General features: G+C 43.8%; 1 protein-coding gene across 2 annotated transcripts; it reads right to left on the bottom strand.

The window, feature by feature from the left end:
- Positions 1–1,813: 1,813 nt before the first annotated feature.
- Rcor1 (REST corepressor 1) lies at positions 1,814–89,665 on the bottom strand. 2 transcript variants are annotated; one of them, XR_012907756.1, is made up of 13 exons: positions 88,843–89,665; positions 88,710–88,769; positions 44,276–44,359; positions 28,104–28,156; positions 23,202–23,363; positions 21,604–21,722; positions 19,584–19,662; positions 17,738–17,932; positions 9,470–9,547; positions 9,224–9,281; positions 7,273–7,502; positions 2,969–5,876; positions 1,814–2,918 (listed from the first exon to the last, which is right to left on the bottom strand). XR_012907756.1 is itself a non-coding variant. In XM_075948398.1 (12 exons), exons 1-12 carry the CDS (start codon positions 89,123–89,125, stop codon positions 5,835–5,837), a joined length of 1,443 nt encoding a protein of 480 aa, XP_075804513.1. In that variant the 5' UTR covers positions 89,126–89,665; the 3' UTR covers positions 1,814–5,834. The 2 variants fall into 2 exon arrangements, 1 of the variants encoding a protein (XP_075804513.1); XM_075948398.1 differs by having other exon boundaries at positions 1,814–5,876.
- Positions 89,666–135,229: the final 45,564 nt, after the last annotated feature.

The following is a 135,229-nucleotide window of genomic DNA, read 5'->3' on the forward strand; positions in this document are numbered from 1 at the left end:
AGCCCAGGCCTTGTACACACTAGGCAAATGCCCTGTCACTGAGCCAAGTCCCACCTAGCCTTTAGTTTTTGGTTTTTTTGAAACAGAGTCTTGCTATATAGCCCGGGCTGGCCTTCAACTAAATGTTGGGTAAAACACTTCTTTATAAGCAGCAGAAATCAGTGCAGCCAAGTGACATTCAGAGGCTGAAGCCCAGGAATCTGCTGTGTGCAGAAAGCGGAAGGGGGACCATGAAAAGGACTGCATTGGTGGAGAAAAGCATAGAAAGTCAGTCCTTAAAGGCAGGATTCAAGAAGGGCTATGTATTTTTCTGAGACAGATGAATTATGTTGAGAGGTTCCTGACTGGGGTTGGAGAGTTGGTCTAATGGTTCAGAGCACTGGCTCTTCTTACAGAGTTCCTGGGTTCAATTCTCAGCACCTACAACGGTGGCTCACAACTGTCTATAACCTAGTACCATGGACTCTAAAGCTCTCTTCTGGTGTGCACACAAATAACCATATACATAACAAATATAAATAAATGTATATATAAATATAAAATAAATGACAGGCAGGTTCCTGATTATAGTGGAGTGAAGAGGAGAGAGGCGAGCAATGCTGAGGATTAGACGTCACTGAGGAAAACAGCTCAAAAAGAGGACAATGGTGAACGTTGCGTGAGCATGTTATCACAGGTGGTGAGAAGGGAGAACGAATGAACGAGAAAGGCCAGGGGTTGCCCAGGGGGTGCTGTGTTCCCACTTGTGAGATAGAGAGAAAGGACACATAGCCCAGAACCAGAGAATAAACTGAGATTCCCCTATAAGGGAGCCTTGACAGCCTAAGTGTGAAGTCAGTGGAGTGCACAGCAGTTATGGCTTTGACGCTACGGCAAGAGATCTGACCATGTGGAATGGCACACACAACCCTCCCTTCAAAACGAGCACAAGACACTGGCTACTAGTTAAGTACATGGAGCATGGGGGCTGTGGGCCAGCAGCTATAGCAGCCCCTAGCCCTTTCTTTAATACTGCTCCATTCTCATAGAGTACAAACCAGAGACTGCTTTAAAGACATAACTCATCTTTTAGGCAGTCCTGGAGCTCTGGAGAGTTCCCAGTGGTCTCCCACTTGGAAGCGCTGAAGTCAGGGCTAGGAGCAAGCAGCAATCTCACGTGAGGTAAGAAACAAGAGGAGACCCTGCAGTTACCTGCCCTTTATGTTTAGACTGGAGGAAGTAGGCCTGGACCTGAAGTCTTCTTGTTTCTGACTTGGGGACCCATGGCTTTCCCTTGACTACCTGAAGCTTATATACACTGCCAGTCTTTGAAAGAGTTGTTCCCGTTCAAGCTGGTCTTTTGTTTGTTTTTTGTTTTCCAAGACAAGGTTTCTCTGTGTAACAGCTGGCTGTCCTGGAGCTTAGATTCCTGTAGCAGTGACCTGCTGCAGTGTAGACCAAGTACCACCCAATGGCTCATTTGTTAAATAAAGGTTTAGGCCCCAGTTTGGAACTGACAGGAAGTGAGGTGGGAACCTTTGAAAGGTGGGGCCTAGCAAAAGTCTTTAGGTCACTGGGGACTAGGACCTTACAGGGGATTATGGGGGTGCTGGCCTTTAGTCTTCCTTTTGACTCTTTCTTGACCCCATTTCAGACAGGAAGTCTGCTCTATCTAAAAGCTAAGAGCAACAGCCACGGGCACCCTCCCAAGCTGTCTATCTCACAGGGTCTAGCGCTGGGGCAATAATACAATCAGAAACCCAAGGCCTGCTTGGAAAGCGAGGAGAACACTCCACTCTGTAGTAAGGAAAACATGGGGATGCAGAAAATTGTTTTGTTTCATATTTTATTACATCAATGGCTTGAAAATTTTTATTTAACTTCAGCAAATATTGGAAATAGAAAAATGAATTCTGCAGAATTTCACAAATAAATTTCCCAATCTCCACTAACAAATGTTATAATCCAATGGCTAAGCAGTTATAATGCTATGGACATTCACCACAATGACTGTGCTGAACTAGAAAACAAGCAACGAGAGACATGGAAATATTACTTACAACAGCATTATTACAACATATTTTCTTTAAAATTTTAACATGAATTTTATCACTCCAAAAGATATACAGCATTTCCGTTATATTTGCAAACTTAACCTTATACATCTTTTAAAATCTTGAAAAACTTTTAAGCAATCTAAAAAGCACTTAGCAAAGTTTTAAGTCTACATAATGGAATGCTATCCACTCCAGTATAAATTTTCATTTTAGAGAAGGTGACTGTAAACACTCATTATTTTACAACATGCATAGACTCTACTGACCTTCCTTCTGAATTGTAACTTCCTGCAATTGTGCTTTACTACAGTGAGGAGAAGCTGCAAAGACCCAGGGAGTGGCGGGAGGAGCATTGCACACTGTCATTAGGCTCGGATGATCTAACTGTCTTTAGTCAATCTGAGGCAAAGTTGACTTGATGCTAAAAATTTGAATCCTGGGTCACTAGGTGTACAAACAGGATAGAGACGAGAGGAAGACAGGCTCTGCTCTGTCTTTCCTTTGCTCACATGAAAGCAGGGATCCAGTTAGTGTAATGCACTGTTGGGCTTATTTTTGGTGTGCAATTATACCATAGTACATCTGATATTCAGAAAGATAAAAGCAGGGTATATTTGCAATTTTAAAGTGACAATGAGCTCACTCAGAGTGGTGTGTAGTACTGAGGAAATTGTATATAAACAGAAAATAACTGCTTAATTAGACCACCACACTAAGCTTTTCGCCTTTTGTTTGTTGATTAAGGTTTGTGACCGTCATTGGGTGGGTCTTATAAAAACTGTCAAAAGCCGTCTTTAGGGAGCCGTCTTGATATAAACAAGGAGGCAGTGGGAGTGCTACCTGAACCTCTGCTCCTGCTGATACAGCACCTGACCGTGACCACTACACTACCCGAACCTCTGCTCCTGCTGATACAGCACCTGACCGTGCACCACTACACTGATCAGCACAACCCAGGCATGGGGAACCCAGCTAAAGAGCTATGTTACAGAATTGATCACTGATGCTGACCAGTCAACACAATATTCAAGTAACAGGGTGTTTAAAAAGTGGATACGCAAAAAGAATTACCTAAACACTTTACATGTCTACATAAAATTAAATAAAACAAACTTTTAATGCATATGCAATACAGTTTATATCTTTAGGGATCTCTAAACTAAAAGTTAGACTATTATTTGTGTCCATGATACTATATTTTGCACAATAACTTATATTTAGATTTTCCCAGAAAAATATATAATTATGACATTCACATTGATAATTTTTAAGAACACAAAGCTTAAGTGACATTCCATCAGAAGCAGGCATCATGTCCAAACCTAACCTGCTGATACACCTAATTTTTGACATGTTGAACAGTCACAGTTCAAGACCAGAGCCCTCAGCTTTGAAAGCTAAGTGATTTCTTGGATTTATATCACTGCAGACTGTGTCATGAAACGTTTAAAACATGAAGACCATTCCAACAGCAGCCAGGCAAAGACCACTTCCCCTTTGTCAAATGAAAATGGTATGCCTCTTTCCCTTGGAGAAAAAGCCAAAACCAGCTCCTCTGACCATAATCATTCTGATGCCTGACTTCGCGGGACTTCACGGCTGGAGGCCATCAGTGCTAGGAACCAGGAGACAGTACAGAAAGAGCCTGGTGCCTGGCTCAGCTCTCTGCTTACCACACTGTCCAAGGATCATGAAGTCTAAGCACTGCCGAGAACAAATCTTAAGGAAAGTAGCCCGGGCACAAAGACGGATATAGAGCCACTGGCAGAAGGAGAAAGCCATTGTAGCAACTACCCACACTGCTTCTGCTCACTGGAGACAGGACATGCCAAAAGCTAGGCGAACAGGGCTTTATCAGGAGCCTTAGTGTCCCTGTGAGTGATATGCAAAGTGTAGGCTGACGCCTGACCCCATCATGTTTTCCTTCCCCTTTCTGTTACACAGCAGGTTTATGGTAAAAACACAAAGAAAAGCTGACTTGTTACTAGTGTTACTCTGTTAACAGTTCCTACGCAGGATAGTGGGCTGTGCCTCGGCACTGCTCTACAGGCTCTTCTTGACCAATGGGCACCTGGTGTGGGACAGGATAAAGAAAGTCCCTCTGTACTCTCCTTTGGAATGACCCTTCTCCAGACTTTTCAGAAAGAATGTACACCCCACCCCCAATCTAGATTTCTATAGCTGAACCTCTTTCTGAAGAGAAAATCAGCTAACTTAAAAAAAAAAAGAAAAAGAAAAAGGAAGGTGCTTAGGAGTAAAAACATCGAATTTTAATTGCATATTTTAAACTCTTAAGGATTCCGTTCATACCTTAAAGCATTTACTTTTTTTTTCTTTTTGGTATTGAAAGCAGAAAAAATATTCAAACACTGCAAACAACAACGCAAGATATTTCCACATGGTTAGTCCAGTCTCAACTGGCCATGAATGCTGTCTGACCGGCTGCTCCTCAACCCCCTGCAGGCCCACAGTCTGGTAAGAGAGCAAAAGTGATTCTGGAAATCTCAGAACATTTATCAGAAATCTTTGCTTGTTCCCAGTCTAAACAGATGGCATCACATACCACTCTGTAGATTGTTTCTTCTCATCCTGGTCTCACTAAGCAACACATCCATCACTTTTCTGTCCTATCTGCTGCTAAAAGAGAGGGGACGGTGTGTGTATGATCACACTAGTATACAAATGACACAAAAGGACACATGGAGTGACATACAATGGCCAGGCACACCAAGAAAACGAGAGCTAATGGTGTGTAGCATCTAGAAAACCATCCTCGCTCCCCTCATGTCCTCTACTGAGCTGACCTGACATTTCGAGTCAAATCTGCAGAAGCTCTCCCCATCTGCTACACCTCAATGATGTCATCTTTGGCAAGCAATAAACTTTAAATAAGACACTTGAACAGAAAAGTGATTGATAACATGGTTGCCAGAAGGAGAAGGCACCAATTCCAAATGTACAAGCACCAGGTACAGTGATATGAACCAAATCTCTCCGAGTTGGGTGATGATAGTGGTAGCTGGGGAATCAAGAGATGGGGTGCACCCACATCCTGGGATTCCAATGCTGAAGGTTGGAGGCAGAAAGCATTGAGGTCCATGTTCCCATTAAGCTACAATGTCCAAGGACAGTTGCTGCAAATGAGCTTTTACCTCTTGGAAAAGGAGAAAAGGGAAAGAGTTAAGGAAGAGAGAAAGAGGAGGAGGAGCCACCTGATTTATAAGCCATAATTCTGCCTCTGTTTAGGGAAAAACGGGAGTTATGTTAGTATGATAAACGTTACGATGTGGTCTGCCAATGGATTGGGATTTCCAAAGAAGCATGATATTACTTAGGTGGCTGCCCCACAAAAGAAGGGGAGAAATTTTCTAGAAGGTCTACAGGGCCTTCTGAGAATTACACTATGCACAAAGTAGAAACTGCAGGCCATGCAGGAACACAGCTGGGCCTTTCAAGACTACCTGTTCTGAAGCTGTTGACTGGGAGAGCTGCCACTGATGGGGCTCAGGGGAGCCAACTGGAGGGTAGGTCCCAGACTTGTGGGAGGTGTGCAGGCCGTGGGTCCCCCAGCCCTTAGGCAGAATGAGATGCAACGGAGCTCTCTGGGAAGTCGTGCCAACATGGAGGAACGAGCAAAGAATTAAGGCAGATGTAGCACAGGACTGGAAGTGTATGCCTTTTTTGGTAATAGCTGCTTGTCCACAGAGATGTGATGCAGATGGCTAGGTGATGTCTTGTAATACCTGATATCTGGATAACATGTCGTCCATACCAAGTGTTCAAAGCTACCAGCAGTTTTCATGAGGCAGATGCATATCTTACGTCAAGGACAGAAGCAGCCTGAAAGAGGAGAAAAAGAAAGGAAGGAGTGAGAACAGCAATCAGCACACACTAGCTCTGGTGCACTCCAACAAGAGCAGCCTACATTCAGCAAACCTGCACTGCAAGCACTCATGCTCCCAGGGCGGGGAGTGCTAGTCCACCTCCGACCAGTTTTTCTCTTTCTGAGCTTCCCTATCTGCAGAGGCTATACAATAATGATGCTTCCTCCATAAGGTTAGATAAAATAGCTAAGGGGCATGTCAACACAGTACCTGGAAAACATGGCTGCTCGGGTATTTCTAGCAATAATTACATGCCCTTCTTGCCCCTAACTTTTCTATATTTCCTACAAGAAAAAGCCCAGGGTATTTAGAGAAGTTAATGTGTTTCTAAAGCAACAATTAATACTTAGGCAAAACTTACTGCTAAAGGTGAAAATACCTCACTTTGCTTAGATGTTCTATTTCCTGGGTCTTGGACTGGCCCTACACCAGGATAATTTGAGATTGAGTGTTGCTCATACTGGAAATGTGTAGGTTCAGTGCACACACTATACAGACTTTAGTGCAGAAAGTACTCAAGAATCTAGTCTCAGAGTGGCTATGTTGCAATGCTTTCCTTACAGAGAGAATCATCTTGAGGCCCTGCATGGAAGTGACCTCACTTTCCTTCAATGTATTCGTTAGTGTGCTCTCCAGGCCAGAGCATACAAACATTACAAGCCAATCAACTCCAAATCACACCTGAGTGGTTTAAGGAAGACAGAGAAAGCAAATTTCCCCAGAAAGGTAAATCAATCCTTTAGTTATTGGACTACTGAACAAATCCAGGTTTATAATGACTGTCTGGCGTTGGCTTCATGTACATCTTCTGTAGGAGAGGAGGCAGAAATGTAGAGGGTTGGGTAGAGGCAGCAGGTAAGCAATCCTAACACAGGAAGTGGAAGTGGACAGATGTCTCTAGGTTAGCTATCTTCCTTCCTGACAGTTCTGATGAAAACAGGGTCACCATCTCCAAAATCGCAATGCCAGTTGTCAGAGAAGTCCCAGCAGCCACGAGACCTAGAAGTGTCTTTACCAGCTTAAGCTAGCCAACCCTGGACAGCATCAAGAGCTGGAAGGTGGCTGCTGGACATCCCTCAAGAGCTTCTAAAGGCATGCAGACCCATCCAGAAGGACAGCAGCCCCTAACAATGGCCTAACACTTAAGACTTGCCTGAGTTGTAGGACACCACTCATTACTATAAGTGTGGAAGGAAACTAGAATGGAGTTATGGTATCTGCAGGCCACAGTAATGCGCTACCTGAGTTAGGACGCACACTACCCTATTTATAGGTAAAAGCTGCTGAGTGATATAAGATATTTCAGCAGCCCTGAGCATGGTCTGCAGGGAGACCACCCCTTTCAGACTTACCTCATCTTCTTCCTCGGGGATCTTGACGGAGCTATCAGGGGACTTGACAGGTTTCTGGTTACTGGGTCCATTGGTCTCGTCTTTACCATGTTCTGCTTCCCATTCTTGTAAAACTTCATCTATGTTGAAGCGGCGCCGATAATTTACAAAAAAGTTTTTCACCTGAACGACTGACTTGTTCCCAATCACATCTGAGATTGCCTGAAAATCTCGCCCATATTTCCTGATGGCTAAGGACAGAAGAGAATATTATTTAAAAATAATTTTTAGTATAAGATAAAAACCATCTTTAAATTTGTGTGTGTGTGTGTATATACACACATACATACATACATACATACATACATATATATATACATATATATATATATATGAGAGTTTTCCCCCACATGTATATCTGTGTACTGCGTATGTCCCTCATGCTTGCAGAGGCCAGAGGAGTTTTCAGATCTTCTGGAACTAGAGTGACAAATGGTTATAAGCTGCCATGTAGGTCCTGGGAATTGAACCTTGGTCCTCTCAAGAGCAGCCAGTGCTCTTAGCCATTTTAAAGACCACAACTATGTTGGTGAGATGGCTGAATGTGTAAAGCACTTGCTAAGGACCTGCGTTCACTACTTAAAGCCCACCAAAAAAAAAAAAAAACCCAAATCCCCCAAAGCAAAACAAAACAAAAACCCCAACTACCGCTTACCTCTTTATCCTAGTAACATACCACAGAGGCTTTTAACCACAGACACTATCTTAGCATGTTACAGGAGCATAAAAAGCACGGCAATCACCTTTAGTGATAACTTAAAGGTGACAGCACAGAAGTTTAGTAAAAATCCTGTCCATTAGAAACCTTTTTAAAAAGATTTATTTATTTGTTATTAAGTATACAGTGTTTTGTCTACATGTATGTCTGCAGGCCAGAAGAGGGCATCAGATCTTATTACAGATGGTTGTGGGCTACCATGTGGTTGCTGGGAATTGAACTCAGGACCTCTGGAAGAGCAGCCGGTGGGTGCTCTTAACCTCTGAGCCATCTCTCCAACACCTAGAAACCTTTCTTAAAGCACGTTATTATCATACAAATTCCTGAGGTTCCAGTCAGGTGCCTCATGGCTGTGGACATTCTGTTTTGCCTTTTCAGAATCTTAATTTTAAGAAACATTTCTTGTCTTAAAATGTTAATACTCCACCAGGCGGTGGTGGCGCACACCTTTAATCCCAGCACTCGGGAGGCAGAGGCAGGTGGATCTCTCTGCGAGTTCGAGGCCAGCCTGGTCTACAAGAGCTAGTTCCAGGACAGGAACCAAAAGCTACAGAGAAACCCTGTCTTGGAAAAAAAAAAAGTAATACTCAGTGGTGGTGGCACACACCTTTAATCACAGAATTTAGGAGGCAGAGGCAGACAGATCTCTGTGAGTGGGAGGACAGCCTAGACTAAAATTCCAGGACAGTTAAGGCTACATAGAGAAACCCTATCTTGAAAAATCAAAAATAGCAAATGAATAAACGAATAAATAAAGTGAAAACTCATTGTCAGTTGAGATGTGTACTCACCCACTCAGACTGCAATAAGCAATTGTAAAATACAATACACTCACACTCCTAGACAACTGTGGCTTTCAGGTTAATTTTTAAAAATGGGAAAGGGTTACACAGGCCTGAAACTTGAGGGTTTGAGGCTGGAAGATTTAGAGTTCAAGGCCAGCCTGAGCAAAAGGTGAGACTTTGTCTCAAAAATTAAAAACACGGAATGAGGATGTTTCACAGTGGTACAGCATCTGCCTAGCATAGTCTTAGGCTCAATCCTCAATAACACATGCATGCAAGTCACACATCAAGGAGACAGATACAGCTATGATACTGTAATCTTCCACATGAGTAAAGGGAGAGAAGAACAGAACTTAATACTCCCCTTACATTGACCACAGTTCCCATGTGCGTAGCAGAGCCCCCATACCTTGAACGGCGAGAAGCTGCTCCTCTGTAGTCCATCGCGCGTTGCATTTCTGAACGACCTAGATATCCAAATGGATTGTCAACTTATTACACGCATCTTTATGGCAGCTTAATCAACATATTTTTGTGCCTGGATTTTGATATGAACTAGGTTCCTAAAATTGTCTCTATCTTTCCAAAACAGACATGTAAACTCAGAATTTCAAGCACAAAAACTCAGCCCTGATTCTGAGATAAACAATCCTACCTCTGGAAGTCGGTACGGCTCTATTCCACCATCAAGCTTTTCTTTAAGAGCACTATTCGTCTGCTTGATGTTCTGAATCTAAGAGAGAAAAGAGTTTCATTAAAAAAAAAATACTAGAAAAGACATCTTTGGTGGGGAAAATGGCAAAATTCCCACAAACCTAACTGACCACGTATACCATCTTTATCTTCTCACAAATTATCTTTTTCCTATATTTTTGCTTACTCAGCATACCTAGTTTTTATATTTCTGCCCAGTCATGAGAAAGGAGAGAAAGACAAGGACAGGAACCAAGCCTTGTTACTATAACTTTCCCACAGACAGCAGAGGACAGACAACGGGCATGCCTTTGCCCTGGAGCTTCAAGAATGGGGCATTTCCACATTGTGTGAGGGAATGGAACTCTGAACTTTAACAGCTTTCATTTTTAAAAAACCATAGAAGCAGTAAGAAAGCCAAGAAAAGAACAGGTTGATTTTGATAAATAAAACAAAGATACTCAGTAGCAGCAGATAATTTTTTTTTCACTAAAAAAAGAAATCTTAGCAGCAAAGGAACATTCAAACTCAAAGAGAGACTTTAGAGTAGGAAAGGCAAGGTATACCCTATCCCTGGAGACCAGCCAAAGACCTTACTCTACCACTAATACATAGCAACATAAATGTGCATGCAGCCCTTTTTTTACTTTTAAGACAAGAGTCTTGTTGAATCGCCTAGACTAACTTGGAACTTGCAGTGTACTCTAGACTGGCCTTGAACATGTCTCAGCCTCCGCAATAGTGGAATTACAAGCCTGTGTATGTCATCAGGCTCTGCTTCCTAGCCTGTTTATTTTTTTCTTTCTTTCTTTCAAAAATTACTAGGTGGGCAGTGGTGGCACACGCCTTTAATCCCAGCACTCAGGAGGCAGAGGCAGGTGGATCTCTGTGAGTTTGAGACCAGCCTGGTCTACAGAGTGAGTTCCAGGAGGAGGCACAAAAGCTACAGAAAAACCCTGTCTTGAAAAAACAAAAACAAAAATACTCTGTATGTGAGTATTATGTGTGTGTGAGCATGCTTACATGTGGAGGTCAGAAGTCAAAGTTACCCAGCTGCTTCTCTCCTGTCAGGTAGGCTGTGGGGAACTCAGATACCCAGGATAAACAGCCTTTTACACACACACACACACACACACACACACACACACACACACACACCCCTACCTTTTTGGTTTTTTTGGTATATTTGTCTTATTTTCTCAAGACAGAGTCTTGCTATGTAGCCTTGGCAAGCCTGGAACTCATTCTGTAGATAAAGCTAGCTCAAACTCAAGAGATCCTCCTATCTACACCTCCTAAGTGCTAGGAAATGAAGGTGTACATGACAGATAATCTTTTAAAATTTAATTTTTGTCAAGTGCTTATGGGATAGATTGTTTTTAGAGACAGGGTCTTACTCTGTAGCCCAGGTTGGTCCCACACTTGTGGAAATCATGTCTTACACTCATAAGTTTGGGACTAGGAATAAGAGTTGGAAGCTGGCCTGAGATAGAGAGTAAACCTTGTCTCCAGAAAAATCAGCAGAGATGGGTGGAGAGGTGGAATCTAGAATTTAGAGTAAGAATAAAAGAGGTTAGTTGTCAACATTTTGTCAACTGGAAAGGAAACCAAGTTAAGAATCAGAATATGTTCAACGCAATGCCCATCAAAATCCCAAAAAAATTCTTCAAAGATCTCGAAAGAACGGTACTCAACTTCATATGGAAAAACAAAAAACCCAGGATAGCCAAAACAATCCTGCGCAATAAAAGAACTTCTGGAGGCATCACAATCCCTGACTTCAAACTCTATTACAGAGCTACAGTACTAAAAACAGCCTTGTACTGGCATAAGAACAGACAGGAGGACCAATGGAACCGAATAGAAGACCCAGATATCAATCCACACATCTTCAAACACCTGATCTTTAACAAGGAAGCAAAAAATATCAAATGGAAAAAAGAAAGCATATTTAACAAGTGGTGCTGGCATAACTGGATATCAACATGTAGAAGAATGAAAACAGACCCATGTCTATCACCATGCACAAAACTCAAGTCCAAATGGATCAAAGAAAGCCAGCCACACTGAACCTTATAGAAGAGAAAGTGGGAAATATAATTGAACACATTGGCACAGAGAACCACTTCCTAAATAGAACCCCAGCAGCACAGACACTGAGAGAAACAATTAATAAATGGGACCTCCTGAAACTGAAAAGCTTCTGTAAAGTAAAGGACATGGTCAACAAGACAAAACGACAGCCTACAGAATGGGAAAAGATCTTCACTAACCCCACATCAGACAGAGGTCTGATCTCCAAAATATACAAAGAACTCAAGAAACTGGACACCAAAAGAACACATAATCCAATGAAAAAAATGGAGTAAAGACCTAAACAGAGAACTCTCAACAGAGGAATCTAAAATGGCTGAAAGACATTTAAGGAAATGTTCAACATCCTTAGTCATTAGAGAAATGCAAATCAAAACAACTCTGAGATCCCATCTTACACCTGTAAGAATGGCCAAGATCAAAAACACTGATGACAACTTATGCTGGAGAGGTTGTGGGGAAAAGGGAACACTTCTGCATTGCTGGTGGGAATGCAAGCTGGTACAGCCCCTTTGGATGTCAGTGTGGTGATTTCTCAGAAAACTAGGAAACAACCTTCCTCAAGACCTAGTAATACCACTTTTGGGTATATTTTCAGAGGATGCTCAATCGTGCCACAAGGACATGTGCTCAAACATGTTCATAGCAGCTTTGTTTGTCATAGCCAGAACCTGGAAACAGCCTAAATGTCCCTCGACAGAAGAATGGATAAGAAAAATGTGGTACATTTACACAATGGAGTATTACACAGAAGAAAAAAATAACACCAGCTTGAATTTTGCAGGAAAATGGATGGAACTAGAAAACATTATTTTGAGTGTGGTAACCCAGACACAGAAAGACAATTATTACATGTACTCACTCATAGGTGGTTTTTAAACATAAAGCAAAGAAAGCCAGCCTACAAACCACAATCCCAGAGAACTTAGACAACAATGTGGACACTAAGAGAGACCTTACATAGTTCTGATCTACATGGGAAGTTGAAAGTAGAAAAAGACAAGATCTCCTGAGTAAATTGGGAGCATGGGGACCTTGGGGGAAGGCAGAAAGGGAAGGGAAGAAGCAGGGAGGGAAACAGAGAAAAATGTAGAGCTCAATAAATATCGATTAAAAAAATGAGAAAAAGAAAAAAAAAGAATCAGAATATGGCTGTGTATAGCATTTAAGGAGAAAACAAACAAAGTAACCTACGTGGCTGGCCTAGTGGTCTACTTGGACCTCCCAGGTAAATATACTATTTGTTTTACCTTTATCTTGTTCACAGGGACCCTTCTTTCCTGTGAGATCATTCATTCTCCACTCAGGGAAGATCTCCTGCCACAAGCTTAGCCATTGAGGAAGCTGACACTTCGCACTTCACTGTCTTCAAAGGTGCCCTGTTTCTAAACACCAGAAGAGCATGAATGCTGGCAAGCAGCTATCTGGGCTTCTGGTATAGGCCTTTGTTTTCCCTTCCTCCGGCTCCTTTTCTTACTTCCCTGAATATAGATTCGAGCATTACAAAATGGCTTCCGCAGCTTTCATAGGAGGCAACAGCAAAAAGCTGAGACTCTCAGAGGAAACAGACTAAAAAAGAAAAAAAGAAAAAAAAGAAAAAAAAGAAAAAAAGAAAAAAAACTGGAGCCCTAAGTGTCCCTGGATAGAAGAACTTACAATAGCAACTATGACAGCCTGACAGTGGAACTCCTTGAACTGATGCTAATCAGGTTTTCTTTTTCTCTGAGGTTTTTCCTTGATGTACCAGCGAACTTAGGGTTCCCAAAGTAACCATCCCTGTGACTGACTATCAACTGTCATGTTAACTCTAGAAGTGCTGCTAAGCACCTGCCTCCTCACTACCATGATAGGCTCTAAGCCCTCCCTCTACACGGTGCCAACCTGAGTAACTAGTTCAAATTAAAAACACTCTTGTCCTTGACCCTGCTGAGAAAAACCGAAAGAATGTTTTTTTTCCTGCACAACTAGTAACAGAGGGGAGCCTCTTCTTTCCTCACCACTGGATCCGTGTTCAGCAGAGCTCTCCCACTAAAAGCAACACTGACAATGCAAGGATCAGCCCTCAAAGATTAATCTCCTCATTTGAAAAGAGGGCTCTAGGAAGATTAAGTGATTCTCCTAGGATCCAAGCATGGCTGTGCTGGCAGCAGGCTACAGAGCTGTAACTTCCTAACTCTGGAATGATGATTGGCTCCCTGTTCTGTGCCTCCTTGAATCAAAGGAAAGACCGAGTTATCAATTTCACCCTTCTGGAGACCACCAGCAAGGTCTGACCACCTTTGACTGCTGGTTTCCACTTACTCTTAACTAATCAAGAGGTGGAAGGAGAAAGAGGAAAAGAAGAAGAGAAGGTAAGGAGAAGAGAGGAGGAGAAGGGAAGGGGAAGAAAGAAACCCTGAGGTGAGGAAAGGCTTATTATTCTAGATTGTGAGGCTGACTTTTCCACTTAAATGCCACTATGCAATCAAATTAAAGTAATGAGCTCTTTCTACATAAAAGGCACAAATAACCATAAAAATAATTAAAAAAATAATATCCATGACCCAGCTATCTGGCTAGTGGTAGAGTACTTGCCTTTGTGTGAAATCTCCAGCACAACTCCTATCACAAACCCATTCCCACCAAAAAACTTCTATTATAAGAATATCCCAAAATGTACCAAATATCTTGGAATAATTCTAAGCCTTGCACATCAAAAATGACACAACAAAAAAAATTAAAGATCTGAATAGGTGGAGGGGCACACCATCTCTACTCAACAGAAAACCCAATAAAGATATTAATTTGACGGGCGGTGGTGGCGCACGCCTTTAATCCCAGCACTTGGGAGGCAGAGGCAGGCGGATCTCTGTGAGTTCGAGACCAGCCTGGTCTACAAGAGCTAGTTCCAGGTCAGGCTCCAAAACCACAGAGAAATCCTGTCTCAAAAAAAAAAAAAAGATATTAATTTGATAGCTATTAACAAAATCTCAATCAAAATTCTAGTAGAATTCCTTTTTTCCTGAAAATTGAAAAGTGCTACAAATTTGATATGGGAATACAAAGGGCCAAGGATAATTAAGACCTAGGAAACTTTACTGCTACACAAACAAATTTGTAAAACACACATCAGGACACTATGCATTTGTGAAGGACTAACAACAGAACAAAGAACACAAAATCGACTTATCTGTCTTTAGACAAAGGCCTCACTGCACCGCAGGGAATAAACAAAAGCCCTCTCAGTAAAAAGAATCTTGTGAAATCGATGCCCATAGTTACACACTCACACGTAACACCACACCCAGGAACACATTTCTAAGTAGACTGAAATCAAAATGCAGAAGCTGAAACAATGATGCTAAGATGATGCTCAACAAATCTTCACCACCTGGGGAAAGGTTTATTTTAAAAAGATTTCTTTATTTTTGTTTTATGTGTGTAGGTGTTTGGCCTGTCTCTGCATCCTGTACATGCCTGGTGTCAGTGAAGGTCAGAAGATTCCCTTGATTTACTGGTTCCCCAGAAACTGGAGTTACAGATGGTTGTTAACTACCATTGTTGGTGCTGGAAATCAAACTCATATCCTATGTAAGAACAAGTGCTCTTAACCCCTGAGTCAGCTCTCTAGTCCCTGGGGAAGGTTTCGACCAGGACTTAAAACTACCAACCTGAGATGAAAGGCTGAAAACTGTACTAATGAATTTCAGAAAATGCCATTAAGAGAGTGGAAGGACAGGACACAGTGGTGAATGATCTAATGAGACAGGTAGGAAACAACCCACAACCTGAAAAAAAATTCAATAAGGAAATATAGAGGCAGAGACGGGAACATGGTGAGTTTGAGGCCTCAATCATTCAAACATCAACAGTCCAGTAAGAGACCAAGGACAAAGACTGGGCAGACATACTATAAAAAGAGGACAGCCCAAGGGCCAACCAATAACTAACAGGGTAGACATGGCAACAAAGCCCAAGGAGAAAAGCCACAATTTAAAGACAACTGGTTGCAACAATGTAAAACCGCTATTATCAACAGAGACAACTGTGTCACCCTGAGGAGATTCAACAATGCCTGGGGATATTTCTGTTGTCATAACTAGTAGGGTGAAGGTGGTACAAGTGAGTAGAGGTCAGGGAGGTTTCACCTGTAATACACAACTTAGTCCAAAGTGGATGTAGGTGGGAAATGCTGGTATGGTACAACCAAAATACATACACACTGACAAGACTATTTTCCCTGCACATATGATCTGTCAGTTCGACTCTAAAGGGAATCCAACAGAAATGTGCTCTACAGAGACACATGCATAATGCACCAGATACATAACATTCATGATAACAGTTTGTGTAATGGCCCCAAATAGAAACGACCCAAATGCTTGCCATAGTATAATGTATTGCTAGTAGGCTATTTACATAGCAAAGAAAAAGAATAGATCAAAAGTAACTTGTTTTATAAAACACAGGCACATCTTACACGCTGAGAGAAAGCCATAAAGTAATTATTATCTTACGTTTACTTTTTGATAATGTGAAAAAGTAGACTGAAACAATCTGTGAAGTTTCTTTTTTTTTATAAATATTTATTTATTTATTATGTATACAATATTCTGTCTGTGTGTATGTCTGCAGGCCAGAAGAGGACACCAGACCTCATTACAGATGGTTGTGAGCCACCATGTGGTTGCTGGGAATTGAACTCAGGACCTTTGGAAGAGCAGGCAGTGCTCTTAACCACTGAGCCATCTCTCCAGCCCCTGTGAAGTTTCTTTTGATGATGGTGGAAACCATCACCCAAGGTACCCACACACTGAGCAAGTGCTCCACCACTGACCACACTACAAGCCTCAGTCAAGACTGTGTTTCAGAATAGTGGGGGTTGGTGGTTTAGCTCAGTGGTGAGTGCTTTTCTAGTGCTCAGCTCCGGAAAAGAAAAAAAACAACAACAAAATAACACAAAGGAGGGAGGGAGGGAGAGAAACCAAGGTAACTGGCACACAACTGGTGTAGAAGGGTCTTCTTTCTATGTGTTGCTTTCATTGGTTGCATAAAGAAAACTGCCTTGGCCTTTTGATAGGGCAAAAATTAGGTGGGAGGAGTAGACAGAATAGGATGCTGGGAAGAAGGGAAGTGTGGCAGGTGCCATGATTCTCCGACTCAAGACAGACATAGGTTAGAATCTTCCCGGCAAGCCACGACCCCATGGTGATACACAGATTACTAGATACGGGTTAAAGCAAGATGTATGAGTTAGCCAAAAAGAGACTAGATATAATGGGCCAGGCAGTGTTTAAATGAATACAGTTTCTGTGTAATTATTTCGGGGTTAAGCTAGCCGAGCGGCAGGAAGTTCACTGCTCCTTCTACAACACACAACCATGCAGTAGTGGCATAAACCTTTAATCCTAGCACTTGGAGGCAGAGGCGGATCTCTGAGTTTGAGGGCAGCCTGGTCTACAAAGTGAAATCTAGGACGACCAGAGCTACATAAAAAAAACCCTGCCTTGAAACAAAACAAAACCCAAACAAATTATAAGAGTGGTCCTCTCCTGGGAGGTGGGTCAGGAATGAGGGGCACAATGGAGCTTCTGAGGCTTGAGGAGAATATTGGTAAAGGGGTACTAAAGAAAACGTTCCATGTCCTGGCCCAGACAGGTTAATTGAGTGGGTTGATGCTGTAAAAATCATTGGTGTATACACATACACAGCAGCTTTTAATTTATATAAATTATAAAATTTAATTTATATAAATGCCATATGCATTTCTCTCTATAAAATAGCTCAATTTAAAAGTGATTTTTAAAAGGGAAGGGACATACTCAAAATCTTCTGCCTAAATCCTTGGAAATAAAATGTTCTTGGTGATGCATTAAGAGAGATCAGCAGGTAAAAGCAGTTGCCTTGCGAGCCTGGCAACCTGAGTTCAATCCCCAGACTCCATGACAAGGCAGAAGCAGAGAATAACCGCCCAAAGCTGTCTTCTGACCTCCACACATATCACAGCATATTCACCACTCTTAATGTTAATAAACATATATTTTAAAAAGAGAAATGAAATGTTCTTCTGACATCTCTAAGACTGGAAGGCCTGCATAAACAGTGAGGACATTCTAGTGTGCAAGCCAACTTTTCACCAAGCCAGGCTGGCAGGTACCTGTCGTTTGATGGAGACCAGCTCCATGTCCAGCTGTCTCAGCACCGTGGTTGCAGCAGTAGCATTAGCAGACACAGCCTCCACATCTTCTTGGGAAAGAAACATTCCTTTTGGAGGTTTCCTTTTTGCTCTATTTTTAGCTTGTGTACTATGCTTTTCTTTTTTGACCTGAGGAACTGTCTCTGTAGGAGGCACCTGTATGATATACATATTTGATAAATGAAATTAAAAAACAAAAATGTCAAATGGATGGTAGTGTGTATCTTTAACATGGCCCCAAACAACCTAAAACAATCACCATTCTTATCTGAGCATCCTAAAGGGAAGCTATCTGTGAACACTTCACTTCAGGAACACTCTTTTCTACTTCAGGCCTCTGATAATAAGAACACAAGGAAAGAAAAAGCAATTGTGCTTTCTTATGAGCTGTTTATATTACATGCGGATGAGTGAGTACTCTGACCTCCAGCAAAGCAGACTGCAGGACATAGATCACCTATGGTGGGTGTGGGGGGATGGGGAGGGGAGGTTGTTAACCTTTCCATTAAGATATATACAATTTAGCTTTTAGATTGGCTTACATAATTTTCCCTACAAATGTGCTCTCATTTTTAAAATCATTGAGCTAATTTTTTGAGTGCTTTCTCTAATAAGAAAACCTTCAGTAACAAAAAATACAAAATCTTGGTAACAAAATGACTGTTTTACAGGCATCATTTAAGCATAAGATTTTAATTTGGGCATGGTGGAGACATATCTGTAATTCCAACATTTGGTAGGCAGGAGAATCAGAATTTCAAGGTCAGTCTCAGTTACATATTAAGGCTGGGACCAACCTGGGTTATAGCAGACCTTGTCTCAAAAAAAACGGTGTGTGTGGGGGTAATACTCAAGGATAAAGCCAAACACTTAGTAAACCTTTTGCTTTATATTTTAAAAGACTAAAATGAAATAATGAAACATAATCAAACAATGATGGTAATAGAAATTCCTTAAATGTGTGGTAATAAGTAATGAGTAGAATAAACTATATTCTGTGTAACATTATGCTATTTCATAAAGATTACTTATTGGTCACGTGTGTTCTAATAACATTTTACACTTAAACTAAGATTTAACCTATTTTCTTTTTCAGTTAGACTTGTGCCACATAAAAAAGAATTACAAGCCTGGAGAGATGGCTCAGTGGTTAAGAGCACCACCTGCTCTTCCAAAGGTCTTGAGTTCAATTCCCAGCAACCACATGGTGGCTCAAAACCATCTGTAATGAGATCTGGTGCCCTCTTCTGGCCTGCAGTCAGAGCACTGAGAATACTGTATACATAATAAATAAATAAATCTTTAAAAAAAAAAGAATTACAAAATATGGCAAAATTACAAAAAAAAATGCTCATTTAAAATGTGTTATTGAAAAACCTAACAAATAACAATATACCAAAACAAAGCAGAATCCCAAATACACTTCATTCTCCAAACAATCTCACTCTATTATCCCTGAGGACCAAGTTATTCAGGGACTTCTGTGAGTCCCTGAAGACTGGTCATCCATAGAGGATGCATGAACCCTACTTCAGTGAGTCTACTTTAAGGAGCTGTAATACGCATATAGGATATATTGAGGCAACAGTTCAACTTTCAGGAATGATTTTAATGGAAAAAGTGTACAACTATTTAGATATATGACTCATTAATTCAGTATTATTCACAGTAGCAAGGACTTACTATCTATAACGTTCCATGTGAACCTTTGGACTCAGCACTTAATACACTACTGCACAAGAGGCAGGAGACACTGGTAGAACTAGTTATGACATTTACTGCCTATGAGTATTAGGGAGAAATATACCTCCTTTTTGCTTTCCTTGTTTGGATCAATCTCAATGTCAATGGGGTTACTTCCATTTGTTTCTTCCAGTTCATCCTCACTGGAAGATAAGAACAAATTACTGAAAGTTTATTCTGTATTAACTCTATTTCACATAAAAACATAACATATGGCCAGGTGAGGTGGTACATGCCTTTGATATCAGCACTGGGAGACAGGCGGGCAGACCTGTGTTTGAGGCTAGTGTGATCTACAAAGCAAGTTCCAGGACAGCTAGGGCTACACAGAGGAACCAAATCAAAAACAAAACAAAACAAAAATTTATTCTAAAATTGTTCTATACATCTAAAGACTGCTAGGATGAACTTTTTTCAATTCATATAGATTCCCAACCTTGTAGTTCTTTTAGGGCAGTGTTTCTCAACTTTCCTAATGCTGTAACCCTTTAATACTGTTCCTTGATACTTCATAATTGTAATTTTGATACTGTTATGAATCATTATGTAAATACCTGATATGCAGGATGTCTTAGGTGACCCCTATGAAAGGGTTGTTTGCCCCTAACCAAAAGGGGGTTGGTTGCGACCCACAGATTGAAAACCACTGTTTTAGTCTCAGTGATGAAGAACTACTAGTTCGTTTCTAATTGCCCAAATCAAATCTAAATAAAATGTTGTTCCTCTGTATTATCAAGTGTTTTTAATTTTCAGCTAAATTATCAAACGCAGAAAGCGTCTGTCTACTTTTCTTCATAGTTATTTACTGCACGGGCAGGAAAGATCTCCTGACAACACTGAAAGCTGTGCAGTATGAGCTTCCACCTCACTGCAAACAGACTGTGCTCTCTACTCATGGCTTCTAATGGCTTGTATAATTGATATTTTCAAATTAAGTTTTATAAATACATTGGTATGGCACTTCAAATGCTTTTGCCTGAGGTAGTAAAGAACTCCATCTTTAAAAAAAGAGATAATTGAGTCTCTCAGAAGTCAAGCAGTTATCCTAATTTGCCCAGTTAAAACCAGGGGAGCAGCAGTAGGGGCAGAACACAATGTCTTCAGTGCCAACCTCACACTGTCTCAGGAATCCTTCCCAGGGGAGCACCAACTCCATGTTGCACTCCCCCAAACCACCACCCATTTCCACTGTTCTGTGCTGTATGTACACTGAGGAAGCAAGAGATAAGACACATCCTTCCTTCCTACAGCTTAATGAGTTAGCCTTACAATCAATGTCCAGGCTGGGAGGCAGGCTCAGGGGTAGAGTCCTAGCAATGTGTAAAGCTCTAGGTTCAGCACCCTAGCACTGCGAAGCTGAGAAAACAAGAGAGAGAGCAAGAACGTGCACGTGCGCGTGAAAGAGAAATCAAAACTAATAGCAACAACAAACCAATACCCTTCCTTCTAAGAGATAATGAAGTGATTCTGTTACTCACACCAGACACAGATAGTCAAGGACTGTACTGGTCAATACTCGTTTTCCACTTGACAGGATCTAGACTCACCAGGAGATTCTCTACATCAGGTTGGTCACAGGGAAACTATATACTGTGACTATGGCGACACCGTCTGTGGGCTAACTAACAAGAAGGACATCAGCTGCCTCAAGCTCCTGCCACCAGCCCTGCTCTCCTCTTCCCTGAGATGCTTCTGTTACAGCAACAACGTAAGGAACAGATATAAAAATCTAAATTGTTTTTCTTCCTTTTATAGCAAGTTAAACATAAGCACAAACCAAAAGACTTTTGTTATCATAGTCAATACCTAAAATAAAAACATCTGGCCCATGAAACAACAACAAAATCCCTTTTTAATTAAGGGTGTCACCTTTAAGGGGAAGGAAGGAACATGTTAAAAGTTCACCAACTGCAGAACAGAGATCTACAGAGGGACTTTCATATCTACAGTCTCTCAGAGGAAGGCAACTGAAGAACTTTGTGTGAGTTCTGGTACAAGGAAAACCCTGTCATACTGCCTGTCCTCTCTGTCCCCCCAGCTCTTAGAACCAAGTGCTCAGATGACATCCCGAGCAGAACACTTACCTCTCTTCTCTCTCCCGTTTTTGCTTCCGAGCATGACGATCCATCACGCTGGTTTTAGTTCTTGTTTTCTTCCAAGAGTAGTAAAACTTCACCAGACTTGCTATGGACTTATCAGGAAGCTAAATGCAAAAAGTAAGTTGGTGTACATGTGAAGCTAGTACTAATCAAATGTGCTTAAGACATATTTCATAAGGATTATTTTCCTATATTTTAAAATGTATGCAAGTTTGAGGCCAGCCTGGTCTACATAATGAGTTTCAGGGCAGTCAGGGCTACAGAGAAACCCTGTCTTGAAGAAAACATAAAATGTATGGAAGGGGAAAAAAATCCTCTTAAAATGCATTTCTTTTTAAAAAATTTTAAACATTATTATAAAAAGGTTGTAACAACAACAAAAATCACACAGTAAAATTAACCAGACTCAAAACCATACAATTCAATGAACTTCTTTGCAGTTAGAACAGCTATTCAGAACTGAAGTTATGGAGTTTCACATTGTATTTTATGCTTTCAATATTGAATATTTTTATGATCTATCCACTATGAAAAAAGGAAAATCCATAACAGAGTTAGAACTACAAAAAAAAATAACTACAAAAACAATTAGCTTGTTTTGCATTTTTCAAAATATGACATTTTCTTTCTTTTTTGGTTTTTCAGGTCCCTGTGTAGTCCTAGAACTCACTCCAGAGATCAGGCTGGCCTTAAATTCAGAGAGTTCCATCTGCCTCTGCCTTTAAATGCTGGGATTAAAGGTGCAGACTACCATGCCCAGCCACTCTAAGATAGCAAGCGCCAGCAAATCTGTGACCTCCCCCATCGAGGCTGTAGTTATAGATATGTATAAAATGTCCAGCTTGTTATGTGGGTTCTAGGATCTAAATTTTGGTCTTCATGACCAAGTGAAGGAAACTCTGAGTCATCTCTCCAGCTCCAGGTTTAACTTCTACAAATTCATTTTAACATTCAATGCAAGCATGAGTAAATGTTAGCCTGACGTGTATCAATAGCTTTCTGAAGAGGAAAAAATAAGTACACCTTCCACAGACAGACAGGGATTTGAGATATTCCTTCCAAAACAATCAAAGATCCTTTCTGTTGGCTTAACCTTGTGAGGACTGCAGCTATAGGGTTGGGTGATGACGTGTAAGTGTAGACTATAAACTTGAAAAAGAGAATGCTTTGCTCTATACCTAACTGCTGAGCTACAGAGCAGTGAGTGTAGTTAGCTGCTTTGTCCAAAGGAACTTTATTCAAAAGGAGATATTAGCTGCTGGAGAGGGAGGTCAGCGGTTAAGAACTGGCTGCTCTTTCAAAAGGCCTGGGTTCAATTCCCAGCACCCAGATATCAGTTCACAAATGTTTCTAATTCCCATTCCAGGAATCTGATGCCCTCTTCTGGTCTCGGAGAGCAACAGACACACAAGTGGTATGTAGACATACATACAAGCAAAACACCCACACATATAAAACAAACAAATAATAAATGAGATGTTTGAAGTTGATGATAACCGTAGATCACGTATACTCTAAGATATAAAAAGCAAGACAAACAAACAAACAAAACAAAACAAAAACTGTCAAAGAAACCTGCTTACCATTTGCTGGATTCTGTGAAAAGTTTTCCCATGAAAACTAAAAGCTTGTTCAAATAAGACTTTATCTTCTACAGTCCATTCATCTGGAAAGGGGGTGAAGTTGGGCAAATCTGCCAATGATTTTTCAATATTATGCTTATGCCAAAAAAGCATCCCAAGAGCCTAGAAAAATGTTATCAGTGAAATTTTAGAACAAATAAAGGAAATATTAAAATGGGAGTGAGATCAGCATGTTTTTATCAGATAAGTGAGAAAGAAGAATGCCGCATATAACACTGTGAAGTTACAGGCATCAACCCCAGCCCAGTTTCTGTGAAGATACATGTTAACACCTAGTATATATAATTCCAAGCTCTTTTCAGCACACAACTCCATGGTACTGAAAACATGCACAGGTATAATACTGATTCCCAAGACTCATCTTGCGAAGCAAACATTGCCAGCTCAATAGTAGCTCTCTTCCCTCTATCTCCTCTGTTCCAGGCCCCAGCAACTGCCTAGATTCTGACTACTCTTAGTGAGTGTCTCAAAAAAAGTGGAAAACTAGCATTTCTGTCCTTCAAGATTCTCCTGATGAAGTCTATGCTTGCTTCAAACTCTCAATCCTTCTGACTCAGTCTCCCAAGTGCTGGGTCCACAGGTTTCTAGCTATTCCTTTTGATTGCCACAGGGATCACATTAAACATTCTCAAGTTGTGAGACTTGGGTTTGAATTTTTATATAAATAGCTTCAATAAAATAAAAAAAAAGCAAGCTTCTTTTACAGTCATTCCACCCCTTTCAGTTGTAGAAATGACAGAATTCTATCTTTCTATATCATATGTTTAAAAAGGGGGGAGGAAGCTAACTTTGTTTTAAATAAATTACTTGGGCTACTTGGAAAAATGCAGAGTTAGAAACACTAAGGTAATGATATTGATACTAGCTTTACCCAGCTTGTTACCTTGATTCTAGTCTTATCCCTTCATCTGGCTCTGAATACTGTTTAATACCCTATTTCTCCTGCAGGTTTCCTACAGCATTCTTGAAGAAAAAATTTAGGAGAGAGGACATGGTGAGTCTTTTTTTTTTTGATCTGTAAATAAATTAAAAAATTTATTTAGCTGGGTGGTGGTGGTGCAAGCCTTTAATCCCAGCACTCAGGAGGCAGAGATAGGTAGATCTCTGTGAATAGGACTACACAGAGAAACCTTGTCTCAAAAAAACAAAAACAAAAACAAACAAACAAACAAAAAACAAAACATAACAAAATTAGCTGGGTGTGTGTACATGCAGATTCACTTGTGTGCATATGTGCATGCATGCCAAAGAACTCGTGTGGGCGACAGAGGACAACTGAATGACTAGACTTTCTCCTTCCGGCATGTGGATTCAGGTCATCATACTTGGTGACAAATACCCTTACTCAACTGAGCCATCTCACCAGCCCCTCTTTTTGTTTTTGAAAGTCAAGTTCTATCAAGTGTAGGACTCTTTTTCTCTTTCCTTTTTCTGTAGCCTCACGTGAGGGAACCCAGGATCCTGTGTATACTAGGCATGCATTCCCTCCACTGAGCTGAACATCTATCTATCTGATCTATACAGACAATTCTTGGCTGAAAGTTTTTGACTTTTTTCTTTCCACTTCAAATATATCAGATCACTCACTGTCTTTGGGACTCCAAAATTCCTGATGACAAATCTGATAACCTTACTGGTGATCTCCTGCATGCCACAAATGGCTTTTTTCTTGCATCTTTGGCTTTTTTGAGGGTCTCATACTGAATCTTGGTGTGGGTGAGTTCATTCTGAAGTATGTTGAGTTGTTTTTGGATGACATATCAACTTCAGGAGGTTCTACCCTTCCTCCTCCCTTCAAAGTCTCTCCCTATTCCTTCCCTCCATCTTCTCCTGAAATTTCTAAATTACTTACATTGTTTCTCCTCGAAGATGTCCCACAGGACTCCTAGGTACTGTTCACTCTTGTTCACCTCCCCTACCCTTTAAACTCAGTTTAAAGTTTAAGTTTTTTGGGCTAGGGGTATAGTTCAGTAGTAAAATACTTCTTTAGCATGCAGGATGTCCTGATCTTCCACCATCCAGTACCACAAACAATAAAACAAATTGCCCATCCGGGCGATGGTGGCGCACGCCTTTAATCCCAGCACTCGGGAGGCAGAGGCAGGCGGATCTGTGAGTTCGAGGCCAGCCTAGGCTACAGAGCTAGTTCCAGGACAGGCTCCAAAGCCACAGAGAAACCCTGTCTCGAAAAAACAAAACAAAACAAAAACAAAACAAAAAAAAAAAAAAAACAACTAATTGCCCTATGTTCAAATTCATTATCTGCCTATTCAAAATGGCCTTTTATTTTGTTTTGTTTTTCAAGATTGTGTTTCTCTGTAGCTTTGGAGCCTGTCCTGGCTCTTGTAGACCAGGCTGGCCTAAAACTTACAGAGATCTAGTCTCTGCCTCCCGAGTGCTGCGATTAAAGGCATGTGCCACGACTGCCCGGCCAAAATGGCCTTTTTGAGCAATTGTAATATAACTACTTTAAAGTCTTAAGGTAAGATTTAAGACTTAAGGGATACAGTTAAGTGATAGAGCATTTGCCAAGCATGCTCAAGGTTCTGGGATTATCCCTGGTACCAGTTAGGGTGTGTGTGTGTGTGTGTGTGTGTGCAAGAGATTTGACAACAGGTCTTTCTGTGCATCAATTTTTCAAAATTTAAAGTTCTATCCTAAAGGAAGCCTCCTTGAGGTGTGAGAAGTAAATAAGTAAGTTTCAGGAAGTTCCTAAATGTTACAAGATTCATAAGCATCTCATCCACATTTCAGGCTTTGTGCATAGTAAGGAATACTAGGGAGAGAAGACTGTGACCTGTCAAGCTGCCTGGAAATTATTCCAGGAGCTCAAAGAAGCAGTTTTTGTGAGCTGTCCCTCATGGGCTTTTCAGTGATGCAACTGCCTCTGAGTCACCTGTAATGATGGCTTGTTTTAAATGCCAACTTAACACAATCTAGAGAATCTCAGGGAGAAATTTTTCTACACTGGATTGGTCTGTGGCTTGCCTGTGTGGGGGATTGCCTTAGCTACCTGATGTGGGAAATCCAAGCACACTGTGGGCAGTGACATTCCCTGAGCAGGGATCCTAAGTGGAGAAATCCAGCTGAGCATAAACAAGCAAGTAAGCAAGCTTGCAAGCTCATTTCTGTCTGATCCTTACTGTGGATATGACATGACTAGCTGTCTAAAGTTCCCACTTTGACTTCTCTAGATGATGGACTGTTACCTGAAATTTTGAGCTAAAATAAAATTTTCCTTCCTCAGTTTTTTGGTTTTTGTCAAGATAAATTCATAAAACTAGCAAATTCATGCTCCTGAAAGTAACCCCAGCAAGCTCACTGGCTTACTACACAAGCTTGGTGGGAACTGTGCTTTGCTCTGTCGTTGGTGTTTTAACTGGGGTAAAAAGAAAAGTTCATGCCTCCTAAGGAAAACTCACAAAAGGTTTTTTATCCAGTCGCCATACTTTCCTGATTTGATGTATGCGTTGTGATTCCTTTCAGAAACTGGACATCTGGACTTAATCATGCATTAGCAATGGCGAACAGATGCTTGCTTCCCCTGTGGTGATTTTGTTACATTTTTTTTATAGTTGCTATCTGTCTGTGTGCCAAGAACCAGCCCAAGGTGTGATATTTTTGTTTGTTTGTTTTCGAGACAGGGTTTTTCTGTAGCTTTGGAGCCTGTCCTGAAACTAGCTCTTGTAGACCAGGCTGGCCTTGAACTCACAGAGATCCACTGGCCTTTGCTGGGATTAAAGGCCTGCGCCACCGCCACCACCACCCAGCCAAGGTATGATTTCTTAGATCTTTTCTGAGCATATTTCTTTCCCTGGACATGGACAGCTTCTCTCTAATTTTCTCCTCACATGTTGCTCCATTTGATTGTCTTCATCTTTAATGTCGACCTCTCAGAAATGAAAAGTGCAGAGAGCAAGAAGTTGAGGGCACTGGTCCCTTTACTTCCTCGGTCACTTCAGCTGGGAGAAGAGCTCAACAGCAGCAAGGCTGAGCACAATGGCCACTGGCTCCTTTGCCTGGCTTTTGTAATCACAACAGTAATAAGTCATATCTCAAAGATCAAGTGTTCGTCATAGATTTTCACATGGGCGACAGGGTATGTTTTTGTGTACCCCAGTTCCTACAAACTACATGCAAGCTGCTGCCAGAATACATGTGCAAGTGCTTAAAGTAGAGCTACAGGCGAGGTGTGGACAGCTATACCTTTCTATGGGTGGGAACAATTCGAAGCTCTACGTCTTTACAGATCAAATGTACCAACAGTTGTTAACAGGCGCTTCCCACTCTGCTGAAATATACAACAAGTTGCTAACTTGTTACATGTTGTTTGAGCTCACTGAGAAACTGGCTCTAGAAGCCAGTCTGTGTGTGGTTCCCCCCTCCCTTATTAAACTCATGTATGTTCACCTTATGATGTCTTATGGCTCTTCTCAGGAGATGGGCTGGAGATGTTTCCAACTCTATTATAGAGAGGGAACAGCAAATAGCCCAAGACAAAATCACTATGTCTGAAATCATAGAAGGCAAACCATTTTCATTATCACTATCACTTACCCCACCATACAAAGTGCCTGCAAAGCTAGAAGTTCAGCTCAACTGAACCCTAGCTGAATACCTCAAATTACCCAGTCAGTTTCTGTTAGATAGTGTAAGCAACAAGTCTGAGCATAGTACCATAAGTCATTATACAATCACATCATAGACATTATACAACCAGGATGAGAAACCAATCACACATTCCAATGAGAAAACCGAACTAGCTGGTATCTACTACCATATGCCCACTCAGCACACAGAAGAAAACACTGAAGGGGTCAGTGGCAACACACATGCTGTTACCTGCTCCATGTTGTACCCGTGCTTCTCTTTGGCGATAGCGATGTACTCGTCCACTGGAAAACAGAGGACAATAGTGAGCAGCCTGAGGACATCAAGTTTACACTCACCAGAGCTGACAGTGGAAATAAAAGCACAGGTTTCCCCATACTCTAAAAGATGAGGGCTCGGAAGACTTTTCCAATACCTTCTCTGTGTAACACTTCCGGCTGTCGAAATGATTTTTTGTTTGTTTGTTTTTCGAGACGGGTTTTCTCTGTGTAGTCTGGCTGTCCTAGAACTCACAATAGACACCTGCCTCTGACTCCCGAATGCTGGGATTAAAGGCATGTGTCACCAGGTCCTCTTCAATACTGTGTCTCAGTCACAATAATCTCTGATTCTGTCCAAAGCTTTACAGAGAGCTCATTTCAGTGTGGGGGTGAGTGAGTCCTGTGCAGAGGAACCAGGGAACCAGGTCAGGACCATTTACAAAGGTCACAGAAGCACAATTCCCTGCTGTGGGCACACATACTACTGCAGCCTTCCCCAGTGCATCCTGCTCACTCGAGAGGAGGCCGCCTTTGATTGTTAGACTGACACCAGCCTGCAGGTCAGAAGCATTAAAATCAGCCAGTGGGCGAACTCACTATGCTCGAAAGTAAAGCCATTACAGCACAGTGCAATTGTTCACTTCATAATGACTATCAAAACAAACATGGAAAGCCATCTGATGTTATTTGTAGTAGTCACAGATATGTACCATCGTGATTGTAAAACAGAGTATATTAGTCAATGGCTTTTTAGGGGTTGGGATACTCACTTATTTTGCTGTAGCCTGAACAGAGTAAGAAAATACAGCCATGATCAGAAGAATCTGATAGAAGCTGAGGGCAAGTAATAGAAAATTGCTGGTGTTAAGCTTTGTTTTTTAATTAATGCTTTTAACCTAATAAAACATGTCTTTAGTATCAAGTAGTAAGAACTTGAAATGTAATTGCAAAGGACAAAAGATACAGATGAAAACTGCTATGGTAACCTTAATTCACCCTTCCCTTCCCCAGACACTGCAGAGATTCAGAAAATCAGATTCTGAATATTCTACAGAGTAATAGGCTGACACCATGAGGCAGGTTGAGGACAAAGCTTATGGCCTTAATGGAGCTTTAAAAATACAGTCAAGATTTGCACTGGCATTAGATACTGCAAAGGAAGCATGACAGCAATTTCTCTCACAGCACAAACTGAACACGCCAAACATTTTTTAAAAATGTAATAAGATTGGAGATGTTGCTCAAAAGAGTGCTATGTCCAGCGTGCATAAGGTTCTGGGTTCAATTCCCAGCACAACAGAGTATGATAAATACCATGGCATCTTCTTTTATTATTATTATTAAAGAAGTTATCCTTAAGACTCACACAGAAGCAAAAGGAACATTTAAGTACAGCAGTTCTGCCACCTGGTGGACACAGACAATATTACAGCTAACACTTGAAGCTTGAATATCTTTAAGGGTAAAGGGTGGGGGGAGAAGACAGGGACACGACGACACAAGTCAGATGAACCACGCTATTTCTTAGTCTGGTCTTATAAAAGAAAATCCCACTGCATAGAATACCCCTCCCTGGCTACCCAGTCAATACAATAAATAGCAGAAACAGACAGATGACTGTTCCATACAAGGCCATGCATGTCATGTTCTATTCTGACCTAAACCATACCGCTGTGTCCTACACCAACTTATTGCGTAGCTAGAATAATTCTGTCCTCTTTTCTAGAACTCAAGTTTCCATTTATCAGTGTAAGAGTAAGCAGACTAGGGCTGAGTGTGGTGCAAGTGAATCTCTGAGTCTGAGGCCAGCCTGGTCCACACAGTGAGTTCCAGACCAAACAAAGCTACATGGTGAGACACTATCTCAAAAACAAAAACAAGCAAACTAACAAACAAAAATCTAATGTTAAACTACAACAGTCCTCTAACTCTTCCATATCAAGTCAACTTACTTTACTTGTCCCTCAGCAAGAAGTAGAATACTCAAGGCAATCTTATTGATTTCAATTCGTACTTGGCTATTATACTATAATCCAAAGGAAAGAATCAAGATCTGTAAAATCATAACAGAAAGGAAAGGAGGAGTAGGGAAAGGCAGAGAGGAAGATAGGCTGATCATGTATCTACTTCTGATTATAAGAGTCCTGGACCCCATCCAAGTCAAAGGCCTTGGCTTCAGCTAAGGGCCTGATAGTTGAACTCCTTTGCTCAAACTACAGGACAAGAATGAGACTTTTCTTCAGTCCTTCATAGAGTGTTAGGAGAACATTTAAAATAATCAAATGTAACAACTATTAAATGAATTGTCATAAACATTTCCTTTTTGCAGTGCTAGAAATCAAACCTGCAGTTTCATGCATGCTAGGCAAGTGTTTTCCCATTGAGTTGTATTTCTACGTAAGAAACATACTTTTTAAGCTACTTTCCTCAGTGCTCAGAACTGAAGCCAGATCTTTTCTATATTAAATTGATTCTCTACCACTGAGTTAACACCTTCAGTATCTAATGTATATTAATGCCCCAAACTTCCTTTTCACGGATAGAGACTGCCTTAAAAAAAAAAATAGAGGGCTGGAGAGATGGCTCAGAGGTTAAGAGCACTGATTGTTCTTCCAGAGGGCCTGAGTTCAATTCCCAGCAACCACATGGTGGCTCACAACCATCTGTAACAAAATCTGGTGCCCTCTTCTGGCCTGCAGGCATACATGCAGACAGAACACTGTGTACAAAATAAATAAATCTTAAAAAAAAAAATACTCATTTCAAGGCCACCTATGGAGGACGGTGTCAATCAAAAGGTTGTTTTTGGCCTCTAAATCCCAGTACCTTGAGTGGCTTATCAGTCTTTAAGCCGTGGCAGGACAGTGAGGGAAACAAGCTGTATCACACAGGAAATTCTGCCACATATGCTGCTCCCAAGTCACTTCCTCTCTATGACTGATTCTCCCGGGGACAGAGTTAAGATTATCTTGAAGGGATTTTTTTCTTTGTGCAGTACAGGCCCTCTAAGTGGACAGTGCTAGAGAAAAGGGTCTTGAGCTTACAGAGCAGACTGCAGCAAGACAATGGAGAATAAACTAGTCTACTGTACACTGGATCTTTCAGGTCTACTTTGTGGCTAGTGCTGCTCCTGCAGATGTGATCTGAGGCCTTCTGGAATTCTCCTTACAGCTGAAGAGAGAAATAACTCAGTTCACTATAACTGTCTCAAGTACAAAGAAGGAACTATGCATATACTTCTCTAGGCAGCCTACTCTTCAGAATGAAGGAAGTCCTTTCCCGCAGGGGTAAGACACCATGCTTTCAACTTTACAAGTGTTATTTAGAGTAAGGAAACCAGAAAAAAGAAAGAAAAAGAAACTAAGTGTTTGATTTTTAAAAAAACTGGCTAAGTAAATTAGGCTACAAGATGAATATAACAGCTCAAAATTCACATCTTCATTTTTTGTTGGTGGTAGAGTATTATTTGTGTGAGATTTATTTATTGTTGTTTGAGGCAGAATTTCACTTTATCATCCAGGTTGGCCTGGAATTTACCCATATAGACCAGGCTGGCCATAAACTCACATTAATATTCTTGCCTCTGCCTTCTGGTTTGCTGGGATTACAGGCATGAGCCATTATGCCCAGCTTCCATTTTTTTTTTGTTTTGTTTTTTTGTTTTCCATTGAGATAAAGTCTCATCGTGTAGGCCAGTTGACCTCAAAATCTTGATTCCCACACTTTAGCTTCCAGGTTTCTGGGATTACTGGCCTGAATGACTACACCTAGCATTGTTTATTCCCCACACCTACACCAAGACAGGGTTTCTCTGTGTAGCCCTGGCTGTCTTGGAACTTGCTCTGTAATTCTGGTCTCGAACTCAAGAGATGTGCCTGCCTCTATCTTCTGAGTGCTGACATTAAAGGCGTGGGTGTTTGCCACCACTACCAAGCACCTACTTTCATTTTTAATGGCAGGAAAATGATAGTTTAAAAATTATGGAACGATACCATAGTGTACAGCATCACAGAGTAGAGATTAGAAAGCAAACTAACAGTGGTTAGCAGTCACACAGTGGGGGTGGGAGGTGTTAGCATTTGTGAGCCACAGCATCTCCCCAAACAAAAGATGTCCATATGGTAGGATGAAGGATTATCAATGTTTTTTGTTTTGTTTTGGAGGGGTGTATTTTTCACGACAGGGTTTCTTTGTGTAGCCTGGCTGTCCCAGAACTCACTCTACAGCTCAGGCTGGCCTTGAACTCACAGAGATCCACCTGCTTCTGCCTCCCAAGAGCTGGGATTAATTAAAGGCATATGTCCTTGCTGCTATTTTTAATAATAATAAAAAACTTGTATGTATGTATGTAATTTCCCCCCAAAACCATTTGAGATTAATTTTCACATCTTAAAACCCAATCTTAAATATTAAGCGGTATTTACTATCAAAGGATATTTTCTGTGGTTCACAGAAAAGTAAATAAATTAAATTATTGACAATACTTTAATCTTTGTTCATAGTCCAATCTGGCTAGTTGAACCCAAATTGCTTTATAGTTTATTAATTTAAAAAAATTTCAGTTAATTTCATCCCTACAGATGCATGCTTTTTTAAAAAGTACATTTTATATAACAGAAAGTCATATAATAAACATACCTAACAAAAGTAGTATAATTCCTGGGTATGAGCAACAATGTTACGCCCATTAGACTATCTACAATGTATAAATCTAACTCCAGCAGTAACACCAGAGAAAGAGTAAATTCCTTTTTTTCTGTCTTTTTCTGGTAGCAGTGGTAAACTAATATGACACTTTAGATTGGCACTGACTTCTCAGCTAAACAGATGAGACACAAAAACAGGTCAAAGAATGTTTCTGTAGTAATGTCCGCAGTGAAAACTTAAAGTAACTTTCCTCAGTTGGCAGAAAGAATAAACAAATTCTAACAGTAGCCAGATGAGATCCAAATGTAGAAAGAAGAAGGTAAGGCATAATAATGAGTAGAAGCAAAAGAAGCCAGACGTGTCAGAGAGTGTTAACTCAGCACTGCGCTCAGCTCTGTTCAATAAGCTTTGTCCATTCTCCCCAGCTCTTCTAGAGCATTTATTAGGGACCAGAATTGTAGTGGGTACATTCCAACACTCACAAGGCAGCTTCCCATCAAACTAAAGCCACATTTAAGCAGGGCTGTCAGGTTCAAACAGTGCCTAGTATTTATTGAGTAAACTGATGACCACAAGGAAATTAGAAGACTCCAGATGATCCAAGCTGCATAACAGATAAAAATCCTGAATTTGTGACTGTATGCTGAGGAATTTTCATACTCCTCCTATTTCTCCCTTCAACTGATACTGCACATTTACTCACCACATACCAAAGGAGAGAACAGAATCAAACAAACAGACCAAACATAACAAGTTCCTGCATTCAGTCTTATAGTATAGAGGAGCATACAATAAACAGTATGTTGTGTAATAAGATGGAAGGAAATCAAGTGAGGTAAGACGGTGAGTGGTTCCTATTTCATAGGGTGTGAAAGACCTCTCTGGTAGTCTCACCTAAGGAACTGGACACCTGGGAGAAGAATACTTGTACTCCAGACAAGAGAACTAGGAAGGCACTAATGAGAGTACTCTAAAGAAGGTCACAAGGGCAAACACTAGTTACACAATTCAGGGTCATGTTGCAACTTTTAGCTTCCAATTTAAAACATGTTAGGAACTAGAAAGCCACTGGGATATCTTGAATAGAAACAATTCAAAATGTATCTAGATAGTAGGTATATATTTACAGTGTATCTATGTAGAAATTTAGAACGGTAGCCGGGGCAGTGGTGGAACACACCTTTAATCCCAGCACTCAGGAGGCAGAGGGAGGGGGATCTCTGTGAGCTTGAGGCCAGCCTGGGCTACATTTTCTGAACTATTATAGTGTTGAATATTTTTTAAATATTTATTTATTTATTATGTATACAATATTCTGTCTGTGTATATCTCTACAGGCCAGAAGAGGGCACCAGATCTCATTACAGGTGGTTGTGAGCCACCATGTGGTTGCTGGGAATTGAACTCAGGACCTTTGGAAGCCAGGACAGGCTCTAAAGCTACAGAGAAACCCTATCTCGAAAAACCACACCCCCCCTCCAAAAAAAATTTAGAATGGTAAACATACTATGGGTCTGGAGAGATGACTCAGTGGTTAGGGGCATTTGCTACTTTTCCAGAGAACCTGGGTTAGGTTCCCAGCACACATGTAGGTAGACTCATAACGACCTGTACCTCCAGCTTCAGGGAATCTGACATCTTTTGGCCTCCATGCCCCCACATATAAATAAAAATAAATTATTAAAATTAAAAAATATTCAATATGGGCTGGAGAGATGGCTCAGTGGTTAAGAGCATTGCCTGCCCTTCCAAAGGTCCTGAGTTCAATTCCCAGCAACCACATGGTGGCTCACAACCACCTGTAATGAGATCTGGTGCCCTCTTCTGGCCTGTAGAGATATACACAGACAGAATATTGTATACATAATAAATAAATAAATATTTAAAAAAATATTCAACACTATAATAGTTCAGAAAACGTATAATGCAACAGGATGACTTTTTATGATTTATTTTGTGTATATGAGTATTTTGGCTGCATGTGTGTATGTGCACCACTTGTTCATCTGGTGTGACCTTTTGAGATCATAACACCCATCATATGGATGGTTGAGAGTCTTGTAGGTGCTGGGAATCAAACCCAAGTCCCCTGCAAGAACAGAAGATGTAGTTGGAAGTTTCCATCCCACCCGGTCCTGCAGTAGTTCAGTCCCAAATAAACACACAGAGGCTTATATTAATTATAAACTGTTTATAGACTGTTGCTCAGGCTTATTACTAACTAGTTTTTATATCTAAAATTAACCCATTTTTTATTAATCTATGTACTGCCACATGGCTGTGATGTTACCTCACATCTTGCCTCTCTGGCGGTTCCTGGCATTTCTCTTACTCAGCCTTCTTTTCCCCTTTATCTTTTTTGCTTGGATTTCCCACCTGGCTCTATTCTACCTGTCTACTGGCCAAATCAGCTTCTTTATTAACCATATCTACAGCATATAGAAGGTCATCCTGCATCACTCCCCTTTTCTGTCTAATTAAAAAGGAAGGTTTTAACTTTAACATTGTAAAATTACACAAAACAAAATGGCTATCAACCAAGAACTAGTTACAATATTTAGTCTTTTTGTATTTGACAAAATTAAAGAAAATATTCTATCATCTATCCTATCTTTGTCAGTCTAAAGTTTCATATCTAATTTATTTTTTAATCATAATTAAGGAAAACTATAATTATAACTATCTAGTCTTCAACTCCATCAAAGGCCCCAGAAGACTATATTATTATATAAGTAACTGGGAAGTGCATTATAAGCAACTTTCAAAACTCTAGAAATGACAGAGATATCTCGCTGCCCAAAGTTCTTCTGTAATGTTGGGACATCTATCTACAGCCTACAGGCCCATAGTATCTGGCAGACTTTTCAATGAAGCAGGAAATATGAAAGACAGTTCCACCTATATTGGCAGTTTGTCAAGTCATTTTCTTCTGTGTCCTGCGGAATGTCTGGCAGACTCTTCCATGAAGCAAGAACCCTCAATGACTGTCTCATCTTGTTCTGACAAGTTCAGCAGTCATTTTCCTGTGGGTCCTGCATGTCCAGTTTATACAGCATATTGTCAAGCAGTCCAGACAAAAGCAATTTCTTGCCCTAAATGGTTATATTTGCCACATTGAAAGCAAACTCCATAAGGAGCTTCTTTGATGCCCATCATCCTCTTAAAGTAACTGGTGCTCCCAGGAGGACACGTCTCTCACTGTTAAGAAAAGTCTAAGTTCTTAAAACATTTTAAATGTGATATTCTATATGTCTTTGAAGTGTCTGACGAATACCTATCCATCTGAAATATAACTCTGCATATCTAGAAAACCTAACATGATTATAAGTTTTACTATTACAGATGATTTTTAATTTGTATTTCTTAACTATACATTACATTTTAAATGAGCTGCATAAACATAATACCTTAAACAAGAGTAGAAATGTACATATAGTGTACCAAAAAAAAACCAAAACAAAAAGAACTCAAGTCTTTTTGGTGTGCAGTGTGCACGGATCTATAAGAACTTAATGTTATTAATGCATCTATCTTGCTTTCATGGGCCAAATCCAAACCTTGACAGGTTTGCATACAAGCACAGGAGCAGTATGAAACATGCCAACAAAGAGGAACTCAGGGGTGGGGTAGGAAACCCTGTGGGAATTAACAAGTCTGGAAGACAGGGTAGCCAAAAGTGTAAGGATGATGCCCAGAAGTGGGTAAGGAGTACACAGACAACGGCATAGCATAAACGGAATGTATGCACTAGTTATGTTAAGGAACACCTACCCAATCCACAATCATGTGGTCTCCACTTCTGAAAAGTTCTCCTTTCTATATTTTTGACTTCTTGAACTTTAACCTTGCATCCTAGGTACTGGTAGGGTTAGAGATATCACCTCTCTGACCTTCAACAGCACGGGTTACTCCTCAGTACCTATTTCTTTTCTAAATCACAAGCTATCAAGAACTTTCTAATGGTAACGACTATCATTTCCAGCTAAAAATTCTTTAAGGGATCTCTCATCCACCCCCACCTTTCATCACTACTATTACTGTTAGTGTATGTGTATGTGCTCAAGTTGCAGCATGTCTGTGCAGGTCAGAATACATCGTCTACAAGTTTGTCATTCTGTCCTTGCACTGTGGTATCCAGAGATTTGGTGTGAAATAATCTTTTGGTACACTGTAAAGATGTGTCTTTGCCAAGCTGTTTTCTGATTGGTTTAATAAAAAGCTAAAAAGCCATTAGCTAGTCAGGAGGTATAGGTGGGAGAGCAGAAAGAGAGAACCTTGGGAAGAAGAGTGCCGTCGTCAGGAGCCACAGACACACTAAACTTGGAGCGGTTTAGACACACAAAATGGGATAGAGGTAAAAGCTACGTGGTAGAAGGTAGATCAATAAAAATATGGGTTAATTTAAATTATAAGAGCTAGTTAGGAAAAAGCCTAAGCTACTAGTCAAGCTTTTGTAATTAACAAGTCTCTGTGTCATGATCTGGAAGCTGGCAGGAAGGACAGAAATATCCGTATACAGGGATTGAATTCAGGTTTACTCAGCAAGTTTACTCAGCAAGGGCTTTTAGACACTGATCTACCTTGCCCATCTCATATCAGCACTTGCTTGCCAGCTGTTTTACTTCTCACTATCTCAAAGACGGCGTGTCTCAGACAAGACAGTCTGCAAATTAAGCACTATATTTCTGTCTCAATCCTTGATACAAATGTCCTCCTCTCCCCTTGTCCAGCTAGCAAATTTCTACTCACATTTCAACTATTCTCTAAAACACTGAGAGTTTTTCCACTAGGAAGAGGCACTTCTGGTGATCAAGGGAATCATCACAACTGAGTGAATACAGGAGATACTTGGTGCCAAATAGGTTAAGGCTCAAATACCCTTCTTCCAACTAGTGAGGATTTAAGTCTAACAAGCTGCCGCTCTTTAATTCTCACTACACCATGGCAAACTGTAAATGACACTCTCGCTTTGTCCCTTACATATCAAACCACTGTTTCTCAAGTAAAATGTTCATTAATGGAGTAGTGTTTCAACTCTGTGGTTCTTGTTGATGCTCCTAGGAATTATTTATTCTTCCCCAACTGTGTCTCTATAAGGTACATTTTCTCAACACATCCCACAGGCTGCATCTCCCACTAAATGATTTTTACTTAGACATAACCCAAAGCAACTTGTGAAATATTAGTAATGTTTTAAGCACTTAATTATACACACATGAAAGCAGATGTGTGTAGTAAATGTAGTCTAGAGACCTAAGATCTAGTCCTAAATTGACAACTAACTACCTATGAGACTAAAAACATCTGATAGGAAAAGGCAGGGGGAAAACGTTCATTTCCTCATTGCCAATGGAGTACAAACTTCCCTCCCAGATTCTTTACTACTGGAACACTACCAAACATGTAAAACTGCCACCAAAAATATGAATAAAAATTAACCTCACAGAAAAAAAAAAACTCACTCAAAACAACCCCAAGAAGACATTATGGTAGAAAGCTACACATACAATGGGCTTACCTGAGCCGGGCGATGGTGGCGCACGCCTTTAATCCCAGCACTCGGGAGGCAGAGGCAGGCGGATCTCTGTGAGTTCGAGACCAGCCTGGTCTACAGAGCTAGTTCCAGGACAGGCTCCAAAACCACAGAGAAACCCTGTCTCGAAAAAAAACCAAAAAAAAAAAAAAAAAAAAAAACAATGGGCTTACCTAAGAGAATAAATTTGAGCTGGGAAGAGGGAATGAAAATACTACTGAGTAAGGAGAAAAAACACCCATAACTAGTACTGGCACACACCTTTAATCCCAACACTTGGGAGGCAGGGGCAGGCCAATCTCAGAGTTCAAGGCCAGCCTGGTCTACAGTTCCAGGTCAAGCCGTTACGCAAAGGAACCCTGTCTTGGGAGAAAGGGTGGTGGGGAGAGACAAACAAAATCGATCTTAAAAAGCTATTCTGATAATACAGCTCAATAACATTCTAGAAAAGACAAATCTATGGAGACAATAAAAAGTCAACAGTTAGGATGAAACGAAAAAAGGAAAAAGAAGGATTCTTAGCACAGTGAAGCTATTCTGAACAACAATCATATACAACATGGCAGAGAGCTCTACTGTCAACGTACTCTGAGTGGTAATAATGTATTTGTGCAGACGCACCCCAACTCTACAAGTGAAAGATTTTTACAGCAGGGTAGGCTATAAGTGTATATGGATAGTCTTGACTTCCTGCTTGATATACTATGTACCTAAAATTTGCCCAATTTTTCCCCTTAAAATAGAAAAGAAGAAATGACTTATTTACTCCTTAACCTACGAATTCTAATTAGTCTCAAAAATATATATAATCGGGCTGGAGAGATGGCTCAGTGGTTAAGAACATTGCCTGCTCTTCCAAAGGTCCTGAGTTCAATTCCCAGCAACCACATGGTGGCTCACAACCATCTGTAATGAGGTCTGGTGCCCTCTTCAGGCCTGCAAGCATACACACAGAAAGAATACTGTATACATAATAAATAAATATTAAAAATATTTAATATACATAATAAATAAATATTAAAATTTATGTATATTTAATATACATAATAAATAAATATTATATATATATATTCAGGGGATGGAGAGATGGCTCAGTGGTTAAGAGCACTGGCTTCTCTTCCAGAGGTCCTGAGTTCATTTTCTAGCAACCACATGGTGGCTCACAACCATCTGTAGTGGGATCTGATGCTCTTTTCTAGTATAAAGGCATACACGCAGATAGAACACTCACATACATAAAGTAAATCAATCAATTTCTTATTCTGTCTTTGAAGTAGACTAAGTCATTAGTCTATCCTGTCATTCTAAAGTAGCTTTTCTCTCTCTCTCTCTCTCTCTCTCTCTCTCTCTCTCTCTCTCTCTCTCTCTCTCTCTGACAGGGTTTCTCTGTGTAACAGCCCTAGCTGTTCTCCTGCTCGTTCTGTAGACCTCGAAATCAAAGAGATCCACCTGTGTCTGCCTCCTGCATGCTGGGATTAAAGGTGTGCACTGCCACCACCCAGTTTTTTTTCTTTTTGTTTTATGCAGAGTATATTTTCTTTCTGTTTTTGAAGGTTTTGTTTTCTTTTTTCTTTTTTTAAAGATTAGTTATGTGTTCTACCTGCAGACCAGAAGAGGGCACCAGATTGCATTACAGATGGTTATGAGCCACCATGTGGTTGCTGGGAATTGAACTCAGGATCTCTGAAAGAGCAACCAGTGTTCTTAACCACTAAGCTATCTCTCCAGCCCAGAGTATATTTTTTTTAAATATTTATTTATTTATTATGTATACAATATTCTATGTGTATGCCTGAAGGCCAGAAGAGGGCGCCAGACCTCTCTACAGATGGTTGTGAGCCACCATGTGGTTGCTGGGAATTGAACTCAGGACCTTTGGAAGAGCAGGCAATGCTCTTAACCACTGAGCCATCTCTCCAGCCCCCCAGAGTATATTTTGAACACAAGAGAAAACAATGCAATAAAGAGACAAAGTGTGATGGCTATTCTTAGTTATCAAATGACTATAACTAGAATGAACTGTAAGAGAGAAATGGACGGCACACTTGTAATCCAGACCTTGAGGCTGGAAGGCACACTTTTAATTTGGGCCACACCTTCCACTGGAAGCCTATATAAGAGCAATGAAAGAAAGAGGCTTTGTTCTTCACCTGTTTGCCCTCACCTAGTCAGTACATCCATTCCTTCTTCTGGATTCCAGCAGACCAGCTGAGACACCCATCCTCACGGGACTGAAAAACTCCTAAGAGTCTTGGACATCCCATTCATAACTAGCCATTGTTGGATTGCAGCCTGTAAGTCACTCTAATACATTCATATATTTACTCTCAAAAAACTGACAGCATAGTAGGTAAATTTGTACCAGCATCACAATGGATGCACAAGTAATAAGATGGCTACAAGGTCTAAGCAATAGGAATCTATCATCTTTGGGAGCATGATATATGTGTTTATGGAAATATTAAGTTGCACGTGGTCATAAGCAGGAGAGAGGGCTCCCATGGCTAAGAGCATTTACTGCACTTGCAGAGGATCCATGTTCAGTTCCCTGCTCCCACGTGGCATCTTATAACCAAACAGCTGCAGCTCCAGCTCTAGAGGATTCCATGTCATCTGCAGGTCTGTGTGGGCATCTGCATATACATAGTACACATAAACTCATGCCAGCATACAAATAACTAAAAAATAAATTTGGAATGAACCCAAGTCCTCTGCAAGAGTAGCAAGTACTTTTAACCTCTGACTCATCTCTACAGCCTGCTTTTGCTGTTAAATGTATAAACTATAGAATATCCATACATAGCTATGGTAAAAGTTTGGTAATTATAAATACAGGGACAAAAAGGTTTTCAGGTGATACAGAGAAGGCAAGGATTTACAGTGGATTCCAAGCCAGCCTAGGCTACAGTGTGAAACCTATCGAGAAGAGAGAAGGAGGGAGGGAGAAGGGGGGAGGGGAGTGGGTATTGGGGGGCATCATTAAAAAAATGGCTCAGCAGTTGAGTGCAGCTGCTATTTTTGCAGAAGATGTACGTTTAATTCCCAGCACTTACATGTGTCTGGCAACCATCTGTTACTCCAGTTCCAGAGGATCTAATATCTTTTTCTGACCTCCTTAGGCACCAGGTACACATATAACACACAATATACATGTAGGCAAACACACACACAAAAAATAAAAATAAAAGCTTTTCTTAAAAGGGAACTAAAGGTTTACAAGGTATTTTAACAACGTGGGAAATGGTCGGGGTCAGAATACAGAAACATGCACAGAAAATGCTATACCATCATCTCAATATAAATGAGCACAGAACTGAGGATGTCCTGGAGGATTTATCTAGTATACACAATCCATTGGGCTCAGTGCTCAGCACCATCAAAAATAAGGTGCATGTGGGGGATGCAGTAGTGCACGATAAAAAGATTTACAGAGGGCTAGAGAGATGGTATTCAGAACACTGGCTGCTCTTCCAGGTCCTGAGTTCAATTCCCAGCAAACACATGGTGGCTCACAGTCATTTATAATGAAATCTGGTGCCCTCTTCTGGCCTGCAGGCAGAACACTGTATACATAACAAATAAATCTTTAAAAAAAAATGATTTACAGAAACATTCTAACACTAAGCAGTTGTTTCTGAACATGGATTTTTTTTTCTGTGTCTTCTAAATAACAGTAGGCAGAATTGTTACTTTTAGATTAGTTTTTGTTTGTTTGTATGTTTCCACCCCACCCACCCACAGCTGTCCTTGAACTACCTCTAGGAACCAGGTTGGCCTCAAACTCCGAGATCTTCCTGTCTCTACTAAGTGTTGGGATTAAAGGTGTGCACCACCACCAGTTTAGATCAACTTTTAACTAATACTGAGTAGAGCTTAATAGTGAAACTGAAATTCAATTTACACAATACTGGTGTTTAAAAATCTCAACCAGGTGTTCTGTGCACACTTATAGGTCACTACTCAGGAGGCTGAGGCAAAAGGATCCCAGTGTTGAAGCCAATCTAGGTTACACAGCAAGTTTCAGTCTTGGGGGAGGGGTGACATATTAACTTTATATATTCGGTGGTTTTCTTGTATGTCTAGTAAGAATAAATATTAAAGTTAAATTCTGATTGCAAAGATTCTAGCATGTAATGTCAAGATACAAGAGATGCTAATGAAAGAAAGAAAGAAAGAAAGAAAGAAAGAAAGAAAGAAAGAAAGAAAGAAAAGAGAAAATATAATCCTGAACTAGAAGAAGTACTGTGAATGAAAGAGAATCAAGACTCGGAACAGGCCAGGAGTGAGGGGGCCCTGCACACCTTTGATCCCAGGCTGGTCTACACAGAGAAATCCTAGTGGATGGAGAGATTGGCTCAACTGTTAAAGGCTAGGCACCAAAAATGAAATAAACAACAACAAAAATCTAGGAGCTCAGATTCAGAGGAGCAGGTTTAGAGCAGCACAAGGTCATTGACCTTGGGCTCTTATTTCATTCCTGGTCTCTTAAGCTGTGGAAAGTTTCTACACTCAAGATTTAGAGAACTCCCCTGTGCTGCCATGGAGAGTGAAAGCTGCATGACATGGGCAGCATAACCATGTACTGTGCTGGGCATAAGGCTCAGAAATTCTTGCTCTACTCCATGGGCATCCAAGGGGGCAACTGAGATGAAGTGAGACTTCCAGAATCAAATCACATGAAAGTAAAACAACTCCAACAGTAAGGGAGACTGGGTGCCTAAGAATCTCAAGGAAGCAGACTGACTTAGGGAAACAAAGCTTTACAGATTTTAAGGAGATAGATTTTTCAGTTTTTTTTTTCTCTGCTCTGTAAGAAAGAGCACATTCAAAATGACATGAATTGACTTTATAAATCATTGTAAGAAGGATGAAAAACAAAACATACTACAAATTATGCAGAAAGCTCTCTGTATCACGATAAGGATCAGAAATGCTAAGGTGGGGCATGGTGGCGCACACCTTTAATCCCAGCAGGTGAGTTCCAGGCCAGATGTGCATAATACCAAAAACTGTGATGTGACTGCAGTTAACAAACTCCATAAATGCCATCCATAAACTCCACTAAAAATTTCTCAAATGAAGAATTTGTTTTATTTCTTAGTTATAATGAAAATAAAGCCTTCAAACAGCAAGGAATTATGGAAATACAGTAAATTAAAAAATTAGTCTTAAAAGGTAACATGAAGGGCTGGAGAGATGGCTCAGAGGTTAAGAGCACTGGCTGCTCTTCCAAAGGTCCTGAGTTCAACTCCCAGCAACCACATGGTGGCTCACAAACATCGAAGATGAGATCTTCCAGCCTGCAGGCATACAGAACACTGTATACATAATAAATAAATCTTTAAAAAAAACTTTTAAAGAAAGGTAACATGAATAGACAGAAAATAAAATTAATATCCCTAACAGAACCTCTCTATTCTTCCCTCTCCAAAACAAAGGTTAGTATACTCAGGGTATGTACCAGTAACATTGCTAATAAAGCTAGGCTGGAGGTACAGCTCACTGGTAGAGTAACTGGCCTAGGACTGTGAACCCTGGGTTCATTCTATGCATTCCCAGCTGAGGGGTTACACATTTCATTGTTATTTTCTGTGCTAGAATGTTTCACCTATTGGTATGTGTGCACCACAGAAGTCAGAAGGGGTCATCAGATCCCTGAAACCAGGTCCTCTGCAAGTGATCTCTGATTGCTGAGCCATCTCTCCAGCCCTTTCTACTCTGATACAATGTCCTTAGTCACACTCATTACTACCTTACACAGAATTCAGGAAATTGTTATAGAAAATAAAATCACAGGCTGGATAATATTTAAATTGACCATAGTAAAAAAATTAAAATATATACTTCTACACTCTATTTGAAACTGTGAGAGAGCTGTAATAGAGAAATTCTGAGTTACAACAATGCCTTTAAGATTTTGCCTTATCTAAGAAAATGAGAAATAAAGGAGATTCAAGACTTACGTTTTGCTTCTGAAAGATTCTGATTAGGTGACCAGACCAACATGCCAAGATTGTCTCGTTCTTGACTGCGCCTTGCCAGTTTGGCTTAGTAGAAAGAAAATAAAAACTGTATTATTATAAGTTAGTAACTGTAATAAGCAGTAAATACCACCACTACTCTGGTCTTCTAGCCTTAGAATAATGACATCACCTACCCTTTACCTTATACCCTTACAATAATAATGAATAACTTATAAGTGTCTTAAGAAATTCATAAAGTCCACTAGAATGACTTACATGGGGAAGGAACCAAGAGTCTAAAGCAGCAGTTCCTAACCTGGGGGCTACAACTATTGTTGACAGCTGAATGATCTTTTCGCGTGGGTCGCCCTAAGACCACCCTGGATACCCTGCATATGACTCATAACAATATCAAAACTACACTTATGAAGTAGCAACATAATAATTTAATGGTGGGAGTCACCATAGCATGAGGAACTGTGTTAAAGGATCGCAGTGTTGAGAACCACTGGTCTAAAGGATAAAGAAAGAAAAGTGACATGGCCGGGCGGTGGTGGCGCACGCCTTTAATCCCAGCACTCGGGAGGCAGAGACAGGCGGATCTCTGTGAGTTCGAGACCAGCCTGGTCTACAAGAGCTAGTTCCAGGACAGGCTCCAAAACCACAGAGAAACCCTGTCTCGAAAAACCAAAAAAAAAAAAAAAAAGAAAAGAAAAGAAAAGTGACAAACAGATGGAATAGCATGTACCTTTGAATATATATTTTTAATTTTGTTTTTGTTGAGAAAGGGTCTCAGTATGTATTCCTGAAGGGTCTGGAACTTGCTATGTAGACCAGACTGGTCTTGAAATACACCTGTCTCTGCTTACCAAGTGTTGAGATTAAAAATATGTACCCCTACACCTGGCCCAGAATGCCTTTTTAAATAATACTGTTTATAAAAATGTTCATTCTGAATAACCAAAAAAAAAAAAAAACAATCCACTGCCCAATATACTAGCCTTATAGATATTAGCATGAGTAGACAAACATTCAAGCCAAAACAATATTATCAACAAAGAAAGTGTTTAGCAAAAGTCATGTGTGATTATGCATACCTACAACCCCAACATTTGGGAGGCTGAGGAAGTTCTCAGTCAGCCAGAACTATACAGTTAGGTCAGATCTGATTAAAAAACTAAACAAAACAAAACAAAAAATCTTCCAACCAACCAAAGAGAGAGAGAGAGAAAGAGAGTAAAGGAGGGAGGGCAAGGTTAAAAGCCAATAGATGAGGGGAAAGGCAAACTGAAGCTCCATGAATGACTAGTATGCTTACTAAAAGTACAAAATCTGGGCTGGAGAGACGGTGCAGCCACTAAAAGGCTAAGCTCACAACCAAAAATATAAGTACAAAATGCCCAAGTTTGGTGATAATGTGGAGAGAATGAAACTCTCTGTACTGACAGTGGCAATATGAAATGCAACTAACACCTGCAACACGAATGAGCTTGGTAGTGGTGGTGCACACCTTTAATCCCAGCACTCAGAAGGCAGAGGCCAGCGCAGACTACAGAACAGAGTTCCAGAACAGGCTCCAAAGTACACAAAGAAATCCTGACTTGAAAAACAAAAACAAACAAATAAAAAGAACATGAATGAACCTCAAAATAGTTAAGCTAAAGAAGAGTCACAAATATAGAAAAAGGGAGGCTCTTAAAAAGAATCCCACCGTGGTAGGCAGGAACTGTTGGTAATCATATGCACTCATGAGTTCTACTACCAAAAGAATTAGAGCTTTGTGTACATGTTCATCAACACATTTAGTTCCCATCTGCCCACTGAGAAAGTCTTCCTTAAAGGAAGTTAAAACTAAACACATTAACTCCCAGATGGGACTTCTAAACATGTTTCCAATTAAATAACTAAGATATCTTGAAAAAAATGTTTTATTTCAGGGCTCACAAGATTACAAGATGACCCTAGAATGTTTTTGTTACACCACAAAATAAGATTTTTAAAGAACAATAGATTCTAACTTCCACTAGTCAAATCTAGTGGAAAATTTGAGAAAAAAAAAGGTAACAGAAACTTTAAAGTGGACACAATTGTCAAGCCTTCAATCCCAGCACTTGGGGGAGGCAGAGGCAGGAGGATATCTCTTGAAAAGTTTGAGGACATCCTGGTCTACTTAGTGAGCTCCAGGTCAGTCAAGGATACATAGTACGACCCTGTATCAAAACAATACAAACAAAAATGGTGATGGTGGCTCACACCTACAATACTAGCATTTGTAAGGCTGAGGCATGAGAATTGCCACAAATTTGAGCTACAGACTGAGACTATGACAGAAAGAGAAAATGGGAGCAAGAAGGGAGGAAGAGAAGGAGAGTTGAATGAGTCTTTCAAAATGTACCTTGGAAATAAGGACTCTATAAATGAACAAGAAATTATACAACTTTTAGAAAAATACATAGAAAAAAACACAAATTTGCTTTAAGGAAAGTATCATTAGATATGATAACAGAACCATAATCTATAAAACAGCCCACTGTTCTTAATCTCAATTTGATAGCTATGTATCAGGACAGAGCAGGAGTGAGCAGCCTTAGATCTCCAACACCTACTGTGTCACTGCTGCGAGCTGGAAAACTACTTCCCTATCTGGAGACACTAGGCTTTGAACCTAGCATCTTGCACCCTACTAACTCCCCAACCCCCACAGACACACAGCTCACCTAACACACACAGCAAGGCTCATATCCAACCAAATCACAAGCTCAGAGTATCTGCAGTCTCCCTCTGCCCAGCCCTTGGGAGTTCTTGCCCACACTCAAGGCTCTCTCCCAGTCACATCCTGGTGCAATACCCAGAAGAGCACCCCAGTTCTAAGAGCAGAAGCTTGGCTTTTGGGACTACTGAGTCCTCACTTTCACATAGTGCACCCACATGGTGCATCCACAGTGCATCCACAGTGCACCCACAGTGCATCCACAGTGCATCCACACAGCACATCCACAGTGCATCCACAGCGCAGCCACACAGCACATCCACAGTGCATCCACAGTGCATCCACACAGCACATCCACAGTGCATCCACAGTGCATCCACAGTGCACCCACAGTGCATCCACAGTGCATCCACACAGCACATCCACAGTGCATCCACAGTGCATCCACAGTGCATCCACAGTGCACCCACAGTGCATCCACAGTGCATCCACACAGCACATCCACAGTGCAGCCACACAGCACATCCACAGTGCAGCCACACAGCACATCCACAGCACATCCACAGCACATCCACAGTGCACCCACAGTGCATCCACAGTGCATCCACACAGCACATCCACAGTGCATCCACAGTGCATCCACAGTGCATCCACAGTGCACCCACAGTGCATCCACAGTGCATCCACACAGCACATCCACAGTGCAGCCACACAGCACATCCACAGTGCAGCCACACAGCACATCCACAGCACATCCACAGCACATCCACAGCGCATCCACAGCACATCCACAGTGCATCCACAGCACATCCACAGCACATCCACAGTGCATCCACAGTGCACCCACAGTGCATCCACAGTGCACCCACAGTGCACCCACAGTGCATCCACAGTGCATCCACAGTGCACCCACAGTGCATCCACAGTGCATCCACACAGCACATCCACAGTGCATCCACACAGCACATCCACAGTGCATCCACACAGCACATCCACAGTGCATCCACACAGCGCATCCACAGTGCATCCACACAGCACATCCACAGTGCATCCACACAGCACATCCACAGTGCATCCACACAGCACATCCACAGTGCATCCACAGTGCATCCACACAGCACATCCACAGTGCATCCACACAGCACATCCACAGTGCATCCACACAGCACATCCACAGTGCAGCCACACAGCACATCCACAGTGCATCCACAGTGCATCCACACAGCACATCCACAGTGCAGCCACACAGCACATCCACAGTGCATCCACAGTGCATCCACACAGCACATCCACAGTGCAGCCACACAGTGCATCCACAGTGCATCCACAGTGCATCCACAGTGCATCCACACAGCACATCCACAGTGCATCCACAGTGCATCCACAGTGCATCCACACAGCACATCCACAGTGCATCCACACAGCACATCCACAGTGCATCCACACAGCACATCCACAGTGCAGCCACACAGTGCATCCACAGTGCATCCACAGTGCATCCACAGTGCATCCACACAGCACATCCACAGTGCATCCACAGTGCATCCACAGTGCATCCACACAGCACATCCACAGTGCATCCACACAGCACATCCACAGTGCAGCCACACAGCACATCCACAGTGCATCCACACAGCACATCCACAGTGCATCCACAGTGCATCCACAGTGCATCCACACAGCGCATCCACAGTGCATCCACACAGCACATCCACAGTGCATCCACACAGCACATCCACAGTGCATCCACAGTGCATCCACAGTGCATCCACAGTGCATCCACACAGCACATCCACAGTGCAGCCACACAGTGCATCCACAGTGCATCCACAGTGCATCCACAGTGCATCCACAGTGCATCCACACAGCACATCCACAGTGCATCCACAGTGCATCCACAGTGCATCCACAGTGCATCCACACAGCACATCCACAGTGCATCCACACAGCACATCCACAGTGCATCCACACAGTGCATCCACAGTGCAGCCACACAGCACATCCACAGTGCATCCACACAGCACATCCACAGTGCATCCACACAGCACATCCACAGTGCATCCACACAGCACATCCACAGTGCATCCACACAGCACATCCACAGTGCATCCACAGTGCATCCACAGTGCATCCACAGTGCATCCACAGTGCAGCCACACAGCACATCCACAGTGCATCCACACAGCACATCCACAGTGCATCCACAGTGCATCCACAGTGCATCCACAGTGCATCCACACAGCACATCCACAGTGCAGCCACACAGTGCATCCACAGTGCAGCCACACAGCACATCCACAGTGCAGCCACACAGCACATCCACAGTGCATCCACACAGTGCATCCACAGTGCATCCACACAGCACATCCACAGTGCATCCACACAGCACATCCACAGTGCATCCACACAGCGCATCCACAGTGCATCCACACAGCACATCCACAGTGCAGCCACACAGCACATCCACAGTGCATCCACACAGCACATCCACAGTGCAGCCACACAGCACATCCACAGTGCATCCACACAGCACATCCACAGTGCATCCACACAGCACATCCACAGTGCATCCACACAGCACATCCACAGTGCATCCACAGTGCATCCACACAGCGCATCCACAGTGCATCCACAGCGCATCCACAGTGCATCCACACTTTAATGTGTAAGTTTCTCTGATGCTCAGTAATACTGAATAGCTTTTCATGACATGCTGCCTGTATTTTTGGGTTATATAACTGTTTATAGACTTTTAGCCCATTTTCTTTTTTAAAAAATGGCTTATTTACTTATTGAGTATGAGAATTCTTTATGCAGACTTATGTTAGATATGAATATGCAAATGTTTTCTCAAGTATGCAGTATATCTCTCAACAGTGTGTTTTGTAGAATAAAGGTTGTTAATCAAAATACGGAATTTAGGAGGTGAGACTAGAGAGGTGGATCAGTAGTTCAGAGTACTTAGTGCTCTTCCAGAAGACCCAGGCTGAATTCCCAACATCAATATGGTAGCTTATGATCCTCTCTAACTCCAGTTAGAGGAGATCTGATGCCCTCTTTTGGCGACGTGATGCAGAGACATACATGCAGGCAAAACACTCATATACATTAAAGAAGCTTTATTCACAACCACCAGAAACTAGAAAACACATAAATATCTATGAGACATGAGCTAATGGCGGCAGTATTTTCATACAGCAAGCTAGTACAAAGCAATAAAAATAAGCAGTAGCTATTCATTTGCACAAGGTTCTGTCTTCAGGATAAAACCTGAAGAAAAGAAATGTGATGGTCTGAATGAGAATGGCCTCCACAGGACCAAATTTGAATGCTTGGTTTCCAGTTAGTGGACTGTTTAGGAAGGATTGGAAAGCGTGGCCTTGTTGGCATTAGGTTCTAATAGTCCATTCCAAGCCCAGCCTCACTCACTCTCTCTGCCCCCTGCCTGTGGATCAGTCTTAAGCTTACCACTCCAGTGCCATGCCTGCCTGCCTACCATCATGTTCCCTGTCATGATAGTTATGGACTCACCCTCTGAAATTGTAAGAAAGCTCCCAATTAAATATTTTCTTTCATAAATTGCCTTGGTCATGGTTACAATAGAAAAGTAAGACAAGAAGACAAGGCCAAAGGCTGTCTTCTCTATTCATACAGCATTTAGAAAATGGCAAAATGAGAGAGAGAGAGAGAGAGAGAGAGAGAGAGAGAGAGAGAGAGAGAGAGAGAGAGAGAGAGAGAGAGAGAGAGAGCGCAGAGACCAATGGTTTCCAGGTGAGGGGGGGATTAAGAAAAGCTCAAGGACTCCAGCATTGAGCTGAGGCATGAAGATCAACATGAAATTGAGGTCAGCCCGGGCTGTATAATGAGTTCAAGCTATAGAGAAAGAGAGAAGGGGGAAGGATAGGAGAGAGGGAAGAAAGAAAGTCATACAGTTGTTTCTTGAAGGGATCAAAGATAACAGAAGTTCATCTGCTCTGCTTTATGAACACCGAGGAACTGTAAGATGAAAAGAAAGCACTTACCACTATTTCTAGATACAAACTGGTACACTAAAGGTGCTAACTCTAAGGCTGTTGTTTCCAGTTAGTAGATGTCAAGTATTTGGAGATTCAAAATAAACTCAGACCTGCCTGGAACAAGGAGCACAAGAAAGCAGAAATTACCAATAGCTGCACCAACAGAGAGAAGGCTTACACCAATGACAGCAACTGCAGCGTGCAAGTGCTATCTTACAAGAATTGACATTAGGTAATGAATGCGCCCTAGCAACTCCTCACCTAAATGCACGGACACACAGCAAGGGTGTCACACTGCTAGTCAGACCTACAGAGATGACTGCATCTTAATAAGCATTTCAAAGAATAACAAAAGCAGAACACCTCCTACAGCATCATTTGGTATATGTATAAATAGTGTCAGAGCTTGTAAACCTTCAAAGCCCTGGCCTAGACACACTAAGAGGGCTTCAAATGAACATTGGTATGTACTGTTTAGTTTTGTGGGGTATTGACTATGCCTCTGCCGGCCTTACTTTCCTCAGCTCAAGCCTTCACCCAGGTTCTTCATCCTTAGTGGGGTGAAGTAGGTATTGCTATAAAGTATTAGGTAGATTAGGTTAATATTTACACCCAGAAAAGAATTTATGTTCCATAAAGTCCACTGAAAGTCTGGTCTATGAGAAAATACTGGGATATTGGGAGAAGGTACTGAGAATGATGAATCAACTCCTCCCTTAAGACTGCCCTACAGATTCAAATCAGTCAGTTCCCCAGTCAGATAAATTCCTTAAAATAGACCTCCAAATATCTACACACATGACATGTGCATAAATCTCTCAAAGAAGCCTTGACTCATTAGGATAGTAACTATAGAACTTGTTGTAGTACAAAATATAGAAAAATATTTAATCTTCATTGACAGGTATGAAATAAACTATGGAATCTTAAGGAATTAAAGATAAAAATTAACTCTACACCAGTTTAACTACAAAGCTCAAGTTAAAGGAAGTATATATTATAGCAATATTATTTACAAATATTAAAGTAAAATTGGCCCTTCCCAGCTTCTTAAGACAGGGTCTCTAAAAGTTTTGCAAATAAAATGGTTTCTGAACATACAATAGCCAAAAATCAATTGAAATTCAAACATGTAATGCCAGAGGTGTTTCTGTATTGCTAGCCCATGTGCATCATGTGACATCACAGTAAGCAGTCTTGCATCTGAACTCTCACCCTGTGTATACTGAGCTGTGCCTATCATAGCACCCAATGCCAGCCAACACTCAATTACTCCACTCAGATTTTAAAAACTACTGTATGGCTGGATGGCGGTGACACATGCCTTTAATCCTAGCACTTGGGAGGCAGAAGCAGGCAAATCTCTGTGAGTTCGAGGCCAGCCTGGTCTACAGAGCTAGTTCCAGGACAGTCAGAACTACACAAAGAAACCAAAGACTGTAATTATTTTCCTACTATCATTCCTTACAATAAAAGTATCAATTAATTTATTAAAGATAATAATTACTATATATTTATCTAAAAAAAGTTCACTGTTATTTTGTGTAGAGGTGTGTTTTGCCTACATGTTTGAGCACTACATGCATGTGCACTATATGCATTCAGTGTTTACAAAGGCCAGAAGAGGGTGCTGGATCCCCTGGGAATAAGATTACAGTTGTGAGCTGCTATACACGTGCTGGGAATTGAGCTCAGGTTCTATAAAAGAGCAGCCACTGCTTATAATAACCACTGAGTCTATCCAGCCCATTATTATGTCTTTGATCATGTGTGATTTTAAGAACTCCTGCTTAAGGGGCTATGAAAATGGCTCAGTGGACAAAGCGCTTGTTGTCCAAGTGTGAAAGCTGAACTTCATCTCCAGAACCTATATAAAAGAGTGACAGCCATTTGTAATCCCTGGAGCAAATTGACTAACCAGACTAGCCATTAAGTTTTAAGTTTAGCAACAGAACCTGCCTCAGTTTTAGGTGGAGAATAATCAAGGAAGACACTGATGTCGACTTAAAGTCTCCACATAAACATGTGCATACGGATATATATACACTCACCCATGAAAACATGCACACATACACAACATATGGACACATGAAATAAAACTGGTCTGGAGTAATGGCTCAGCAGTTAAAAACACGTACTGCTCTCGCATGGACTCCAAGTTGAGCTTCCAGCTCCTATACTCGGTGGTTCACAACTGCCTGTCACCGGCTCTAAAGGATCCAGCCCCCTCCTCTGTACTCTCTAGCCAAATATGCTCACGTGAATATACCCACACAGACACATAACTAAAACTAAATCTTAAAAAAAAAAAAGGAAAAGAAAAAAGAAACAAAACTCCGAATGTTTGATTCAATGTTTTCTAACCACAGTGTTTTCAATTTGAAATCATTTAGTCCTACAATATCCTTCTAGCATATTTTCGGGTTATGATTTGAAACCATGAAGTAATTGTCCTGCCATATAGGGCCATATTTTGTCAACTGTTTGGAAAGAGAACATCAACTTCCATTTTTTTAAAAAGATTTATTTATTATGTGCACAGTGTTAGCATCCGATCTCATTACAGATGGTTGTGAGCCACCATGTAGTTGCTAGGAATTGAATCAGGACCTCTGGAAGAGCAGATAGTGCTCTTAACCACTGATACATCTCTCCAGCCCCTCAACTTCCATTTTATATTCCCAGTGACATTGGTTCCTATTTCTCCCCATGTTGGCCAATACCTGTTACTGTCTGATCTCTGGTTCAAGTAAACAGGATGTAATATCTCAATGGCATTTCCCTGATGACAAATAGTGGGTGCATTCGCTCGCAATTTGTGAATATCTTTTCTGGACATATGTCTAATTCGATTCTTTAATATTTCCATATTTATAGTTTTTTTATAAAGATTTATTTATTATGTACTCAGAGTTCAGCCTCCATACCTGCAGGCCAGAAGAGGACACCAGATCTCATTACAGATGGTTGTGAGCCACCATGTGGTTGCTGGGAATTGAACTCAGGACCTTTGGAAGAGCAGTCAGTGCTCTTAACCTCTGAGCCATCTCTCCAGCCCCATATTTATAGTTTTAAATGATTTACTATTTATTATTATTTTTATGTATGTCCATGTTGGGGGGACACATGTGGGCACATGTACCGCCAAGCACAAGCAGGAGTCTGAGGACAACTCTGGAGTCAGTTCTCCCCTTCTTTTATGTGAGTGGGGTTGAACTCTGGTCATCGGGCTTGCATGGCAAGCACTTTTACTTCCTGAGTCATCGCACCAGCCACTGTGTCCATTTTCAAATTAGGTTATTTGTCTGGAGTACTGGGAATATAAAGTGGAACTGATTCTTCAAGACACTTGATCACTCTATATAGCCACCTGAAAACTTGTACATAAATAGTCATAGCACCATTAGGAATAATAGGCAAGAAACAAAAATGATCCCAAATGTCCATTAACCAAATGGGAACACAAAATGTAGTACATCCATAAGATAGTTTATACTGCCATAAAAAAGTATAAGGTATTATGCCAAATTATAGCAAGTTACAAAACAAAACTTGACAGTATATGAAGAGGTGATCGATCATAAAGACATAATAGGACTGGAGAAAACTTGCTGGTCTTGCAGACAACTGGAGTTTTTGATTTCCAGCTCCCATATGGTAGCTCCCAACTGTCTGTAACTCCAGTCTCAGGAAAATCCAATACTCTCTTCTGACCTTTAAAAGCACCAGGCACACACATGCAAATACATACACACAGACAACAGAACCATATGCATGAAATTAATCTAAAAGAAAAATAAAAGACATAATAGACTAGTGGTTGCAAAGGACTGTGAGGTATGGGAGAAATGCAAGATCATTATTACTAAGTTCAGAATTTTTTTGTTTTATTTTTTGAAACAGGGTTTCTCTGCATAGCCCTGGCTGTCCTGGAACTCACTCTGAAGACCAGGCTGGCCTCAAACTCAAAGATCTACCTGCCTCTGCCTATGCCTCCGGGTGCTGGGATTAAATGTGTGCCACCACACACGGCCTAAGAATATTCTGAATGCTCTACCCACTGGCAAACAGCTGCATGATCAATGAATACAATCAAGATGACTGACTGGATTCCACATTTAGATAAATAAATTGTGTTAATTAATTATATCAATAAAGCTGCTATTTTAAAGATTTTATTATCGACATGTGTGTGCCTATGTGTGTGAAGACAAAAGAGAGCCAACACATCACCTGGAGCTGGAGTTACAGGCAATTTGAATTGGTCAAAATAGTGTTATGTGTAAGAGCTGTATGTACTTTAAACCACTACCCTTACCTCCAGCCTCAAAGCTGTTTTGTTGTTGTTGTTTAATTTGGCTGGTTGGCTGTTTGGGGTTTTTGTCTTTTGTTTCTGAGATAGTCTCACTGTGTAGCTCTGGAGGCCTCACAGAGATCTGCCTGCCTCTGCCTCCCAAGTGCTAAGGTTAGAAGTAGCACAACCATGCCTAGAAAAACCAAAGGCTGTATGTGTTTGCTTGTTTGAGACAGGGTCTTTATGTGGCCCTCGCTGGCTGTCCTGAAACTGTGTATACCACGATGGTCTCAAATTCAGAGGTCTCTGCTTCCTTAGTGCTAAGATTAAAGACATCTTCACACCTGCCTAAAGATGTCATTTAAAACAAAACAAAACAACAACAACAACAAAAAAAAACCAGGCGGTAGTGGCACACGCCTTTGATTCCACCACCCAGGAAGCAGAAATAGGTGGATTTCTCGTCTACAGCTTGAGTTCCAGGACAGCCAAGGCAACACAGAGAAAGACTGTCTCAATAAATGAATGAATGAATGAATGAATGAATGAATGAATGAATGAATGAATGAACGAACAAATAAGACTGAAAGTCAGGGGATGAGAAAATGGGGCTCGTTCAGTCTCAGTCAGTAAAGTGCTTGCCACACATGCATGAAAACCTGAGTTCAAATCTCCAGAGTCTCCATGAAAAGCAGGGCACAGTGGCATCTGTCGGGAACACTGGAAAGGGTGTTAACAGGCAGACTCCCAGAAGCTCACTGTCCAGCCAGTCTACCAATCCAGATAAATCGATGAATTTTCAGGGTCTCAAAGAGACACTGTCTAAAAAAATAAAAGATGATGGAACAAAGACATTCAAAATCAACTTTTCGCTCTACACATGTTGGCAGCCACACATGCACATATCTACATTTACAAGTACATACAACAAACACACTAGCATGTGCCCTCATATACCTACACACAACAAATGGAAAATGTGGGATATGGATTCTAATTGCCTTTTTAGGGGTGTGAGTGTTTCACCATGTAGTTCTGGCCTGGAACTTATATGTAGACTAGACTGTGCTCAACTTAAGTGATCTGCCTGCTTCTGTCTCCTGACTACATGTAGGGCACATGCCACTACACCTGGATGATTGGTTTTACATTCTTTTTCTCATGAATGAATTGAAAAACACTGGGGCTAGAGAAATGGCTTAGCAATTAAGAGCATATAATGCTCTTGCAGAGTAAGTCCAAATCTCAGCATCCACATCTGGTGGCTCCCAACTGCCCGTAATTCCAGCTCAAGTATCAGACAATCTCTTCTGGCCTCCAATGGTACAAAAACTCATGTTCACATTCCTATACACAGACAAACACACAAGTGAAAAAAATTTAAGTTACATTAAAAAGCAAAGATACCAATAAATGTAGACAAACCATAACATAATGTAAAAATCAAAAGCCAGACATGGTAGTTCACTCAGTAATGAGCTCAAGTACTCAGGAGAGAGTGCAGTGTGGGGATAGGGGAGAGATAGAAAAACTGAAGCCACACGAGACACTGTAACACACTTATTTTAAAAATATAAAAATAAAGACAATACTAAAATTTGCTTTAAAAAATATTTTGAAAAACCAAAAAATTCCCATGACAAGAAGAGGGCTACTGGACTGAAACAAAGAAATAAAATTTGTAATTTAGCTGTATATGCTTCCCCATTGTTTGGATTTTCACCTTAAGATACACTCATAGAGGCTGGAGAGATGGCACACTAGTTAAGAGCACTAGCTGCTCTTCCGGAGGACCCAAATTTAGTTCCTAGAAGCCACATGGCAGCTCACAACCACCTGTAGCTCCAATCCCAGGGGATCTGAGCTCTTCTCCTGATCTCTGTGGGTATGCACATAGACACACACTTTAAAAAAAAAAAAAAAAAAAAAAAAACCTTAAATAAAATGTATTCATAGTACTTCTACAATACATCTCTTTTAAGGAAAAAACAGGGACACTTTTCCTCTGTGGTCTTCTTACTTCGAAGCCATGACCACAAGCTAGTAATGAGGGGGAAAGGCAACCCCAAACACCTTATAAAACTTCTGAAGATGGTGGCGCACACCTTTAATCCCAGCACTCGGGAGGCAGAGGCAAGTGGATCTCTGTGAGTTCGAGACCAGCCTGGTCTACAAGAGCTACAGAGAAACCTGTCTTGAAACCCCCCCCCCCAAAAAAAAAACTTCTGATCAAAACAGCAGTGTCATCTAAAAGAAGTAAAGTCTACAGAAATGTCATGGCCAAGAAAAACCTAAGAAGGCAACAAGTAAGCACTGAGCATTAACAGAGTCAAGGTAAGATGGGAAGGGAAACTGGGTGTGTGGGGTAGAGAAATTCCCCATGTTAATTTTGTAGCTTTTCTGTAAATCTAGAACTGTTTATATAGTATATTATATAACATAATAACTATACATTATATTATATATAAAAGGTTAACTGAAAGTTGGAAAGGAAATCTCCTTGTCATCTCCCCATGCATTTAGATACATGAGGTACCCAATCCTACCAGCCTATTTCCACTCATGCCTTGGCTCTCTCTCCTACTGCAATCAATTCTTCTTGCCAATTTCTTTCTTTTTTTTTTTGGTTTTTCGAGACAGGGTATCTCTGTGGCTTTGGAGCCTGTCCTGGAACTAGCTCTGTAGACCAGGCTGGTCTCAAACTCACAGAGATCCGCCTGCCTCTGCCTCCCAGAGTGCTGGGATTAAAGGCGTGCGCCACCACCGCCTGGCTCTTCTTGCCAATTTCTTCCTCCCTGTTGTAACCACCAACTATGACAGACTTGAGGATCATTATTTTTAGTGTCTGATCTCCTCCCAGCCCAGGCCAACACACACACACACACAAAACGCACACAGCCTCTCTGTATTTACACAACACAAGGATATCTTTATCCCCATTCAGACTTTTATCATGAGCCATTGGAGGACTCTGCTGTCTACAAAGAATAGTAAGCATGATGTAAACCTTGCCCAGGTTTGTGAGGATAGAAAAAGTGTTACATGCCTGGTGAGGGTTTAGTTACAACTCATAAATAATACCAATTATTTTTTTCTGCCTCCACTGTTAAATCCTAGTCCTTAGCCATGGCATCTCTACAATTTGTCACACTACAAGTGTTTAATAAATGTTGAATTGATAAAGGGTACAGGGAGCTAACCACTGAAAAGTTCCAGAAAGGGGGCAGTACCCTGTTTCCCTCCCTACACCACAGCAGTCTACCCCACTGACAAGTCTGGGAACTAAGCGGCAGAAGCAGAACGCCTACAACTTAGGACCCCTAAAATGTAAGTCCCTCACTTTCTGATGGTGCTTTTCCTCTTAAGAGTTTCTATGCAGGCCAATTGCTAGTCTGCTATCCACACTAGAATCTGGAATGACATACTCAGGTTTTTTTTTTCCTAACTAAAATCATTTTACTATATAAACCAAAGAAAACAAAAAGCAAGGAAAATTGGAGGTGGGGGAGAGCAAAATAGAAAATAAAGATGGATACAGGGGAAATAAAGTTACAGTTGGTCTCACAAAAAAAAAATTAGAAAGAAATGAAGTGCATTGAGTGTGGTAGCTCAGACCTGTAATCAGAGCAGCACTTGGAACGTCTTAGCTTAAAGTAAGTAAGGCTGCAGCTGAGACCCTCTATTTAAGAGGAGAGGGGTTAAGTCAGGATATAGCAGAGTTGGTAGAGTGCTTGCTAACATACATGAAAACACTGTGTTTAATCTCCAGCATGGCATAAACTGAGCGTGGTATCACTCACCAATAATGTCAATTCTCAGGATGGAGGATCAGAAGCTGAAGGTCATCCTTGGTTACCCGGCAAGTTTAGGGCCATCCTGGGCTGCATGAGACCCTCCATGTGCCCCCACAAATAAATTTAAATTGACTTTTGATTGTTTTTGTTCTGCTCCTGTATTAGACATGTTTCCTCCAGGGTATTTCTTTTTAACCTGGTAACAATTATTCTTCCTATACCATATTTACACTTGAGATTTCTTCAACCATTTCTGTTAATAGCTTTGGAATATTTAACTACACAGCACAATGCCATATAATTCAGTCACTCAAAAGTATCTCCGACTCAACATGTTTAAACTGAGCTTTTCCTTCAGTGTGACTAGTACTACTTACTGTCACTACCATTCTTTCTTTTTTATCTCAAAAATAGATTCTGTCGCTTACACAGTCACTGTGGACTACACAATTACTCATCAAATGTTGTTGATAATAGCAGTAAGTTGGAATGAACTCAAACGTCCAGCAAGAGATTCAGTCTGAAGGAACCATACAGTGAATACTACATGCACCAGAATTGATATTGGACAGGTGCATTTAACCAGTAAGGAAACAACACATAAAGCAAATGTAGGCAAAGAACAAAGCAGGAGTACACACAGTCATCCTTAGCGATAGCTCATGCCCAGCTTGAAGTAGGTTCCCATACATGACAGTTATAAAAACAGGGCAGGTTTGCAGAAAGGAAGCTGAGGTGAAATTACCCCTTAGATGAACTTTACTAGGACAGAGTTGCAGCACCAGCACCTGAAGTGGGTGGGGGAGCAAGCATCATGTCCAGGGAGCAGCTTCATTAGAAGAGATCGCCATCACAGTGTGACAGGGATCCTGAGGGAGAGACAAACCCTTCAATTCCTTTAGTATTAGGAAAGCACAAGCAGAATGGCAGGGTGTGAAAGGAGAGGCAGATCCTTCAGTTTTGTCAGTTCCCTTTAGATCAAAGAAACAAAGGTTAATCCATGTGACCCAGTCTATATAAGTCTAGGTAAGGAAGGCACAGGTAACTCCACACCACCCTGGGTCTGAGCAGTACAGAGAGCAGGCCTTACCTGCAACTGCAAGGTCAGCTCACTATAGAAGCCTGTGCAGGGAGACAGGGTCTGGTTTTCAGGGAGAGAACAGCAGCAAGACCTGTGGTCTAACATGGACACTTACTAACATGCCAGCTACCTCCGCCAGGCTCACCTACAGATGGCCCTGCTTGCTGTCTGTCACTGCATGCCCCCTCTTCTAACAGAAGTGCCCCCTTCATGCTATGCTTCTCCCAAAACATATTTTTTTATTATTTTATGTGCATGGATCTTTTGCCTGCGTGTGTGTGTGTGTGTGTGTGTGTGTGTGTGTGTGTGTGTGTGTATGTGTGTGTGTACCACTTGTGTGCCTGGTGATTGAGAAGGCCAGAAAAAGACATCAGATTTCCTAAAAGTGGAGTTAGAGGTACTTGTCAGCCACCACGTTGGATCTGGGAGTAGAACCCAGGCTTCTGGAAGAGCAGCCAGTGCTCAGTCACCTCTCCAGCAATCCCCAAAACACTTAACAAGCTATGTTACTGCGTTCTTTTATCTCATTTTTTTGAAACCAGGGTCTGACTACTATGAAGCCCAAGGTGGCCTAGACCACGAAATCTGATCGCTTCCAATCCTAGGACTGGGTTACAGGCTACGCCTGGATTACATGTCTCCTCTTCCTAATGAGAAACTCTGAGTCTTAAGTTGTTAGGAAATAATACAATATGAAAGAGCAAAGTTACAGGGTGGAATAAACAGTATTACTGTCTAATCAGACCTCCCTAGCCATGCATAACAAATGACTTTCTGTAACTAATCCAGATTTGTGAGGACTATATTAGATTCTCCTGCTCCTCAAATTTTTTTAAAAGATTTATTTATTTATTATGTATACAACATTTTGCTTCCATGTATACCCACACACCAGAAAAGGGCACCAGATCTCATTACAGATGGTTGTGAGCCATCATATGGTTGCTGGGAATTGAACTCACGACCTCTGAAAGAGCAGTCAGTGCTCTTAACCACTGAGCCATCTCCCCAGCCCCCCTGCTCCTCAAATTCTATACCGCTTTATCCTTTGAAGAGATAGGAAGGTAAGAGGGATACTAGCAACTGAACCCAAGACCTGGCACCTGCTATCACTGAACTAAGCTCTCTTAAAATAAAAAAGGGAAACTAATTTGTAACACTGTAATTTACTTAAACTTATAATAGTTTTTAAAGAAATATCTATTCTGATATTAGACTTGAAGACTTGATGATGGAAGGATGAAAAATGGCCTGTGATTTTTTTTGTGTGGTTTTAGTATTGTTTTTTGTTTTTCAAGACAATGGTATTTGCCACCAAGACTGACAACTGAGATCAATGCCCACAGCTAACTTGGGAGGAGGAAAAAACTAATTCAAGAAATTGTCCTCTTATCACACACATGCCCTTCTCATACACAAATAAAAAGAGCAAGAGAAATTATCTGAAACCCCAAAGAACAAAAATAAAAGGGTCAATAGATAGACCTGTAACTGCACCTTAAATGAGAACAGAAGTCACCTAAGAGCTCCAGCCAAAGACAAATGCACACACAGAATCCTGTCTCTGCTACATGTGCAATGTCCACCATTCAACACAGAACATTTTACAAAACTATCTTCAGAAACCATTTTTGCAAATGTCAACTGTTTACATAGGCAAAATAAATTATAAAACAAAGAAAAACATTTAATATAATGGCACACACCTGCAATTCCAGCTCTAGAGAAACTGAGGCACAATAATTTTGAATTCAAGACAAACTTGTGCTACCTAGAAGACCGTCTCACACACACACACATGCATATAGCACTTGGAATGGAGACAGAATAACAAATTCAAAGACAACCAAAAGACCTTATCTCAAACAAACCAAAAAAGAGGGGTAGAATTAAGATGTCATGAGAAAGGGGGGTGGAGGAGAGTTAAGAGGCACAAGTGGCCATAGGGAACATACTGAGAGGAAGGAATGTCATGGAGCATCACAAGACAAACTGCTCCAGAATCATTCTGCACCTGCCACAGCAGCCCAAACATTCCCATACCTGAACAGGAGCCCCAGGAAGCCAGTTAATCAGGTAAAAATGGCAGTTTCCAGCTACAGGAAACAGAGTGGAAGTGAAGAAAAAAGATATTTGTGCCATGCAAACCATTTAACATCTTTTGGATTTGTACCATATGCCTGCACTACCTACCTAAATATTCAACTGCTTAACTTTTCTAAAGAGTCAACCACAGGAATGAAATGACCCTAAGACCACCAATTCTAACTGATATCCATCCAATATGACCATGTTCCTCTCTCTGCCAGAAACTGTGGTCCTAACTAACACTCTTCTCTAGAGCTCCCACACCACAGGAGGGCTACACCACACTCCAGCCATAGCCAGGAGTTATCAGTTACTAAATATTACTAAACTTGAATTAAAACTAAATCTTGAGGACAGGCATGGTGGAGCACACGTTTAATCCCGCACCTGGGAGACAGAGGCAGGTGAGTAGATGATAGAATAGTTAAAGGTTAAATGGTCCAGAGACTGACAAGCTGACACTCATGTGAGGACAAACAATTCTATAATTATAACGAGAAACACTGCTTCTGAGAATACAAGACTTAGTAGAAGTGAGAGAAATGTGATCACTGCCAAGAGATGACAGGTAGGAGAGGTCTCCTGAGCAGGTCTTTCATCTACTTACCACCCAGCCATTCCTTAAGGCTGCAATGTTCCTAAAGAGAACCCCAGCTCTACCAGGAAGACTGAAGCAGACTTCCCTCATGGCAAAAGGACTCAGATTTCTGTCAAAACGAAGGGAACAGATCCTTCTCCAGAGCTTAACAAAACACCTCCTAAGACCAGATGCAAGAGCGCCAGAACAAATTAGCAGTTTAAAACAGTAACCTAGACACCGGGACTAGATTCAATTGTAATATTTTTTTTTCAAATTTATTTTGACTTTTACATTTAAGAGTGATTCACTTGCATGTCTATGTACACCACAAGTGAGTCCTGTCCTCTGAAAACCACAGGAGAGCATCCCTTGGAACTGGAGTTAAAAATGGTTGTGCACCATCGTGTGATGTGGATGCTGAGACCTCAGTTTAGGGCTTCTGCCAGTGCTAACAGTTGAGTTTTATAAGCACATTTAAAATGATGTTACAGCCAGGAGTGGTGCACGCCTTTAATACTAGCACTCCAGAGACAGAGGCAGGTGGATCTCTGAGAGTATCTTAAATAACAAAAACAACAGCTCAGTGTTCTCATTTGAAGCCAGCTAAACAATCCCTACTTAGCAGATTAACCATAAAGTTTTTTTTGTTTGTTTTTGTTTTGTTTTTTTTCAGTTTTTCAAGACAGTTTCTCTGTGTAGCCCTGGCTGTCCTAGAACTCGGGGATACACAGACAAACCCTGTCTCGAAAAACCAAAATAAGAAGGAAGGAAGGAAGGGAAGGAAAGAAGGGAGGGAGAAAATAATGAGAAATGACATATTTTCAAATGTTCCCAGTATAAAATCCAGAAATTATATAAGGTTCTTTTGTTAAATATACAAATCAGTGTGCTGGGCATGATGGGGCATGATTCCAGCATTCAGGAGGCAGAAGCAAGCAGATCTCTGTGAGTTCAGGCTGGTCTACAGAGTAAATTCCAGGACAACCAGGACCATTACACAGAGAAACCCTGTCTTGAAAACACAAAAACGAGAGAGAAAAAAAAAGAAAAAAAGTGCTATGCAAAAAGAGATCTGAGTCACAGTCATATAAATTCAAAGCTAATAAATGAAAAGCATATCAACTATCGTTGTAAAACCAGCTTTTACCCTACATAAACTTCTACCCCACAGAAACTGACTTGACACAGGGCACACAGCAGAATTATGGACCCTGCTTTCTTGGAAAGTATCAGCTGTGAGACAAAAAGGCTACACCTTGTACAAATTACTTAACATCTCTCAGCCTTGTTTTTTAAAATTTGAGTGCTGCATGTGCCTGCATGGACAACACAACTGGAGGCCAATTACAATTCATGATACGCCTTTTAAAATTAAGTCATCTTTGCCAGGCAGTAGTGGTGCAGGCCTTTAATCCCAGCACTTGGGAGGCAGAGGCAGATGGATCTCTGAGTTCAAGGCCAGTCTGGTCTACAAGAGCTAGTTCCAGGACAGAAAAAAGTCATCTTTCTATCAATGCTATTATTGCATACTTAAAAATTATAATTCAAAAGAATTAACCAAAGAAAGAGACAGGTTATCTTAATGCCCATAAGGCCTCCCCTGCTAATTGTTCAAGTCTGAGGCAGAAGATGTGGGAAAAACCACTTTGAGAGCTGACATACACAATGGGACAGGCCAAGTGTCACATTAAAGTCTACACACACTAGAACTTTATGTCTAAGGGACTAGGCTTCCAAATATTTGCCTTCATTTCAAACATCCAATCAAATAAAAACAAGACTAACCATTTCTATGACAAAAGATTTATGTAATTTTGGAGTGGTAATTTTAAACTGCCCTGTTTACCTTCCCCTACTAGAAGCAAACACCAAACGCTTTGCCTTTTTTATCATTCATTCATACATTCATTCGTTCATTCATCTGCAGTACTAAGGACCAAACCCATACCCTGCATGCTACGCAAACTCTCTACCAGAGTTAAACCCTAGCCCTTCAAACACTTTTTAATGAGAACATTTTAATACATGGTGAGCTACATCTGCCTAGCAACAAGTTATAAACTTATGTTATCCTACTTATGTTCCCATGGATACAGTCATGAACAGTGCAGTGGCAGCTGTAGGAATCAAGAAAAGAATCCTAAGGGAATCATCACACACTTGAGCAGAAGGCAATGCTCTAAACGTAAACATATTGTCCAGCATATTCTCATTAGAACCCACCTCTCCCTGCCCCAAAAATCCCAAAGTCTTTCATTATGATTTCTTTGTATTTATTTTTTTTTAATATTTTTATGGTTTATTTAACTTTATTTTATGTACATTGGTGTGAAGGTGTCAGATCCCCTGCAAATGGATCTTCAGACAGTTGTGAGCCGCCATGTGGCTGCTGAGAATTGAACTTGGGTCCTCTGGAAGATCAATCAGCGCTCCCAACCACTGAGCCATCTCTCCAGCCCCATGATTTCCTTTTTTAAACCTGTTGCCTGCCCACTGCCTTCAGCAGCGACTTCTGTGCCTGAACTGACAATGACCTCAGGCTTTCTGCATGTTCTACTACCACAATTGGTGCACAGATTTCTTGATATTTATGATGTAGCAAACTTGTCAAAAGGTAGAAACCACTTTATCCTACCCTGTGGTCCACTGGCCTCAAACCTGTAATTATCTTCTTGCATTCACCTCTTTGTTGCAGGGTATACATGTTGGTCACCATACTTGAGCTAAATAACTTTCTCATAAGCTGTAAAAATACTAATCACAAAAAGGAATTTTTTTTTTTTTTTGGTTTTTCGAGACAGGGTTTCTCTGTGGTTTTAGAGCCTGTCCTGGAACTAGCTCTTGTAGACTAGGCTGGTCTCGAACTCACAGAGATCCGCCTGCCTCTGCCTCCCGAGTGCTGGGATTAAAGGCATGCACCACCACCGCCCGGCACAATGAGAAATTATTGATGAGTAAAAACTTCTTTAAAAAATCATGTTCCTGGGGGCTGGAGAGATGGCTCAGAGGTTAAGAGCATTGCCTGCACTTCCAAAGGTCCTGAGTTCAATTCCCAGCAACCACACGGTGGCTCACAACCATCTGTAATAAGGTTTGGTGCCCTCTTCTGGCCTGCAGGCACACACAGACAGAATATTGTATACATAATAAATAAATAAATATTTTAAAAAAATCATCTTCCTCCTGGCAAGCAAAAACCAAGTTTAATAATGCCTAGAATTCGCTAGGCAGTGGTGATGCAAGTCTTTAATTCCAGCACTCAGTAGGCAAAAGCAGGGAGATCTTTGTAAGTTCAAGGCCCACACGGTCTACAGGGCGAGTTCCAGGACAACCAGGGCTGATACATTGAGAAAAACCATGTCTCAGGGGGAGCCTAGAATTCAAAAATATGATAAATTTATCTACATAAAATTTGAAACTTTAACTGACAATCTTAGATCAGAGGACTGAGAGTCCAAAGTCAGCCTAAACAACAGAGTAAACTTGAGGCAGCCCGGGCTACACTGTGAAATCTTGTTTAAAAAAGTTTCAGTTAAAACTTTTGCAGAGATTAAAGGCGCACGCCTTTAATCCCAGCACTGGGGAGGCAGAGGCAGGCGGATCTCTGTGAGTTCGAGACCAGCCTGATCTACAAGAGCTAGTTCCAGGATAGGCTCTAAAACCACAGAGAAACCCTGTCTCGAAAAACCAAAAAAAACAAAAAACAAAAAAACTTTTGCACAGACACAGCATCTCACCATCAAAAGAAAAACATGTGCCCAGTATATGTCTTAGAGCTACTTACTGAATGTAGCCCTGGCTGGCCTGAAATGCTATATAGGCTGTCCTTGAAGTAGCAGTAATCTTGCCTCTGCTTCAAGAGCTGGGATTACAAGCATGAACTCCTCTGTCCAGCAACTTCTTCCTTTAATACACAGATTTTCTTTTTTTTTTTTTTCATTTTCGAGACAGGGTTTCTCCATAGCTTTTTGGTTCCTGTCCTGGAACTAGCTCTTCTAGACCAGGCTGGCCTCGAACTCACAGAGATCCGCCTGCCTCTGCCTCCTGAGTGCTGGGATTAAAGGCGTGCGCCACCACTGCCCAGCTCAGATTTTTTTTTTTACAGTCAATAAAAAATTGAAGACAGGGGCTGGAGAGATGGCTCAGCGGTTAAGAGCATTGCCTGCTCTTCCAAAGGTCCTGAGTTCAATTCCCAGCAACCACATGGTGGCTCACAACCATCTGTAATGAGATCTGGTGCCCTTTCTGGCCTGCAGGCATACACACAGACAGAATATTGTATACATAGTAAATAAATTAATTAATTAAAAAATAAATAAAATTAAAAAATTGAATAAAATAAGTGAGGGTCAACAAAAGAAAAAAAAAACCAATGATCCAAAAACATAAAATGCTTAGCTAGAAGGACCCAACTTACTCTAAAAGTAAAAGCACTTTTCAACATCTGTAAGAAATCAAAATTAACCTCTACAGAAAAAATTCAGGCACTTATATACAAATTCTAATCCAGCAATTCTGCTCTGGAGAAAAGTTAACCCAAGTAAGCACAATCACTTGCCATTTAGAATACTAAAAACAGAAAACACCCATCAGTAGGTTCAGGCTCTGGTTATATCCATACAAACACTAATGCTGTCATTATATGGAAATGCAGAGGGCATACTCTGTGGTGGAGCACTGTCCTAAGAAAGCAAAGAAACTAGTTTCCATCCCCAGCACCAAAGAAGAAAAACAGAAAGATGGCTATCAAGTTGACTCAACAAGAGAAAGTACTTTTCAAGCAGGCTTGATAAGCTGAGTTCAACCTGGGAACCTACAGCAGAAGGAACAAACTCCGGAAAACTGTCCTCTGAGCCCCACACATCACCAGGGCACAGGCACCCACTCACCACACATAAATGCACATACATATAATGATCAATAAAATTTAAAAATTAAAAATATAGCTAGCATTAGTTCATTTAGATAGATAGATAGATAGATAGATAGATAGATAGATAGATAGATAGATAGATAGATAGATTGATTGATTTTAATAAACATGTATTACCTTAAACTATCTTCTGTCAGGAGAATTTGGGAGAAATGAGACAGAGTAAGCAACTTAGAAATTAGAAACAATAGAACCAAACGCAAAAGAAAGCACACATCTGACTGAAAACATATGTGTTGAATAATTAAAAAGCAACAAAATGCCAGGCAGTGGTGATGCACGCCTTTAATCCCAGCACTCAGGAGGCAGGCAGGTCTCTGTGAGTTTGAGGTCAGCCTGGTCCACAAAGTGAGTTCCAGGACAGCTAGAGCTGTATGTAACACAGAGAAACCTCAAAGAACGGTACTCAACTTCATATGGAAAAGCAAAAAACCCAAGATAGCCAAAACAATCCTGTGCAATAAAAAAACTTCCGGAGGCATCACAATCCCTGACTTCAAACTCTAGTACAGAGCTACAATACTGAAAACAGCCTGGTACTGGCATAAGAACAGACAGGAGAACCAATGGAACCGAATAGAAGACCCAGATATCAATCCACACATCTTCGAACACCTGATTTTTGACAAAGAAGCAAAAAAATATCAAATGGAAAAAAGAAAGCATATTTAACAAGTGGTGCTGGCATAACTGGATATCAACATGTAGAAGAATGAAAACAGACCCATGTCTATCACCATGCACAAAACTCAAGTCCAAATGGATCAAAGACCTCAACATAAAGCCAGCCACACTGAACCTTATAGAGGAGAAAGTGGGAAGTACACGTGAACGTATTGGCACAGGAGACCACTTCCTAAATAGAACCCCTGCAGCACAGACACTGAGAGAAACAATTAATAAATGGGACCTCCTGAAACTGAAAAGCTTCTGTAAAGTAAAGGACATGGTCAACAAGACAAAACAGCCTACAGAATGAGAAAAGATCTTCACTAACCCCACATCAGACAGAGGTCTGATCTCCAAAATATACAAAGAACTCAAGAAACTGGACACCAAAAGAACACATAATCCAATGAAAAAAATGGAGTAAAGACCTAAACAGAGAACTCTCAACAGAGGAATCTAAAATGGCTGAAAGACATTTAAGGAAATGTTCAACATCCTTAGTCATTAGAGAAATGCAAATCAAAACAACTCTGAGATTCCATCTTACACCTGTAAGAATGGCCAAAATCAAAAACACTGATGACAACTTATGCTGGAGAGGTTGTGGGGAAAAGGGAACACTTCTGCATTACTGGTGGGAATGCAAGCTGATACAGCCCCTTTGGATGTCAGTGTGGTGATTTCTCAGAAAATTAGGAAACAACCTTCCTCAAGTCCTAGTAATACCACTTTTGGGTATATTTTCAGAGGATGCTCAATTGTGCCACAAGGACATGTGCTCAAACATGTTCGTAGCAAATTTGTTTGTCATAGACAGAACCTGGAAACAACCTAATTGTCCCTTGATCGAAGAATGGATAAGGAAAATGTGGTACATTTACACAATGGAGTATTACACAGCAGAAAAAAATAACGACAGTTTGAATTTTGCAGGAAAATGGATGGAGCTAGAAAACATTATTTTGAGTGTGGTAACCCAGACACAGAAAGACAATTATCACATGTACTCACTCATAGGTGGTTTTTTAACATAAAGCAAAGAAAGCCAGCCTACAATCCACAATCCCAGAAAACTTAGACAACAATGAGGACACTAAGAGAGACTTACATAGATCTAATCTATGTGGGAAGTTGGTGTAGGAGGTCCTTCTGCATTTGTGTTGCTTTTATTGGTTGAATAAAAAAAAAACTGCCTTGGCCTTTTGATAGGGCAGAGCTGAGGTAGGCGGGGATGACAGAACTGAATGCTGGGAGGAAGAAGGAGAGAGAGCTGCCATGGAGCTTCCAGGTCAGACATGCTGAATCTTTCCCGATAAGCCAGGACTTCATGGTGACAAACAGATTATTAAAAATGGGCTAAATCAAGATATAAGAGTTAGCCAATAAGAGGCTAAAACTAATGGGCCAAGCAGTAATTTAATTAATACAATTTCTTTGTGGTTATTTTGGGGGTTAAGCTAGCCAGGCGGTGAGACGCAGCCCACTCCTTCTACTACAGAAAGTAGAAAAAGACAAGATCTCTTTAATTTACTTAAATTGGGAGCATCGGGACCTTGGGGGAGAGTTGAAAGGGGGAGGAGAAAGGCAGGGAGGGGAGCAGAGAAAAACACAGAGCTCAATAAAAAAAAAGTCAATAAAAATATTAGATACATATTTGTATCTAGAAGGTGGTACATAATAATCAAAGTTGACTAAATAAAGTATTTATAAAGTTCTATAGCTAGGCATAAACTCAGGAGATAAAAATTCGTGGCCAGCCTGGGCTACATATTGAGGGCCTGACAATAAAGAAATATAAACTCTTTAACACAATGCAAGTTGTCACCAAACACACATGTGAACAGAGATAAAAATCTCTATGCTAATAGATGTAAGTTTCAAATACATTTTTCTCACTCTCCTGAAGTATTCCAGCAGCATTCCCTCACAAGAACTTAACTCCCTGAGGGCCCGGTGTACATTTTGCTCAGTGCTTTATATGACACCTAGGACAGAGCCTAGCATATAGCAGATGCTCACTGCCAAGCTGGAGAGCTAGCTCAGTAGGTAAAATGCTTGCCATGCAAACATGAGGACCCCCTGTGAAAAGTAGGCACAGAAATTTGAGTCTGCAACTCTAGTACAGCAGACAGAGGCAGGCAGATCCCAGTGGCCTGCTGACCATCCAGTTTATGTGAACAGTGAGTTTCAGGTTCAGTAAGACTTACTAAAAAAATAAGGTGGATGGCTAGAGAGATTGCCCACCAGTTAAGAATATGAACTGCTCTTTTCAGAAACAAAGTCAGGCAGCTCAAACTGCCTGTAACTCTGACTCCACAGGAGATGGCATCCTCTTCTGGTCTCCATGAGTACACAATCATGTACACAGATAGACAGAAAGACGCTCTCGTTCTAATAAAATAAATCTTAAAAAAATAAGGTGGAGAAGCAATCCCAGCACTGACCCTGGGCCTCAGCAGGCCTCTGCACAGGTGAGCATGTCCTATGTGCAAAGTTCCTGCACTGTAGACCAGTACCATTAGCGATAGCTAGAGGAAGGCTGGGGTGGCACTACTAAGCCAAAACAACATTGGCCAGAGCAAAAGACTGTCCTAAAAACAAAGCTGAGCCAACAGTCTCCTCCAACCTCAGTGAACCCTTCCTTATATCCTCTCATCACGTCCTTCCAACTTCAATTCTATCACTCTCTGGCTTAAGCTTTTTCAATGCCCTGGACTAAAGGGTAATGATTTTCAAAGGTAGAGAATGTAGTTTTAAAACAGAAAGTTAAGATCCACAGATGGCTCAGCAGGTAAAATTGCTTGCCATGCAAGCCTGATGGCCTGAATGGTTCCCAGAACCCACAACAGAGGGAGACACCTTCACATTTACCCCAGGGCATATGTGTTCCAGGGCATATACAAGCAATTTCAAAATAAATAAATAAAATTAGGTAAAGAAAAGAAAATAGGGAAGGGAAGGATGAGAAGGAAAAAAACTACAATACATACAAGTATGCAAAATACATATTTCATAAATCATTGTGGTAATGTTTTACTTTACATTATCTGTTATTGTAGAGTCTATTTTCTTCAGCTTTTAAAATTTACCATGAAACCATCTGCACCAGCTTCACACACCTCCTGTTTACTATCCTTTTATTTTCCTTTGTAGTGCCCGGAAAGAAATTACGGTTTCAGACATAGAAAGCAAGCATGCAAGCGCTCTATCCCTAACTACACATCTAGCCTGAGAGAGGCCCCTGCAGTGAGACTAGGGGATGTAGACCAGTGTTAGAGTACCTTCATGGCTTCTATCCCCAGCACTGTAAGAAAGGGAGAATCCATTGAAGCCACGTCAAGTGATCAACAGGTACCATAGTAGCTTCTCTAAATGAACTCCATTGCACTTAAACTGAGATATCATCTAACATTTCCTTTCTTCTTTAGAATGTGTCCCCATTACTTAATGGGGCTCTAAAAAAATACACACACAAGCCCACAGGGTGTGGTGGTCACACCTTTAAATCTAGCATTCACAAGGCAAAGCAGATGGATCTCAGTGAAATTCAGAACTACAAAGTGAGACTGTCTCAAAAACCAAAAACACAAGCCTCTTTACCTATGGGATTCAACCAAAGCATGGGCCTGCATCATCAGCCTGCAGTATCTTCCTTTCTGAAACCAAAGACTTTGGCATACACTTTTAATTTAAGCTATCAGGAGGAGCCAAAAAAGATCTGGAACTTGCCAGGTATAGTGACCATGCCTTTAATCTTAGCACAGGTGAGACAGAGGCAGGTGCACTTCTGTGAGTCTGGGGGGGGAAATCTGGAAGTTTAAAAAAAAAATCTGGAACTCAATGCCATCCTGATCTACATGACAGATCCTGGTTCAAATCCAGAGGCATCTTTGGAAAGTCTTCCCTCTGCACCCCATTTCAATCATCTTACTAGATTCACCATGGCCCTAAATTTCTAAAGCACAGAGATACACTGTTCCATGGCTTTTACTCTATCAGACTAGGAATTCTATGATAGAAAAGTACCCATTAAATAATTCTATTTAATATCCAAAGTTATGTGCTATGATGCGTGCACTCAGCTATATCAGGGTAAGAGGACTATAGCACCAACCCCAACCTCCTAGCTCACTAAGAGTTCTATACAGAAATGGCAATGCTATGGAAACTGACCTGTTGCCAAGCAAGCAGAAAGCCAAGCAACAAACCAGAATGAGGTGATACACAAAATCCCAGTTCAGCTTATGAGTATTGATATATGTGGCAAACAAGTTACTGAAAATGACTATGAGGCAAAGTTCCTAAGAAGGTTACTAAAAGGAATATTCTTTCCCCAACCCCTTCTAAGCAAAAAGTGAGGTCCAATCAGTCCAGGGGGTATTTTTTATTTTTTTCTTAACTTTTGAATTCAAAATGACTATATTTTGAAGAAATCTAGATTATAATGATCAATTAGTAATCAGATTTCAATTATATCAGATCATACACTTTATTACAAATACTGAAAGAATAGCTATCAAAACATATGTTATTCTGGTTTTGCTAAGCCAGGCTGAGAGCCAGCATGACAACATACACCTAAATCCCAGTATCTGCAAAGTGGATGCAGGAGAAGCTGGAGTGAAGGGCATCCTGGATTGAGTTCCCAAAACCCATATTGGGTAACTCACAAATATCTGTAATTCCTGATCCAAAATCTCCAACTCCATCTTCTGGTCTCCAGGTTCATAAAGCACACATGGGTGTGTATGTGTGTGCGTGTGTATGTGTGTGTGCACATGTACATGACATACACACGAGCAGAAATATAAATTTTTAAAGATTTTTAAGATTTACTTTTCCATATGCATAAATATGTACACAAGTGCAGGTACCCTTGGAGGCTCTGGCCTAAAGCTAGAGTTCCAGACAGTTGTGAGCCACCTGATGAAGTTGCTGCCTTCTAGAAGAGCAGTACATGCTCTTAAATGCTCTTGCATCTTAAATCTCTCTTGTCCCAAAATCAAATCTTTAATTTACTTATTTTTATTTTATGTGCACTGGTGTTTTGCCGTGGGTGTTTGACCCCTGGAACTAGAATTACAGACAGTTGTGAGCTGCCATATGGGTGCTGGGAATTGAACTCAGGACCTCTGGAATAATATAATAAAGGAGGAACTGGGATGAAGGACCTCAGTTGTTATAGAGTGCTTGCCTCTCATGAGGTTTTGGGTTCAATCCTGAGAATAGCAAAAATGCAGGCATAATTGTGCAAACATAATTGTGTCCCCAGGAGGTGGAGACAATTGGATTAGAAATGCAAAGTTGGGACTGAAGTTATGTCTTAACAGTTAAAGCACTTGTTGCTCTTACAGAGAATCCTGGATTCAGTTTCCAAAATCCACATATAGCTTACAACCACCAGTAAACTCTAGTTCCAGATCTGATCTCCATTGGCATCAGACATACACACGGTGCACATCATACATTCAGGCCGGGCGGTGGTGGCACACGCCTTTAATCCCAGCACTCGGGAGGCAGAGGCAGGCCGATCTCTGTGAGTTCGAGACCAGCCTGGTCTACAGAGCTAGTTCCAGGACAGGCTCCAAAATCACAGAGAAACCCTGTCTCGAAAAACCAAAAAAAAAAAAAAAAAAAAATACATCATACATTCAGGAAAAACACTTGTACACATAAAGCAAAATTCAAAATCATCCTCAGTTCAGGATCATCCTCAATTACACCAGACAGTTTGAGGCCAGGCTCGAATGTATGAGGCCCTGTCTCAAAAACAGGCAAACAAAAACTAGAGGGGTTGGAGAGATGGCTCAGCTATCAAGTGCATATCCTGCTCCTGCAAAGGACTTCAGTTCAGTTCCAAGAACCCACATCAGCCATTCATAGCTGCCTGTAACTCCAGCTCCAGGGCATCTTGTCCCTCAGCACCTTCACTCAAGTGCACATACCTATAAAGACAGACATAATTAAATAATAATAATGGATCTTTTTTGGAGGAGAGGCACTGTAATATGGTTCAGTGAGTAAAGGCACCTGCTGCCAAGCCTAATGACAAGAGTTTGATCCCAGGAACCCACACAGTAGAAGGAAGCAACAGACATCCAAAAGCTAACCTCCACACATTGGCTATGGGATACATGAAGATCGCCGGTAGTGGTGGCGCACAGCTTTAATCCCAGTACTCAGGAGGCACAGGTAGGTTTACAGAGTGAGTTCCAGGACAGCTAGAGTTACACAGAGAAACCCTGTCTCAAAAAAAAACAAAAAACAAATATACAAAAAAGCAAAAAACCTGAAGATCATGCTTGTTTATATAGTTTTTTTTGTTTGTTTCTTTGGTTGGGTTTTTGTTGTTGTTTTTGAGACAAGGTCTCTCTATGCAGTCCTGGTTGTCCTGAACGCAGAATGTAGACCAGGTTGAGATCTGCCTGTTTTGGTCTCCTAAGTACTGGAATTAAAGGTGTGTGCCATACCCAGCTAAAGATCATTAATTTAAAATGTAAATAGATGGTTCAGTGGTCAAGAGCATATTATGTCGCTCCTGCACAGGACTTGGGTTCAGCTCCCAGCACCCACCTGGAAAGCTCACAACCATCTCTGACTCCAATTCTAGAGAATCCAATTCCTCCTCTGGCCTCCTTAATCACCTGCACACACACAGTGGACATACACATAAATAGGTACACACATATAAAAATGAAATTTTAAAAAACCACTCTCCACTCGCACCTCAGAACCAACTGTGATAAGTGGATAGAAGATGAGGTTCAGATACTTATCTGATGCAATTTTAAAAAAAAAGCCTTTAATCCTAGCAATTGGGAGGCAGGGGCGGGAGGATATCTGTGAGGTCAGCCTGGTCTATAAAAACTAGTTCCAAGCCGGGTGATGGTGGCGCACGCCTTTAATCCCAGCACTCGGGAGGCAGAGGCAGGTGGATCTCTGTGAGTTCGAGACCAGCCTGGTCTACAGAGCTAGTTCCAGGACAGGCTCCAAAGCCACAGAGAAACCCTGTCTCGAAAAAGCAAAAAACTAGTTCCAGGACAGCCAGGTATGTTACACAAAGAAACCCTATCTCAAAAACAAGAAAGAAAGAAAGAAAGAAAGAAAGAAAGAAAGAAAGAAAGAAAGAAAGAAAGAAAGAAAGAAAGAAAGAAAGAGGGAGGGGAGGAGGGAGGGAGGGAGGGAGGGAGGGAGGGAGGGAGGGAGGGAGGGAGGGAGGGAGGGAGGGGAAAGGGAAAAAAGAAAAAAAAAGAAAAGAAAAGAAAAAGATACTTACCTGACTTTGTGGATCACAAAGAAATGGTTTGATTTTTATTGTTTGGTTGACTTTTTGAGATAGGGTCTCATACCTCAAGCTAGCCTAGAATTCACTATATATCCCACATTAGCCTTGAACTTGCATCATTCCTTCTGCTTAGACCTCTCCCTAGAAGAAACCTGAACTATGTGATATAATTACTATCTTCCAGAAAATTTCACACTTTTAAGATCAGGTAAGATTAAGTCAGCTCTTTTTCACACAAATAGTGTCCCGATTCTAGTGCTTTTTATTTTACTTTAGAATTTTTAATTTTATTTTATGCATGTGACTACTTTACCTGCCTGGTGCCTTCAGAGTTCAGAAGAGTGCATCCAGTCTCCTGGAACTAGAGTTAGGGATGACTATGAGGCACCATATGGGTGCTGGGATCTGAACCTAGGTCTTCTGAAAGCACTTTTAACTGAACCATCTATCCAGCCGTTTCCCACGTTAAGTTTAAAAGCAGAACATCAGGGGCTAAGAGTTAAGAACACACGTCACTCTTCCAGAGAACCTCGGGTTGATTCCCAGCAACAACATGGGGGCTGTAATCATCTCTAACTCCAAGTCCAGGGGATTCAATGCCTTCTCCTAGCTTTGGAAGGCACCAGGCATGTAGACAGTGCAGACATACATGCAGGTAAAACTTGCACACATAAAATAATTTTTAAGAATTTCAGAAAAGCAGAACATCAGGCTGAGAAACTTCTATGCTAATGAGAGTAACACAGTCAGTGAGTATGGGTAATACAAAACAGAAATGCTCAAAATTCAAGAGACTTCTCATTCAATGAAATTTTTTTCTTTCTTTTTGCAGTATTGGGTCTTGTAGCCAACTCTTAAGTGCCTTACCATGAGCTATTCACCTCAGCTGTATCTACTCATTACTTTGACTTGATAAAAACTTATATTTTGGATTGTGAGCCTAGCCTTTAACAGCTGAGCCTTCTCTCTGGCCCTACTTGACAAAAACTCAACTACTACCAGTCTCTGCCTGGAAGCATTACTGGGAACAATCAATAATAACACATATTTTGTATAGTATATGCATTCTATATAATAGAAAAATAAATAAGAATGTCAAGATACCATGTTTTACTACAACACACAGTTTACTGCAAGATCCTGCTTGGGTGATGATGAACTCACATATGGTTTAACATGAAACCCAGGAAGCAGCCACAGCTATTACAGTAGTAAAATATGCACTAGTCGATTTTATCTTGTTATAGTATGATAATGTACCTTATGTTGATTTACATTTGAAGGAAGGAGGGAAGGAGGGGGGGCTCAGAATGCCCAAGCTGGCCTAGACCTTCCAAGCCCAACATTTTGTGTTTCTCTAGACTGACTGACACTGTTCAGTCTGTGTATGCGTTAAGTTTTAATAAATTTCAATTTTCTTTTCCCCAACCTAGTTTAGCATAGCTGACTGGTCTGGCACTCACTATATTATCCTCGAACCCTCAACAATCCTGCCTCACTCAGCCTCTCAGGTACTGAGATTACAAGTTTGTACCACTACCACACCTAATGTCAACTTCTTGTATGTTTGAATGCGCAGGTTTCATCTATATCATCAATGTTCATGACAACTTTGTTTTAAATTTTTCAGTTTCTCTAGGCTACACAGTTCACCTGTGTGCTTTTTCTAATTGTCACAAAAATCCAATCTACGAATCTGCTTGTAGGCCGTGCAGTTCAACTGTACCACTCAAGGGTCAGCTGTACATACTACCCCGAAAAATACAGCACAAGTACTAAGACATGTGTATGTACATTGGTTTCAATGGTGAAGGGAGAGCTTAAGTTCTGAAGGAAGAACGTGAGCAATATGAAAAGGAATGAAATTTGCTGCAGAATAATACTACTGAGGTGTCTGATTATATCTGTAAATGTGAGATTATTTCATATCCTATTCAAAAAAATCGTCTAGTTTTTTTCGTTTTTTTTGTTTTTAAATCAGTATCTTTCTCTGTAGCCTAGGTTGGCCTCAAACTTGATCAATACTCTGGCTTCAGCCTCTTAAAATCCGGGATCAGTGACATGCACAACCATCCCCAGCAAGAAAAAGACCTTAAAGTCATTCCACAGCTCAGGTTCAATGTAGTCCTGTACACCACACTCCAGAGGTGAGAGAGATCTCTAATGTTAGAGCAGTCCACACTGCTAGACTTCAACCTTACGTTATTATACAACCACACTAGCTGCTTGCTCCCTTCAAACAACCTCCAGTGAGGCTGGAGAGATGGTTCAACTAAGGGCAACTGTTACTTCTGCAAGGACCCAGGTTCAGGTCCAAGTACTCCACATGGCAACTGGATTTCAGTTCCAGGGAGTCTGATACCCTCTTCTGACCTCCTCCTCCACAGGCACACATGTGGTGTAAATACATACATGTAGGCGATATACACATAAAATAAAAAAAATACATCTTTAAAAATAAACCCTTCCAGTGCATTCTAAACTTTAAAGCTACCAACAATTTGCCTCCAGTCACCAAGCTAGATGCTTCCAATTCATCTAATTTCACTGCCAATTAGAAGAATTAAAATTTAACATGAAGCTAGCTTGGCAACTCTAAACATAAAACTCAACCACTGTGGTGGTGGACACACCTTTAATCCCAGCACAGGTAGAAGCAGGCTGATCTCCAAGTTCTAGTACAGTAGCATTGTCTACAGAGTAAGTACAGGGCTACACAGAGAAACCCTGCCTTGAAAACAACATAGGTAGGTAGGTAGGTAGGTAGGTAGGTAGGTAGGTAGGTAGGTAGATAAGTAGGTAGATGGATGATAGATAGATAGATAGATAGATAGATAGATAGATAGATAGATAGATAGATAGATCCTCAGTTACTACAATGCCTATAATCCCCAAATTTAGGAGTCTGAATAAAGAGCATTAGAAGGCTAGCCTGAGGCCGGGCGGTGGTGGCGCACGCCTTTAATCCCAGCACTTGGGAGGCAGAGGCAGGCGGATCTCTGTGAGTTCGAGACCAGCCTGGTCTACAAGAGCTAGTTCCAGGACAGGCTCCAATACCACAGAGAAACCCTGTCTCGAAAAATCAAAAAAAAAAAAAAAAGAAGAAGGCTAGCCTGAGCCACACAGGATGACACTGCTTATAAATAAACAGACGCTCTATCTAACCATTTAGGTCACAAGGAAAGAACTAACCTATGGATACAACAAAATGTTGCTACCAAATGTTTTCCTTAAGAGGTTTTCTGGTTTCATACTAGACTGAAATCTTGATATTAATGATTACCTTGTTAATAAGTTATTCCTGGCCCATTCTTTTTTTTAATATTTATTTATTTATTATGTATACAATATTCAATCTGTGTGTATGTCTGCAGGCCAGAAGAGGGCACCAGACCTCATTACGGATGGTTGTGAGCCACCATGTGGTTGCTGGGAATTGAACTCAGGACCTTTGGAAGAGCAGGCAATGCTCTTAACCACTGAGCCATCTCTCCAGCCCTCCTGGCCCATTCTTAACATTGTCTCTTAAAGCTAATGACAACACTGAGTTAATAACTTACTGAACATTTCCAGATTGAACCATAACTAACTATTTGGGTTCTAAATATAGAAAATGAAGATAGTATCTTTCCCTGCTGTGACTTTGGGAAGGATTAAATAATCAAATAGTATAAAAACAAGTCTGGAACAAATGAGTGCTAACCTGACCTGGCCCTGACAGGTCATTACTTTGTTAGTCTCCTGTTAGTGATGATAAGTTGCATCTCTCTATCCACACGCTCCGTCGTTCTCTTGTGCACCAGCGGCAAATGGTCAAGACAGCACTTTAACCCCTTCTGAGAAAATAACTGACCATTCCAGGAATCAAAGCCTTCACTTTAACCTCTAATATGCTACTATAACTGCATGCGAGGCAGACAGACATTAAATCAGAGCTACTACCTGACACTGTAATTTGGGTCAACCAGTTAATAACATACCAACATAAACTGAAGAGGATTAGTTCTGAAAACACCAGAAGGTCTCAATTCTTGGAGACGGGCATCTCAGAAACCAAGAGTCCTACAGTGACACATTATAGGAGCTAAGCACCAACACCAGTATGAGTACAATCCCCAACCAAGGAAATATTTTTATTCCTTCCTAATCAAAGATATTAAAATCCTTCTCCCATAATCAAAATTATTATTATTATTATTATTTTGGTTTTTCAAGACAGGGTTTCTCTGTGGTTTTGGAGCCTGTCCTGGAACTAGCTCTTGTAGACCAGGCTGGTCTCGAACTCACAGAGATCCCACCTGTCTCTGCCTCCGGAGTGCTGGGATTAAAGGCATGCACCACCACCGCCCGGCTCCCATAATCAAAATTAAAAACAAAAACCACATATGCAACTATTAAAGATTAACATCCAAATACACGAATTTACATAAACTGTTAAGGGAGGACCAACAAATCAATCATGGTGGCATAGCTTAGAAGTTCTTGAAAAGCCAGTTTGAGCTATGTATGAAACACTCTTTTTTAAAAATAGACACCAAAAAGTCTGGTGGTGGCAGTGGATTCTTTTAATTCCAGCATTTGGGAGGCAGAAGCAGGCATATCTCTGTGAGTTCGAGGCTAGTTTGTTCTACAAAGTGAGTTCTAGAACCATTGCTACACAAAGAAACCCCGTCTCAAAACAAAAAACAAAACAACAGCAAAAAAAAAAAAAAAAGAGCTACCAAAGAAGGGCTTGCTAGACAACAAGAGAATGTTTCAAAACATAAAACAGAAGCTTAACACAGTGTCTCACGCTTTTAATGCTAGCATTCAGTCAAGAAAAACAGGCAGATCTCTGTAAGTTCAGGCCAGCCTGAGCAACATTGCAAGTTCCAGGCCAGCCTGAGCTACACAATGAGACCCTGTCTTCAAAAACTTCATTATTTAAAACATACAATACAATAAAAATTACCAACACTACAGAAAAAACAGCAAAGGTGGGCTGATGAGCTGGCACAGCAGTTAGAAATACTGCTGCATGTGCCTGAAGACCTGAGCCGTGACTCCAGAACCCACAGCAGAATCAATTTCTGAAAACTGTCTTCCTACCTCCACATGCCCTCGTTTACACACACACATAATACAAATTTAGAAAATAAATAAAGAGGGGGCTGTAAAGATGGATCAGCAGTTAAGAACATCTGTTGTTCTTGCAGAGGATCTAAGTTTGGTTCCAAGTACCCACAAGGTAGTTTACAACTCCTGTTACAGATGTATCTGGTACCCTCCTCTGGCCTCCATGGGCACCTACTTGCACACCAATGGTCATACATACACATGCAGGCAAAACACACACAAAATAAAAAGATAATTTTTTGAAATAATAAAGACACTCAATGGGCATGGTGGCACACACTTTAACGCCAGCACTTGGGAGGCAGGGGAAGGCAGAATCTCTGAGTTTGAAGTCAGGCTCGTCTTCAAAGTGAGTTCCAGGACAGCCATGGCTGTTACACAGAGGAACCAACCCTGTCTTGAAAAACAAAACAAAAACAAACAAAAAGAGCAACTCAGCCTCACTAATTTCGTATAATTAGGAAAATACAAAATAAAACAAAGAACCATGTTTCAAAAATTAATAAATCTAAGCCAGACCTGGTAACACACACTTTTAATCCCAGCACACAAGAGATAAAGAAAGGTAGATTGTTGAGTTTGAGGCCAGCAAGATCTACAGAGTGAATACCAAGTCAGCCAGGGCTACATAATGAGATGTCTCAAAATGAAAAAGAAAAAAAGGTATAACTCTAATACATGAAGAAAAGGAACTGGGGGCTGGACATGGTGGTGCACACCTGTAATCACAACTCAGAAAGCAGAGGGAGAAGTGGAGGCCACACTGGTCTATATAGCCAGTTCCAAACCAACCAGGGATACATGGGGAGTCCTTGTCTTTAATAATTTATTTACTTGGCCGGGCGGTGGTGGCGCACACCTTTAATCCCAGTACTCGGGAGGCAGAGGCAGGCGGATCTCTGGGAGTTCGAGGCCAGCCTGGTCTACAAGAGCTAGTTCCAGGACAGGAACCAAAAGCTACGGAGAAACCCTGTCTCGAAAATAAAAAAAAAAAATTATTTACTTACTTATTTATTTGGTTTTTCGTGACAGGGGTTCTCTGTGTAGTTCTGGCTATTCTTACTCTGTAGACTAGACTAACCTCAAACTCACAGATTTGCCTGCCTTGACTGCTGAAATTAAAGGCGTGCACCACCACCACCCAGTAAGCAGTCCTAGTCTCTAAAGGGAAAGAGGAAAGAAATCAATTTGCCTAACTATCTACCTACCTGGCTAGCTTCAGAGTGTGTATGCCTTGTTTGAAAAGTATCAAAAATAGATGGACATGCACAAATAATTCTTTTTAGATAAAAACTAGAAAGTGGACAGAATGGTACACATCTCTCATCACAAAAGATTCAAACAGAAAAAAAAGACTGTCACAAGCTCAAAGTCAACCTGGTACGTACCACACTCCTACTTAGGATCAACAGTTCAAGGTCATCCTCTGCTATACAGCAAAGATAAGCATCTCGAGTTAGGAATCATCTTAAAATGAGAAAATATTTTTAAAAACCAGAAAAGGTCTGGAGAGAGAACTTATTACACCTAAGTATTTCCTAAAATATAAAAACATAATCAGTTGAGTGTAGTGGCACGTAACTATAAACCCAGAACTTGAGAGAGAGCCAAGATCTTATTTCAAAATCAATCTGGACTGCACATCCAGGCCCTGGTCTCAAAGCAAAAGGGCAGGGGCTGTAACTCAGGGGTGGAACATTTGCCTGGCATGAACAAGACCTTGGGTTTGATCCCAGCACCACAAAAATCAATCTACTAATCAAACAACATTCAGAGTTCTAGAATCCTTGAAGTATGCTGCTTTATTTCCCTTCTACAGGAAGTGGGTCCCCAAACAGTCCAAGCTGCCCGGAACCTTCAGGTCTTCTCCAACATCCATGTAAAAGAGAAGTTGCCCCAGCCAATGCCTGAGTCAGCAAGTTATCTAAACCCATAGTGATTCTTGTCCCTGCCCTCAACAGTCCTGTTACAAGTGCCCTGCCATCTCAAGCCTCTCTTTCACAGGTGTCACAACCTGCATGCACAACAGGTCCTGGCTTCTTTCCTCATTATCCTCACAAGCATCTATCCCAATGAATCATTTGCACATCTAATTTTGTCTGCTTCTTGAGGGATGTAAACAATCACAGAAATAAATAATGCGACTCAATTCAAGCTAATAAATAAAATGAGAAGGTACAACTTTAACTGGACCGGATATGGTTTATGTAACAATGGTCAGTCTCAGGGGAGAGCACTATTCCATTTGAAATGTTTTCTCTTGAACTCTTTGTTTGCTTTTGTTTTATGACTTATTTTATTTTTTAATTATGTATGTTGGAGGAGGGCATATGCCGATGAGATCAAGTGTTGGATTTCCCTGAAGCTGGGGTTACAGGTGGTTGTAAGCCACAGAGTGTGGGTGCTGGGAACTGAACTCTGGAGCACTATGCACTCCTAATGAATGAGTTGTCTCTCCAATTGCCCCTGATTTATCTGATATTCTGAAGCAGGGTTTCACTGTCTAGTGCAAGCTGGCCTCAAATTCATGACAATTATTCTGCCTCTGCCCTCCTGAATGAGGACTACAGACATGTACCACCACACCTAACTAAAAATTCTGTATTCATAATTCTATCTTACCTTATGGTGATTTGCAAAATAAAAAGGCACCATCAAATTATATATAATAACTATGTTAGAATTTCAATTTTTTTTTTTTAAGTTTTTTGAGACAGGGTTTCTCTGTAGCTTTGGAGCCTGTCCTGGCACTAGCTCTTGTAGATCAGGCTGGCCTCGAACTCACAGAGATCCGCCTGCCTCTGTCTCCCGAGCACTGGGATTAAAGGCGTGCGCCACCACCACCGGGTAGAATTTCAATTTTTAGTAGTCTTAAAACTCTTCTCTTTCCAAAATTCTAAGCACGTAAAGTTGACTCACACTACTAACTGAACCCAATAACAAGGCCCTAAAACAATAAAACATAAGGTTTGGTTCAGATGGCCCTACCAACCTTGAGACAGTTTTAATGACTAGGAAATTAAAGACAAATATAGACCACTATAACGTTCCAGGCCTCTATTTCCCTCATGTAGAAACAGAATAGCTGCCAGGGTAGTGGCACACACCTGTAATCCCAACACTTGGGAGACGGAGGCAAAAGAACTAGGCCATCCTCAGCTACACAGTGAGTTCAAGGCTAGTATAAGCTACTTGAGACTGAGATGAAGGTGGGGCTAAGCAGGTAAGGACATTTGCCAAACCAGAATTAATCCTTGGGACCCACGTGGTGGAGAACATCAATTCCCATAGAGCAAGGTTGCTCTATGACCTTCAAATTTATACACTGAATGGATGAATAGTTTTTTTTTTGTTTTTTTTTTTTTGGTTTTTTGGTTTTTTCGAGAGAGGGTTTCTCTGTGGCTTTGGTGCCTGTCCCCGAACTAGCTGTTGTAGACCAGGCTGGCCTCGAATTCCCAGAGATCTGCCTGCCTCTGCGTCCCAAGTGCTGGGATTAAAGGCGTGCACCACCACCGCCCGGGGAATGGTTTTTTTTTTTTTAAGTAATAGGGGGGAAGTGGTTATGGAAGTAACTCAGTAATAGAGTACCTGATCAGCCATAAGTTCAGTTCCCAGAAATAAAACAAAAAAAAAAACGTCAGCTGCCTACTCTGCACAAGGCATAACACCTTTACAAGTCAGCTGACAAGGTAAAGTCAGTGCTAACCATAAACTCTGGAGGCAGACCTAAGAGGATGATGACAATCTCAAGGCTGGCTGATGCTACAATAAAAGACTTCCTCAAAACGAATAACAGAAGTCTTACAGTGGGAGGCTGTCCTTGGTGGCAGAGCACTTGCACAGCATTTGAGATTGATTCCCTGCACCTATCCCAATTCTTTCCCTTCATCATAATTTTAGCATGTCTGAACTACGATAAAAAAAAAAACTAACACAGTATAAACTTTACTCATAACACATGTCTAAGAAAGCTGAAGCCAACTGTACATCCTATCACTGTGTTCCTCTGGCTAAAAAAACTACAAAGCGCATCATACAAATAACCAAAGAAATATAGAGGCCAGGGTTTGGGGATGTAGCTCAGTTAGCAAGTTCTTGCCTAGTATGTATTAAACCTTGTTTCTTCAATTGTTAGCACCACATAAAACTAAGCTTGATCGTCCCAGGACTATTAGTTCAAAAAAGGACCAGCGAGATGGCTTAGTGAACTTGCCACCGAGCCAAAGGACCGGAGTTCTATCACTGGAACTCACATGGTGGAGAGAAACAATTCTCCAATGTGTCCTCTAATTGTTTTTGTGGCGCAAGTGCGCACCCCCCCACACACACAATATGCCAGAGCTGGAGAAACTATCTAGAAAAACCAAAAAAGTGGGGGGATGGGGGGGAACCTTCACATTATTTAATAGAAAAACATTATTGACCATCAAAATAAGAGGTGCTCTGCTAACGTAGAACAGACAAAGGAGCAATAAAGTAAAGCGTTCTCCCCCTCACTCTTCCTTAAATACTGAATCTAAGAGCATAATCTGACAAGTCTGGACACCACATATGGCAGGAAAATCTGAGTCAAAGGGGAGGCTGTGCGCTGAACTGTGTTTAACCCCATAGGGTCAAGACTGTCCTTGTGAACAGAGAGAAGGAATATTTCTCTAACTATGTTATTCATCCATAACTATGCCAGGTCCTAAGCCTAGCCCGGGCCTTAGGTTCTAAGGACACGGAGCATTTCGGAACTATGGCACTCTATCCACCTCATCAGCTATTTGTGAGGGATGACACAATTAAATCCTCCTTGGACAAGGTAAGGCACTCTTAGTTTCAACCACTCTAGAAATTAGTTCAAGCTGAGGTCTACAAATAAGCAAAACAGACTTTAAAAAAAATTATCATAAAGATAGGCTTGATGACTCATGCTAATGCATAAGAAGCTGAGGCAGGAGGACTACAATGAGTGTGAGGCCAGTTTTTATTAAAAAGACTTTAAAAAAATGTCCAGCCAGGTAGTGGTGGCACACACCTTTAACATCTTTAGACACAGGTAGATCTCTGTGAGTTCAAGGTCAGCCTGATCTCAGGAGAGACAAATCCTGTCTCTCGTGGGAGACAAATCCTGACTCTCGTGGGAGGGGAGGTTGTTCGATTCAAAAATCTGGAACCAGAAACTCGTAGAGAGCTCTGTGATTTCAAGGCCAGCCTAGCCTACTTAGTACATTTAAGGACAGCTAGGGCTACTAGACCCTGCCTCAAAATAAATCAATCAATAAACAAACAAGAAAAAAACCAGCAAGACTCTTTTTTGATTTTACATTAAATGAAAGCACATGCCAGGCATGGTGACACAGGCTTTTAATCACGGATTTGGGAGGCAGAGGCAGGTAAATATGTGAGTTCAAGGACAGCCTAGTCTACAAAGGGAGTTCCAGGATAGCCAGGACTGTTACACAGAGAAACCCTGTCTCAAAAAATAAAACAAGCATACAAAAAAACCCATAAACACAACATGAAAAATCACTTAAAAATAATAAACAAATGTGTCCAAGTGCTCAGATTAACAAAACAAGGTATGAAATAATTCCATAACAGTTAAATTCCTTTCCACATTAAAACAAAAAATAGGAAATTTAGAAATGTCAATGTGAACGATGAACTGGCAACAAAGCTATGCATAAGTACATTTACAGTGCTTTACTTCCTAGTCTATTAAGACTCTAGAAAATATATTCCCCATCAAAAGTCCAAAGACAAGCTGAGAATGTAGCTCAGTAGCAGAGTGCTTGTCTAACATGTTTAAGAGCCTGGGTTCAATCCCAGCATGGTAAAAATACATAAAATTAACTATTACATCCTGAAATATACAATATGTACAAGATCCAAAAAAATATTAATAACCAAAGTAAGTCCAAAGGTGCTTTAGTAGGATGATGGCAAATTTAAGTCAAATTTGGGCCACATAGCAAACTTCAAATCAGCCTGGAGTATAAAGACACCCTGTGTTGCCAGGTGGTGGTGGTGGTGGTACGCACCTTTAATCCAAGAGAAAGAGAGAGGTGGATGAGTTCGAGACCAGCCTGGTCTACAGAGTGAGTTCAAGGGCAGCCAAGGCTACATTGAGAAACCCTGTCTCGAAAAACCAAGGAAAAAAAGTCCCAAGAGTTCAAAAATTATCTATCCTATTACACTTGATGTTTCAAAAAAAAGTCTAATTTTGAAGGCACCAGAGTTGTTAATGACAGTGCAGAGATTAAGAGATCTAAATCCTATGGCTGCTGAGTATGTGGTCAAACATTTAGATAAACTTTCAAAATATGTAACAAAAATGTGTTGAAAAAAGACCAAGTTTCTGGGAGGTCTGATCAATTCAGTATTTAAGAAGAATACATGAGAGAAACTTTGTGGCAAGCTTTATGTTCTATGTATCACTGCAGATAGACTTGACCTACAAAATAAGGATAGGGTCAACTGTAACCAAAAACAGTATGCTTCCCCTGGTGGCCAACCCAGGAATGGAACCCTGTACAGAAGAGGAAAGAAAAAAAAACTGGCTGTTCTGTCACTCACACATGAGAAGTGAGTCCCAGAAAAAGATGTGGGGAAAGGGAAAACCATCCCAAAACACTAACATGAGTTTACAAAATGGAAATCGGGGAAAGGGGAGTTAGACTACATAAATGTGAGGGATTGGAATTACAAATCTGAACGTCATTTATTCTTGGGGTGTCCAGTCGCTCACCCAGAATTCCTCTCTCCTATATTTTCACTTTTACCTAAACATAGAGTTCAGTCCCTTAATAAAAACTTAAAAGCAATCTCCTTCTCCAAGGGCCAGATCCTTGCAATTTTCTGCAGTCTTGTTTCCAAGGAAAAGCGTTTATCTTTTCAAACTAGTGGTATAACCTACTTAGAAAAAAAGCCTCCTGTTCTGAAGCCCTCCAGCCAGGACGGTTCACTCTAGCTGTACGAGACTGTCTTTTGAATTTTATTTCTGAAACAAAACCCACGTTCCTTCAAACATTTCCTGTAACAACCACCTTTAAAGAAAGTCTCATACTGAGAAGGGATAGGATCGTGGGCATTAAAAGCCAGCGAATTCCTTTGTCTGATAGGATTCCCCCCCCCCCCCCAGTATCACTTTAAATTTTCTTCCACACAGATCAGCAGCAAGGGAAGTAAAATGCCCCATTCTTGGGGACAGGGATTTCTAGTAGATGGAGACGGTCGGTTAGCTAAGGCTTTTTGATGGTTCTATTCTTTCACAACCTCTTCCTCCCCACCCCACCCCCCAAAAGAAAAAGAAATAAAGGAAACACACACATTTACAAATAGATCCCAAAATAGCAGCCACAAGCGAGGCTCTCTTATCGAGGCAGATGCTCTCTGGAAAGCACACTTCTTTTATTACCTGGTTGGGGTGGAGGGACGGGGGGGGGGGTCGTTACTCCACTGGCCCTCAGGATGGGATGGGACAGGAGTCAAGAGGTAGCGAGAGCTCAGGGTTGGCAGGGTAACACTGGGAGACGGTTCGAAGTAAGAAGTCTCCGCGGAGCCCTGAGTCCGAGCGCCCCAGGACGCCAACTCTCCAGCACTGCCACCCGGGATCCCGTCCTGGCCCCAGTGCACCTCACCTGGACGCAGGGACACCGACACCCCACTCCGGCCCGGCCAGGTGTGGCCTCCTCAGAGCCAGGGGCGCAGCGGGCGGGTACTGTCCCCACTCGGGCCCGCGGCCTCCCCGCACCCGGATCTGCAGCACACTCGTGTGCGAGCGTGCGGCGCCGCCTGCCCTCGCGCCCCGTGTGCCCCCGCGGACCGTAGGCCAACACGCACAAAAACAAAGTTGTCGCCGGGCTCCCGCCGCTCGCTACTCACCGGGATCGAAGTCGGGCACAGCCGCCTGGTACTGGGGTCCCACCCGCATGCCGCCGCCACCTGCGGGGAAGCAGAGCACGGCGGTCAGCGCGGGCGCGGGCTCGAGCCGGGCGCGGGGGCGGCTGCCACCTACCGTGCTCCTCGTCGCTGGACGAGCCCGAGCTGCCTTCCTCCCAGGAGTTGCTGCCGCTGTTCCCGTTGGGAGCCGCCGCCGCCAAACTTTTATTCTGGCCATTATTGGGGGCGGCGGCGGCCGAGGCGGCGGCGGCGGCCGAGGCGGAGGCGGTGCCGGCTGAGGCGGCGGTTGAGGCGGCGGCCGAGGCGGCCGAGGCAGCGGCCGAGGCGGCGGCGGCCGCCGTGTTCCTCCCTCGCCGCTTCCCTGAGACCTCGGGGCCCTTCTCCACCATGGCCGGCATCGGCGGGGCCCGGGGCCGGGCCAAAGTGACGGGGACCCCGGCTCGTGCGGCGCGGGCGGCGGGCCGCGGGCAGGGAGCGCAGGTGGGCGCCGGGCCGGGCGGGCGCGCGGGATCCGCTGGCGCGAGTTGGGGCTAGAGGAGGCCCAGACGGGCGGAGCGACGAGCCGCCTCAAGCCCCCGACGCCGAACGGAGCGCAACTTTGGCTCTCATCGCCGCCCGCACTTCGCTGGCTCTAACTACTCCGGGAGCCGCGGGCGGGGGGAGGGGCGGGGCCTGGGCGGAGGAGGGCCGCGCGCAGCCTAACCCGTCGCGCGGAGGCTCCGCCTTCGCGCACTTCCATTGGCTCTCACGGGATCCGGGCGGCCAGAGGCTTTATGGTAGGTCCTCGGGTGCGTCCGTCAGGCTTCGGGGGCGGGAGCACGGGAAGGGGGGAGGCTCCGCGCTTCCGTTGGCCAGGTTAGGTTGACGCGTATCGCCCACTGTACGTGGTTTGAGGTTTGCGATCGCTCTACGCCCCATGATCCATCTCTCGAGGCAACAGCGAGGAGTTAGCCGCCCTGCTAGCCCCCTCCCCCTCCCCCGGCGCCCCGCTCCCTCCGCGCGCACCCCATGGGCCCCGCGTCACCTCCCCCAGGGATCCCGCCGAGCGTCCCATCGGCTTCCCAAAGTGAAAGTGCCCGACGCGAGAAGAGAAATCGCGGGCAAGGTCGGGACTACTTTCCCCCTCGCGCGGAGGAGTACGCACACAGTTTGAATGGGTTCTATACAAAGAGGGGAAACTAATTGGAAGAAACTAATTGCGCCCCCGCGTCGCCCAGGGGGATTGGGATGTACTAGGGCAAGGGAACCTGGGGACGAGGCTCTCGGGTGGCAGTGTCCCCCGAGGGAAAGAAAGCAGTTGTGCTAAGAATCCATGACGCTCTCCGCTAATTGGGTTGGGGGCCACCGTGTCCCCGCATTGCCCGAGGGGCAGCGGGAGGAGTCGGGACGATCAGCCAGGAAGCACCTCGAAGCCGTCGGGGTGAGGGGAGGTGCAGAGCGGGCCCCGAGGAGGCGGCGGGACTTAGACCGGTTGGGGGCCCCACCGCGAGGAAAAGGAAGGGGCTTGGGTACCCAGCTCGGCGCGGGAAGAGGGTCACTTCCCGAGACCCTGGCCCTTCCCCCACCCCGCAGGGCCGAGGGCCTGAACGCGTAGGAGTCGGTGACACCCAGCCTCGGGCGTCCTTGTCCCTGGAGTGATCAGCGAGGGGCCGTCACTGTGTGACAGCTGCCTGTGGGGCTGGGTGGGCTGCCCCACCCCCCGCGCCAGCAGCCAGCCAGACCTGGGGACTATACATGAAACCATTGCTTTAAAAAAAGAGAAAGAAAGAAAAGAGAGAGAGAGAGAGAGAGAGAGAGAGAGAGAGAGAGAGAGAGAGAGAGATGGCTATTTTTCGTTTAAGTTACTTTAGACCTGGGCTTCACATGGGGACAGTTTTTACACCCGCTCAGGATATAAATAGCTACAGGGAGAAAACGAGAGTTTTATGGCTTTAAAGCCTGAATAAATAAGCAGGGTTTTCTCTTCCACATTTTCTGCAGCGCGAATCATTTTAAACTTCGCTGAAGTGACCATGTTCACTTTTAAGTAGCCTTTAAGAACAGGGCCCAGAGCCTCCCGGTAGCAGATCCCTGCCCCCACCAAGTTCCTAGTCTTGCTCTTGGACTACACTCTGAAGGACACCCCTTTACTTAGAGAACCCAGGGCTCTGCAAGCATGAGCCCCAGGATATCTGCAAAATCAGAGGTGAGAATCAGAGGTGACCTTCTGGTACAGGTACCCGGATGAAGTCATGACTTCTGCAGATCTGAACCTTTGAGGCTGGAGGCACTCTGCCCTACTCCTTCCCTGCCTTCTGAGATGTACCATAGATTGAGGTTACCTACAGAGCACAACGGTGATTTCAGTTATTTAGTAGGACAGATGGAGTGACCCAACACAAGGGTCACCTTCCCTACCCACTGGAACCCCAAGCTTTCAGCCACTTCCTAGAAAGTGCCTCCTCTTTCTGGAATCAGGACCCCAGAAAGGGAAGCCCACAGCCTCTAGGGCAGGCCTGGCTGGCTAAGGCAAGCCAGGATCCCCTGGCTCTCAACTCTCAGCTACTATGTTGCACCCAGGGCACCTTGCCTTCCTCACCCAAGGCTAGGCCCTGATCCAGCGTGTCCTCTCCCACCCCATCAGTCACTGAAAGGGAAAATGGGTTTGGGAAGAAGGAAGCTGAGATCATTTGAACTCTACTGCCTACCCCCACCCTACCTGCCAGCCCTGAAATCTTGCTAGTTTGTAACTTCGGGTGCCTCAGTGAGCTTTCCAGTTAGTTATTTGATTGGTTGGTTAGTTGGGTTTTATTATTTCAGACAGGTTCTCCTTTAACTCAGGCAGGTCTTGTACTCCCTACATAGCTGAGGATGACCTTCAACCCCTGACCCCTCTGCATCTACCTCCCAAGTACTGGGATTACAGGTATGTGTTGCCATGCCTGGCTTAATTTATAATGGTTTTTTAAAAGATATTATTTAGAGTTAAATATGTGTGTGTAAAAGAGAATGTCACCTATGGGCAGGTGCCTGCAGAGGTCAGAAGAGGGTGTTGGGTCTCCTGGAGCTGGAGTTACTGAAGTTTATGAACTGTCCCACTAAGCTTTAAGAAGGAAACTCAGGTCATCTGCAAGAGCAGTTCACCCCCCTAACCACTAGGCAACCTCTCCAGCCTGAGGTTGGGTTTTTTGTTTTTGTTTTCTTAAGATGGGCTTTCTCTGTATAGTCCTGGCTGTTCTGGAACTCATTTGTAGCCCAGGCTGACCTCACACTCACAGAGATCCACCTGCTTCTGCCTCCCTAAAGGTCTGCACCACCACTGCCAGCTATGGTTGGTTTTTTGAGACAAGGTCTCATACTGTAGCTAAGACTAACCTCAAACTTACAGCAAGCCTTCTGCTTCCACCACCACCAAGTGAGTGATGTGAAAACAAAAGCCACCATATCTGCTTTGTATTTTTTTTTCAACAGATATGCTCCTAACATAATACACAAAGCCACATGGGTACCAATTGGCCTGCAACCTGTCAGCTGGTGTTTCCACTCACTAAAAAACAGGTGACAACACCGATTGACTTATTGGTTTTTGTTTATATTTTTCTTTGACAGGGTCTCAGTAGTAGCCCGGGCTGGCCTGGAACTCACTATTGAGACCAAGCTGTCCTCTGCCTCCTCAGTGCTGGTGGTAAAGGCATGAGTCACCATGACTGGCTTCCTGGTGGATGTTTTATACCACCTCATCTCCTCCAGGCTTATGTTCCCTCCCTCTGCCATAAGGAGCCCTCAACCTGAATGAAGGAAACCCTCTTTCTTATTGCTGTTGGGGTGATCCCACACATAACTCCTTGATGGGGGAAAATATGCAACCACGTATTAAAAATGATACTCCATACACTAATAAATCTACTGTATCAGTGTCCAAAACAACTTCAGCCCTATACTCTCACTGTAGCTCCACAGCCTCTGTTCCTAAACTCCTAGGCCAAGATTCACCTAGAACCTTGAGAAAAGCTAAAGCCCTCAGGCAGAGTGCTCCTGAGTCCCCAAACTGACAGGTGTCCCCTGCCTTGCACTCCCCCCCACAGACTCTCCCACCCCTGCTATCTTCCTTACACTGCCTCCATGCCTTCGGCCCCACTCCAGGCTAACACTGAACCAGTATTTTCAAAAAAGACCTGCTTCCTAGGACCCTCTAGCCTTGGCTCCACGTCTCTATTCCCCTGGCCAACGAAGTCCTCAGAAGCTGGTCTACACTTGTCTTCTCTGTTCCCTCTCACCAGTCTCTCCTCACCCCACCTGAAGGACCCTGCCTTCACCCCTCCCTCCTTGCTACCCTGTACAGTAGCAATTATTGGTAGCACTGAGCCTTCCAGAAGCACCTGAGCAGACCATTCCTCCCAGAACTCCATGGTCTCTCTGGACATCCTCACTCTCTCACTTGTTCTGCCTCACAGACAGCCTCTCCCCCCACCCCCTCACAGCTCCGCCCCTTCCTCCTAACCTATAATTGCTCTGTTCCTGGTCTGTGCTTTCCTCTTCTCTGTGCCTACAGCACAGTAGGTACTCACTAGGTGTTAAGGGAAGGGTGAAGTGGAGTACAAGCTACTATGGGTGCACAGAGCTGAAACAAATCCCAGAGGAGAAACAGGATCCCCTAGAACAGGTGAAATCCTCCTGAAATGTTGGCTACATGGGGAAGCTCTTACTACCAGTCTCTGTCCTCTTCTGTCCCCTATTTCCTCTTCCAGTTGCTTGGCTCCTAGAGACCGGAATTCCTGACCTACATGTGACCCAGAATTGGTTGACATTAAAATGTTCCTGGTCCCCGGTCCAGGAGTGACGGGCTCAGGCATGGGTATATGACACCGCCAGAACAGCCACCGCCCTTTCTAGAACTAAGAGGAGGAGCCCAGAGCCTAGCTGAATAAGGTAAGCCAAGATTCCAGGATTTTCCGCTACTATGATACATCTAGGACATCCTGCCTTCCTCACCCTAATTTGGTCCCTTCTCTAGGAAACCCTTCCCCATACTTCCATCACTCATAATAGAGGGTGAGCTTAGGCTGAAGGAACCTAGACCCCTCTGAACTCTCCCTACTGCCTACATCCTATATTACAGGCATGAAATCTTAGCCTTTGAATTGATTGCTTTGGATTTCTGTTACAACTCAAAAATACTGAAGGATACAAATGTCAGGAGCATGCAGTCAAAAAAGCTAGCCTTCCCTAAACATAGAATAGGTATTTGTGTATAGAGCTCTGTTAGCACTGAAATCAAGAGCCCCTCAGTAAGTACAATTATGTCATCATCCCAGTGGAGCAGATAAGGAAACTGAGGCAGTGAGAGGTGACTGATTTGCCCAAAGTCATAGACTGAAAGAGTAGTGGAAAAAGGGACACATCTAAGCCACAGAGCTGTGGACCAGGAGGCGAATGCTGGGGCCAGCAGCAAGAATCTATATGAAGCCGGGCGGTGGTGGCGCACGCGTTTAATCCCAGCACTTGGGAGGCAGAGGCAGGTGGATCTCTGTGAGTTCGAGACCAGCCTGGTCTACAGAGCTAGTTCCAGGACAGGCTCCAAAACCACAGAGAAACCCTGTCTCGAAAAAACCAAAAAAAAAAAAAAAAAAGACTCTATATAAAATTCCTTGTCTTGATTCTTAATAAATACAATGTTGCAGACTAGGGCTATAACCCAATTGATAGAGTTGTTACCTAGCCTAGCATGTGGAAAGCCCTGTGTTCATTTCCCCTGCATCACAGAAACCAGGCATGGCTACACCCACCAGTAACCACAGCAACTCAGGATGTAGAGGCAGGGGATCAAGAGTTCAAGTTCAGTCCTGAGAGTTTGAAGCCAACCTCAAAACAATCAAATAAATAAAAAATAAAATGTCGATGGCTCAAGTTGATACTTTATTACTAATTTAGATGACTCATTATTAGAACATTCTACAGAGATGGAGACAGTCAGACATGGCTGGTGGGTGGCCAAAAAAAAAAAAAAAGTATAGAAACTGAGACTTTTAGTAAACCAGTTTAAATCTGAGCTGAATGTAAAGAATTCAGGAGCCCACGAACCTGGCAAAGGAATCCCAGAAAGTAGACAGCATTAGCGGTGCCCAGAACCCTGTCCCACTGTACTGGCAGCATCTTAGAAGAGCATCTGCACTTACCTTCAGAGTCACAAGAGACACTCGACCTGCCACTGGCTTGTTGCTTAATACGCTAACAACTCAACAAGTGAAGTGAATCATAGACCTAATTATAAGAAAGAACTAAAACCATAAAACAGAAGAAAACCTAGGAGCAAGCTTATTATCATATGTAGTGTGTGTGTGTGTGTGTGTGTGTGTGTGTGTGTGTATCCACACACATATATCATGTATATACTGGTTTTCTGAGAAAGAGTCTTATGTTGCAGCCCATACTGGCCTGGAAGTCTGTGTGTATCAGATTGTCCTGGAAGTTATGTAGCCCATACTGGCTTTGAACTTACAGCAATTCAGTGTTGGAGTGCTTGCCTGGCATGTGCCAGACCCTGGATTCAGTCCCCAATGCTACAAAAACTAAAACCCACCCCACAATGGGCAGCCTTGTCTTCCCTGCTCTGACAGCTGTTACCAGAAAGACAGACAATAACAACTGCCGTGAAAACATGCAGAAATCGGAACCCTCTGCAAGTGGAAATTTAAAATGGCACATCTGCTTTGGGAAACACTTGGGCAGATTCTCAGAAAGTTAAACATAGAGCTACCATTTCACCCATAAAGCCCACTCTGACATATCAGCCCAGAGGACTGAAAGCATGTCTGTGTAGAAGCATGTATACATATGCTCTTAGAAGTCCCGTTCATAATAGCCATAAAGTCAAAAGCACAATGACTGTCATATGGAGGAGTGGTTAGATGTGGTTTGTTCACACACTGGAATACCACTCAGCCATAGAAAGGAACAAAGTTTGTTGCCTCACTAGGGAAGGACCTGGAAAACGTTATAGGACGTAAAGGGGGTCCCTCATAAAACCCTTGGAATGTGATGATTTTGTATGAGTCCAAAAGTCTGGGACAGGCTGATGTGTACAGAGAAAATACACGGATCGTTCCTAGACTGAAGGTGGGGGACAATTATGGCCACTAATGGGGTCAAACCCAGGGTCTCACTCCCTGTTGTGTATGCAAGCCCCCTGTTGCTTTCTAGGGCATCTCTCTCTCCTCCCCCTTCCCCATACAGTTGGGCACATGCCATGGTGCACATGTGGAAGACAGAGGTTCTCCCCTTCCACAACTGATTTCAGGGATTGATCTCAGGTCAGCAGGCTTTCAAGGCAAGAACTTTTACCTACTGAGCCATCTTGCCAGCCCTCGGGTTTCTTTTTGAGGTAATGGACTATTCTAGTATTGATTATGGTGATGGGTACTTAACTCTATGGATATACTAAGAATCAACTGTATACTGTGAATTAGATGAATTACAAGTCAATAAAGCTGCTTAAGAAACAGGGCTTGGAGAGACTACCCAACTATTAAGAGCAGTTGCTGTTCTTACAGAGAACCCAGGTTCAACTCCCAGCATTCACACAGTGACTCATAACTATCTGTAACTCCAGTTACACGGGATCTCATGCCCTCTTCTTGCCTCCATTGGCACAAGGCATGCAAGTGGCGCACAGACATACATGCAGGCAACACACCCATACAGATAAAATTGAAAGGAAGGAAGGAAGGAAGGAAGGAAAGAAAGAAAGAAAGAAGAAGGAAGGAGTAAAGCTGAAGCTATATCTCAGTCGGGAGAGTACTTGTTCATCATGCACAAAGCCCTGGGTTTGATTCCTAGCACTGAATAAACCAGGCATGGTAGCACATACCTGTAATCTTACAACTCAGGAAGTGGAACCGGGTTACACAGAGAGATCCTGTCCCAATAAATAAATAAATAAGCAGCAGCTCCAGGGGTGGTGGTACATGCCTATAATCCTAGTGCTCAGAAGGCAGAGGTAGGCAGATCCCTGAGTAAATTCGAGGCCATCTTGGTCTACAGAGTAAGTTCCAGGACAGCCAGGGCTACACAGAGAAACCCTGTCACAAAAAAAGAAAGGAAGATAAGAAAAAGTGGAGGGGCTGGAGAGATGGCTCAATGGTTAAGAGCATTGCCTGCTCTTCCAAAGGTCCTGAGTTCAATTCCCGACAACCACATGGTGGCTCACAACCATCTGTAATGATGTCTGGTGCCCTCTTCTGGCCTGCAGGCATACACACAGACAGAATATTGTATACATAATAAATAAATAAATTTAAAAAAAAGAGGGGCTAGAGAGATGGCTCAGTGGTTAAGAGCATTGGCTGCTCTTCCAGAGGTCCTGAGTTCAATTCCCAGCAACCACATGGTGGCTCACAGCCATCTGTAATGAGATCTGGTGCCCTTTTCTGGCGTGCGGGCATACATGGAGGCAGAATATTGTATACATAATAAATAAATATTTTAAAAAAATAATAAAAAGTGGACATCCCTGGAGGAATGACATGGCAGGTTGTCCCCTGACCTATGCACACAGGGAACACATGACTGAACAATGGAGAAGTGTTGTGAGTTTTCACAGATTTGGTTGCTGTTGATCCCACGTGTTGCTTGGGCTGCTGGAGTGGGACAGGCCTCCCCTCAGCCTCAGTGTGCCAGTTCTGGCTCTCTGTTGTTGTTCAGGGCTGCTGGGAAGCCCCAGCATGGCAGGGCACCAGGACCAGTGTAGGAAGCCACCCTAGGGCATTTTTGTCTCACAGGTTCCTCTTCCACCAGACCCCTACCTACTTTCTACCCTATCAAGCACTCACTCGGTAAGCAGGGGCAGCTGGGGAGGAGGCACCGAAGGCTCAGGGGGAAGTGATGAGCTCATGTCTTTTCCTGTCCAGTCACCCACCCTTTATTTAGACACCCCAGTGAGCTTTCCTTTTTACTTATTTGCTTGTTCTTTTTGTTTTGAGATAGGCCCTCACTGTAGAGCCCAAACTGGCCTCAAACTCACGACCTACTGCTTCAGCCCCCAAGCCCTGGCAGTCTACGCCTGTGTCACCATCTAGCCCCAGAACCTTTCTGACTACCTCTAAGGAGTTGCCCATGAAAATGGTCCTGGGACATATGCCTTTGGAGCCTATAGACTCCTTGGAAGGGTCCCAGCACCAGGAAGGAAAGGACCCCAGCCGGAGACTCAGAGCAGTTCCCACAGGAATGGAATGGTCCCCCACTACATATCTAGCTTGAGATTCCCCAGTTTGGAGCCTCACCCTTCTTGGAGTTGTGTGGGGTTCCCCTGCCAGAGTTCGTATGTCCACATGGTGTCTCTCTGGCTCAGCTCACAGACTACCCCCCCCCCAAGGGCAAGGAGTCTTTCTGCTACTGATGGCCTCCACTCCCTGCAGAGCCATCCATTCTGAAATGATCATGGCTATGGCTATGGCTGTGACATCCTGCCTGGCCGATGGTCTGCTCTGCACTGAAACTAAGTTCTCCAGGCTCAGCACATGGCAGGGGCTCATTAAGTCAACCCTGCTGGCTTTGTTAAGGGGTCAGGCTGGAATAGAAAATACACTAGAGGATAAATTCATTGCCAGGGGAAAAAATGCTGACCCTAGCTCTGGCCTCCCAGGAGCCTGCCCAGAGTGGGCTAATGCTGGCTCTCAGACCATCAGAGAGGACTGTTTTCTCCATCTAGAAACTGCCTTCCAACTTGCGGTTTCCTGTCTGAGGACCCACCCCTTGTCCACAAATTTGATAGCTCCTTCCCTTCCCCTCCTCTCCCCTCCCCTCCCCTCCCTGAGTTTGCTGGATTAGAAAAAAGACAAACCAAATCTGGCACACCTTTAATCCCAGCACTTGGGGGCAGAGGCAGGTGGATCTCTGTGAGTTCGAGACTAACCTGTCTAGAGAGCGAGTTTCAAGATAGGCTCCAAAGCTACACAGGGAAACCCTGTCTCGAAGAAGAAAAAGAAAGAAAGAAAGAAAGACAAGAAAGAGAGAAAAAAAGGCAATTAGCTCACCCTTCCTAAGACAGACAGGTGGAGGTGGAGACAAGGTCACAGTTCCTGGTCTGGAACAAGATGCAGCTGTGTATACTCATTCCTCGAGACCGCCAACTATGTCCAGGCCCAGTTAAATTAACCTCTTTTTGTCCCTTGCTTACAAGTGCCTGCCTTTAGGAGTGACAGATGAGACCTTCCTCAAGGCTCAACAGGACACCCTCCCAAGGAGCCAGAGAAGACACAGAGACTAGGACTGAGAGTGGAGGTGGGGAGTGGGGGAGACTGGGCATGGAGATGTAGCCCCACTGGTAGAGCACTTGCCTAGCACACACACACCCCAGCACCTCACACCAGAGCACACCTACCCTCGAGCATTAGAGAGGGGGAGGGAAGAGGACCAGAAGTTGGAGGGCCTGGAAACCTAGCTTGATCCCCCAACCCATGTGAAAGTGGACAAAGAAAACCAACTCCACGAAGTTGTCCTCTGACCTCCCTGCAAATGTCTTTCTCACTCCCTCCCTCTCCCATAACCCTCCCTCACACAAATAATAAAAATAAGTTCAAGATCATTCTTCAAGATCAACCTGGACTGTGTGTTACCAAGTCTCAAAAATGAAAAACAGAAGGAAAGCAGGATCTCATCATTCCCTGCTTCATCTACACCGGGCTTCCTACTGCATGGGGGGGGGGGCTGGGATAAACGATAAACCTCGGAGCCCTACAGCTGGCCCCACTCGATCCATGACCTTCACTCGCTAAAGCTGCCCAGCGCATCCAGCGTGCGCTATTCCTCGGCCTAGAACACCTTATCCCAGATCTTCCCAGAAGGTTTGTACCTCATCACACACACACACGCGCGCGCCTCCTCCTCCCGGACACTTCCCATTTCCCTGCCCCTCTGCCCCTCCCCCACCGCCATTCTCAGCATTATCTGAGTGACTCTTGGCTCTGGTTTGTTATCTCTCCCTCGCTAGACACCCCAACACGCACACACAAAGCTAGTTTGCCTGCCCGCTCTCTTGCTACCAAGTGGATCCCCCACCAAAGATAATGAATCTGGGGTCCTCCCAGCAAGGGTAATGTGGGAAGTTACTACCACCTCCCCAGGGGTCCCCCTGCAGCTCTTAGAGTCTGCTTTGCTGGTGTCCCTGGGCCACCTCTCCTAGGGACAATTGGCCACAGCAAGTGTAGGGCTCTTGGTGGGAGCGGACGGACCTTCTCCTTTACCTAACACCCTCGTTAGCCGAGGCACGGCAGGACTCCGGCTGGCCAGCCTTCCATTTAACCCTCACTTCCTGGACTTTAGGCGTCTCCGAGGAAGGGGCGGGGCCTGTCCCGAGGTGCTGCTTAGGAAACCTTAGAAATCCCTGGAGGAGAACCAGGTATGGTCCCAGCACTTGGTTAAGGGTCAACCTAAGCTGTAAGAGACCCTGTCTTAAAAAAAAAAAAAAAAAAAAAAAAAAAAAAAAGATAAAAGGATTGGGGGGAAGAAAGGAAGAATCTTTGGAAACAGTGAGGAGTGGGATATGATATAGTCAATTCATTTCCTCAGATTTGAGCCCAACTCTACAAAATGAAAAATAAAGGAGCAGAGACAAACAACCAGATTGTGAAGGGCTACTGAGAGGGTGGAGGAAAGCCCTCCAATGTCCTCGAAGCCTGTTGCTTAAGCATCCTGAGGAAGCAGAGATTGCCCACTGTCGACAATTGCTTGCTCAGGGTCACAGGGCTGATACAGGAGACTGCTAGACGTGAAGGCTCCTGTTGGTAATCCCAGGACTCAGGACTTTGAACAGCAGGATTACCATGAGTTCAAGACAAGCCTGGGCTACCTAGTGGGTTCCAGCCCACCCTTGGAATGCTAGGAACAAATAAGAGCAGAGGGGACAGCCTAGAGTTGCACCTGATCCCTGGCGCGGCGTGAACCGGGCGTAGCAGCTGGCACACCCGCTGTCTCCAACAGTTGTAGTAGAGGCAGGAGACCAGAAGGTCAAGGTCCTCTTCAGTTACGTAGCTTGGGATCCGTTAGACCCCTTCTTAAATAAATAAACAAAAAACACTTAGCCAGGAGTGGTGCTGCACGCCTTTAATCCCAGCACTCAGGAGGCTCAAGGCCAGCCTGGTCTATAGAGCAAGCTCCAGGACAGTCAGTGCTACACAGAGAAACCCTGTCTTGAAAAAATAAGAACAAACCAACAAAAAGAATGAAGAATGAAGGAACAGACAGATGTGGTGGGTTCTCAGCTGTAATCTAAGATATGCAATTCCAGGTCAGCCCCAGCTGTACAACAAAACCTGCTCTCAAAAATTAAATAAAATTGGTGTCTGGAGAGATGATTCAGCCTTTAAGAGTTCCTGCTACTCTGCCAAAGGACCTGGGTTCTAGTCACAGCTCCTAAATAACAGCCAACTGTCTATCACTCCAGTTCCAGTTCTGGCTTCTGCAGGCACTGCACATATACACGGTGCATAGACATACATGTAGGCAAAACATCCATATACCTAAAATAAAAATAAATCAAAAAAGAGTAAATAAAACAAACATTGATTTAATTAATATATGCATAATAATAAATACACACACATACATACATACATACAGTTGTTGCTTTTTGAGACAGAGTTTTTCTGTGTAGCCCTGGCTGTCCTGGAACTCACTTTGTAGATCAGGCTAGCCTCAAACTCAGAGATCCTCCCACCTCTGCCTTCCCAGTGCTGGTGGGACAGGAAGTGTACTGGACTAGAGAGAAGTGTGGATTACTTCAGGCTACTGAATCATATATCCTAGAAGGGTTACCATGGGTTTTGTTTTGTTTGGTTTGCTGTTGTTGTTATTTGGGGGTTTTGTGTTGCTGGGGATTGCATCCAGGCTTTGCCTTGACAGTAAGTGCTTTACCACTGAGCCGTGTCCACAGCCCTTTTTTAAACTTTTATTTTTTTTAAATAATTTACTTATTTTTATTTACATTGGTGTTTTGCCTGCATATGTGTCTGTGCAAGGGTATCAGATCTTGGAGTTACAGACAGTTGTGAGCTGCCATGTGGGTGCTGGGGACTGAACCCTGGTCCTCTGGAAGAGCAGTCAGTGTGCTCTTAATTGCTGAACCATCCCTCCAGCTCTTAAACCTATATTTTAAGACAGGATCTAAGTTTCTTTGGTTGGCCTTGAACTCAGGTGTAGCCAGGCAGGCCTTGACTTGCAATTCCCTGCTAGCTGTGACTACACTGACTCTGGAAGCTGGGAGGTCTGAGGCTAGGAAACCAAGGGCCCTGCCTCTGACCAGGACTGGCTTACTGTGTCAGCCCAGGTGTAAGCACAGAAGGGCAAGAAAAGGGGAGGGAAAGAGAGACTGCATTCAGTTTGATAGTGAGCACATTTCCAAAACTCACAGTAGCAGTGTTAACACTCCAGGCCCCGTGTCCACTCCCCAGAGGCTGACTTGGGGATGGAGTTTCCCACATTCAAACCACAGCAGCTTGGGCTCAGATCACAGGAGGGTAAGGTCCCTTGCTTCCCTGGAGCTCTTGGTGCTGCTAAAGAAACCAATACATCTGTAAATATCTGGGTATAACATGACAAGGTGATGGGGGAGAGTATGCAGAGCCATGAGACCTGACTGTATTCCGAGCAATAGAGGCTGTGGTTCCCACGGAGCAGAGTAGGAAGGGAAGGACAGTCCCAGATGCAGAGCGGCCTGTGCAGAGGGTGAGAGAGTGGGACATAGTCCTAGAGGAACACCATGCTGCTGTGAGCGGAGCTGGTGGGAGAAGCTGTGGCTCAGCAGCAGTCAGGGCTTTGGGACTGGGAGGGACATGGATGTTAGGGAAACGAGCTGAGGCCACAGCCCACTGACCAGATGGGCTCATCCCCTGTGTCTGTACAGCCACGAGTTAAGAATGGCTTTTCCTGTTTCTATATGTGTATGCTCACGTGTGAAGGGCGCATGTGTGGAGGCCAGAAAGAAAGGAGGTCATCATTACTGTCCACCTTATATTTTGGAGACAGAGTCTCAAAGACATGGCACTTAGCATTTGGCTAGGTTAGCTGGCAACAAGCCTTGGGCACTGGTATGTCTCCATGCCTCCAATGTTGGGGTTACAGACACCTGCTACTGTGCCCCGGTTTTAATGTGGGTATTAGGAATTTGAACTCAGCGCCTCAAGGTTGTAAGTCAGGCACTTTACCTACTGAGCCATCTCCTCAGCCCCATTCTTTCCATTTTGTTTATTTATTTGTTTATCAAAAATATACTGTCTTACTATATAGTCCAGGCCGGCCTTGAATGCCAGGCAATTTTCCTATCTCATCCTCCTGAGTTCTGGGATCGCAGGTATGAACTACCATACCCAGCCATACATTTCTCAAATGGTTGAAAAAAATAATATTTTGTGACACAGGAAGCTAGGTGTGGTAGCACAAAATTATATAATTCAAATTTCAGTGTCTATAAATACAAGTTTATTGGCACACAGCCATCCCTGTTCATTTGCATATCACACATAGCTGCTTTTGCATTACAACGGCAGAGTGGAACAGCTAGTCATATGGTTCCAAAAGGCTGAATATTTATTTTCTGGTCCTTTGCAAAAGGTTTGCCTACCTTTCCTCTAGGAAGTAGTCATAAGAAGACCGCAGGCCCCCCAAGGAATCCTAGGGAACACCCTTTCAGGAGACACTGTTGGAGAAATGATCTCCTTAGCCAAGCTTGGATGGCTCCACCTGGTTTGGCCCACTTCCCCTAGAGAAGAACGGAGAATCATGGCGTAGAAAAGCGCTCACAAGTCCTGTATAGAGGAGCTGTGTTTAACCTGTGAGTCATTAGAGACACTCCCAGACTTCCAGAGCCTCTAGTTTGAGGCTCAGGAGAAAATCGCATGTTAGCTTCAAATTAGATGTGACTTCCTGATTATTTTGCTGTGGAAATGTGCGTGGAGGTGCCAGGCATTAGCTTAGCAGGAGAGCTAAGAACCAGTGGGTGACCAGTCACTTCCTCATCCTCCCCCTACCCTGGAGAAAATGCTTCCTCAGCTTGAGACTACAAGGGACACAAAGAACACACAAATACCTAGGCTGGGGGTGGAGGGGTAGCTCAAGGGAAAACAGGGGAGGAGGGAGGGGAGGGCAGGAAGGAAAAGGAATTGGAGTAGAGGGAACGGGAGTGGACTTGATCAAACATAACGTATGTATGTATGTGTGTGTGTGTGTATGTATGTATGAAATTTTCAAACAATAAAAAAGAAAGACATGCTGCCTACATGTGATGGACAGAAAGCAAGAGCAAGCTGCCCCTTGCTGGACCTCTTGGAAACATGCCAGGAACAGTGTATGGCAAACCATGCCAGGGACAGTGTATGGCAAACCATGCCAGGGACAGTGTATGGCAAACCATGCCAGGAACAGTGTATGGCAAACCATGCCAGGGACAGTGTATGGCAAACCATGCCAGGGACAGTGTATGGCAAACCATGCCAGGGACAGTGTATGGCAAACCATGCCAGGGACAGTGTATGGCAAACCATGCCAGGGACAGTGTATGGCAAACCATGCCAGGGACAGTTATGGCAAACCATGCCAGGGACAGTGTATGGCAAACCTTTGTGCTTTCCACTCAGTTTTGCTGTGAAACTAAAAAATAAAATCTTTTTCACTCATTGCAAAAATTAAAGAATAATAACATGGAAAATAATGGCATCTTAAGGAAGGAAGAAAGAAAGAAAGAAAACAGAACATAGGACCTACAGATATTTCTCCAAAGAAGAGAATCAAACAGTGCCATCATCATCCATCACCAGGGAAACACAAATAAAAGCACAGAGGGATACCACTTCATCAGGCCGGGGAGTGGCCGATCAGGTAAAGTGTTTTCCTACAAGAACTGACAGATCCACAGAGCCCACATAAAGCTGGACAAGGTAACACCTCCTTATGATGAGCCTTCCCAAGCTGAGATGGGAGGTGGAGACAGACCCCTGGAAGCCCTCTGGTCACCAAGCCTGAGGTTTGTAGCAGCAATGAGACCCTGCCTCAAATAGGGTGGAAAGCGAAGACTACACCAGAGGTTGTCCTCTGACCTTCCCATGTGCATAGCATGCACATACACTCATGCCCACACTCACCTACACACACACAGACTAATAAAAAATAAATCAAAGGGTAAAAATCTGTGTGAGTGTATGTGTATGTGAATGAAAGCATTATATATATAATATTATGTATATTAAAGCCGGGCAGTGGTGGTGCAACACCTTTAATCCCAGCACTCGGGAGGCAGACGGATCTCTATGAGTTCGAGGCCAGCCTGGTCTACAAGAGCTAGTGCCAGGACAACCAGAGCTACACAAAGAAACCCTGTCTTGGAAACCCCCCCAAAATGTGTGTGTGTGTGTGTGTGTGTGTGTATACAAACATACATATCTATATTATAATAATATTTTATATTATTTCTTTATTTATTATGTATACAATATTTTGTCTACATATATATGCCTTCAGACAAGAAGAGGGCACTAGATCTCACTTTGGATGGCTGTGAGCCACCATGTGGTTGCTGGGAACTGAACTCGGAACCCCTGAAAGTGTAGCCAGTGCTCCCAACTTCCAAGCCATCTCTCCAGCCCAATATTATATAATACAGTAATGTATGATATTAATATATTAATATATAAATTATTTATCATGTTTTATATATCATATATAATGACAGGCAACATAGATAAATCTTAAAAACATTGTGTTACAAGAAAGAAACAATTGATAAGCCTTTTTTGATTGGTTGGGTTTGGTTTTGTTTTTGTCTTTTTTTTTTGAGACAATGTTTCTCTGTGTAGCACTGGGTGATGGCTGTCTTGTAGACCAGGCTGGCCTAAAACTCAGATCTACCTGCCTCTGTCTGACTCCTAAATGCTGAGATTAAAGGCATGCGCCATCATTACTAGCCTGTTTTTTTTTTTAATTTTTTTTTCTTTTTAAGCAGAGTCTCACACAGCTTGGGCTAGCCCTTAGGTTGCATTGTTCAATCAGTAGGTCCAGATGGAAATAAAGGGGAAGAAGAGAAATTCCTTCTCTCCTTTCCACAGCTTGGCATTCTTATTCCAGGACACTCGAATGTCAGGATTCCAGGCCTTTGGCATTCGGATTCCCTCCCTGAGAGTTATACCACTGGCTTCCCTGGTTCTGCTCCTAACTTGTCCAGTGTGCCACCTAAGGATGGGTAAGGGCTTCTCCAGACCACACTGCTTGTGAGCAAGACTGGCTGTGGCTGTGGATCAGGGACTCTGGTGACGCTAACCCAGGGCCCCTCCTTCGCTGTAGCTCATGGGGTGGTCTGAGAGAGCGGCTAAGTGACGGCAAGCATCTCCCTCCTCCACCCCTGCCTTACCCAGGAGGACAGCTATGGCTTCCTAGACAGACATCTGTTCAGGCAGCAGCTGGGTCCCCAAATAAAACCACAGCAGAGCTTCCAGTCTCCCAGGCCCCAGCTTTTGGGTCCTGGTCTGGGGTTGAGGGAATCACAGCTTCTTGTGGACCGGTTCTGGAGGCAGCACACACACGACTCAGACGCAGTGAAGCACTGCTCCTCTTCCTCCATCTATATATTCGTCCGTCTGTCCAGTCGGTACCTACTCAGAGAAGGGGCACACAGCACGGAACCAGTGCTGCAGAGGCCCTGAAGGCCTGCGCCTCTCACCTAGCCTGACTGCACTTGACCCTCGGCACAAAGCTCCCTTCCTTCAGGATCTCCAGCTCAGCCCAGCTACGCCCTCCCCCTCTTTCAGCCACCCTCAGAAAGCAAGAGGACTATCAGAAATGAGTGTTGGGGACCCTCGCCCAAGGAATGATGCTGACAGGGTGGATCTTACCTCCTTGGTTAACCTCTCTGGACCCACTTTCACAGACACTCTCAGGATGTGTCTCCTAGGTGGCTCTAAGTTCAGCCAAGTTGACAGTGAAGATCAGCTATCCCAAATTCAGGGTTAGGATACTTTTATGATAAGTAAACAACCAAATCATCACAAATCTACTCCTTTCCAACTTGATAACTAAACTCCTTTTTTATGGAGGATCTTGTGTGTTTCAGGCTGGCCTTAAAACTGGTGTGAGGCTGAGGATGGCCTTGGATTCCTGAGTGCTGATTACAGATGTGGTCCACTCCCGGCAGTTTGTGCACTGGGTAAGAACAGGCTGACGTCAAACTCCTGGAGATCCCCTGCCTCTGCCTCTGGAGTGTGGGGATTAAAGGTGTTTGCCACCACCGCCAGATCCCAAATTACTTTTAAACTATAATATTTCATGCCACACTTTAAAGACTTGTGAACAATAAGAATACAAAATGTACATTTCATCTACAAGAGGGTGTAAAGTCCTAACCCATCTAACTGTTCAAAAGTCCAAACTCCAGGGGCTGGAGACATGGCTTATCAATTAAGAACTCTAACTGCTCTTCCAGAGGTCCTGAGTTCAATTCCCAGCACCCACAGGGTTGGCTCACAACCATCTCTAGTAGGATCTGACGACCTCTTTTGGAATAAAGATGTACATGCAGATAGAGCACTCATATACATAAAAAAAATCTTTATAAACAAGCTCAAACTCCAAATTTCTTCTGAGGCTCAGGACTGTAAGTCTCTGTAAAATATGAGAGTAAGTTCCATACTTCCGACACACGGTGGCATGCAGCAAACCCCCCACTCCAGAAGAGGCATAGCAAGGAAAGACCAAAGCAAGACCAGAACCCAGAGGGGAAAACATCAAACCCTGAAGTACCATGTGTGACATCTGGGGATCTCACGATGGTCAGATCTAGACGTGAATAGCCTTGGGTGGACTCACCCCTTCAGCTCCGCTGCCTGCAGCACAAAACGCCTCTTATGTAGGCGAGCTCCACTCTGTGCCTGCAGCCGCCCTTGGCAGGGACCACACGGTCCTGACGTCTCTAGCATCACAACACAGGCTTCACAGTTTCACACCGTTACCTCTTGGAGCCTCCATCCAGGGACCTTGCCACACACTGTCTGATTTTCAGAGTTTTCTGGAACTTAGGTGCAAGCCTCCACAGCCCTTGCATCTTGCATGTCTACAAAACTGGCACCATGCTACCAAATTCTGCTGCCAGCCTGAGAGGAGTCCGGTCCCTTGGAGCAAAGCTGTGGGGGCGTCTCCGCACCTTGCAGGGCAGACCTGTAAAGACTTTCTCTCCCCCACCTCTTCTTTCAGTTGAATTTGAAGCCGGAGCCTTCCAAGGAAGGGGCTTTGCCCTGAGGTAACCTTTCCTATTGTCTCAGTGAAGAACAATCAACTTCTCTTTAATGATACTAGTTTTCCAAACATTACAGCTGCTTTCTCTACTGCCCCTCTGTTTTGTTTGGTTTTCAGTTTACAAGACAGGGTTTCTCTGTGTAGTCCTGGCTATCCAGGCTGCACTTGAACACAGAGATCCCCCTGCCTCTGCCTCCCAAGTGCTAGGATTAAAGGTGCCCAGCTAAAAAGATTTATATTATTTTTAATTCTGTGTATGTATAGGTGCCTGTGTGGATTCCCAGGAATGAAGGTTGGTTTTTTTTCCTTTTTTTTTTTGGTTTTTTTTTTTTTTTTTTTTTTTTCGTTTTTCGAGACAGGGTTTCTCTGTGGTTTTGGAGCCTGTCCTGGAACTAGCTCTTGTAGACCAGGCTGGTCTCGAACTCACAGACATCCTCCTGCCTCTGCCTCCCGAGTGCTGGGATTAAAGACGTGCGCCACCACCGCTCGGCTGGGATGAAGGTATTCACAGAGGCCAGCAGAGTTGGATTTTCCTGTATCTGAAGTTACAGGCATTTGTGAGCCACCTGACATGGGTGCTGGGAATCTAAAAAGGACAGTCAGTGTTCTTAAACGTTGAACCGTCTCTCCAGCCCTTTTATTTGTTTTTTAGATGTAGTTTCACTCTCTCTATATTCTAAGCTGGCTTTGAACTACGTACATCTCAGGATGGCCTTGAATTCACAGCAAACCTCTGACTTTGTCTCCGAGAATCAAGGGTCTGTGTCATCACACTGAGTTGTAATTAAAAACAAACAAAAACGAAAAATCAAATCAAAACAAAAAGCTATAGTGATTTTTTTTTCGTGACAGGGTTTCTCTGTAGCTTTGGAGCCTACCCTGGAACTAGCTCTTGTAGACCAGGCTGGTCTCGAACTCACAAAGATCCACCTGCCTCTGCCTCCCGAGTGCTGGGATTAAAGGCGTGCGCCACCACCGCCCGGCATTTAAGTAGTTCTTAAGCCTGCAATTGAGCACTGAGTACTTTCACACTATTGTGCGCCCTGTGGCCATCATGGGAAAGCAAGCTCAAGTGGCAGAGGCCCCGTGTCCCTGGACCCCTGCAGATGAGAGCACGCAGTGGAATTCTGCCGGCCTTGCTATGAACTCCCATAGGAGTGGGGAGGGGTTCGGGCTAGACAGTTTCTGATCTGGTGCTGGAACCCCCAGGCCTTCAGCAAGGGCTCCCTTCCCTGCCAGGACCTATGCCATGATCCCCTAGGGCCTGTGAGTTGGTGACTCACTGTTGTATGACGTTTTCCTAGGGTGACAAAAAGCAATGTTTATATACCTCAGACTGGGTACCATAACAGACCAAAGCAATGATTTCACCATTCATTCGAAAGATTCAACCCATTGAACTAATGAGTTTATTTGGGTTTATTTACAGAGCTCAGGTCGTTATAGAGGGGTCATTTAGAAATCTTGGGGTGGCCTCAAAGCGGCCATATCACTGGAAGTCTACCCTAGCATCGATGCTGCCCTCTACACGGCTACACAGATGATGCTGGTTTACCCTTTCACGCTGTATCCTTGGCTTCCCAAACCACCTCAGCAGGTTGCCACAGCTGAGAGGATGGAGGAGCAAGCGGCTGGGATCTCAGGTGGAGGTCTTGATGCAGTAGGCTTGCTTTTAGGCCACCAACTAGTTGCCAAGTGGAAACTTATTAGATTTGAATGATCTTCCTTAGCTTAGCTCTTGTTTTAATCTGTTTCTCTTTATGTTTTTCCTTGGGCCTTTTTACCTTTCTGTTTTTCTGTATATTTTACTTTTTTGCTATCTACATGTCTAGCTGGCAGCTGCCTGGCTTCTGGCCCTGGGCGTGTCCCTTTCTCCCTGGTTCGTTTCTCCTTCTTTTCCTCCTTTGCCTAGATTTCTTCTTCTACTTATTCTCTCTATCTGCCACCCTGTCTATCCCTCTCTTACCTAGCTATTGGCCCTTCAGCTTCTTACTGGACCAATCAGGTGCCTCAGGCAGGCAAGGTGAAACAAATGTAACACACCTTTACACAGTTAAAACAATAGTCTGCAGCATAAATAAATGTAACACATCTTTCCATAGTTAAAACAACATTCCACAAGACTTGAGGTGTGTGTGTGTGTGTGTGTGTGTGTGTGTGTGTGTATCAGAGGGGACGTTTTATTTGTTTTTTTGAGATAGGGTTTCTCTGTGTAGCCCTGGCTGTCCTGTAACTCACTCAGTAGACCAGGCTGGCCTTGAATTCACAGAGAACCATCTGCCTCTGCATTTGGAGTGCTAGGGTCAAAGGTGTGTGCACAGCCATCCCTTGGCTCTCAGAGGGCAACTGTGAGAGCTGGTTCTCTTCTTCCATCTGACACCTGCAGAACCACTAGATACACTAAATAAATAAAACCAAACCTGGTCAGGGCTTTCAGACTAACCCTAGGAAATGTCTGTGACAGTCTCTCCAGAAGCATTCTGTCCTGGGCCTGTGGCTCCTTCCCTTCTCCTTGGAAGGATCCCAACTCGACTGCACAGAACTCGAGCCTCACATTGCTCATACGCAAGCAATTTATTTTTAAGGTAGAAATGCCAGTTCCCACTCCTAGATAAGCAACAGTTTGAGTTCCCTGGGGCACCTATTCCTCCCTAGATCTGTTTTGTTTTGTTGTTGTTGGTTTTTTGTTTTTTTTTTTTTTTGCGGGAGGTGGAGGGGACAGAAGGCCCTCCCATTCCAGGGGAGAGGTGATTGGTGCAGTTCAGGATTTTGGAGAATTTATTGTCACCATTCACTCTTAAGGGATGTCTCCCTCCTATTTCTTTCTGTATTCATTAGTGTGTATTTTTAGCCATGTAATACCAGTTTCCAGAGCACACATGTGGTTTGTGCAGAATGTTAAAAGGCAAATAGATCTAGAATGGAAAGTAATGCGCACTACCACCACTGGGTTCTCTGTCTTGCTCCCGCCCTAGAGTTGCCACATTCTGGGCTCTGGTGTGTTTCTCTACTTCAAATGCAAGTTAGGGATCTTCTAGAAGATGAATTTGGCTTTCTCACATCTCCTCCTGCACACTGTAGATATGCTCCAAGTTGCCTTACTTTATCACTATGTAATGATTTTCAGTTGAGCTGATACTCAGTTCTAACCACTATGAGTATATGAACTTGTTTGTAACTGAACAATATGCTCATATTTTCTTTTTAGTATAATTTCTTTTTATGAAGATTTTTTTAAATTTTATTATTACTTTTGAAGATTTATTTTTTCTTTTTGTTTGTTTGTTTATTGATATTTATTGAGCTCTACATTTTTCTCTGCTCCCCTCCCTGCCTCTCCCCCCTTCAATCCTCCTCCAAGGTCCCCATGCTTTCAATTTACTCAGGAGATCTTGTCTTTGTCTACTTTCTACTTCCCATGTAGATTAGATTTATGTAAGTCTCTCTTAGTGTCCATATTGTTGTCTAAGTTCTCTGGGATTGTGGTTTGTAGACTGGCTTTCTTTGCTTTATGTTTTAAAACCACCTATGAGTGAGTACATGTGATAATTGTCTTTCTGTGTCTGGGTTACCACACTCAAAATAATGTTTTCTAGCTCCATCCTTTTCCTGCAAAATTCAAACTGTCGTTATTTTTTTCTGCTGTGTAATACTCCATTGTGTAAATGTACCACTTTTTTTTTTTACCCATTCTTCGATTGAGGGGCATTTAGGTTGTTTCCAGGTTCTGTCTATGACAAATAAAGCTGCTATGAACATGGTTGAGCACATGTCCTTGTGGCACGATTGAGCATCCTCAATCGTGCCACAAGTGATATTATTGGGTCTTGAGGAAGGTTGTTTCCTAATTTTCTGAGAAATCACCACACTGACATCCAAAGGGGTTGTACCAGCTTGCATTCCCACCAGCAATGCAGAAGTGTTCCCTTTTCCCCACAACCTCTCCAGCATAAGTTGTCATCAGTGTTTTTGGTCTTGGCCATTCTTTTGGCCAGTTGGTGGTGGTGCATGCACTTAATCCCAGTACTCGGGAGGCAGAAAGAGATGGATCTCCATGAGTTTGAGGCCAGCCTGGTCTGCAAAGCGAGTTTCAGGACAGCCAGAGCTGTTGCACAGAGAAACCCTGTCTCAAAAAAACAAAGCAAAACAAAAAGATTTATTTTTATTTATGTGTGTATTGTGTGTACATGCCATGTGTGTATGACTGTCAGTTATTAAGTTATTTTTATGTTCTAAATGATGACTTAAATGTCTTTTAAAATAATGTGTTTCTTTTGGCCAGGTGTTGTGGAATAATCTTTTTGTACACTTGAAGGCGTAAGTCGCAAACAATGCCAGACCAGTTTGGAATTATGACTAATAGGGTGATATTTATTTAAAGGGGAAAAAACTTACAGATAACCATCCCAGACAACAGCCCTCTGTGCAATCAGGAAGGAGTCTAGTCGCTGGAAACGGAGCAGGAAGCGAAGAGAGCGAGAAGGGAAGTAGCCGCTTTTTTAAAGGGAGAGAGACCACGCCCCAATGGGCTGGTATCTCAGTGGCTATAGGCTGGAGGAACGGAAGGACCTTCCGCAACATACACTGTGACTATGTGTCTTCCAAGGTTCCTTCTTATTGGTTTAATAACAAACTGAATGGCCAATAGCTAGGCAGGAAGAGGTACTACCCAGCAGAGAGAAAAGAGGAGCTGAATCTGGAGGGGGATTGGTCACCAGCTGTATGTGGAAGAAGCAGGACATGCAGGGGAGGTAAAAAGCCACGAGTCATGTGACAGCACACAGATGAATAGGAATGGGTTAATTTAAGTTATAAGAACTAATGGGACAAGCCTAAGCTCAAGCCAAGCTTTCATAATTAATAATCAGTCTCTGTGTCATGATTTGGGGTTGACAGTCCAAAAAAGCCTGCTGCGGCCGGATGTGGTGGTGCATGCCTTTTGCGAGGCAGAGTCAGGTGAATCTTTGATGTGGGGTGTCCTTCTGTATATGTGCTACTTTCATTGGTTGATGAATGAAGTTGTTTCAGTCAATGGCTTAGCAGAGTAAAGCCAGGCAGGAAATCCGAACAGAGATATAGAGAGAGTAGGCAGAGTCAAAGAGATGCCATGTAGCTGCGGAAGGAGAAGGATGCCGGAACCTTACTAGTAAACCACGAGCCTTGTGGTAAAATATAAAATAATAGAAATGGGTTAATTTAAGATGTAAGAGCTAGCTAGAAATACGCCTGAGTCATTGGCCAAGCAGTGTTGTAATTAACACAGTTTTGGTGTGATTATTTGGGTCTGGGTGGCATGAGTAGTCTCTGTCTACAGATCTCTGTGAATTCAAAGTCAGTCCGGTCGACAGAGTGATATCTGGGATAAGCATAATATAGAGACCCTGACTCAAAAAAATAAATACACACATATAATATAACACATACTTATCGTGTGATACACACATATAATATGGCCTAGAATGAAAAGCCATGTCATTACCCTTCACCCCCACCCAGGCTCTCTGCCTTGCTCCCCAGAGATGCCACATTTCATTTTAAATATTTTATTTTTAAAGATTTTTTAACCTTTACGCTTGTGTATGAATGCTTTGCCTGCCTGTATGTTTGTGCACCACCTACATGCCTGGTGCTGTGGCCTTCAGAAGAGGGCATCTGAGTCCCTGGAACAAGAGTTGCAAGCCACTATGTGGGTGCTGGGAATTCAACTGTGGTTCTCTGGAAAAACAGCTAATGCTCTTACCCAGAGAGCCATCTCTCCAACCAATTAGTGCCTTATATAAAAACAGGGGCTGAAGAGATGGCTCAGTAGTAAGAACGTTTCCTGTCCTCACAAAAGGACCCAAGTTCGGTTCCCAGCACCTCTGTTGAATATAACACTTCCTGGTAAATCAAGGGGACCCATGACACATGCGCCCAGAATAGTTGTCTCACACTGCTGGGCAGCAATCAGTAGTCACTCAGTAGTCCCAGTCTGGAGCTGGGAGCCTGGAAAAGCCTTGAGGATCACTGGTGCCTATTCCAGGATGAAAGCTTGGAAGCGCTGGTTCTGTCAGCAAAGAACTCAGCAGCAGTGGCAGCGATAGACATATCAACCCAGCAGCAACAGGGAAAGTTAAGAAAAAAGGTAGGTGGGGCTGGAGAGATGGCTCAGAGGTTAAGAGCACTGACTGCTCTTCCAGAGGTCCTGAGTTCAATTCCCAGCAACCACATGGTGGCTCACAACCATCTGTAATGAGATCTGGTGCCCTCTTCTGGCCCACAGGGATACATGCAGGCAAAATATTGTGTATATTTAATAAATAAATAAATAAATAAATCTTTAAAAAAAAAAAAAAAAAAAAAAAAAAAAAAAGAAAAAAGGTAGGATGGTGTTACAAGGAAGAGGCAGCCCTTGTTTGTCCCGGCCGCCCGGCTAGCTTATACCTGAAATAACCACACAGAAACTGTATTAATTAAACACTGCTTGGCCATTAGCTCTAGCTTTTTATTAGCTAACTCTTACATATTAGTTTAACCCATTTCCATTGATCTGTGTATCACCACGTGACTGTGGCTTAACAGCAAGATTCTAACCAGTGTCTGTCTCAGGAAGAAAATCCATGGCATCTCTGACTCTGTCCTTCTTCTTCCCAGCGTGCAGTTCTATTTTCTCTGCCTACCTAAGTTCTGCCTTATCAACTAGGTCAAGGCAGTTTCTTTATTCATTAACCAAGGAAAGCAACACACAAACAGAAGGACCTCCTACACCATTTCCCCTTTTCTGTCTAAACAAAAAGGAAGGCTTTAACTTTAACATAGTAAAATTACATATAACAAAACAGTTATTGGGCTAGAGAGATGGCTCAGAGGTTAAGAGTACTGTCTCCTCTTCCAAAGGTTCTGAGTTCAATTCCCAGCAACCTCATGGTGGCTCACAACCATCTGTAATGAGATCTGGTGCCCTCTACTGGCTTAAAGGGATATATGCAGGAAGAACCCTATATACATAATTAATAAATAAGTCTTTAAAAAAATTTAAAAAACAGTTATCAAGCAAGAATTACAGTTACAATATTTATAACTACTTTATCTCTTATTATAACTAAGGAAAACTGTATTATTACTATCTATTCTTCAACTCCATCAGAGACCTCAGAAGGATATAATAGTACCTAAGTAAACAAGAACTACCTTGTAAGCAACTTCCAAAACTCTAGAATTGACAGAGATATCTCGCTGCCTGGACAGTCACCCAAAGTTCTTCTGTACCATTAGGGTACCCTTCTTCAGCCCACAGGCCCATAGTATCCAGCAGACTTTTTCATGAAGCAGGAGATTTCAAAGACAGTTCAGTCACTTTCTTCTGTATCCTACAGAATATCTCGCAGACTCTTTCATGAAGCAGGAACCCTGAAAGATCATCTCACCTTTAGGCAAGTTCAGCTGTTATTTCTCTGTGGGTTCTGCATGTCCATTTTATGGAATAGTTCAAGCAAGAGCAGTTTCTTGCCCAAATGGCTAACCAACTCCATAAGGAGCTTCTTTGATGCCCATCTTCCTCAGGAAGTAGCTTGGTGCTGCCAGGAGCAGATGTGTCTTATTGTCATGAAAAATCCTAAATTATTAAAACATTTTAAATGCCATATTCTGTAGTCTTTGAAAGATATGAAGAATGCCTATCTGAAATATATCTATGCACATCCAGAAAATCTGACTAACATGACTACAAACTTGACTATTATAGATGATTATCTATTAACCTATATTTCTTAATTATGCATTACATTTTTAAGTGAGCTACACAATCACAATACCTTAATCAGGATCAGAAATACATATACATTTAACAAAATTGACCTTAAATTTGTATCAATAAATCAAGATTTATACCAATGCAAATTATCCATCTCTTTATTATAGCCCCCTTTAAATGTAAAAGAACATTTATAAACAATATTTGGGAATATGGGTGTAGTTTTTTCTCTCCAAACTTCTTCCTGCTATATAGGGATGCTGTTAATCAGGTCTTTCATGGTGTATCTTGTGTGCCAGGTTCATCTCAGTCAGCAGTTGAGCAAAGTAAGTTGTTGAGGGTGTTCATGGCAACCTTTCAGGAGGCCGTGGTCCATGAAACCATATTCACCTGGAGGCAATCTGCAGGGTCTCATTTTCTGTGAAAACAAAAGAAGAACCTCTTTTCCAAAGTACCATATCCTTAGACCCAAATTTGGAAATCATGATACCTTTAGAACATATATGCTGGTTTAGCTTAGCAGCACATACAATGAAATGTTTCTCTGTACTTAGCTCCTTCACAGTCAAAAAATTTCTTCCTGAAAACCAGAAGGTGCCACTCACAATCAGGTTGGTCTCCCCAGGTCAATCAAAGCAGTTAGGACACTCCTCACGTAAGGGTCCTTACTCAGTGATCCTAATTTGTGGCAAATTGACGTTAAAAACTAACCATACTAGCTATGCAGAGACACACATATTGACATAGCTTTTTAAAAAAGATTTTATTTATTTACTATGTCTACAGTGTTCTGCCTACATGTATGCCTGTATACCATAAGAGGACATCAGATCTCATTATGGATGGTTGTGAGCTACCAGATGGTTGCTGGGAATTGAACTTGGGACCTCTGGAAGAGCAGTCAGTGCTCTTAACCTCTGAGACATCTCTCCAGCCCCTTGACATAGTTTTAAAATAATTCTTTTTTAAAAAGGATGATTGCAACTAAGTTCTGTTGATGACTTAAGAAAGCCCAGGGGCAGCCTCTCCTGCAGCCACACCTTGAGTTAGACTGGAGTGCCAGGAGCGTGTGAAGCAAAGGATGCAGACAAGTCATGCCCAGGCTCCTGATGTACTGAGCCGATAAAATGTGTGGAAATCTGTTATGTAGCAAGAGATGACTAATAAGAAGCCTTTTTTTGTTCACCTCAGTGTTTACCACTACCTCAGCACGTCTGGTATTCCCCACACACCTCCTCACCGCTGTCCTCACTTTCTCACAGAAGCCCACTGGCCCACATTGTTGCTCTCTGGGCCAACAGCAGCTACTGGTGATGGGGATTTCCCCCTTTGCCTCTTTCTCTCTCTTGGATCTGTTTCTCGGAGCCTATGTTTTTCTTTTTCTTGGCTTCCTCCTTCATTGGAGAGTATCCTTTAGTCGTTCCCAATAAAAGGTATGTAACAGATTGATTTGTTTAATCTTTGTATGTCTGAGAAGTCTTGATACCAACTTTTTGCTTGATGATAGTTTGGCTGGGTATAGAAACTCAAATTGAAAAATCCTTTCTCCCTAGCATTTTGAAGGCATTTCTCCATTCCCTTCCAGCTTCTGGTGCAACTTTTTGTTTGTTTAGAGACAGAGTGTAACATGTACCAGGAATACCCTACGTAGCTGCAGATAACTTTGGACTCCTCTTTGCCGTGGCTATAGAATTAATATGCCTTCCCAGTGAAAAACCACCCTGTACACTCAATAAATATGGTTCATGTCTGGCTCAGCTGGTGCTCAAAGAGAAACATCCACGAAGAAGATTTTACTGACTTACATACACCATAGGTTTATGCATTCCATATTCTCTGTCATCCTTAAATCTCATTCAGATCCTGGCCCCAGGTTAGAGTTTGAACAATTTTAAACAAGTCTGACCACTTAGGGAGATTTACACAGCAATGATATTGCATAGGGCCAGAATTATTTTAAGGACACCAGTGTTGTTACCTGGGGTCGTCTTGCCCACCAGTCAGAATGATGGCTGGAGGCTTCATGGAAGGCCAGGACTTAACTTTGCTTGTGAGCCTGCACTGCCCCTTGAGTGGCCTGTTAAGAGCCATGTTATCTGGGGATTGTAGAGCAAATTCTAATTGGTCATAATAACAAAACCCTGGAGTCAGACATTAGGGGTCAGAGAAGCAGAGCAGTCAGCCACTAGTTTTTACCTCCTCAAAATCCTCAGAACCAAGGGGGCAAGAGCCTGTCTCTACAAATCCTCAAACTGAATGTCTTGAGCTCCTGTCTCTTTCCACCTTAAATTTCTCTTTCTGCCCAGCCATATCCTGTCCTGTCTCCACCTCCCTAGTGCTGGGCTCTGATTCTCTTTTAGCCTGGATTGATCTTGTGTGTAGTAGGAGCTATGGGCCGTGTTCCTGCCACCGGCTCCAGGCCTGCCTGGCTAGCTTATGCCCCGAAATAACAACACAGAAGCTGTATTCTTTTAAACACTGCTTGACCCATTTCAATTAATGTGTGTAGCACCACAAGGTGGTGACTTATCTTGCCTAACCCATATTTAGTAATCTGTATAGCACCAGTCTTACCGGGAAAGATTCAGCATGTCTGACCTGGTGGCTTGCTTCATTGTGTCTGCCCTTGAGAGCAGAGGCATGACGTCTGAGCTCACTTCCTCTTCCTCCCAGCATTCTGTTCTGTTTACTCCACCCACCTATGTTCTAACCTATCAGGCCAAGCAGTTTCTCTATTAATTAACCAATGAAAGCAACAGATTGATATGACACTCCCACACCATTTGTGTAGCCCAGGGTGTTCTTTTTTTTTTTCTTTTTCTTTTCTTTTTATTGATAAAAGGAGAATAAAAAAAAACAAAAAAAAAAAAACAAATTTCCACCTTCTCCCAGCCTCCCATTTCCCTCCCCCTCCTCCCACCCTTCTCCCCTTCCCCCCACTCCTCTCCCCCTCCCTCTCCAGTCCAAAGAGCAGTCAGGGTTCCCTGCCCTGTGGTAAGTCCTAGGTCCTCCCCCCTCCGTCCATATCTAGGAAGGTGAACATCCAAACTGGCTAGGCTCCCACCAAGCCAGCACATTAAGTAGGATCAAAACCCTGTGTCATTGTCCTTGGCATCTCATCAGCCCTCATTGTTCGCCATGTTCAGAGAGTCCAGTTTTATCCCATGCTTTTTCGGTAACAGTCCAGCTGGCCTTGGTGAGCTCCCAGTAGATCAGCTCCACTGTCTCAGTGGGTGGGTGCACCCCTCGTGGTCCCGACTTCTTTGCTCATGTTCTCCCTCCTTCTGCTCCTCATTGGGACCTTGGGAGCTCAGTCCAGTGCTCCAGTGTGGGTCTCTGTCTCTATCTCCATCCATCACCAGATGAAGGTTCTTAGCCAAGAGGATAACTATGTTTTTCCTTGGGTTTACCTTCTTACTTAGCTTCTTTAGGTTCACCTATTGTAGACTCCGTGACCCCTATTTATGGCTAGAAACCATTATGAGTGAGTACATCCCATGTTCATCTTTTTGGGTCTGGGATACCTCACTCAGGATAGTGTTTTCTATTTCCATCCATTTGCATGCAAAATTCGAGAAGTCATTGTTTTTTACCACAGCGTAGTACTCTAGTGTGTATATATTCCATACTTTCTTCATCCATTCTTCCATTGAAGGGCATCTAGGTTGTTTCCAGGTTCTGGCTATTACAAATAATACTGCTATGAACATAGTTGAACAAATGCTTTTGTCATATGATAGAGCATCTCTTGGGTATATTCAGCCCAGGGTGTTCTTAAACTCACAGAGATCCATCTGCCTCTGCCTCCCAAGTGTTGGGATTAAAGGTGTGACCCTCCACTGCCTGGCCTCTATGGTTAACTAGTGGCTAGTTTCACACTCTGTTCCTCAGGCAAGCTTTGTTTTAGCACAAACAGAACATCACGGAGGATGGTTCGAATGGCTGTCAATACCGTAAACAGACATTTACCGGCCTCCACTGTAAATTCAGCTTATCTCTGGCAGGCCCAGTTAACACACTACTTGTCTTTGAGTGTTGGGGAGGCAGCACTTGCTTAGCTGAGTTCTGCTTTGTTGATTTAATGTCTCCTAAGCAAACCTCTTGGTAAATCCTTTATAACATCACTTTTATTACTTTGCCTTTTTTTATAGCTCACCTCTGCCTTCTGAGTGGTGAGGTTATGGGCTGCAGCCACCGTGACTGGCTGGGTGCTACTGCTGATGAGGCTAGGGCCTTTTTCTGTATTCTCCCTTTGTAAAGCTTTAACATATCTCTGGTGCCCCAGAGCTCCATGATGTGCCTTGGTTTAGGTCTTTTTGAGACTTTTCCAGGGCACAGTGAGCCCTGCACCCTGCAGGTTTGTGCCCTTCAGTCATGATAGCTCGACCCCATCATCTCTTGCTCTTGAGGCGAGCCCATTGCCATCGCCTTTTCCTATTTCCTGTTTCCTTGTCACTTTTTATTCTCATTTAGATCTCATTTACTTACTTATTTTAGTTTTTTGAGACGGAATCCTATTTTACAGACCAGGCTGGCCTGGTGACTCACTATGTAGCCCAGGCTATCCTCAAATTTGTGGATCCACCTGTCTCAGCTTCCGCTATTCTAGGCTTTGTGAATAAGTCCACTTGTGTGCTTTTCTTTTCTTTTTGTTTTGTTTTGTTTTGTTTTTTCGAGACAGGGTTTACTCTGTGGTTTTGGTGCCCATCCTGGAACTAGCTCTTGTAGACCAGGCTGGTCTTGAACTCACAGAGATCCGCCTGCCTCTGCCTCCCAAGTGCTGGGATTAAAGGCATGCGCCACCACTGCCCGGCTTTTTTTGTTTTTTTGAGACAGGGTTTCTCTGTGTAGCTCTTGCTGTCTTGGAACTCGCTCTATAAACCAGGCTGGCCTAAAACTCACAGAGGTCTGCCACCATGCCTGGTCCTCATTTGTGTGCTTTTATGTATATAAGTGCATGTGTGTTTTTCTAGGTAGGCGCACATGCATGTTCACATATGTACAGTGCATATGTGTGTAGATGAGCATGCATGTATGTGTTCCTGCATATAGAGGCCAGAGATCACCCTTGGGTATCATTGCTCAGGAGCTATTGGACTTGCTTTTTGAGAAAAAAAAAATCCCTTCTTACTGGGATCTTGGGGTTCCTTAATTAGGCTGACTGGCCAGCAAACTCCAGGGGTTCACTTGACTCTGCACTGGGGTTTCAAGCATGCCCCACCATGCCTAGCTTTGCCTTTTTTCTTTCTTTCTTTCTTTCTTTCTTTCTTTCTTTCTTTCTTTCTTTCTTTCTTTCTTTTTTGGTGGTGGTGGTGGGGTATTGTTTGTTTTTTTCAAGACGGGGTTTCTCTGTAGCTTTGAAGCCTGTTCTGGAACTAGCTCTTGTAGACCAGGCTGGCCTTGAACTCACAGAGACCCACCTGCCTCTGCCTCCCGAGTGCTGAGATTAAAGGCACCATGCCCAGCTTTCTTTGCTTTTTCTCTTTAGACAAGCTCTTCCTATGTCACTATGTAGCCGTGGAACAAGTTCCAGTCTGGAACTTGTTATGTAGACCAGAGGCCTGCCTTCCTCAGCCTCCTGAGCGCTGGGATTCAAGGCGGATGCCGCAATGGCTGACGCATGCGCAGCTTTTTACGGGTGCCGGCGATGACTCTCAGGCCCTCACTCTTGCTCAGTGAGCCCTCTCTACAGCCTCTGTTGGTTTCTCTCTAGTTAACAACCGTTCTTGTACTCTCTATGGACCCCAGATTGACCTCAAGCTTACAGCAGCCCTCCTGTCTCAGCCTCCTGAATGCTGGGCTGTCAGCAGGCTTGACGTCTTCACCAAGCAGGGCTATGGCTCTGACTGGCTGGAGGCTACAGGCCGTGGGCTCCTCAGCGTGGCTTTCTCCTACAGAGATTCTGCCTAGCAGCTGGCTTTCTATTCTGCTAAGGCAGCCTAGGCATGACATAATGAAACCACCAAAGACCTCCTGCCGCCATGGTTCCACTGGTTAGAAGGGACGCTTAGGCCTTTCTGACTCCAGGAGAAATCAGTCCAAGCTACAGAAACCAGAAGGCTCCTTAGGGGCGTCTGCCAGAGGGCGGGCAGCCTATTCCCTCTGTCAGCGGGCTGTCACGTCCCACCCCCACCTCCCTCCGCTACCAGGGCCCAGCACCCCAACCCGGTCTGCTGGGACTGCAGGGTTATGGATTGCTTCTGTTCTGTTGAGTTCCATCCGTTTTCTATTGACAACAAGTGCAGGACCACATCATCTCTTCTTCTTACGTTTATTCCTTTAACTTTTTTTTTTTTTTTACTATGGCGGTGGTGGGGGGTTGCTGTTGTTTTTAGTGAGCTTCAAGAAAAAACAGATTTGAACAAGGTCTCCTTGTCTAGCCGAACTCCTCCCCTGTCCGTGGCTAAGCTTCTTTAATCGGACAGGTGTTGGTTTTGATGTGATCTTTCCTGCCCCATTTCTGTTCGGGATCTGACACCCCCCCCCCCCCCCCACACACACACCCTAGTCTTTGAGCTCCCTGAGCACAGGAGCCTCTGAGAGCTCCCTGTGGCACCTTGGCAGCCTTGGGCAAGGAGACAGACACACAGGCAGAGCATGTCCGGGCTCTTTCTGCCTGGGTTCCACCCTCTCTCGGGACCCCTCCTGCTACCCTGCCTCTTGGCACCTCTCCCTCTTAAACTCCACTCGTTCCGCCTCAGGCACCTTCCTGGGAACTTCCCCAAGTGGTGAAGGCAGAACTTGGCCCCTTTCCTTGGCTGGCCAAGCTTCTAACTGGAGTCTACAAACATCTGCAAACCAGGGCCTTGCGCCCACCTCCCTTCTTGTCCCCACAGTTGCCCGGAGTGAGGCGGCATGGGTGTCGTGCCGAACAATGAAGCAGGATTTCTCTCCTAAGCTGGCAGAGCCGGGGAAGGCACTGAGGCCAGAGGGATGCACTAAAGCAGTCTGGCAACACCCTGGCCGGGCTCCTCGGAGCTGCTGGGCTCAAATCCAAAGGCTGCATATGGCCCACAATGCTCCTAGGGATCAGCCTCCCTCCCCTCCCCCACCCCACCTCCCAGGGAGCTGGGGAATCCTTGTCTCAGAGCCCATAGCTCCTAGCTTTCTATCCCTCAACTCCCACCCCTTCACTGCCCGCTCAAATTTATGCTTTGAGTCCCTGGACTCCCTGGCGGCTGCACTCTCTGCCCCACCCTCATCATTCTGGTTCTGTGACACGGATCACCCCTGTAATTGACAGGGTGTGGTCCCAGGCTGCAGCCCTCCCAGATCCAAGCCCACACCTGCTGATGGAGCACACCAAGGGTCTGTGTCGCTGGAGACATGCCAAAGGCTATTTCAGACAGCACCTGTAAAGAAGGGACCTTGAGGCTAGCTGTGCTACTCAGCTTGGCTGCAGGAAATACACCAAGGCCAGGGACCACTTAGAGACTAAACAAGCTGCAGTCTGTGATTGAAGGGCCAAGGTCAGCTGCGCCACCAGCCTAAGTCCTGGCGGAACCTGAGTGTCCTGTGACTGGCACCAGGAGCCTCGCTGCTCATCTCCCACCCCATGGGGGAGCTCCCTGAATGAAGAGGCCTCAGTGGGGATGAGTCAGTCCTTGCTGCCTGTAGGGCCTAGAGACTGGCTATAAACTAATGAGTACTGGCAGACATGGGGCACTGTGGTTTGCCATCAGCACGGTGGGCAGGTGATGTGTTCCTGGAAAACTATGATGCCTTTGAGGGAAGAAGCAAGCAGTGAGCAGTGGACACAGGCAAGGGACCCGTGAGGGTGAGCCTAGAGGAAGGAGCAGTTCTCAGACCTCAGGAGATCCAGCTTCGGGGAGCCCTCGGGCTACTCAGGACAGCCTGCCTCAGACCCCACAGAGGAGGTCCCACCGAGGTAGTGCTGGGGAAATGGAGACAGGAATGGTCCTGAGTGTGTCCATCCCCCCAGCAGCTCCAGGGCACTAACAAAGACTATCTAGACTTGCAGTGAGTCACTAAATGGAGGCGGGTTTCCAGGGAGAGGGGGGTAGGCTTGCCTGTGGCAGGCTTACACAGGAATGAACACCGGAAGTTGAGTTCCTGGCTAAAACATTGTCCGACCTCACATGCCACTTATAAAATGGGTCCTCAGGCTCCTCCCATGAGGCCAAGGGCTAGAGGGTTAGGGAGGGAGAGGTTAGATTTGAGAAGCCACCGGAGTTACTTTCCACATCAGAGCTGTGACAGGGTTCAAAGTCCCCTCATAATTGTGAGCTGCGGTTTCGCACAGTCAGAGCCCCACAGGGGAAATGTCTGAGTGTACAGGGCCACACACCAACACTGGGAGCCTGAGCCTGGATGTCCCACCAAGGCCAGAGAGATCAGGGAGGTGATCTTGGCGACCCGCTGTGAAGTTTGGAACCCTCAAAGGGGGCTGCTGTGTGCAGACCAGCTGGCTGGGTCTGGGTCCACATCGAAGAAGTCCTGCCTGGCTTTCAGCATCTAAGGCCCCTGTGGAACTGCAGTTCTGGTTGGAGTCCTCTTGGGGCTCAGCAGTCTTGTTTTCTGGGTGCTTTTTTCCAGCTGGAAAGTAGTGGAGAGCAGCGCCCCTTGGCACTGGCTTCCACTTTCAGTGGGGACCCTTGGTGGGTTCACACACCTGGAGAACCCCATGAGAGCACCACCAACCATGAAGAGTGGGTTGGCCAGCAGGGCCCAAAGTCTGAGAGCACATCTTTGTGCTGCCCCCCCACTCTCCTCCTGTGCCCTCCTCCCAATGCCTCTGTAGAGGAGAGGGATTCCTTTTACCTCCGGTCAACAGCCAAGGAAATGAGGCCAGCGAGAGTTCGCTCTCTCAAGCTCAGCAGGCAGGCTTTGAGCTTGAGATGACAGAAAGGCCAGGAAGAGCTAGTCATCTGAAGAGGGAGAGGAAGGCGGGTTAGGAGAGGAAACATCTTGGGCACAGACAAGTAGACTAGACAGGTCTGAGTGTAGAGTCCTAGAGGAAGGCCACCACGGGTGAGGCCAGCGTCAGGGCAGCGTGGAAGCAGTAAGGAGGCTTCTGGAGAGCTCTGCTCAGGGACAGTTGGGTGCAAGGGGGTGTCCTGTGTTTGCTGGAGGGGATCTCTTGTTTGAGTGTGGTGCTGGGGGTTGAACAATGGACTGGTGTGTTCTCAGCAAGAGCTCTACCACCCATTTCCAGCCCAGCCCAGGCCCAACACTCGCCTAGCCCCAGCCCAGCCCATTCCCAGCCCAACCCCAGCCCAGGCCATCCCCAACCTAGCTCTTCCTCAGCCAACCCATTCCATCTTCAGGCCAATTGAGCCCACCCTCATCCCCCGGCCAACCCAACCCAATCTCAAGGTCAATCCAGCCCCACCCCACCCCCACTCCCAGACCAACCCAGCCCCTGCCCCATCCCAGTCCACCCCCATCCTCAGGCCAATCTAGCCCATCCCCAGACAATGCCCAGTCCAGCTATTAGAGATGTTTTACAGGGGAGGTGTCAGAGAATCTGACGAGGGCAGGACTTTCTAGTTCTGTGGTACTATCACAGTGAGTGTTGGGGGTTCATTCTGCAAAGAAACCAAATGTCTGCGCTTGGGGAGCACCTGGAGGCTTACATCTCTCTCACAACTTCCCTCATACACTCAGGAGATCTGGGAAGGGTCTAGAGACCGGTAGACTTCCTGGAGGAGTGTGCCAGCCTGGCTCTGTGAAGGGTGTTAGTTCCCAGGCAGAAGAGACTGGACTGGGGGCTGTGGTGCTGTACTGGGCAGGGTTTAGGGCAAACAGGTTGGGCCTGCTGGGGCAGGAGTCCCACCTCTGGGTGGCACACCTGACTTGCCTCCACCTGGGAGGAGACACCTGGCTATGTTCAGCTTGGGTGGAGCCTGAGGCAGTACTGACCCACTAAGCCAGTACCAGGCTTCCAGCCCTCACCTACCCAGCCCAAACGGGAACGTTTCCCTGCCCTAGCCTTGACTTCATTCTGCCTCAACAGCCACCTCACCTTGTGCAGGCCCACACAAGGGTGTCCCCACTCTGGCAGGACTTTCTCCTCCTCCCTTGCTGCTCCTCCCCTCTGTTCCCAGCCACTTACTCAGCTGTCCCTTGCACTTGGCTGCAGAGCCCCAGGGCTCTGGCCTCAGCTGTCTGCTGTAATCTAGAAGGCTCAGTAATCTGGCATGAACTCTGCCCTCCCATTTCACCCCTTCTACCCCAAACACCAACTTAAGGTACCCCAAAGCTTCCCAGTTTCAGACTTCAAGGACACCCAGCTCCTATGGGGCATGCGCTCACTGCCTGTCCTGCAGCCCCTCAGACAGCATGCACTCACTGCCTGTCCTGCAGCCCCTCAGACAGCATGCACTCACTGCTGTCCTGCAGCCCCTCAGACAGCATGCACTCACTGCCTGTCCTGCAGCCCCTCAGACAGAATGCACTCACTGCATGTCCTGCAGGCCCCCAGACAGCATGCACTCACTGCATGTCCTGCAGCCCCTCAGACAGCATGCACTCACTGCCTGTCCTGCAGCCCCCCAGACAGCATGCACTCACTGCCTGTCCTGCAGCCCCCCAGACAGCATGCACTCACTGCCTGTCCTGCAGCCCCCCAGACAGCATGCACTCACTGCTGTCCTGCAGCCCCCCAGACAGCATGCACTCACTGCCTGTCCTGCAGCCCCTCAGAGAGCATGCACTCACTGCTGTCCTGCAGCCCCTCAGAAAGCATGCACTCACTGCCTGTCCTGCAGGCCCCTCAGACAGCATGCACTCACTGCCTGTCCTGCAGCCCCTCAGAAAGCATGCACTCACTGCCTGTCCTGCAGCCCCTCAGACAGAATGCACTCACTGCATGTCCTGCAGGCCCCTCAGACAGAATGCACTCACTGCCTGTCCTGCAGCCCCTCAGACAGCATGCACTCACTGCCTGTCCTGCAGCCCCTCAGACAGAATGCACTCACTGCATGTCCTGCAGGCCCCCAGACAGCATGCACTCACTGCATGTCCTGCAGCCCCTCAGACAGCATGCACTCACTGCCTGTCCTGCAGCCCCCCAGACAGCATGCACTCACTGCCTGTCCTGCAGCCCCCCAGACAGCATGCACTCACTGCCTGTCCTGCAGCCCCCCAGACAGCATGCACTCACTGCTGTCCTGCAGCCCCCCAGACAGCATGCACTCACTGCCTGTCCTGCAGCCCCTCAGAGAGCATGCACTCACTGCTGTCCTGCAGCCCCTCAGAAAGCATGCACTCACTGCCTGTCCTGCAGGCCCCTCAGACAGCATGCACTCACTGCCTGTCCTGCAGCCCCTCAGAAAGCATGCACTCACTGCCTGTCCTGCAGCCCCTCAGAAAGCATGCACTTACTGCTCATGCCTGTCCTGCAGGCCCCTCAGGCACAGCCTCTTCACTCAGCTTCCTCTTTGGGTTCTAACACATGGCCTTAGAAACCTGGCCAGCTCCAGCTTCTAGTGATGTAGGCTGTGGGGACAGAATACTGACCTTCTCTGTTCCTAGGACAGCTGCCCTCTAGACACCAAGTTCCTGGAATGGCTGAGAGAAACCGCCAGGCACCCAGTCCTAAACAGTATACCCTTGCCCAACCAGAACTGTCACTGGGGATAGTGAGAGGCAGCCTTCGAGAGGCCTTGGGTCCTGGGAAAGGCTGACTAGTAAACAGGATAGGGTGGACGATGCTATCCCTCTACGAGTAGGTTGAACGTGACTTCTATTTTGGGAGCTTGCTTCAACCTCTTGTTTAGGAAGTTAGAGGGCATCAGAGGCCACAGCACTGAGCAGCAGTGAGGAGGCCCACATGGCCAGAGCCTAAAGCTACCAGCAGGTGCCGTCTCCACCACACCGAGTTGAGTGGGCTGAGTCACCTCTGGGTTCCTGACCTGCCTGAACTGTGAGATAGTAAATGTCAGATGTCAACTAAGAGCTTAGTGTAGTAGTACACACCTGCACGCACACCTGGTATACACCTGCACATATACTTGGTACATACCAGCACATGTACCTGGCACACACCTGCACACACACCTGGTACACACCTGCACACACACCTGGTACACACCTGCACATATACTTGGTACATACCAGCACATGTACCTGGCACACACCTGCACACACACCTGCTACACACCTGCACACACACCTGGTACACACCTGTAATCCCAACACTTGAGAAGTGAAAGCAGGAGGATGAGGAATTCAAGGATATCCTTGACTTCTTAGTGAGTTAAAGGCTAGCCTGGGCTACAGAGGACTCTGTCTCAAAACAACAACAAAATAAAATGTCACTTAGAACCATGGTGGCTAAGCCGGGCGGTGGTGGCGCACGCCTTTAATCCCAGCACTCGGGAGGCAGAGGCAGGTGGATCTCTGTGAGTTCGAGACCAGCCTGGTCTACAAGAGCTAGTTCCAGGACAGGCTCCAAAACCACAGAGAAACCCTGTCTCGAAAAACCAAAAAAAAAAAAAAAGAAAAAGAAAAAGAAAAAGAACCATGGTGGCTTGCACCTGCAATTCCAGCACCCAGGAGGCAAGATCACTGTGTTTGAAGCTAGCCTGAACTACATGGTGAGGTTTTCTCAAAACAACAACAAAAAAAATATCTCTTGAAGGCTAGTGAGTAAAGGGCTCACCATGAGGTTGTTGTTGTTGTTGGTTTTTTGAGACAGAGTTTTTCTATGTAGCCCAGGCAATGCTCTTAACCTCTGAGCCATCTCTCCAGCCCCTCACCATTGTCCTGGAACTCGTCCTGGAACTTGTCCTGGAACTCGCTCTGTAGACCTGGCTGGCCTCAAACTCATTAGAAATCCACCTGCTTCTGCCTTCCAAGAGTTAGGATTAAAGGCGTGCCCACCACTGCCTGATTCACCATGCTTTTTTTAAAAAAAATATTTATTTATTTATTATGTATACAATATTCTGTCTGCGTGTACGCCTGCAGGCCTGAAGAGGGCACCAGACCCCATTACAGATGGTTGTGAGCCACCATGTGGTTGCTGGGAATTGAACTCAGGACCGTTGGAAGAGCAGGCAATGCTCTTAACCTCTGAGCCATCTCTCCAGCCCCTCACCATGCTTTTTTAGCATGCATATTCACCAGCACCTTCTGAACCTATGGGAGTTGCCCTGTCCCACATACCAGAGCTGTTGGACCTCTGTGACTGTGGCCAAGTCTGTTGGGGGCCATTGCCTCTTCGGTGAACACAGAACTTAGAGACAGCAGCCTTTGAATTCTGACATTTCCCACTCCCCCTTCACAATGGGCTCTTTATACCCAATTCCACAGCCATCTGAAGGTTAAATTACTCCAAATACCATTAGAAAACATCAACCTAGGGTCACTGTTATTGTTTTGGGCAGTGTCTCAATTCATGTGTTGGGGAGGATGACCTTGAACTACGGATTCTTCTGTCTCCATTTTCTTACTACTAAGACCACAGGCATGCCAGGCCTCGATTCAGCAACAGTGTTCCTAAGAACTGCAGCTGCTGTGTGCATTCTCTTCGGCAGCTGGGTTGCTGTTTAAGGGTTCACGCCATTTTATGTTTAACATGTGTCCAGAGGTTAGGAACGGAGCACATGGCTCTCAAGTGGTGGATGAGCCGAGGTTCCGAGCAGACTTGTTGCAGTCCTAATCAGAAATTACTGGGGCTGGAGAAGTGGCTCAGCAGTTAAAAGCATTTGCTGCTCCAACAGAGGACACAGCTTCAATTTCCAGCATCCACATGGTGGCTCACAACCACCCATGACTCTGGTTTCATGGGAGCTAATGTCCTCTTCTGACCTCCTCACCTGCCAGGCATGCGTGTTGTGCACACACATACATGCAGACCAAACACTTGTACACATAAAATTAAAGATTTAAAAAAAATTTTTCCCCTGACACAGAGGCTTACTATGCAGCCCAGGCTGACCAGGAATTTGCTCTGTGCACCAGGCTGGCCTTGAACTCACAGTTCTACCTGCCTCTGCTTTTTGAGTTCTGGGATTAACGGTTTGAGTCATTAATCCAAGATCAATCAGAACTTTTTGCTTCTTTTTTTTAAAAAAAAAAAGTTTATTTATTTGTTTGTTTATTTATTTTGAATACATTGTTGGCACCAGATCTCATTACAGATGGCTGTGAACCATGTGGTTGCTGGAATTGAACTCAGGACCTCTGGAAGAGCAGCCAGTGCTCTTAACCTCTGAGCCATCTCTCCAGTCCCCCCGTTTTTGTTTTCTGTTTTTTGTTTTTTCGAGACAGGGTTTCTCTGTAGCTTTGTGGCCTGTCCTGGAACTCACTCTGTAGACCAGGCTGGCCTCGAACTCACAGAGATCCTTCTGCCTCTGTCTCCTGAGTGCTGGGATTACAGGTGTGTGCCACCACTAAATAAAGAATTTTTAATTACTGTGTGGGGCCGGGCATAGGCCCAGAGGTCCCAGGAGCTCCTGGAAAGTGATCTTATCTTATAAGTCCAGATGGGCATGTGTGCCTTTTGGAATGACCAAGAATAGTTTGAAGTTTTTAGAGCAAGCCCATGTCCTTTAGAGATGTTGCTGATGACCTCTGTGAGGTGAGAGGGTTAAGAAAGCTTCAGCTGCAGCGCCATGTTGAGTTGCCTGTGGGTACAATGGGCTCACCATAGCCAGCCTCTGGGGCCCCAGAGAGCTTCACTCTCTCTGTCAAAGTCCTCCCCCACTTATTCATGTCCCATCAGCTGCCACATCTCTGTTGTTGTGCCCTTCATTACCCAATGTGGCCATGAACACCCAGGCAGCCTCCTGCCTCAATCTGTTGTGCAGGTGCCAAATCAGTTTCTCTGTGCAACAGTCCTGGCTGTCTGTAGTAGGAGCTGTGGGCTGCATTCCTGCCGCCCAGCTCGACTGCCTGGCTAGCTTATGCCCCAAAATAACAACACACAAACTGTATTCTTTTAAACACTGCATGGCCCATTAACTCTAGCCCTTTCAGGCTAATTCTCATATCCCGATCAACCCACCTCTAATAATCTGTGTAACATCAGTCTTACTGGGAAAGATTCAGCATGTCTGACCTGGCAGCTTGCTTCATGGCGTCTGCCAGGGAGAGGGGAGCATGGCCTCTGAGCTCACTTCCTTTTCCTCCCAGCATTCTGTTCTGTTTACTCCTCCCACCTATGTTTTATGAGGCCAAGCAGTTTCTTTATTACTTAACCAATGACCTTCCTCCATCAGCTGTCCTGGAGTTCACTTTGTAGACCAGGCTGGCCTTGAACTCACTGAGCTCCACCAGCCTCTGCCTCTGGAGTGCTAGAGTGCTAGGAGTACACAGGTGTGTGAACCACCACCCTGCCCTTTCCTGGGTATCTTTTGTCTCTGTCCCAGCATTCCTTCTTCCAGAACTTCCTTTCCAGTTCTGAATGCCAGGCACTGAAGTGGGTTAATTTTATGTAAAGTCAGAAAGAAAACATGAATCTGGGGGTATAAGTAGATGTTATAACATCATTGTGTTCACCTTCACACCACTGTATCATAAATAAGATGTTCACACCACTGTATCATAAATAAGATGTTCACACCACTGTATCATAAGTAAGATGTTCACACCACTGTATCATAAATAAGATGTTTACACTCTTCAGAGGGAAGGGAAGGGAGCAGAAGAATGGGTCTCACGAGAGGCAGTGAACCCTCTGCACTCTGGCAGGGCTGAGCCTCAGTTTCTCCCTCCAAATGGGTGTGAACACATGGTTCATTCAGGTTTGGTTGTCTGGCATGGCTGTCTGTTGGCCCTGTGGTCCTCCATCTTCCCACAGAGCAGAGATCTCTGGATAGATCTTGAGGTAGCTGGTTGGGGGAGCCACGGTGGTCCTTCTTCACTGTCCCCTGCTGGAAAGGGCACCCTGGTAACAGACACCTCTGGCAAAGAGTGCTTCCAGAAGGCAGAGCAGAGGGGCCAGGCCTCTTCCTCTTGCAGCTGCACATTATCCCGGTTCACCCAAGGGTAGCTGGATACTTACTGAGCACACACGTATTAGATGCAGGCACAGATTCCAGAATACCTGCATCCAGGCATGGGAGTTCAAGGATGGACAAGACACTAGCCCCAGCCCGTGCTCGGCTGCAGTCCCTCAATCTCAGGAATATGTCATCCCGGGGAGATGCTGAGGGGGCAAAATATCAGACAAGACAGTGTGTGTGTGTCACAGTACTTGTGTGTCTGAGTGTTTGTGTGTGCATGACAGAGATTTATCATCTCAAGGCACACGCCTAGCCCATTCATTTAGACACTGTCTGGTAACATACACAACCAGCCACACGTCCACAGCAGGCAAAGCACGGCCGCCCTTCAGGCACAGGGAACGCTCCCCACCCCCACCCCCTTCTGAGGGGGTAGAATGGTAGACCTGTGCTTAGCTGTCTCAGGAGACCAGCCTCCGCCATCTGTAGCCTAGGATCAATGGCGTGCACACAGTCCTGACACACCTGAGGCGGCTGCGGGGAACATCCTGCTGGGATAACCAAGGGATAGAGGCCAAAACCTGAGGAGGAGACTTCACAGGCAGGACTCTCCTGTCAGGACCCTGCCCCACCTATGGCTCCAGGCATAGCAACCTCCTTTCTTTTTTTTTTTAATTTTATTTATTTATTATGTATACAATATTCTGTCTGTGTGTATGCCTACAGGCCGGAAGAGGGCACCAGACCTCTTTACAGATGGTTGTGAGCCACCATGTGGTTGCCGGGAATTGAACTCAGGACCTTTGGAAGAGCGGGCAATGCTCTTAACCTCTGAGCCATCTCTCCAGCCCCCAGCAACCTCCTTTCTAAGTTGAAGGTGATCCTAGACCTCACGGAAGCATACCTCTGTATGTGTAAACCTGGGGGCCTGCATCCCTCTGGACCTCGGCTTCTTCTAGGAAGTAAGCTCAGAATTCTAAGCAATCCGGGAGGAAAAAAATGGAGTCCTGGCTGGCTTGAAACTCAGACTAGGCTGGCCTTAAACTCAGAGATTTGCCTGCCTCTGCTTCCTAGTGCTGGGTTTAAAAAGCTGGTGCACCACCACGCCAGGCTTGTTTTTATTAAGATGAGACAGGGTCTCATTCTGTAGCCCAAGTTTGCCTGAAATACTATATAGCTCAGGCTGACCTAGAACTCACCTCCTGGGTGCTAGAATTACAGGTGTATACCACGTCCGGATCCTTTCTTTACTATTTTTCTTATTCTGTTTTTGTTTGTTTGTTGTTTGTTTGTTTTAACACAAAGTTTCTCTGTGTAGCCCTGACTGTCCTGGAACTCATCAGTTCCAGGTTGGCCTCGAACTCACAGAGATCCAGCTGCCTCTGACTCCTGTGTGCTGGGCAGCAAGAGTTCTTAACCACAGAGCCATTTCCCCTTGAATTCTCAATCCCTTCGTGTCCAGCTTTAAGAACTGGAGAAAGACGCTGTCCTCGAGGTCCATCCTTGCTGAAGCGTGCCGAGAACTGCCTTCCCTTTGAGGGCTCACTAGCATTCCAAATTTATCCAAACGTCCTTCCAAGGATGAGGCACGGCCTCTGCCTTCTGGTCATTGTGAACACTGAGGCTGTGTATGTGCTTGTGGAGGGGCAGCGTTTTGACGATGGTGAATTCAGCTCAGCATAGTGAAGCTTGAATGGTTCGAGTTGGCTGAAGTGGAACAGTTGGCTTAAACAGACATTTAGCACTGATGGTGGCCGGGTTAAAGTCACCAAGGACCAGTGGGCACCCCTGGCTCCAGTCCGCTCTTCAGGTCCCAAGGTGTTTGGCTTCATCGCTCCACACAGCCAACCTGGACGAAGTCCTGCTCACCAGCCCCTTAGGATCTGTTTTAGATGCAGGGAGGCATCTGATTGGCTATGCCATCTCCAGGCCACTCCCTACAGGTGGTGATCAGCCAAAGGATGGGCTCCCTTCCATGACTCACCCAGCTCTGAAGGGACTCCAGGGAGCCTGAAAGGTGACAGTCAAGGTGTGAAAACGGCTCATCTCCCGGCTCCTCGAACCACAAGCTTGAGGGAAACCAAGGATGGAAATCCCAACACCTTCTAGCAAGGCACCTGGGACTTGGCTCTTGACCCTTGATTGGTGCGGGATGGGGAAGCCCACATTCCTTTTCACCCCTAAGCAACAGGCCAGTCCTTTTATCACTCTGTGATCCCTAACCTCGCTTCAAGTCCTTAGGTGGCCTTCTGCAACGGCCCTGGTCCCCAACCCTGTCTTTGGTTCTCGGGTGGAGGAAGAGGCGAGGACTGCTCTCAGTCGTTTGTGGGTAGCCCCTTCTGCTTTTCCCACCAGATCTGCTCCACCGGGGTCCCACCAAATGAGGCGTGCCCCTAATTGCCCTGCACTAATTGCTTGCCTCACCAGTGCAGCTGGGCCGAGCTCCCAGGAGGCAGAACTTGTTGTTGGAAGTTAACTGAGTTCCCCAGCTTGGAAGAATTCAGCTCGGGGGACACACTTGTCACTTGGAGTATTTTCTCAAAATGGCATCAATGCCTCAACAACTCACCAGGCTTTTCCCAGCCCAGCCGGAGGTCCTGGCCTGCCAGAAATGGCTGGCGTATACGCTCTGGCACTGGGAAGGCTCAGGGCTGCCCAAGCCCCGGCTCTTTCCTTTTAAGAATTTTGTTGATGTATATTTAGACACTACAAAATCCACATTTTACATTTACATCTTTAGTACATTTATAGAGTTGTGCAAACTAATGCCTGTGACCGTGCTTACATCTTTTCTGTCACCTCACCGAGGTCCCCTAAGCCTGCTTACAGCCAATCCCTGCAGGCCACCGCTGCACCGGTTTGCTTACAGCCAATCCCTGCAGGCCGCCGCTGCACCGGTTTGCTTTCTCTGCCTATAGATTGCCTTTCCTGAATAGCTGACGTACATGAAATAACAAAGCATGCTCACTCGGTCATTTTCACCGTGGTCTCACTAGATGGCTCATCAGGCTACCTTGACCGATGATCTCCCTGCCTCCGCCTCCTGAATGATGTGACGCTGGGATTTCAGGGACGAGCCTGGTTTGGCTCTTTATGTCTTCCCCCTTAGAATATTTTTAATTTTTAGTCTTGTGTGTGTGTGTGTGTTTGTGTGTGTGTGTGTTTGTGTGTGTGTGTGTGTGTGCACATGCTTGCAGATATGTGTCCAAGGAGACCAGAAGAGAAAATGGAACCCCTGGAGTTGGAGTTATAGGCAGTAGTGAGTCATCAGAAATATGTGCTGGGAACCTACCAGGGTCAGGGTCCTAGAACAGCAAATGTTCTTGACCACTGGGCCATCTCCCTCATCCATTTTTGGTGGGGTTCTTTTTGTAAGTTTTATTTTATATGTATTAGTGTTTTGCCATAGATTCTGGGTCCCCTGGAACTGGAGTTACAGACAGTTGTGAGCTGCCATGTGGGTGCTGGGAATTGAACTCAGGTCCTGTGGAAGAGTGCTCTTAACCACTGAGCCAACTCTCCAGCCCCTTGTTTTTGTTTTTTTTGAGAAAGGGTCTCATCATATAGTCCAGGTTGCCCTTTAATTCACAATCTTCCTTCATTAGCCC

Source organism: Microtus pennsylvanicus, chromosome 14 (genome assembly GCF_037038515.1).
Source record: "Microtus pennsylvanicus isolate mMicPen1 chromosome 14, mMicPen1.hap1, whole genome shotgun sequence".
Taxonomy (NCBI): Eukaryota; Metazoa; Chordata; class Mammalia; order Rodentia; family Cricetidae; genus Microtus; species Microtus pennsylvanicus.

Coding starts and splice junctions, on each gene's coding strand:
- Rcor1 (XM_075948398.1), bottom strand. CDS start 89,125: ATGCCGGCCATGGTGGAGAAGGGCCCCGAGGTCTCAGGGAAGCGGCGA. Junction 17,933..19,583: donor ACAAGGAAAGCAAAAAGGAG/GTATATTTCTCC, acceptor TATATCATACAG/GTGCCTCCTACAGAGACAGT. Junction 9,282..9,469: donor AGCCGTACCGACTTCCAGAG/GTAGGATTGTTT, acceptor TTGGATATCTAG/GTCGTTCAGAAATGCAACGC.